Below are 144,179 nucleotides of genomic sequence, written 5' to 3'. Positions count from 1 at the left end.
GGAGCAGTAATCTTGTGTATTGGGGTAAGTTTTCATTCCAGACTGAAACTTAAGCCTGTTTACTGTGATATGGAGCTCCCTGTTCAATTTCTAATAAACGTAATGACTGTTTGAGACTATGTCCCACACAAAGGTCCTAATTATAGGTATAGGAGATATAAAATGTATGTCCTGTTTTCCTGTCTTCCCCTTCCTTCTCCCTTCCCCAAAACCTCAGATTTCTATTTCTCTTTGATTAAATGGTTCTCCAACAAGCTACCTTGGACACTTCAATGCTGTTCCCTGGAAGACAGCCAGCATCCCCAAAAGACTCAGCACCATCATGAGATGTTGAATACATAGTTACAGTGGATTTCATATTTCCTGAAATTAACTCCCCTATTCATCTGTACACTGAATTGGAAAGCGAAAAAAAAGTTTGGTCACACCACCTGCCAGCTAGTAGCATTATATTAAGTGCTTACTAGTTAAACATAGCTTAAGATGCTTGAAATGTGCATTAAATCTTAAACCCATTATTTACCCAGCTGAAAACCCCCAAAACTTGGTTCTAATGAGCATATTAACATTTGTGAATGGTCTGCCTTTCAAATATATTTTCAGACTAGGTATTTAGTGTCTGCTTCTATTATTCAGTGAGTTCTAGCCTATACAAAAATAGTTGTATGAGAAAAATTTAAAAGACCTTTTACACTTGTATTGCTACCCGGGGGAAAACATTCTGTGCATTCAGCAGATTTTCCTTCAGCATGAAAAGCTATTTAAATGACTATTACTTTAAAAGGGTTCCCAATCTTCCTTCTCTGGGCTCTCTCATCCATATTATATGTATTTATTTTGAGTTTCTAAAATACACCCATCCTCTTCTCTGGACACAGGCACAAATATTATCAAAACAGCAACTACTTATCTCCATGTACCAAAAGAACAGTGAATTTTCCCAGATCTTACTGGCTCCTTCCACAAAGCTCTGCCGCTACCACTAACCAGCTTCTCCTCTCCCACATCCGGAAAAAGCATGGAAGAACAAGAAACTTTGCAATGTGACTGGAAGGACAACTGATGTAGCCTCCAGCAAACTGAGCTGGAAAGCCATCTCCACACTTTGGAAACCCTCACTGAAAATGTCCTGCCGCCAGCCTCCTCCTGAGTAAACCAGGAGTTGTTAAATTGGTCACCTCCGGTGATCTCAGATGCCACAGGAGACAGGGACAGTCTCTGAAGTAACTAGGACACAAGTCATTTAAAGCTTTATTGGTGTAAAAAACCAGCAGCCAGAAACAAACACAGACTCAGCAGCCAAATTTAAATAGTTGTTTGAGGATAACCAATTCCAGAATAATTTATTGGATTAACTAATGAGACCCTGGTTTTCCAGCACAGACATAATTCAGTGCACTTTAGTTTCAATGTGAAGGATAATTTGTGTAATTTCAGGATGGAAAATAATAATCAGTTATGTGTTCTGCCATTGAAATACTGAACCTTGAAGCAACAGCATATCCTTAAAGCTAGTCCTAAATAAGTGGCTTCACTTATCATTGATCATTGATGGACATTGACCATTTGCTGGAGGTCTGAGCTCAGTAAGTGCCTCCCCTTGCCAGAATCTCAACACCCAGGTCTGCTTGTCAATCATCTGGTGATTGAAACTGATATCCTTGCTGAAATCCATAAACAACTGGGAGGTCCCACTGTAAGCTCAATGATTTCCAAAATATATTCAAACATTCAGCTGGATGTTTTATTGGTAATGTTCAGTGTGTGTGAAATGATAAGGGAGGCAGGAAGGAAGTCACTTATATGCATCATAAAGATGGATCAGGATTAATCAAAACAATATTTTTTACAACATTCTGTGAAGTGGTGCCAGCTGATTTAACTCCAATCCACGTGACACACACACAGAGTACCGTGCTTCGTCTTATTCAAATGCAAGATTTGTCAATATCAGATAATAAAAGGGAGACACAGAGGAGCACAAAATATACCAATATCTAATTCTGCTTGTTATATTCTTTATTATGCTGTCTTCCTTAATGTAATGTGTCTAAGATGCCATCAGGCAAGAACCCATTGTGAATAAGCTGTCAAGTTTAATTGGGCCATACAGTTAAAAAAATTCTTTAATAAATAAATAAAACTGTCTCTGTGTGACTCAAAAATACGAGGATCTGGGAGCTCTGAAAGCAATTCCAATAAATCCAATAGGCAAAAATATCCTATCCTTAAAACACTATAATGTATTTTAAAGGATAAATAAATAATTGTAATTCTTTACGTGGAAGTTGAAATTCAGTGTGGGCTGCAGCCTTAAATGAAATGATCTGTTCTGCTGTTGCATGAGGCTTATAAAAATTTCTATTTTCTAACAAAGGTGGCTCATTTCTGTGGAATTTGAATATATCTAAATCACTGCCAGGCTCTGAGGACTAAAATCTGATCTGTGTTAATGCTGTTGTAAATCAGTCATGTAAAGCATCCAGGTTCTGTAAGTCAAGTTTTTTTTTTAACCTGATTATTGCTATTTCACCAATTAGAAATGTTAAAATAGCCACTAACTTTGGAGGTCCCGCAAAATACAAATACTAATTTTGCAGGTCTTACAATATTCTATGCTCCCCTGATGGCTGTTTAACAGCAGCTACCTGATCAACCTCACTCCCTGAAGAATGTTAATTATAAGCCCATGATACTAGCAACAACAATGATTTAGCATGACAAGGACATGTGTGAGTTGCTGCCCAGCCACTCTGCTGTGCTAAGTTCTGCTCCTTTTAAAACTGCAGAAAACAAATCAATATTTGCCAAATGGCAAAAGTACTTACACTTTTACACTTACACAAGTACTTAACACTTACAATTTTTATAGGATGTGTGAATATTACCTATGAGGGCACAAGTGCTTAGAGTTGGGTGAAATTTTTCAGTGAAACTTTTTTGATGAAAAAAGGAATCAGTGATACCTTATGTATAACTTTTGTTCATTCACGTAGATTTTTGTCAAATTGTTTCAAAATCAGAAAAAAATGGAAACGATTTGTTTTAATTTTTTGAAATGAAACATTTCAGTATTTAATGCAAAACAACATTTCATTTAAAAATTTCATCTAATTTTATTTTTTGAACATTTAAAATGTTAAAAAAGGCTCAGAATCAGAGCAAAACATTCAACACACAATGAATCTTTTAAATTTTTTGGTTTGCCCAAAACTTCAAAATATTTTGTTTTCATATTGATCCAAAACAATTTCCCCCCAATTTTTCAGAATTGCCAGTGAACTGAAAAATCTGTTTTTTGTCCAGCTCTACTGGTATTCTTAGTCTCTCTCCTTTCCCTGCACTGAAATATCTTCAGGCCCAGTCTGTCGCCATCACGCCATGAGATTTTGTCCATATCACTCAAATTCCTCTCCTCATCATGAAGATATTTGCCAGGTCCATCTTGAACACTGAATATTTCATAACATTAGCCATTCTCAGGAGATTTCCACCACCAGCTTCTTGCTTGAATTCAGTCACATCCATGCTAAACTAGGAAACAGCTCCCTTTTGGTTTTGGATCCAACTTGGCATATACACCACAGAGGTAGATGTGGGGATTCAGATCTGAACCTTATTTCTCAGCATTTATACCATGTCCATCATTATAGTATCTGATGTACTCATCTGAAATTTTAAAGGGATTGAATTTGAAGATATTTTGGGTTTTTCCCCTCTATTACTGAACAGACTAAATCAGTGGTTCTCAAACTTTTTTTTTCATGGACCACTTGAAAATTGCTGATGGTCTCGGTGACCAACAACTTAATGATCTTTCCAAATATTGTTTGTACCATTAGCTAACTACTGTAAAGCACTTTGGATAAAAACACTATATTAAAAAACCCTTAATAATAATTAACGTTTTTTTGTTCTACAAATAAAAGCACACAACTCATATTTTAATATCAGTAGTCTTTATTTCAAATGCAATGGATGTGCCTTCTGTCCCCCGCTGCGGCAGCCCCTGAGCTGGGGCTGGGAAAGGGGGGGCGTTCTCCCTCTCTCCCCCATAGCAGCAGCCCCAAGGTGGGACTGGGAAGGAGAGGAGTCTCTCCCCTGCCACAGCAGCCACAGAGCTGAGGCTGGGAAGAAGGGCCGTCTCTCTCCAGCAGCCACAGCCCTGGAGCTGGGGAAAGTAGTTTCTTTCAATGGCTGCTGCAGCCCCGCACATCCCAAATCCCCCCACCCCCTTTTCTCACCCCACTGCCACCTCCCACCTACCCCCTATTACCTCCAAGGCCACCATCTCACCTTACATGTGCATCTTCTACCGGGTCTATGCACCTAATTAGTGGAACGACGCCTGCGTGGCTCCACTAATTAGGTGGGTGGCCCTTCATTCTCTCGTGTGCAGCCGCCCAGGCGTGCACCTAAGAGGGAACTATCCACAGACCACCTGAATGGAGCTCATGGACCACTGGTGGTCCACGGACCACAGTTTAGACCGCTGGACTAAATTAAGGTTATATAAGTTTATTTATTATGATGATTATGCTCCCTTAAAACTGACTGAATTATTTGTCTTCTCCCTCTGTGTAACTGAAGTATAAAGGACCCTGATCTATTAAATAATTGTGTAATATACTAAAGGGAAAAGAACAAGAGATAGTTTACTCGATATGGGTTTGAATTTTTCAAGGAGTTTCCTAGAGCTTTGCAGGACTGGTGTGTTTATCTGTTGTGCATGTGCATGTGACATGAGACTGCTTATCTTTTGAAAGCAATGTGGGAGATGTCACAGATGTCAATGGAAGGTAGGAGAAGTAACATTAACATAACTGACCAAAACACAGGTGGAGAATTTCTTCGTTGTTAGAAGAAAACTGTGTAAAGAGGACTTTTCCCAAACAAAGCTCATACAACCCTCTTTTTCTGTTGCAAGAACCAGCCAATGTCCTAGGCACCAAACCTACAATGAATGCCAGATATTGGTAACTAGCACTGCACAGAGCCTCATTGACTCCAGTGTGGCTGTGTGTGTGCACAGGAGCTGTTAGCTTGAGGCTCATTGTAAGTTCAGAACCTTTCTAAAATACAGGAAAAAACTTGCAAATGTTGCAAAAGGAAAGCGGTGCACAGAATGTTGTGTTTTTCCTCCCGTGCTCTGATTTACATACATATTCAATAAAAAGTTGTACCTACTACAATGCAACCTCAGTAAACTCCTACAGCATTCCTCTCCATCATGTAGTTTGTATAATTTTCAGAACAAAGCAGCCCTGCAGCAAAGCCTTCGATTAATTATTAAAACATTCTGAGAATTGCTTTATTCATCCGAAGAGTTAACTAAGGACCATATAATTCTGAGTTATTAACATATAAATGCAAAAGAAACAAAAGTCCTGATACAGATATTTTGTACAAAATAATTGTTTCCTTACTTTAACAAGGTCAAATAAATAGAAAGATGTAAACTTTTGATGCACTTCAGTTCACACTGTTATGCATTCATCAATATTCCTGTAAATAAACGCTTAATAGCATGCTGAGGGTATTAGGAAGAAAACAATAATGAACAAGACCTGGAGTAAGAGAGAGCTGAACAAGAGTGAAAGAAACAACAAACATGTTGTTAGGACAAACAAACATGCACATCCTCCAACAAGAGGATCAGATATAGCAGCATAATACCTTAGGGCAGTGGTTCTCGGGCCATGAACGGGTTTGTAGGGGGTCCGCCAAACAGGGCCAATGTTAGACTCGTTGGGGCCCAGGACAGAAAGCCGAAGCCTCACCATGCGGGGCTGAAGCCTGGGGCCCTGAACCCTGCCGCCTGGGGCTGAAGTCAAAGCCTGAGCAATTTAGCTTTGTGGGGCCCCCTGTGGTATGGGGTCCTAGGCAATAGCCCTGCTTGCTCCTCCCTAATGCCGGCTCTGGCTTTTATATGCAGAAAACAGTTGTTGTGGCACAGGCGGGCGGTGGAGTCTTTAGAACATGTTGGAAGGGGCCTCCGAAGGAAAACGGTTGCGAATCCCTGCCTTATGGTACATTTGCAAGTAGTGTGCCATGTGCACATCAAGATATACAGCAGTGACACGTTTTTGAAAGGGACATAGACGAACAGGAGAGAGTTTGGTGGGGAGCAACAAAAATGATAAAGGTTTAGAAAATAGCACCATGAAGAAGCATTATGAGAGCTGGGCGTGTTCAGAGTAGAGAAAAGGAAGACTTAAGAGAGACATGACAACTGTCTATAAAGACTTGATAAAAGGTTTGGAAAATAACACTGTGAGGAAAAGTTACGAGAACTGGGCATGTTCAGAGTAGAGAAAAAGAAGACTGAATGGAGACATGATAATGCTCTAAAAACACGGACAGGGATGTTTTCAACAGGACAGGGACCAATTATCCTCTTTCATCAATGAAGACAGAACAAGAAGGAATGATCTTAAGTTGCAGGAGGGAATATTGGGGGAAAAAAATTATAAAAAACAGTTGGCCCATAGAATAATCAGGCACAGGAGGTTATGGAATTGTCATAATTGGAGCTGTTCAGGGGTTACTACATATCCATCTATTACAAATGGTTATAGAATAGGAATTTGGATGGAGCTGAGCAGAAACAATTAAAATGTCTCTACACCTGTGCAAGGAGCCTGGTAACAAAAGGGAGGAACTGGACTTACTGGTGCATTAAGTGAAACCAAATATTATAGAGATAATAGAAACATGGTAGAATACTAGTCATGACTGGAGCACAGGTACTGAAGTGTTGTTGTGTTGTTCACAAAAAGACAGAAATAAAGGTAAAGTTGGTGGAGTAGCATCATGTGTAACTGATGAGGTAGACTGTAAAGAAATTAGAAGTGATGGAATTGCTGAAACAGAGTCTGTTTGGGTCAAAATCACTTTGGGGAAGAAAGGTAACAGAGGCTCCACTGGAATAGTGCTTGGGGTCTGCTACAGACCCCCAGGATCTGATTCGGCTATGGGTAGAGACTTTAATATTTTAATGAACTAACTACCACTGAGAATTGTGTGATTATGGGAAATGTCAATTTCCAAGACACTAATTAGAGGACAAATGCTATTAATAATGGTAGGGCCCAGATATTCCTGTATGTGATAGCTGACAGATTTCATCACCAAATAGTCATGAACCCAACAAGAGGTGATGCCATTTTAGATTTAGTATTGGTAAGGAGTGAGGACCTCGTAGAAGAACTGGTTGTAGGAGACACAACCTTGGTTAAAGTGATCATGAGCTAATTCAGTTTAAACTAAATGGAAAGATAAACAAGGTGAAAGAGAGGCTGTGGATCCTAGAACAAACAACACTGATATAACAGAACTGCAGACATTTGCCCTCTTGCTGTTCAGATTCTCTTGCTGTGAGATGGCAATTTGAAAGCCTTGCCATAAACCCCCTCAAGAATACCCAGGGAGGTTAACAAACTTCTATGAGTTAAGGAATAAAAGTCATGAATAAAAGGAACAGAAATGGACAATGGAAAACACATATATAATATAACTACTTCCTGAGACAAGGAAGAGTTGGAGAGAAAAGCCATGTTAATTATCTCATTACAAGCCTATCATTATTATTATTAGTGATCCTCATATTTCAAGAAATTTGTTTGTCTTTGTAAAAGAGACTGTAACAAAGAATCAGATTGGTCTATAAAATCAAAAGTCATAACCAGTATAATAAGAACAGACCATTTAAACAAAACTCCCATTAAAATCATTGGTGTGATTACTAAAATATCATGATCACTGTAGAAACTTCGATAAGCGATCTAACCAATGCCATTATATTTAAATATTGCTGAATAAAGGACTCACAAATCTGTCCATTGCACTGTGATAATGGATTGTGTGAGATGGGACATGGCTGCTATTTTACTGATTTTGGTGCAAACTCAATGAAGGTGTGAGAATGAAAGTTTGGTGTGAACACACACTTCTATAGCTAGTACTTGCTTTTGTTTTATTTTTAATTATTATGAAAGTGGAGGAAAGTCAGCGTTGAGCCGATGTTTTTCTTTTTGCCCCTTGCTGAAAAACACCAACTAGATCAGTGGTAGGGGAATTTTGACATATCCAAAATAGTGTGTCAGAGTAAAGGACATACTAGTACAGGTCTATTAAGCATATCCTAGTAAAGGGGGGGGGGTTTGGGGGGGGGGCGGGCGTTGGTCCTAAAAGGACTACAAGAACTCCTAGACTCTTCAACTTTGTCTTTCTGGTTTCTGTGAGAGTTCGGCACTGATGGAGAATGTGTGTCTCAGTAAGTGGGAATTATCCTTTGACTTCTGTCTTTTCCTCCTCCTCCTACAGTGCAGTGTTTCACAATGGAAAAAAAAATCAGACCAGCTTTTCACCGACAGTGAGAAGGTACACAACTGCGCTTCAAACACTGGGTGGCTAAATACTGCAAATAACTGAATTTCAGGGCCTTGATCTGCAGTCTTTTAAGGGCAATTCTCTCTGTGAACAGTCTGCAGGTGTAGTGTAGTTGACTTTTATATACTTCTACATAGCTTTGCCTGTTTGCTTACCTAGTCCTTTTTCATCCATATCTCATCTGTAAAAGACTTAGGAGCTGAAGAATATAAGACTAATGCTAAGATACTTTTCAATGGCGTGAAGTGCCCCTGAAAGAGTAGATCCCAATGAAAGCCAAGATGTTGCTTTCTATTGTTTCTAACACAAATCTTTAATTTTTATGACTTATCTCATCATTCTGTAGATCCAAAAGATTTGATTTAAATAAAAATATATTCCCAATGTATTTTGCTGTCAATTTTCTCTAATTTTTCTATTTGCTTAACCAATATTACCATAGTGGTATTTACTGAGTCCGGTACTTTCAAAGGAGTCTAAGGGAGTTAGGCACTTGCATATGACCCCTTTCCCTCCCCACACTGAAATTCATCTATCTCCCTTAGATGTCTGAAAATCCCAACCTTAAAATGTTTCCTCAGTTTTCCTTTTTGCATAAACAGAAATTATTTTGGGGGTAGTTCAGTGAATAAATCTTTTCATATAGACATTTTTGCACTGTCTGATATGTTTTCGTATCACCTTCATCTATCTTTGATGCATGGTGTTAAACATGCGTCAGGTAAAATGTACTCTAAGTAAAATTTACAAATGAATTATCTTTTGGAAAAACAAACCAAACTTTACCATTTGTACCAAGTGATGGAATTTGTCATTCATTATCATTCTTTGTTTTTAAATAAAAATGATTTCCTTAATAAAGAAAATGCAGCTCTGAGGTTAATTACTACCAAGTTTTAGTACATTTATGAACATGGGGAGGGGGGTGAGTGGTTGAATGAGCACATTCCATTAGTAATATGCAGGACTTAATATTAACAACTAGTCACTTAATTCAAGCTCACAAATATATGAAGACAAATGCATACATAGCATCTGAAATTCTCTTTCTCTCTCTCAAATAGATCTGTACTCTTTGAATTCTCTGTGTGGGTGAAATCAAAGTGCAGAACAAACACTGTTTTGATATGGCTTTGAAGATGATAACAGCTTCTAACAGAGAAGAAGGAGGCTTTCGGTCTGCAAGAAAGCAATGATTGACATGACATACAGCCGAAGAAAAGTTTACCTTTTAATGAGCATGCAGTAAGAACCTCTCCAAGAATGCTTCTTTTCAGTATAAAACATTCTAGCTACAGTAGATTTCAATCCTTTATTGCAGTCATTCATAAAGCGACACCTCTTCTTTTAAGCAAAAACATCTTTTGAATCAAATGAGCACACTTTACGATCAAGATCCATACAGGAGGAATTATAGCATGCCTAAGGACTTTTTTATCCCTAGTACAAAGTTTTTTAGTAAATTCCTATAATGCTTTCCTTGAGTGGCAAAGCTTACCTATGCATTCTAGTAAATATTGAGATAAAGTGGGGATGGGAAGGGAGTTAAGTCAAATTTTGATAATTTCTGAAAGGCTTTTTTAAAAATTAAATCTGAAGTTTTATAGTTATATGTGTATAATAGTAAACTTTAACATTTGTCTGTGCAATTGCAAATTAAGCTCATGGAAACAAATTATGCATGTTCAAAATACTATATGCACTATCATATTATGGGGAGAAATTTGAGAAAAATATAAGTGCACAAGTTCATATTTTAAAGGACTTCTATATACATATTCTATAGTCTCTGCTTTATGCACCTCAGAGCTGACTTGGTTCAAAAGAAACATTTAGAGTAGAAATTGACCTAAATGAGGTACTTCTGTCCTTATATATAGCATTTTCTTCAAAAAATGTGAAAATCATTTTGCTAAGAATTATGGTTTATTCAATTTCTACAGGGGAAGTTTCAGAAGCATTTTCTGTGGTAACCAACCATTTAGGCACTTTGAAGACTAGGTGACTCAGCTGGTGTCAGCAATTTTCTATTTGGCACTGGTTAAAATTCTAAATGCATCAGGTTGCATAAAGAGGATGGAGGACTCAGGTTGCAAATTTCTGTAGAAACCAAAATAATGGTTTGACCTGCTCTTATTGAAATCAAGGGAAGTCTTTCAGCTGGAGTTGGTCCTAGCCCTACAATAACAGTAGAATGAACCTATTTTTTGGACGTAGAATCCAAAATGGCGATGCTGTGAAGCAGCAGAGGGTATTGTAAACTCTTTGTTTAAATGCCTATGATTGTTTATTACACAACTTTATATTTACCTGGAAATTGCACTTTGTGAAAATCTTTTTGCTATGGGTTTCAGGCTCAAGAATATGGACAAGGCTCCTTCATTTTCTTCAAAACCTGGGTACATAGGAAGGTTCATGATTCATCACGAAGGGCCTTTTATCTGAAAGAACCCCAACCCTACCCCCCCACATGCAGAGTGTGTGGTGTTTCAGGGACAGTGCATACACAAAATACTGTAAGTATTTTATCAATAGGGCTTACTGTTTGGCATTGTATTTTAGACAGATTTGTGATGAAATGATCTGGGCCCAGGATGGGGAGGCAGGCTGGCTCTCTGGATTTCTAAATCTGGCTTCGACTTAGTGTCCTAGGACAAGTTTCTTAACCTCTCTGCCATGTTTTCTTCATTTGTGAAATGCAGATAATGCTTAGTTACCTACTCACAAGGAGAAGTTGCTTTAAACATTAATTGATAGCTGTATACATACTAAATATGAAAAGTTATATATAATGCTATTATGTTTTTCAGAAACAGAAACAATTAAAAAATGAAAGTAGACATCTAGACTCTGAAATACATTCTCTACCACATTACAACTGTAGATCTAGTGTGTTTGGCATAAACTATTTCACAGCCTCTCTTAAATACAAAATGCAGCATGTTTAGCTACCATAATGCAACACAGTGCTAGCCATTTAGTTTTATTCATTCATTTTTATTTAGGAAAGTTTTCTGCTGGTATCACAAGTCCTACGGACTCATTCCTTTATATGCAAAAGCATGATGTTCCTCATTTGAGATGCACAAGCAGTTTGGAACACTGAGCCAAGCTGTCTCTGAGGATAATCTCTGGGTTTAATCTCTTCCCACATTAGAAAATTCATAGGTGGAGGCAGGTTTGTTGTCTATCTTGACAAAATGCATAGATCTCCTCTTGGTGATCTTTTAGAGCTGAAACATTCATTAAGTGTCTTTACTGCTGTCCAGGATACAGCAGTATCGCAAGTCTCTGATAAGGTGTCAAAGATATTGTGAATTTCCTCTCCAGCATATCTCACATTCTGACAATGTCTGAGGATGATAGAATTTCTTTAACTACTTGCTCTCTGTATCTTTTATCCCCATTTGAATCCTGGAAAGGAAAAAGTGGCTTCATAGTTTTGCCACACAGTAGTGCTTCTGGTGAATTTTGCTTTTTTTTTTTTTTTGTATTCTCAGTATTTCCTTTTATTTCAATAGTTCTTGTAGCTTCCACACTTAAAGGGGTTTATATTCCCTTTGAAATATGCAACTGCAGTTGGCACTGAGAAATGTACTTGCATAATAAAGAGCAGGGTGGACAGAGCAGTTGACTCACAAGTACAATTTTTTTGTCTTTCTTCAGATCCCTCTTTATTGTACATTTGTTCCCCTATTATGCAACTGGATACATGTGAGCTCTGGGTACATGTGAGCACAATTTACTCTGGCATGGATTCCACTGACTTCAGTGAGACTCTGCACAGGCTCCATGGCAGGATTGGGGCCTTTTAAGGCACAAATTGATTCTAATATGTGACTACTGTGATATAGGCCTAATGGCCTGTGATCATAGGCCTAATGGCCTGCGATGGGATGTTAGATGGGGTGTGTCATAAATATAAAGGGAAGGGTAAACCCCTTTAAAATCCCTCCTGGCCAGAGAAAAAATCCTCTCACCTATAAAGGGTTAAGAAGCTAAAGGTAACCTCGCTGGCACCTGACCAAAATGACCAATGAGGAGACAAGATACTTTCAAAAGCTGGGAGGAGGGAGAAAAACAAAGGGTCTGTGTCTGTCTGTGTGATGCTTTTGCCGGAGACAGAACAGGAATGGAGTCTTAGAACTTAGTAAGTAATCTAGCTAGGTATGTGTTAGATTATGATTTCTTTAAATGGCTGAGAAAATAGCTGTGCTGAATAGAATGAATATTCCTGTTTGTGTGTCTTTTTTGTAACTTAAGGTTTTGCCTAGAGGGATTCTCTATGTTTTGAATCTAATTACCCTGTAAGGTATTCACCATCCTAATTTTACAGAGGTGATTCTTTTCTTTTTACTTCTATTAAAAGTCTTCTTGTAAGAAAACTGAATGCTTTTTCATTGTTCTCAGATCCAAGGGTTTGGGTCTGTCGTCACCTATGCAAATTGGTGAGGATTTTTACCAAACCTTCCCCAGGAAGTGGGGTGCAAGGGTTGGGAGGATTTTGGGGGGAAAGACGGGTCTAAACTCCGTTTTTTCAGGAACCCAGATAAAGTTTGGTGGTGGCAGTGGAAATCCAAGGGCAAAGGGTAAAATAATTTGTACCTTGGGGAATTTTTAACCTAAGCTGGTAAAAGTAAGCTTAGGAGGTTTTCATGCAGGTCCCCACATCTGTACCCTAGAGTTCAGAGTGGGGAAGGAACCTTGACAGGGTGGGATCTGAGTTACCCAGGAAAGAATTTTCTGTAGTATCTGGCTGGTGAATCTTGCCCATATGCTCAGGGTTTAGCTGATCGCCATATTGGGGTCGGGAAGGAATTTTCCTCCAGGGCAGATTGGAAGAGGTCCTGGAGGTTTTTCGCCTTCCTCTGTAGCATGGGGCACGGGTCACTTGCTGGAGGATTCTCTGCTCCTTGAAGTCTTTAAACCACGATTTGAGGACTTCAATAGCTCAGACATAGGTGAGATGTTTTTCGCAGGAGTGGGTGGGTGACATTCTGTGGCCTGTGTTGTGCAGGATGTCGGACTAGATGATTATAATAGTCCTTTCTGACCTTAATATCTATGAATCTACTGTAATGATCTGCCACTGTGGGGCGATGAAAGGGTAAGTAGTTGCTGGGTATATTCTGATTAAATGGATTGGGTTGCATAATGAATTAAGTGGAGTTTTTTGGGTGCAAGGAGCCCCACTGCTCTTCTTGGTAATGAGTGCTAGAATTTTCTCAGTGGCTACTTCTAACCATATGGGCTTTCAGTTCTGGAACAAGCCACCCATATGGTCCAAAATTGCTCTGGTTTGCTCACCTTCAGGGCTTCCTACAAGGGGCATCTATTGGCATTAGTTGATGCAGAGGGTAGGTTTTAAAGGGGAGGTTGATGAGGGTTATCGGTGAGGGGATGGGAGTTCTGTGGCTACTTAATTTTATTGTTCATGGAACTTATGGCAGTGAAATTTAGACCCTGAAATAGGCACTCCTTCTTAGTTCTCTACAAATCTCAATAAAATAAAGTATACCTTTTAATTTACTACATCTCCGGTGAGTTTGTTTTTCCATTTCTTTCTGGGTCCCTTTCTTTCACTCTATTGTTTCAATTTTGTCTTTTTTCTGTTCACAGACTATCAATAAATTGGTGAGGATTTTCCTAGAGCAGTTCATTGTTTGTAATTGTTCAAGTGTTTTAAATTGAACATATTTGAGCCTGTAGGGATGGTGTGATCTTTTTGAATAAGTGTTGCTTTGTGTGTTTGATGTTTTGAATTCCATATTTTGGTTGTGCAGTCAGTCTCTTGAGCCACTTGGCAGGTTTACTTCTCGCAGATTGGCTGTCTTGAATTTTGTAAACAGGAGGCATGTTTGAACAAGTCAGTGGGCTTTGACTTTCTCCGATACGAAAGAAGAAGCATGTGATAGATTTAGAGATGCGATAAGAGGAACAGAGAATCTTGGGATGCTATAGAGTTCAGAGCACAGAGAAAGTTGTGGAAATTTCTGGGGCAAAGACATGTAATTCCTTAAGAGAATCTTGAACAATCGAGAACAAGTATTTTACAAGTAACCATCTCATTCCTCATTCACATTTGAATGGCCGATTTCAATGGGAACAGAATAGAACCAGGCTCTTAAAAAGCATAGCAGGAGAATGGATGAAGCACTGAAAGAAAAAGGTGACATCAAACAATATGAGAAATCAGAGATTATAAAAGAATGAGGAATGGAGACCTAGACGCAGAATGAGAGGAGCCTGAGAAGAAGGTTAGGGTGATGGAATTCTAGCCAAAGAGTGTGAGAAAGAGAGCAAAATTTGAAGCTCCTGAAAACAGAGCATAAGGGTAAAGAGCAGCAGAAACAGATTCAGCTCTGGATCTGTGTGATCAAGGGTGCTGTGCCTGAAAATGTTGTTTGCATGCCAAAAAGATACTTTAGAACAGTTTGGTTTAAACATTATTGGAATCTATTGGTATGTTCTAGACTACTATAGAGTTTGTCTTCTAGCTCCTTCCAGGGTTTCACTCCTTGTCTTTTCGGTAGCAATTTCAACAACATAGGTTTCAGAGTAGCAGCCGTGTTAGTCTGTATCTGCAAAAAGAAAAGGAGTACTATGCTCAGATAAATTTGTTAGTCTCTAAGGTGCCACAAGTACTCCTTTTCTTTTCACAACATAGGTGTGTGTTTTTTTCCAAGTGATTTTGTTTGGAGAAGTAGGAAAGATGGTAGTCTTCCAAACTATAGATTACATTATTTTTAAATCTGTAGTTAGCAAGAAGTAGTAATGCTCCTGATAATCTAGTCCAAGTTTATGCCTGCTAATCTTATGTTAGGAGGATAAATATTATTATTTATTTGACATTTATATTGTGGTTGCACCTAAAGGCCACAACCAAGTTGGGCCCCAATATGCTAGACATTGTACAAACACATAATAATCACAGTCCTTGCCCCAAATTGTTTATCCACTAGGGAAGAGAATGGAACCACTACATTTATTTTCAGTTGTTATCCAGATATGGACTTGAACCATGGCTTTCATAGACAAAAAGTGTAATGCACTAACCTACACCATCACCTTGTTTCCCCACAGCTTTTAAATGATTAACGGGAGTGGAATCTGCTCCTTTTCAGCCAGCTCACATGGAGATGTATAAACTTCACCCCATCCCAAACAGTATTCATCCTCTCAGTCCCTTTCTTTGGCCAAGCATAGTGCTCACTCTGGTTCCAAACGAACACAACCCTATTCAGACTGCACTAATATTGTACATACAACACATATATAGTAACCTAGCATTTCCGGGGAAGATTCATAGAATCATGGAATATCAGGGTTGGAAGGGACCTCAGGAGGTCATCTAGTCCAACCCCCTGCTCAAAGCAGGACTAATCCCCAACTAAATCATCCCAGCCAGTGCTTTGTAAAGCTTGACCTTGAAAACCTCTAAGGAAGGAGATTCCACCACCTCCCTAGGTAACCCATTCCAGTGCTTTACCACCCTCCTAGTAAAAAAGTTTTTCCTAACATCCAACCTAAACCTCCCCCACTGCAACTTGAGACCATTGCTCCTTGTTCTGGTACCACTGAGAACTATCTAGATCCATCCTCTTTGGAACCCTCTTTCAGATAGTTGAAAGCAGCTATCAAATCTCCCCTCATTCTTCTCTTCCGCAGACTAAACAATCCCAGTTCTCTCAGCATCTCCTCATAAGTCATGTGCTCCAGCCCCCTAATCATTTTTGTTGCCCTCTGCTGGACTCTTTCCAATTTTTCCACATCCTTCTTGTAGTGTGGGGCCCAAAACTGGACACAGTACTCCAGATGAGGCCTCACCAATGTCGAATACAGGGGAACAATCACATCCCTCGATCTGTTGGCAATGCCCCTACTTATACAGCCCAAAATGCCGTTAGCCTTCTTGGCAACAAGGGCACACTGTTGACTTACATCCAGCTTCTCGTCCACTGTAACCCCTAGGTCTTTTTCTGCAGAACTGCTGTCTAGACATTCGGTCCGTAGTCTGTATCAGTGCATGGGATTCTTCCATCCTAAGTGCAGGACTCTGCATTTGTCCTTGTTGAACCTCATCAGATTTCTTTTGGCTCAATCCTCTAATTTGTCTAGGTCCCTCTGTATCCTATCCCTACCCTCCAGCATATCTACCACTACTCCTTGTTTAGTGTCATCTGCAAACTTGCTGAGGCTGCAGTCCACGCCATCCTCCAGATCATTAATGAAGATATTGAACAAAACCAGCCCCAGGACCGACCCTTGGGGCACTCCACTTGATACCAGCTGCCAACTAGACATGGAGCCATTGATCACTACCCGTTGAGCCCGACAATCTACCCAGCTTTCTAGCCACCTTATAGTCCATTCATTCGGCCCATACTTGGCAAGAATACTGTGGGAGACCGTATCAAAAGCTTTGCTAAAGTCAAGGAATAACACATCCACTGCTTTCCCCTCATCCACAGAGACAGTTATCTCATCATAGAAGGCATGACTTGCCCTTGGTGAATCCATGCTGACTGTTCCTGATGACTTTCCTCTCCTCTAAGCACTTCAGAATTGATTCCTTGAGGACCTGCTCCATGATTTTTCCAGGGACTGAGGTGAGGCTGACTGGCCTGTAGTTCCCAGGATCCTCCTCCTTCCCTTTTTTAAAGATGGGCACTACATTAGCCTTTTTCCAGTCTTCCGGAACTTCCCCCAATTGCCATGAGTTTTCAAAGATAATGGCCAATGGCTTTGCAATCACATCCGCCAACTCCTTTAGCACTCTCGGATGCAGTGCATCCGGCCCCATGGACTTGTGCTCGTCCAGCTTTCCTAAATAGTTCTGAACCACTTCTTTCTCCACAGAGGGCTGATCGTCTCCTCCCCATGCTGTCCCAGTGCAGCAGTCTGGGAGCTGACCTTGTTCATGAAGACAGAGGCAGAAAAAGCATTGAGTACATTAGCTTTTTCCACATCCTCTGTCACTAGGAAGCCTCCCTCATTCAGTAAGGGGCCCACACTTTCCTTGGCTTGCTTCATGTTGCTAACACACCTGAAGAAACCCTTCTTGTTACTCTTAACATCTCTTGCTAGCTGCAACTCCAAGTGTGATTTGGCCTTCCTGATTTCATTCCTGCATGCCAGAGCAATATTTTTATACTCATCCCTGGTCATTTGTCCAATCTTCCACTTCTTGTAAGCTTCTTTTTTGTGTTTAAGATCACCAAGGATTTCACTGTTAAGCCAAGCTGGTCACCTGCCATATTTACTATTCTTTCTACACATCGGGATGGTTTGTTCCTGCAACCTCAATAAGGATTCTTTAAAATACAGCCAGCTCTCCTGGACTCCTTTCCCCCTCATGTTATTCTCCCAGGGGATCCTGCCCATCAGTTCCCAAGTCTGCTTTTCTGAAGTCCAGGGTCCATATTCTGTTGCTCTCCTTTCTTCCTTGTGTCAGGATCCTGAACTTGACCATCTCATGGTCACTGCCTCCCAGGTTCCCATCCACTTTTGCTTCTCCTACTAATTCTTCTTAGTTTGTGACCAGCAGGTCAAGAAGAGCTCTGCACCTAGTTGGTTCCTCCAGCACTTGCACCAGGAAATTGTCCCCCACACTTTCCAAAAACTTCCTGGATTGTCTGTGCACCGCTGTATTCCTCTCCCAGAAGATATCAGGGTGATTGAAGTCCCCCATGAGAACCAAGGCCTGCGATCTAGTAACTTCTGTTAGTTGCTGGAAGAAAGCTTCTTCCACCTCACCCTCCTGGACTAGTGGTCTAAGACTCCCACCACGATATCACTCTTGTTGCTCACACTTCTAAACTTAATCCAGAGAGTCTCAGGTTTTTCTGCAGTTTCATACCAGAGCTCTGAGCAGTCATACCGCTCTCTTACATACAATGCAACTCCCCCACCTTTTCTGCCCTGCCAGTCCTTCATGAACAGTTTATATCCATCCATGACAGTACTCCAGTCACATGAGTTATCCCACCAAGTCTCTGTTATTTCAATCACATCATAATTCCTTGACTGTGCCAGGACTTCCAGTTCTCCCTGCTTGTTTCCCAGGCTTCTTGCATTTGTGTATAGGCACTTAAGATAACTCGCTGATTGTCCCGCTTTTTCAGTATGAGGCAGAAGTCCTCCCCTCTTGCGCTATCCTGCTCATGCTTCCTCCTGGTATCCCACTTCCCCACTTACCTCAGGGCTTTGGTCTCCTTCCCCCGGTGAACCTAGTTTAAAGCCCTCCTCACTAGATTAGCCAGCCTGCTTGCGAAGATGCTCTTCCCTCTCTTCGTTAGGTGGAGCTCATCTCTGCCTAGCACTCCTCCTTCTTGGAACACCATCCCATGATCAAAGAATCCAAAGCCTTCGCTCCAACACCACCTGCATAGCCATTCATTGACTTCCACAATTCAACTGTCTCTACCTGGGCCTTTTCCTTCCACATGGAGGATGGATGAGAACACCACTTGCACCTCAAACTCCTTTATCCTTCTTCCCAGAGCTACGTAGTCTGCAGTGATCTGCTCAAGGTCGTTCTTGGCAGTATCATTGGTGCCCACGTGGAGAAGCAGTAAGGGGTAGCAATCCGAGGGCTTGATGAGTCTCAGCAGTCTCTCCGTCACATCGTGAATCCTAGCTCCTGGCAAGGAACTTCTGTTCCTTCCAATAACATACCAAAGAAGAGTTCCTTCAGCACAACATGACAATCAGTCATTCTTAAAGCAGGTCTCAACTCTAAACACCTCTATACCCCAGACTGAGGTAATCTTAAATTGTCCTTTAAATCAGCTACTGTACCCAATGACTGGAAGATAGGTAATGTAACACCAATATTTAAGCAGGGTTCCAGAGGTGATCCTGGCAATTTCAGACCAGTAAGTCTAACGTCAGTACCAGGCAAATTAGTTGAAACAATTGTAAAGAATAAAATTGTTAGACATACAGAAGAACATAAATTGTTGCGCAAAAGTCAACATGGTTTCTGTAAAGGGAGATCATGTCTTACTAATCTATTAGAGTTCTTTGAGGGGGTCAACAAACATGTGGACAAGGGGGATCCAGTGGACATAGTGTACTTAGATTTCCAGAAAGCCTTTGACAAGGTCCCTCACCAAAGGCTTTTACGTAAATTAAGTTGTCATGGGATAAGAGGGAAGATCCTTTCATGGATTGAGAACTGGTTAAAAGACAGGGAACAAAGGGTAGGAATAAATGGTAAATTTTCAGAATGGAGAGGGTTAACTAGTGGTGTTCCCCAAGGGTAAGTCCTAGGACCAATCCAATTCAATTTATTCATACATGATCTGGAGAAAGGGATAAACAGTGAGGTGGCAAAGTTTGCAGACGATACTAAACTTCTCAAGATAGTTAAGATCAAAGCAAACTGTGAAGAACTTCAAAAAGATCTCACAAAATTAAGTGATTGGGCAACAAAATGGCAAATGAAATTTCATGTGGATAAATGTAAAGTAATGCACATTGGCAAAAATAACCCCAACTATACATACAATATGATGGGGGCTAATTTAGCTACAGATAATAAGGAGAAAGATCTTGGAGTCATCGTGCATAGTTCTCTGAAGACGTCCACACAGTGTGCAGCAGCAGTCAAAAAAGCAAACGGGATGTTAGGAATCATTAAAAAAGGGATAGAGAATATCTTATTGCCCTTATATAAATCCATGGTACACCCACATCTTGAATACTGTGTACAGATGTGGTCCCCTCATCTCAAAAAAGATATACTGGCATTAGAAAAGGTTCAAAAAAGGGCAACTAAAAAGATTAGGGGTTTGGAACAGGTCCCATATGAGGAGAGATTAAAGAGGCTAGGACTTTTCAGCTTGGAAAAGGGGAGACTAAAGGGGTATATGATAGAGGTATATAAAATCACAAGTGGCGTGGAGAAAGTGAATAAGGAAAAGTTATTTACTTGTTCCCATAATATAAGAACGAGGGGCCACCAAGTGAAATTAATGGACAGCAGGTTTAAAACAAATAAAAGTAAGTTCTTCTTCACTTAGCGCACAGTCAACCTGTGGAACACCTTGCCTGAGGAGGTTGTGAAGGCTAGGACTATAGTAGAGTTTAAAAGAGAACTGGATAAATTCATGGAGGTTAAGTCCATGAATGGCTATTAGCCAGGATGGGTAAGGAATGGTGTCCCTAGCCTCTGTTTGTCAGAGGGTGGAGATGGATGGCAGGAGAGAGATCACTTGATCATTACCTGTTAGGTTCACTCCCTCTGGGGCACCTGGCATTGGCCACTGTCAGTAGACAGGATACTGGGCTGGATGGACCTTTGGTCTGACCCAGTATGGCCATTCTTATGGTCTTATGTTCATGCTGAATTTTCTTCTCCCGTGTTACCTTACCAAAGCTTTTCCCTTAGAAGGGATAATTCGTCACAGTGTTTTTTAAGTTTTTTTTTAAGTTTTAATTGTATTTAAAGTTTTAGAAAAGTACAAAACAAACAAAGCTGCAGAGAAAAAGGAGCAACTTCACAAATGAACTTCTATTCAAGAATAGATCCTAGGAAAATATTGTTTGGTAAAGATGGCAAAGCTGTAAATGCTAGAAAGAGATAACTTGTCATAATACCTCGTGAACTTTGAGAAGTTCACTACAGTCTACCGATAGCCTGAAGAGAAATGAGCAAGACAGTGTGTTTGACCCCTTTAATGCTGGAGAACAAACTTTTTAGGCTTTCATTGTTATAGATTTTGGAAAATGTTATGCTCTGCTGAATGAGCTTCTCCTTCAGTGGATTCAGGCAGAGCAAGTCTGAGGCCTCAGTTCTGGATACCTTAGATTCCCTTGCTCCACACCATCATCCCTGCTTTTTGTCTCTCATCCCTCCAGCACTAAACTGTGTATGGAGATCTACACAATTTCTGTTTTGCTTTTTTTTCTGTGATCCCATTCTCTTTTCTCTTAATGGCATGGGAGTCTCAGTGGCATTCCAGGCTCCTGCCAGGTCAAGAAGTAAAAGACAAAAGGCACCATTTAAACCTAGGTCTTCTGGTTGGTAGTGCAAGTCACCAAAGCGGTCAAAAAAAAAAAGCTGATTTTGGAGTAGTATTGAGTCATGAGGGCTGCAGACATGTAGTTATGTAAGGCTAGGCATATTACTGACCAATGGTCCTGCCATAATTATATGTAGCATTCAGACAAATTGGATTTTACAGCTTTTCCCTGATAAATTATTCAGTATTTTGGGGGTGAGAACTTAGGGTGAAATAGTTTTCTTTTATTGTGTGAAATAGGTTTGATATTATTGGGGTGCTCGAGATGCCCTCTAATTGGTTGGTTTTCTTTTACATAGCAAAGCAGAAGCAGTGATGTATTTCAACATGCTCACAACTGGTGTTTGGTAAAATACAGCTCCTTGCACTGCCGGGGAAGCACAAACAAAAGAGGGCATCTTTGGCCCTGCAGTTTTCCCTTGTCATCTCAAAAAACTACATGGAGCAGACTTCTATGACTAAATCTTCCTTGTAAACTGACAAACATAGCTTGCTCCCTGTCTCTCCCTCAGGGCAATACTGAGGGACTTCAACCCCAAAGCAGGTACTGGAGCTACCAAGCAGAGCTGCAGAGTCAGTTCCCTTCCTCACCACATCCCCCAGAAGTCAGGATAGAAGTAAGGAATACTAACCAACAAGTGACAGGTTTCAGAGTAGCAGCCGTGTTAGTCTGTATCCGCAAAAAGAAAAGGAGTACTTGTGGCACCTTAGAGACTAACAAATTTATTTGAGCATAAGCTTTCGTGAGCTACAGCTCACTTCATCGAAATTGATTGATGCATCCGATGAAGTGAGCTGTAGCTCACGAAAGCTTATGCTCAAATAAATTTGTTAGTCTCTAAGGTGCCACAAGTACTCCTTTTCTTTTAACCAACAAATGAGAGCCTCAGCAAGACCTCACCCTCTGGCTATCCACTTGGCTATCACCACACACCCAATGTCACAGAAGCATCAGGCATGAGTGGACACCCATGAAGAGAACACAGTTCAATGAAGGAAAATAACCAGTTCAGCTGAGACAAAACCACCAAACACTGTTATAAAGTCCTTGGGCTTGATTCCCGCCACCCACACACAGCCAGAGTTGTATAAGAGCATCCATTTCTTCCTCCTGTTTTGGAGGGTAAAAGAAATCAGGCCCCCTGATTTTTTATTTTTAGTGAAAAGTGGATGTGTAGAACCCTAACTCCTGGTAGACATTGTCAGTGCACATGTTTGCATAGAATGCCAATGCCCGGAAAATAAGCTGCTTACTTTCTTGTGAACCGGCATATTATAGAGAGCAAAGCTGGTAAACCTTTTTTTACAAAGATATATATATATATATATATATATATATATATATATATATATATATATATATATATATATTCAAAGCTTGGCATGTCTCTGGTGCAATCAGTACTAAGTAACAGCTAACTGTGCAACAGCTAACAAAACTCAGCCGTCTGCACTTCTCCCACAAAACTCCCCATCCAGACATGATCCCCACCAAAGCAATCCCTCTGCATCAGCATGAAAAAATAAATGCACCTCGCAGCATGCCCTAAAAGTCAATAGAATATGACTCATTTCAGTTTATTCTATACATCTGAAAATGGTAAATATTTTAGTTTTTATCAATGAATTAGGTCTTTATTAGCTGAAACTTTTGTGAATATCCCCCAACAATCTCTTCCTGTTCTTTTGAAATTTCCTGCCTTAACTTTATTGAAGTGTAATTTGCCATATATCAAAATCCAAAGCAATATTGTACAACACTATTTGTAGAGCTAGAGCTCAGCTGGAAAATTCATACCCAGATTTCAACACCCCTCACCTCCACACACAATCAGTTCAGTCTAATCTCTAATTATTTCGTCATTATCAGTAGTAGAATCTTGCTAATTTGTGCTGTCAGACACTTTGTGAATTGCCTGATTATTTTGAGTTAATGGGCAATTGAACAAACACTTATTGTTATTTATTTGTTCAGCATATAGGTGTGCATGGCTGTTTGCAGTCTAATAAAAGGCCCAGTCCCTGCAGAGAGAAACTTACATTCTGTAGCAAGTCCACCATCACTAAAACAGTCAACAAGCAAGGATGCATTTTGTTCATTTATTTGCCAACCATAGTTTAGTTTAATTATTTATAATGCTTGCTCATATACTAATAAATGTATTGTGTAGTATGTTTTGTAGAAGTAATTAAGTTTTAATAATAAGAGACTTCACTAGAGACCTCTTTTAAGCGGGGGAATGGTCCTGCTATTGTGGGGAACTTTCCTGGCTTCTGCACTACCCTGGTGAGGTGGGCTACCGAAAGGATCTGAATCCTCGTTCCCACTTCCTTTACCCAGAAGCCTCCCTGTCCTTGAGGACTGCCGTTCCACTCTCCTGTCTGGCAGAGTCCTTGTAACTCCAACAAGGCTGGGCCCAGGATTCCTGGGGGGCTCGACCCCCAACCCTGCTGCAGTCACCTAGGACAGGGGCTAAGGTGTCCCCACTCCCGGGTACTCTCTCTGCCCTGGGCACTTCTCTGACCCACTGACCATTACATACAAGTTAAAGCAAATGCAAGTCATTTAATCAACAATTAATTAAAAAAAGAATAAGGAAAAATGGGAAAGTTTAAAGGAAAACACATCACCCTGCTCTGTGGCAGGGAACATTACAAACTGTGTCTCTGGAATGTCAGGGCAGTTCACAGTCTGTTCCTTATAGGTTCCAGGCCTTCTTCTCAGACCCTGGCTGCACTGCAGGGATGCTGCGGGTTGGACACTTGCTCTGGTAGTGGCCACACACCTCTGGACTTTGGGTGGTGGGACCCTTCTTTCCAGCATCAGCCCGCCGTCGGGTTAAGATGCGCCTCACAGTCTGGCCTACAAGGACCCTTGGCTGGGGGTGTCTTTCTGTGCTGGGCCCTTTGCCCAGGATTCCCCCTTGGCTGGCCCCAGTTGCTCACCACACCTGGCTCCAGACTGCTCCAGTTCCACTGTTCTAGCTCCGGCTCCCACTCCACTCTGCCTCAGCACTGATGCTGCTGCTCTGCCTCCAGCCCCCTGGCCCTCTGGCTCTGGGGCTGCAGCTGTGCTCCCAGCACAGGATCTGCTCTCCCTGAGCTGTGTCTGTGGCTCTGTGGCTGCAACTTTGCTTCCTAGTTCAGGTTGGACCCCTGCCCTCTCCTTAGCTCAGCCCCACTCTGTTTGACCCAGGCAATTCCAGCTCACATGGAACCAACCAAAACACCCCCACTGAGTCTTAGTAAAGGGACAACAGTCCCCTTACACTCTGCTATTCAGTTTTTGCTGTGAAGTTGGGAAAATCAGCAGGGGTTTGAGCTATGGGGAGTGCAGAACAGTAAAGTATGATTTAGCAAGATTTTGCTATATCTGAAAAGAAAATAATAGGGCCCAGATCCTTTGTTAGTGTAAACGGGAGTATTTCATTGACATCAGCATGGCAATTTTCATTAGCAGAGGATCTGGCTGCAGGTTTGTTTTTTATATTTGGCCACTTTAGTATTTTACTTGGCCAAACCCACAAGGACTGGCTACATGCTACCCTATGAAATGGAGTCAGAGTTTTGATAATAAAGGATTTGGCAAAGGTAGTGTTGCATTTTGATGATATATGCATTGTAGTTCCAGCCCAGAAGAGCCTGTTGTTCTGAGACCCTGAAATGATGTATCTATTTGAAGGCCACCATATAGGTATTACCTGAAAATACTGTTAGTCAGTCAGTAAAGTATGAAGTATTAGCGTATGAAGCAGAGAATTCTGCTAGTAAAATGTTGTTGGATGTGCTTTTCTATGTTTGCCTGGATTTGCTTTCTGACAGACAGTACTGCACAATGTTCTGGAAAGGTTTTGAGTTAGATGAACTTTGTGGATGGAACCCTAACCTAAACTTCCCTGGGTTCATATAAAGTGACAGCGGCTATGAATTTAACCAAATATCCTAGTGCACTTCAGATCTTGAGGCTTTTCCCCTAAAAGTGAAACAATTTACAATAATGGGAATCAGATGGCTCAAGAGATAGATAAAGGGATACAGAATATTAAACCTATGTGTCACTGATTCTATTCTAGGTCAGGTTGAGAGCAATCAAAAGTTGCTGCTGTCTGATGGTTGCGTGGTGTACTATGTACAATGAACCTGGTGGGCTGTGCAAGATTTCTAAACCCTGCATTTCCCACAGAATGCAGAGAAACCACATGAGCCTCCATGGATGTGGAGGGGGATGATCTGACGATATGAAGTTTTTGAGGGCTTGAAACTGAAAGTTCTCTTTAACGTCTCAGTTGCATGTTCTTGCACTATTTTACAGGAAGAGAAGATAGAAAGAGGATTATTTGAAAACTCTGAATTGTGAACCTTGAACTGTTCTTATAAATACATTAAGTTTCAATTACAAATGCGTCTCAAATGTTTTCCTCCTAGATGCAAGTTAAAGTGGATTAACACCCATTATCACTGCACCTTTGTAATGAATTAATATTCACAGATTTGTTTCCCACAGGTAGAGCCATAATTTGAGTGCAGTTTGTTTTGGCTTCCCACAGACTGAAACTGTAGATGAAGGGCAATATTAAAGTGTGCTCAGACACCCTGTTATTTTCTGTTGAATTTAGACAAGCAATACATAAAAGATATTTAACAATTTCCCAATCTTGGCAGAAGATCAAAACAAACATATGTAACAATTTTCAAGAGAAACACCTGACATGCTATGCTAACTCAAGGCATGATATTTCACTTGTACATAATATGATGTTTATTCACACTTCATTCTGAGACTAGTATTGTACACTGCACTGTTTAAAATTAGAAGAAATATTTAACTATATCTTATTTTGAACTTGATTGTAGGTCATTGGGATATAGATCCAGAACAAATATAATGTACATATGAGGATATGTGTACTGTTTCCTTAAATCTGAAGCAGGAAGATCGGTCCTGGAATTGATTATAGGCTGAAATGCTACAGTATAGTGAGAGTGTATAAAGCAGTAGAGAGAGTGGCAGAGTAGTTTTAAAGGACAATAGTGTTTTCTTTATTCTAAGGAAGTTTCTTGTTCAGTGTTAGAAGAAGGCAACACTTTTTGTGGTTCTTTTCTTTACAGGACAGTACATGCGGTACCACAGCTCAGAGTCAAATTAAGAGAGCGTTGCTGCAAAGCAATTGAGGAATTGTGGCAATATTGTCCCCCGGGAAGGCTACTCCAATTAGGAGACTGAGCGAGTTAGTACTTTGGAGTTTCCATTGTAAGGGATACTGGATTCCACTAGCCCCAACTCTTCAGAAATAGCATGGGATCAGCCCCCCAAATCAGTAGATCTCCTGAGTTTTGTGGATATCTTGTACCTCCATCGGGCTCCTGATCCCATCCAATCACTTGACAATGGCTAGGCAGTGAGCCTCCTGACACTACAATTTATTAAGCTAGTCAGAATTGCTTCCCCATTTACCTTGTTCACCCCTCTCCTTACCCACACATCTCCTACATTTATTTATTTTATTCACATGTTGTTACGTTGTCACATGTTTAGATTTAAAACTCTGTGGGGGCAGGGACTATATTATTTATATGTACATACAGTGCCTAACACAATGGGATCCTGATGCCCAATTGTTGTTTCCAAGTGATTGTGATGGGGCAGAGAAGCCCCATACCAGCAGAGAAAGGGTTAAGGAGAGCTTTGGGGCACAGCTAGCCCTGCCCTGCTATACTTGCAGTCAATGCCAACCCTGGAGGGGAATAAAAGGAGAGAGCCTGGCTCAGTTCAGGGCTGACTGGTCAGGAAGGAGGGACAGAGCTTTGCTTGCAGAGTTGTGAAGACAGGCCTGCTAGCCCGAGCAGCCACTTGAGTAGAACTGCTAGCCCCTCAAGAAGCGAGCAACGCTTGAATCAGAGACTTTTTAGGAACTAAGCCTGAAGGAAAGGGCAGAACGCCCGCCCCTTCTCTCCCTCTCACCCCATCCCAGAAGACTGGGATGGCCCAATATTAAGTTATGTTTGCTTTTTTTTGTAAAATGTTTTGGTGTGGAGACCCTCAAGTCCATCCATCAGGGGTAAGACTGAAGGGATAACTAACTGTTGGGCCAAACTGCCTTGTTGGATACCAGAGATACAGACTTCTTCGCTATAGGGAGACCCATCTTGTGTTGAGGAGTTGCTCCAGCCATACCTTACAGTGCTTCTGCAACACACATAATAAGTAATAATAGTAATGCTTCTACTTGGTACCTTCTGGGTCTTTAGCAGCATAGCTTATGTAGAGCTGTGAGGCTGGAGTCTCCTCCCAGGACCAAAATTCCTGAAACCACTTCTCAGGGGGAACATTCTCATCCAGAGGGAGAAAGGGAGTTGAGCTGAGTAAGCTGACTGGGTTATTATTAATTCATTCACCATGTTCCCTCAGAGTAATGGACAAGGGAGGCATCAAACTGTGGAGAGTGGTTCTCCCTGTAGCCCAGGGTTGATTGGCCAGGAAGGAGGGACAGAGCTTTTCCTGCAGAGTTGTGGAGACAAGTCTGCTAGCCAGAGCAGCACCTGGGGTAGAACAGCTAGACCCCCAAGGACCAAGCAATGCTTGAATCAGAGACTTGTTTAGGAACCAAGCCTGAAGGAAAAGGCAGATAGTCCCTGTCCCCTGGAAGATTGGGGATGGCCCAATATTGAGCAACATTTGTAAGTCTAAACCCCAGTAGTGCACCTATGATGGGACTTCTGCAGGATCTGGAGAGAACTATGCTGTAGAGACATCACTCCCCATTCCTGCCTAAGCTGGGACCCAGCCCGTTTTTGTTCCCTCCACTACTCTATGACTCTAAAAGGGCTTGTATCCTGAACAGTATAAATTAGACCCAGAAAGCCCAATACTTGGGTTCAGCTAAGCTGTACTTGAGTAGGACCCGGTGTGGAGGGCAAAGGTGGCTATACACAACCTTTATATTTCCTCTAATCCAGGGCATGGCTGACAACCGTTATGGCCAAAGCAAAGGTTAGAGCAGTCTCTGAGCTGATTTAACTTGAGCCTGGCTGCAACGACCCCCAAATAACAATTCTAGAAGCTGGAGACTGCTGGAGCACAGCAATGGTCTAGTCCACCTTTTAGTACTTAATGGCTTCCTGCTCTCCTTGCAATCATACAAATGTATGTTGTTTAATTAAATTAAATTGTATTTCAGTGGGACTACAAACATGAGTAAAGTTAAGCATGTGCATACATATACTTTGCACAGAAGCTAACACCTTAATGCTCTTTTATTCTTCATCATGTAAAGTACCAGGGAGTACTGATCATGTAAAACAACAAACACTGAATGCATGTCCATGCCTTACTACTCCAGATCATTCTTTGGGCCGGGGTCCAAGTCCTTTGGGTTGTGCAGAGTCCTTGAGGCCATCTGGGCCCTGGAAAGCAAGCAGACAGGTCCCTGGCCCCATGAGGCTGCATATGATGAGTGACCTCTTTCTCCTGGAGCCCTTCACTCAGTTTCTGTGATCTTGCTCTTTCCTGCCCCATGCTTCCTCTTCCTGGCTGGCTTTAAATACTTTAAGATTTAAGTACTGTCATTAATCTTAAATAATTCCCATTGTATCTGTCAGGGTGTACATGATACAAGACCTGTCAACAATGGTGGATCCACATTCAGATAGGCATTCATAATACAATATCAATCAGAATTAATAAATTGTACAGATGTAGTCCCTGTTGTTTTTACTTTAATAATATTTTCTTAAATTGTGGTTGTATCTGAAAAGTGATTGTAAAATTGCATCTTTAGTGTGTCCCAGTGGTTTCCAGTTAATTTTCAGCCCTCTGAAGTCATCTGTGTTTGTTCCTTCTCATATAAAATCTCCAGTAATCCTAAACCAATTTTGGGGTATTATAAGTGTAGTTATGTGTAAAGTAGAGGTATGACTTGACAGGGTCAGATTCTGTATATATTTCAGTTACACATCACTGCTAGTTCTGGTTCTGGGGCCTCGGTTGGGGCAGGTGATGATGAACATAAAGGAAGGATCTAGGCCATCTTGGATGAGTTTGCTGGGGTAACTTAAAAAAATCATTTTTTTACTTGACCTGAAAATCACTGAGTTACAGTAAATGTGGATCCTACAATTACATTTTTGCAGAATCATTTCTGCAGAGCAGAGATGGTACAAGTTAAAGAGAACTACTTTGTGAAATAATTTAGAAAGATTTAAACAAACTCTAAATTAAGCATTGCTATGTGAGTACTATAGAGGATTGGACAGATACTGCCCATAAACCTATGCAACCCCATTGTGGCCAATAGGTGTAGGTGACAGCAGAATTTTGGGTGTGAAAAATAGCTTCTAGTGGAGGGATGAGACCAGAAGAGAGAGCAGAAAAGCAAGAGCACCCTAGAGAGGAGGAGGAGGACAGATGCAAAGGATTTTTCTGATAATCAAAGTGCAGTCACTGGAGATCAGTGATGAAGAGGTAGGAAAGTGTTGCTGAGGGCTACTTACTCCTCACTAATCTCTCACTTTGCTTAGATTACCAGATATCATACTGCCTCAGCTCCTGGGCTTTTGCTTTCTCTCTGATGTGGTTCCACGTAAGAGATCCAGCATCTCCATTCTGTGTGTCTTTCCCACCCCCCGCACTGTCTGATGGCTCTTGAGCCTGCTATGCTGCCATGGGAACCTGCATGAGACAGTAGGCTCCCATTACATTTATTCCCTTTCATCCCTTTTTGAAAATGAATTAAATGTGTTATGGTGACATTGGCATGAAAATGTGTCCTGACTCAAAAGACTTGAAATTTGCAATTTTTGATGTTCTGATGTGAGTCTGTAAGCCAAAAATATGTAGCTATGAAGATTGACAGCCAGAAAAGCTGTATATTCAAAACTTGCGAGTTCATAAATATTTACACATTTGTATGATCACTACTGGCAGTAATTCTTACTTGCCAATTAGAAACAGGCTGAGACTGAAATAGCTGAACTACGGGAGAATGCATGGATTATCACAGAATCATAGAAATTATAGATTAAAAAAATCCATTACAGCAGCTCATTTAGCCCACCCTCTAGGACTGCAGGTATATTTTCTAGTGCTGGTGCTTTGTCCAATCTTATATTGCTAAGAACATGTAAGGATGATACATGTAAAGAATAGCAAGAGGCTACAGCCTTGTTTATTGGACAAAACAGAAACAATCAACACAGCAAACAAAGGATTGTTCTTGTAGAAAAGGCGGACACAGCCAATCTCCCCACCATAGGATGCTACTTGTGCTGGTTTATAATAATGAAATTATATATTGAATTATATATAATTTATAATGAAATACATGTGTACTACTATGTTCCAGTCTAGCCAGTCCATGGACCAACTTGGGCATACCACTAACCAAAGCCTGGCCTGTTGGTTTACAATTTACTCCTGTCTCAATGAGGGCTACAGTGTCCACAGGCCAGGCCCCCTCTGCCAGTCTCTAATAATGAGACATCCTGAGACATCACATTTCCTTCAATTACCAGATTGAGAGATAAAGACCACCTCCCCCAGTCTAATAGGCTTGCAAATTTCCCATACAAGAACTATCCTGTCAAAATGTATGATATGTCAGTTATGAATTTAATAAATTACCTGACCACAATTTCAACTTAGTGATAAAGGAAAAACAATCACAATATATTAGTAACATACAGCAGATGCAGAAGATATTTATATAGTTTACACAACCAACTGAAAGAGCCAATTCCTGTGCTTCAATGTATGGACATGCTGGTGGGAGTAATGCTGGAAGGAGAGAGGAAACAAAAGGACCTCTTTTCCCTTAGAACTTACCTTAAGAGGAGATTTGATCAACCCCTCCAACCAATCTTATGCCCAGTGGGCATTCAGTCACACATCCCAGTGAGACAATGGTTGGCTGGAAGGGGATGTAGGCCCAGGCTATCCACCTCAAACAATCCTTATAGGAGTGCTTGACCACCAACAGGCTGGAGTAAGTGTTGCAAGTTCTCACTAATTCTCTTCCACGACTGTTGCACAATCTCATAGATTTTCATGAGGGTCCTTTTCTTATTTCTTTTCTTAATTTTTAGATATGCCCCTTATATCACAATAATAAATCCCTTCCATCCTTTTGGTTTACGGTTTTCAAATGCATGTAGATGGTTATTATGGCCTGCCCGTTAGTTATCAGTTAGCCAAGCTGTAAATATTTAGCTCTTTTCATTTTTCCTCTTAAAGAGATCCCTCTAGTTTCCTAATTATCTTTGTTGATCTTTTGTGAAGATCCTTTAGTTTGACTACATATCTTCAAGTGCTGAAATTTAGGTAGCCCACTCTATGAAGAACATACTCATATATGGGTTAGGTGTTCTTTATCCTACACAAACTAACTGAAGAGATACTGCTGAAATAGGACCACTTGGACCCATTAGCATTCAGCACCAGTGCCATGATATAAAGGAAAATTCTGATACTTGAAGAAATATGAGGGAGGAGCCCAGAGGGGCAGCAACAAGCTATGTTGCAAAAGGAAGAGGGAGAGGCTAATATTGCTCTCTCACCTTTTATTAATGCAAACATCTTTTCAGTGCTCCATCTGCATTAGGTGGAGGTTACATTGTACATGATGTTCCCCTAAAATACTTTCAGCATTTCAGTCATCATGCAGGAAGTCACTGATGTACAAGTTCTGGAAGGCACTTCAATCTGTAGCACGAATCTGTAGCATCTTGTTGAAATTTGCATTATGCCATTTTACATGTGGTTATGTCTTGTGTCTAGTGATGCAATGTAACCCGATATAACCCCACTTGACATTATGCAACAAAAATGTCTTTTATGCCATGTCTCTTTTTCACCAAAGAGAATTGAACTGTGAAAAGTAGATATTTTGAGCCTGGAATGGTTCTTTAATGTGGTATCTTGGAGCAGATACTTATGTCTAATTAGTAAAGTTTGACTAACACGATATGAATTTTCATTTGTACACATGTGGTTTTTGGAGTCCTGCCATTTCTCAAAATAGTAAGTTTATTCTGAAAAGTAAAATAGTGAGATTTTTCTAATTTAGCTGTATCTTTAATTTGTGTCTGATTTGAGAAAGATGATAAAATTATCTAACCAAAAATCTTTGATCTCATTAATGAGTTTTTAAAATTAAGACAGTATTAGAACTAAGCCAATAAATTAATCTCATTGTCGGTACTGAACTGACTAGAGACTTAAATACAACTTGTGGGCCTGGAAAACTTTGATATACAAAGCTGATACTGACACACAGATTTGTTTGTTTCACTGGTCCCTGGCTTCATTTCAAATCAGGTATTGAAAATATTGAGCACACACTGATCAGGTGGTCTGTTTTTTTTTCTTTAAATTTGAGGCACAGTTTGCCTCAAATCTGGTTTGCAAGTCAGTGTCTATCATCTGTTACACTCCCTCTCTCTTTGTAATGTTGCCATAGCTGATTCCCTGTAAGAATAATTTGGATAGTTACAAGAGTCTCGCACAACTGACTTGCGTTTCAGTTCTGTCTTCTCCCAGTGTGATAGATGTGTCAGTTTCAGTAGGGCATTATGGATTGCTACATAGTTTAGCAATCAAAGTTAGCAAGGTAGACTACTTTAACATCTGGAATTTCATACCTGCCAATCTGCCTGTTTCTTTATCCCAAGGGACATCTTTAAACGCCTGGCCCAACCTACCACCTCCTCATTCAATGTAAATATGGATCTGAAGTAGGCAGTTTTCAGTTAGGATTTCAGATTAAGCTACTGGTGAAAAAGGAAGGCAGCCTACAATCTACCATTAAGTAGAGATGGCCCGAACAAAAACTTCACATTCAAACACCCTCTAAAATTTTGGGAAAAACCTGTATCTGAACTTTTGTGGCTCTGACCCTAGGGTATATTTTTAATGCCCTGAGAATGTGGGAGAATGAGAAAATACTTAATGATGTACTTTTTTGAAGTGGACACCAGGATAACAATAGATATCTATAAAACTCCACCAGTGAGGAGAATTAAGACTTAAAGAGAGCAAGTATCATTTTGTGATTGAGACACTGAACTGGGACTCAGGAGATCTGGATTTGTCTCCCAGCTCCACTAGAAACTTCTTGTGTGACCTTGGACATGTCAGTTCCTCTACTATACAATGGGGGTAATAATGCTTCCCTATCTCACAAGAATGTACTTTATGTATATGAGATGCTCAGATACAATGATGATGAGCACTGGACAAAAGCTTATAAATAAATAAATTAAAAATTAGAGCAACTTCTGATTATAAGGGAGAGCTCTGTGTGAATCTTAATTGCTGTAATTAACATTCAGTTTCTATGGTGATTGGTGGGACTCCTAGAAATACCTTTGATAGATGATAGATAAATGATTATCTGTATATGTATTGTCACCATTACAGTATAGCAGTCCCATTAAAAAGTCACCATTTACTCACAACTTGAACTCAGTATTATGGAATATGCTGCATGTTGACAACCACTGTAAATACTCAAGATATTTAAAATTATTATTTAGCATTATAGGTAGAAACTCCCTGATAATTCCGTCTCTACACTCATCTGATTTCTAATGATGGTACACTGAAAGAATAGCAAATCTAGGGTGACCAGTGTTCTGTTTAATACATATTGTGCTTATAGAAAAACTGGTCAAACAGATAGATACTGAGATGGCCACTTTATTTACAGATGAAAAAAATAACCAATTGATTAAGACAAATTATTTTACTTTGTTTTGATTTATAGACTACCAACTACCCAGCTCCAAACATAAGACCATTAGTAAATCAATACAGTCTCTATATCCCTCATCCCAGATTCTTCCCAAATGCTCGTGCAAAAGATGGCAGCATGTGCAATAGGCTAACAAAATTGGATTGTGATAAACCAAAGAGAGAAAGAAATTTCACAGTGGAGAGGTCCTCACAAGAATGTCTTGCTGGTTGTCTCCTATCTTTTGTATCAAAGAGAATCCAGCCTCTGCTACCTGGAAGTGCAGCAGTATGGTCTGGAGAGAGAGGGTGCTAAAGCTTTGTAGGCTAAAACAAATATTTAAGATTGAACCTGGAAACTTACAGACAAACATCTGAATCTATAAGGTCCTGTAATAAGGTGTGAGAAGTGTCTTTGGTTTCTTGATCATACATGTAAAGATTTCTATACATGAGTTTTCATGCAGTGTATACTACAATCTTACCAGCCTGAGACAGAATTCAAACTAATATTTCAAACTAGACTAAAGTTTCTAAAGAACACAAGGAGGGACACAAATGTTTGTAATTTTGCATGCATTGCTATATCATTTCAGTGGTAACACTGAAGATTAGTCAGCCTATCCTTCAGGTGGCTTATATTTTATTACATACCTTGACAAGACTGCTTTAAAAAAGAAACGTATCCACAATGTACACACAAAATTAATGTTTATCCTGAAATACATCGAGATTAACAAAGTGACACTGAAAAATGTTCTATCTTTGACCACTGCAATGAAAACTTTGATTTGCAGTGTGTAGTATTTAACAGAGCAAGCATCATAAGCCTACAAGAAGAACTGCAGCTGGTTTCATTTGCAGTATCAGAGCTGGTTAATTTGTGCTATAGCCATGAAAACCCATAAATAAATAATGCGCGGAACCCTTTCCCCATCCACCAGCCTCCTCGATTTACAGAATTAAACATGCTGTTGCAGGGAATCTTAACCTGAACCCTAAGCAAGTTTGAATCAAAATCCTTTTGTTTTATAAACTGTCATTGTGTTTTTAAGCCCTGCAGAATCATTCTTTGGATTGTGTTCCTACTTTTAAAGAAAATCTGTTTATCGTATTTAGTCAAGCATTTTAGGGAATACACACACTCTCAAAATTATAGTAATTTCAGCTAATTTAATTTTAAAAGTAATTTACAAAGTTTTATAAAAGCACTGAGTTTTTTTTGTTTGTTTGTTTTTTGGTAAGGGAAAAATATTCAGTATGGATCACAATGAACTTCTTCAGAGCATACAGCTATTTGTACATTGTTTCTTATTATGAATCCATAAGGTATCAATTCATCTACTTTAGGAATTTTGATTGTACAACAGACTTTGCCAAACCACCATACTGACTTTTATCATTTAAATTCATAAACATTTTTATTGGTTTTAAGACTCTCAGATTAAACTGTGTGGGTATTGAGGCAGGAGGAGAACTGGAAGATTTTGAGAGCAAGCAGTAGTTTTTTTTTTTTCATATACCGAAAATGGATAGTACTACTGTAGTAATGTAAAGGGAACTAATTAGAACTGATTGGATCTAATCAGGATTTCAAATCCTAGACTAATCTAGGATTATAAAAAATGGACATTTTAAATAAAACTAGAGAAATGTATATTTCTGGATCACAATTTCTCATGTAAATAAAACAATAAATATATAGAGATATCAGTGAGCTATATGAAATGACAGGAGCACAAAGTTCTTATTGATATGTAGGTGCAGCTGAAATGAAAATTTTTGTTTATAGGCCAAAAGATTTGGATGGGAATTTTTGTTACATGCTATATGAAATCAACGCAACAATTCAAAAACATGTGATTTGTCTGGCTGTATATTGGTCCATGCTTTTTGCCTAAATTAATAAAAATAAAAGAAGGATTTTAATAATTTACTTATTTATTTCAAAAGCTTCCTAACGTTGGTGATCTCTGCAGGGATCCTGCAAATTATATTTGGGTTGATACTACATTGGTGCTAAAACCACATCAGAATAAGGACCTTTATCAGTTCTAGGAACTGTTAATTATTAGGAAAGTCGTCTCCTTCTTTCCTTTCCTTTCTTTTCCTTTTTCTTTCTAACTATGGCAATAAATCTTACCTTGTGAGATTCCCCCAACCCCCTCCATAAAATGACATAGCTACTGTAATTCAGTCTGAAGTTGGGGCTGAATTTGCTCCATATGCCATACATTTAGACATTAGTAAATTGAAGTTGAGTTCATGTGTGTAACCCTTGTTTGCCTTCATGCGAGAAACATTAACAAGAAATATCTATCTTGCTAACACACACTTCATCATTTAAAAGTTTATTCCAAAGGATTAACTCCTTGAGTGCCCCACCCTCTGGCACTCCAGGGCCTCAGTAATTAAGTTCCCTTTTCGACAGTCGAAAATATGGATGTAAAGCATATGTTCAGAAACCTAAGAGGAAGCCTCATGCAGTGATTTCTAAAAAGGACTTAAAAAGTTACAATCAGAAACTGGAAAACAAAATATATTAAGGAAATAAACAAATAAAGCAGCAGTTCTAGCCAGAAGGTGTGTACTATAGCTGCATTACTCATTGCATGCCAAAATCACTTGCTTTGAAATCTTACTAAAACAAGAAATATTTTGCAGTGAGATTTGTAATTATTGTCAGTATCTCTGCCACCTGTGTGTGTCTGTATATACATATGCATGTGTATGCACATATTTGTGTTTTTGCAATACGTACATATTGTGGTTAAAAGCTTTACTGTTTATATTATCTTGCTTATAACCAGGTGTAAAAATAGAGTGATACTTGTCTGTAATTAAAAATGAATTCTGAATTTCTACATGTTTAATACTGATTTTTTTTTAAATGAAGGATTTAACTTAGCCTTTGCATTTTCATTTAGGGCAGGAAAAGCACTACCAAGCAACAGCACAGCAAAACAAAGCTACTGCCATGTGTTTAATACACTCAAGAAAAAGGATTCTCAGGCTTCCTGAGCTGGTCTTGTTGCTCTTCTACAAAATAAAGAGGAGCCTCTTTAAATAATAATGCCACTTAACTTGATTTATAATGTGAAGTGTTAATTGAACTGAATCATAAAAATATCATGTGTTAACTGTACACTATATGTCCTGTTACCGAGTAGTCTTTTTTTTTGCTTGGCTAGAATTACAGGTACAATTTAAAAATACTAACCACTACCACTAAAAATCACATGCATTTTATCTAGCACTGTTTTAGTGTTTAAAAAAAGTTTTTCTTTAAGATGGTCTCTGGTACGTGGAAGGAAAAGAACCCTCTGTTTTTTACAGAACGATGACTGCCAGAATATAGCAAGCAATGTTTTAAGGGAAAAGAATCCTGGCTGTAAATGTGCACAATATTCCACATTATATACATGTCATTTCTGAGTACTGTTGGAACGATGCAGTGTCAAATCTGTATGACAGATTGAGGTGAAAGCTGGGAAGAGAGAGCCTGTGAAGAAACAGCCTTGACTGAGTCAGGCACCCTATAGAATTTATCCTGCAGGCTATAAGTAACCAGTTTCATCACATAAAAGGAGGAAAGGAATAGGGATAATTGTCTACTAATTTAACTATCTCAGTTGGTCATACTACTATTTAAATTACATTTCAGTGTAACAATGCCATCTAGTGATGAAAATCAAAATGATGTTTTCAACCACATCACATGGGAGCAGGATGCCAAGCTACAGTTAGGTGTTTAACTATTATAAAGCTGTTCTATATAATACCTTGATGGTTAATCAGTTGTAACATCTGGAATACAAAGTAAACAAACATGAAACCCTGAACAAGTTTCCTGCCCTCAGTTTTCTGACAGAAGGAAAATCTTTGTATGTAAAAAGCTTTGTATGTAAGTGAAAACACCTAATCAGTCTCTGTTAGCCTGAGAACTGAGCTCAGAAGAAACAACTGATATCTGTTTATTCAAGAGAGCTTTCAACTAATTTCCACCTAGGAGCAAGCTTATTTGTTTCATCTTTACTTTTCAAAAGTATGCTTTATAAACATATCTTTTGCTAAACTGTACTTACATATTCTTCACCTCTGTCCTTATTTGTTTTCAACTTTCACGGTGTAACTAACTATTCCATTAAACAAATCAGGAGATCATTTTGGTCACACCACATATTGCCTGTGTATTTGTTCCTCATTCTTTCCTCTGGCCAAATCCTTTCACAGAATTGCTTTTCCAGGCAAATATTCCTGCAGTAAAAGGAATATATGACTTATCCCAGTTGCTCATGCTTATTTTGTCTAAAATGCTAATTGAATAGGAATAGTAAATACCTGTGTTTTTAAGATTAGGGTGCCTCAAGAGAAAATAAAGCAATTATTTCAATAATGCTAGTGTGTGTGTGTTCTATATTTTTCTCCCATGCACAGTGTGTGTTTGCATTCTAACACTGCTGAAATTTGGCTAAGATTTATTTTTTCTCTCTGACAGATCATAAGGAATGATCACAATCAGGAATAAAGAAAATAAATTATTCATATAAAAATGGGCAAAATGAAACCTTGCAGCCTAGAAACTTAGAACTTACACAGTAGTCTACAACTTTCTCTTGTATAGCATCTTTCATAAAAGGCTTTCTGTAGTTCGATGACACAATGCAATATTTAGTCCTGATTACAGTAGGCAATGGTTTAAAGATACTAGCCCAGATCTTGTATTCCTCACCAAAGCAAATATCTTTTTCACAGCTTTAATAAATTCTTATTTATTTCAATTTATGAAGGTGGCCTCATGGATCCTCTAAAAATTTCCACTTAAAACACCCTCACATACATATATGAGAAATTTAGTTTACCTGTCTATACTTCCACTCTACTCTTCTAAACAACAGCTAATACCCTCCCTATTCTACCTTCCTCCATCCCAGTCAAACTCACCCCTCAGAAAAAGCCTTTGAAAATAGATAGGCTTTGCAGTATGACCTTGACTGGCAGACTACGTGGAGACTGAGTTGAGGGCCCTCTATAAGAATGGCCATATCTCAGATCATCTGACTGTTGGAGTCAGATAGTGAGAGGTGGTCTCTAAGACAGGAAGCAAGTGCAGATTCTAGATTACAGGTGTGATACTGTTTGGCATGCCATGCCACTGACCATATGAGTAACTGATGTGTCTGGGTGGTCTACAGGTTTAATACCATGTGGAGTGTGTTGAAATACTGGATGGGAGGTTACAAAACAGCTCAGTTAACATTAATGCTCCACTTCCAGAAGAATAAATTACAATGTCCCAGACGAGTACAGCGGAAAAAAGCAGTCTTAGCCATTGCTGTTCTGTGGATTCCTGGGATTCAGTAAGACCTTCAACAGGCTAACACATAAGTAACAAAACTGGGATAAATTTAACCAAAAGAAAATATAGCATTACCATTTCTTATGGTGATTTCCTCCAAACTACAAACATATCTGTCCCATCTGGAATGAGCCTTATCTAGCTGGCTGTCAGGTAAGTTCAACTTTAGCTAGGCACTGGGGAAACTCTATTGACCATCCATGGCTGATGAAAGAAGACATATAGTTTAGTTGAGTGATATCCACATACCAGTGGGGCCCCTCAACTCAAGCCACCTCACTCTGTCCTGCTGACCTCACTCCCATTCACCTTGTTAACAGAACTGGTCAGAAAATGGAGTTCAGGGGTGGATCATGAAAATGTTTAAATCTGTTTTCCTGAAGATTTCATTTCTATTACTTTTAGCCCACTGTATATATTAAACAGGTTGAGTGACATGATGAAACACTGCAAAATCTCATGTGAAATAAGTGTTAGGGCCCACCACAGCACTGGGATGACTCCTGATGAATGATGTTGGAAATGGGGCAGAGCTGGGACCTAGTGACCTTACCACTAAGTGGCACCACTGGTAAGTCCAGCCCCCATGTGAATGCTTTCCTGCACACCCAAGGAGAAAGCCTCCCCAAAGGGGTGCTCTGCAGGGGTTGGGGAAATGAAATGTTTCCTCAAGGCAGTGGAGCATCAGCAGCACCTCTCCACAGCTACTCTTGAAGCCTCACAACTACACCATGGTGAGTGCATCCCTGCTTTTTGCACAACTGCATGGATCCACTGGCCAGAATGTGGCCCACGCCACTGAAAACACACTTCCAACATGGGTAATTCTGGACAGCAGCTATCTGGGCAGGATTTCAGAGGTCTGGCCCAGTGCAGCGCAACTGCATCAGTCCCATTGTGTTCTGGATTGTGTGTGTTCTTGAAGGTGGCAGAATTTAAATTATAACAAAACAGGGGGAAGTTCTGCCCTTAGGATTGTGTGTAGCATTCACTGACTTCAAAAAGAGTTGATGATATATATCTGAGGACAGAATTTGGGTCACCGTGACTTAGTACATTTTGAATTTATAGAGATTTTCAAAATCTCAAATTGCTCCTCCAATCTTCTGGAAGAAAATGATCATATTAAAAACCACATACACACCCCCCAAAATCATCATGATTTTTGATCTAATCTATCTTTAATGAAGATGGGCCTAGTACCTAAAGAAAGTCCTCACTACTGTTGTAGAGGAGCATATTTTTAGTGTACTGCTTGGTGGAATTAAGACCCAAAGTTCCTAGTGACAGTAATGGGAAGGCATCAAACAAAAGGACTAATCACCATACTTGGCAGTTACATTTTGAGGGTTTTTCTTGTCCTATCTAACCGAGTGGTTCAGTACACTCTGAAAGCTAGGCTGCCCCCTTGCAAGCATATTATATGTAGAGGAAGTTATACCAGCACTGAATTTCCTCTGCCAGTAGCTCTGAGTCAGAATCTATGCTGGCACAGACATGTAACTTTATCTGGCCCTCAGTCTTCATTTCAACCCCGCCCCTTCCAAAAATCTGACTGGTTATTATTAGACCATTACAAAACTGTCGTGGCACTCCTAATTTCAATACACCAGTCCATTCAATACACCAGTGGTTCTCAACCCTTCTCATACTGAGACATCTCTCTGATCTGGCTTAGGACACTCCTCCCACATTTAGTGATATGGGAAGAGTGGTCATGAACCCCAAATTGAGAACCTCTGCCCTATATTACCTCTATCCAGGGCTCAATTATGGTAAAGCATCAATATCTTTAGTTAAAAAGGAAGTTTCTAGTCCTCATGATTATGAAATAAATCTTGAAAATGTACCCTGAGAATAACACTGACACTTGTCTGTCTGCAGAAAGTCTGAAATAATAGCTCTGAGGGGGAGAACTACCCCAATCATCTCAATGGAGTGTTAAATTCAAGAGCAACTGCTCTTGAGCTCTGTCAACACCATCCCAACAATGGAGTCTGACAGAAGAAGTGTGCAGAAGGCTCAGCCTACTCATCTATGGTATGTGCCTGCTTAGGTAAATACTGGAAGTTCCTCCCACTCCCTACTACTCCTGCCTCTCCTGGGGGAGAAAAAGGAACCCCATGCTCCCACCCCTGATTCCTAAGAGGAATAGGGGACTGCCACTGCTCTCAGAAGGAAATGCGGGGCCTTGCTACCACCTCTGTCTCTCCACATGGGAGAAGCAGCATCCTGCTACTGCACATCAGCAGAGCAATGGGAGGATTCCACGTCAGCCTGGATTGTCTTAATATGGCCCTGTCTCTACAATAGACCTGCCTTGCTTGTATGCACAGCTATGATGCTATGTAAGTAATTAATAATATTTCAACAGAACCCCTGCACACATTGCTGATGACCTTTGCAAGTGAGGTCCAACTCATCTTTGCAAAAATCATGTGAACTAGTCTAAACATTTACTACACATCTCCTGTACACTTCTCACTATCGTAACATCTGTTGAGTTATCCTGTTACTCTATATAATATCAAGCTTTACCTTAGATTTTGGACTTCACTCAACTTTGCAGTTGCTCCTCAAACGGACTTTCTTAGGGTAAACAACAGAGATAATGTTGACAAGGGACAACCAGCCTTAATTCATTCACAACATTAATCTTTTGAAAATAGTTGTTTTCCTAATTACTAACAGAGTATTTAATAGTTATCTAAGCTGTGATCTCATAGAAAACATCAACGCTGTTTCCCCCCTCCCCTTCCAAATGATTTAAATTGGTCTGGTGCTTGTTAACTGCAATAGACTCACAAGTAAGATGTGCTAGGAACAGATAGGGTTGTAGGCACCAGGCCAATAAATATTGTAGGCTGTATAGCCTCATATTTTGGGGGGTTTCCTACTATGCCTCACTGAAAAAAGGGACAAATGTTGGTTGAGCACCTGCTGCTGCCTTGTTAGAAAATTAAAAATATATAGAGGGAGTAACATGAAATATATTTGATTTTAAAATATTGCATTTGTAAATGAGTATGTATAATTAACAAATGACAGTTGTATTTCTTCTCTGGCAGTTTTCACACTGTTGCCACCATACATTGTTGTTAATTTACTTTGGACTACAATACCTGCATCTTTTTTTTAAGCTTTAGATTCTCTGTCTCCCATCCCCACTTATATATGCATTATGTGTGTGTATCTATACATCTATCTCTGTATATGGTGTCACGGGTTAGCCAGGTAGCATTATACTGGCGTGAGCTGAACGCTGAGGGTATATCTACACTGCTAGCAGAACTTGAGTTAGCAGACCCTGGGTTTGTTAATTTAGGGCTTCAGCATCTACACTCATTTGATTCCCAGATTAGGAATTGTTGAACCCTGGGTCCCAGCATTATGTAGGCCCGAGTCTATCCACCTATATCCCAGACTTCATAGTGCCTTCCCAAAATGTGGCTGCTCTAGCCCTTTGTTCCTCAAGTTTGCAGAGTGGGAAAACTTGACTGTCCACCAAACTTGAATGTCCAGAAGACAAAGAAAGTAAGCCCATGCGACAGTTGAATACTTTTGGTGGACTCCCAGAACACAAATCCAGTGGGGCTACATCTTCATTGCAAAGCAATAGGACTTGAACCCTGGGTCCTGGATTGACTGATGCTAGGACCCACCAACTTATGGGGTCCTAGGACACTGGTCTAAACCCTTGTTTAGTGTGAGCTGTGTAGATGGAAGAGGGGGATTAGGCTTGAACTTGAGTTCAAACCCTGGGTTTACATTGCAGTGTAGACATAGCCTTAAGGCTTAGTTCTCCAGGGAGTTGAGAGAGAGAGAGTGGCTTGGTAACTGGGCCCTGAATTACTACTATATTTACAAGCTGAGTAATTAACCTAATCTGGGTGCACATGTGTACAATTCCCTTTATCGTTACAAAGAGTTCTGTGTGAGCATCTTTGGGGGGCTAGACACCTTATTGGATAAACTATATTCCTTACAACAGGATACTTAACCAGAGTATGACTTGGATTTCTGACAGAAAGTATACTTCTACCAAGAACATAATATCTATGGAGGAGACTTGCTGTTTGTATTCATCTTAAAACGAACTACTCTCCGTTTCTGTATCAACTTTAAGACTTCTACATGGTTCTTGTGTTTCCTACACCCTCTCAAGGGCCTACACATTGCCCTTTGCTGTCTCCCTAAAGACCTGTGCCCCCAAAGCCACATACACTAAAGTACATACTGAAGCTTAAGCTGGTGAATAAAGCAGGTCAAAATGTTTCAAAAAATCATTTTTTTGCAAAATTAAAAAAAAATTCTTTGGTGTTTTTTGACCAGTCAGCAGAGTGGTTTTCAATTTTTTTCAAATTCTAAGTTTTTAATAAAATCTGCATTTTCTGGACAGCTCTTTTCGTAGGAAGTCTCATTGACTTTGGTGGGACTACTCATGGGTTTAGGGTAAAGCCTATGCATAAGTGTTTGCAGGATCGTGCCACTCCCTCTCAACTTTGTGCCTTCTTTCATGTTGTTGCCTATTTGTAGAACAGCCTCCTTCTTCTCATTCACTAAGCATTCAGCTCTTCCCTCAAATCTCTCCTTAAAACTCACTTTATTCTTCTAGCCTACTCCTGCTGATCTCCCAAGGGTCTGCTCTAACTCCCACACATCATCCTCTAGAGAGCTGTACTGAAGCCAACCACATATGACTGTGTGCTCCTCAGGACAGAGAGCATCTCTTACCATGTGCCATGTGCACCAATGTTGCTCTATAAGAAAAAATAACAATAATAAACTTTTCATCGTTTCTTAAAGTATCTGATGCATTTGATTTCTAACGACATTTCTTCACATCTTCATTTGTTTTGATAAAATCTTGAAAGACACCTTTAGATAAGATAGTGCCATGTAATCTGTAAAGTGAAAGCACATACTCTGTGTGTATATGTTTTATGCTGTAGCTCAATTCAGCAATGATGGTAGGAAATTCATGAGGACCTAAATGTTATTCATAAATGTATGTAATGATCAGGTAATAATAAAAAAGATCTCAACTGTCAATAAATGTCTTGATGGATTTAAAAGGAAAATAATACTCCAAGAAGAGATTTTTTCCATAAATACAAGTTCTAATGTTTTGCATCCACTGGGGAGCAGGTTAGGAAAAAAAAGCCCAATAATTGACTCAAATGTTCACCCAGAATCTGAATTGAACTTTTAATGGGGTTCAAAAAATAGTCTAATTAAATTCCTTTCCTCTCATATTCCATCATATCACTGAATTCTCAAATTCCACTTTTTACCCAACATTGAGTGTGATTCAGAAATGAATGTAGATAATTTTGTTTAGATTTTTATATTTTGCAAGTTCATACAATTTTTATGAAATAATAAATCTGCATAGCATTACATAGTTAGATATTCACATACTTCAGACACAGATAATATTTTCCCTTTATAATATTTATAAACAATGACAGTTCTATCTCTTGAAAATTAAATCCCCACCATTGTCCTTAGAAAAATGTCTCCCAAATGGATTTTGTTTCTTTTTAATTCACTGACAGATGTGGTGAGTACGGTATACAAACAACAGCCCAATGTCATTCATGTCTATTGTCTGGAAACAACAGAATGATTTTGCTCAAATTATAAATGGAAACTTATGGGGTTGGAATAATGACCAAAATGGTACTGGAGCTTTTGAATGACACCGGATAATGTATTTTACAAAGAGCATCTTTCAGATAGATTGTCCATCTTTTCACAATCTTTAAACGGGAAACGCACAGACACTGAAGTTTTGGCAAAACATCTCAAAATTGTTGGCTTTTTTCTTTACATGTACAATAGTGAGTTTACAGCATTAAAGGAAAAATCTTGATCAGAAACTATCTAAAACTGATAAAGATGCTGCTTCTACAAGGAAGGAAAATAATTGTTCAAGGTAGTACAGAAGATGGCAAAGGCAGTACTGGGAATTGTAATTATAAAGGGAGTACAAAAACTTCGGCAGAATAAAAGTAAGTGAAGGCAAAAGGAAGGTGCATTTCAAGAAAAAATTCTAGACTTAATCATTTCTTTAGGGGGGGCTTCAAAGCAATAGCCGTTCATGAAGGGATCCTGCACTTCACTGAGTAGCCTGGCAGCCACAAGACAGGATTGAGGGTCACTTTCAAAAGTGACCTCAATTAATGAGCATAAGTAAGGATGGGAAGATTCCACTGCCCTCCTAAAATATTTACCAGTAGCTTCCCACTAAGTGGAAGCTCACTCCCTTGAGTTGTTTAAAACTAGACTGGGCAAAGAGCTAGAAAACACACTGTAGTGACTGCAGGCAGTCTTGCACTGGGATTTTCTAAGAATGGACCAGTGATCTATTAGATCTTTTCATCTCTAATTTCCATTCTACTAAATCTTGTTCTCTTTTAAAGTTTATAATTTGCAGTAAATTATGGCTCATAGCAATAAATAACTTTGTCTCTAAAATTCAGTGCAACTTTCTGTACAGTAGTGTGATTCAGTTTAGTATCTGTTGCCATTTGTACAGAGGCAACTGATGTGAGCTGATTGTGGTGAATAGTAGAACTCTGAAACTCAAAAACATACCAGTATATCCCACAAAACTGTATAAGGGAACGCCCACTCTTATTAAATATATTTTATGAATGTAGTCTGGGATAAGACCGATCTATTGTCACTGCTACCCTCATGTTCCAACACAGATTGGTTTTTAAGCTACATTTCTTTCAGATTAATGTTATGTGGGAAAATATCTCCCCCTAGTGTTTATGTCCAGTCATATTTTTCCCCATCACAAATATTAGGTTTGATTATCTATCCCTCTGTCTATCTATGTGGTCTGGAAATCATTAACATCCTTTTTGGTGTTGTCTTCTCCTACTTTCATGCTTGCATCTTATGGTTCCTGCTGGACGGGTTGTGACTGGTCTAGGACAGGCCATCATGTATTTAGGAGGTCAAGGAGAGTAAAGGGAATGGAGATCTGCAGAGTAAATCTTCGCTAGAGTTGTGATGGGGCACTATATGAGATATCAAGGAAGCAAAACTGCAGTCAGTATATTTATGGAAGTACAAAAGGTAGTGATCTAAGTGATCTGAACTACAGGTTTGGTGACAGAAATAAAACCTTGGGAAATACAGTTTTTCTGAAGTAGTTAGCATTCCAGATCCACAGATGGATCCTTGGTTTCACACCATGGCAATTTGGGAAACAGCTGGATTTCCCCAGCTGCCTCATGAGGTAGCCTGCCTCAGTAAAGAGATAACAAGAATAGAATCAAGGAGCTTTCTTGTTCATGTATCCTATCCTAGGATGGCAGGTTGATTTATGATGACCCCTAAATTGATGGGGGACAGCATGTCTTGCCTCCTCTTCACCCCACAACAAGTAAGATGCTAGGGGAGTAGACCACCTTGCCCCCCCGAAGACATCTGAACAAAGATCGGGGGTTATATGATGCTGGGACCCTTCTTTCCTAGAAGTCTAAAACAAGTAAGTAGAAGTCTTGGGGATACTTGGTGGGAAAGGGGATCTGAGGGCTTGTGGGATGGGTAGGATGGTGAAATTTGTCAAGAAACTGGTGGAAACCCCACTATGCACGCACATCTGCAATGTGAAATGGCTAGGCCTACTTCTGATGATTAGTGGCCAGGCAGAGACAGTTATCCTAGAGCACTGTTTGCTTGAGGACTGGGAGGAAATATCACCCTTGAGTTCCTGCTGTCAGCTCACCTCCCACTTCAAGAAGAAATCTGTCACTCCAGAGCAGGAGCTCAGCCTTCCCAACATGGAGATAGAGTAGCGGTTGTAGGGCCACGTGGTTGGTTCTGGGTCAGTTGGCTGGTAAAGCGATGGGGCTAGACAGAGGAACCACATGGCTGTGGCCTGAACATCTGTTCCTGTTGCTTCTGGCAGGAGCCAGTTCAAATGCAGCCTGAAACCAGGGGTGGGATGCAGGTTGGGACCTGAGGAAGCAGCCTGCAGCCAGTCCTGACTAACATGGTCACCACCACAATGAACCATGGCAATGCTGCAGAGACTGGGATTCACCACTCCGTGCTCACACAGCACCCAAGAACCAGGTGTGCTACAGAGTAAGTCCTCTGGGAAGTGTAAAGATACCACCCTTCCTAGAAGCTCTTCATGCAATCTTTGATTTCCTGTGACATGTTTCCTGCTGGGGAGCAGAAATAAAGGAGCCTAGGACAGGGCAGGTGCAGGCTACAGCCGGGGAGTAGCAAGAAGTTTTGTTACTTTATTTCTGTACATAGTTTCTGTCCTAACAAAGGGTTTATCTTGAAACCATTCTGCTTATTAGAAAAATCCTATATCACCCAGCACTACATGGGGCAGCAGGTAACTTGCTTTGGGCCTTAGAAACTGGGCCTGGAGGGCTGTGTGGGCTTTTAACTAGGTTACAGAGTGTTGCCGTGGTGTCTGTTTAGGATGGGTGTGGGGGGGTATGTGTGGCTCCTTATAGCTGCACTCCCCCCATGGAGCAATGTTCTGAGTGCTGGGTTCATTTCTGGGGTTAATTCCTGCCTCCTGAAAGGGTGTGGGAGGCAAGCAGGGTTCTCTCAGACACATGGCGTGGGATTTCAGATCTATTTAATGAACCCCATGTGCCCCCAGCACAACCCCAATGAACTTTGCATGGATTCATTCCAAGTAGTCGCAACATTTTTGAGCTCATGCTAAGCTGAAACTGCATGCCATCATAGACCCCTGCAAACCTAACCAAGGGTTTTTTTGGTTTACAAAAACAGTGCGAACCATAGAGAAACGAATGGGTTTTATACAGTTCTTATGTTAATTTGCATGTAGAATACCCTAAATTGCAGACTATTTATAATTAATTTCCTGTATATTTGCAAAAATATTTGAAATGTCTGGCACATAAATGAAAGGAAATGGGGAAAACTGTCAATGGAGTTGCTGAATGACTGTTGCCTGCCATTAATTTCTAAAGTTATTTCTCTTACAGTATAAAAATGTTTGGTATGGTAGCACTTTAAGTTAAGTGTCTCAAATGTGCATTTAATTTAGATTTAATAACACCATTTTCCTTATGAAAACTCAGTCAATTATTGAAAGCATTTCTTGAGGTTTAGCAATTATTTAAGAGGTGCATTTACTGTAAAGTAATTAGCTCAAATGGCAAGTTCAGGGAAGTAGCATATTTAAAACAAATTTAAATATTTGTTAGTAAAAGGAAATATTGTATACCTTTATAATTTGATAATATTTAAATGATCTCAAACTTTTCGAAACATTTAAGAAGATAGGTTATGCATATTTCCAAGAGAATTAGAGATTTAAAAAAGCAAGAACTACCTCTAGATGTAATGTAACAAATTTTAAATTCCCAAAGCAATAACTTAGTCTGATTGTATTAAAATGAATCAGTGCCCCAGAATCCCTTGCATACCAGATCATGTGGAAATTGAAAGAGCAGAAGGAGGAAGAGGGGCCCTGAAATATAATTTTTTAAATAATGACCACCAAGGCATGTTGCATTAAATATATATACACAAAGGAGCCCATGTGAAGGCAGTACAACAAGGCAAATATGATAGCTTGACGCCGGCCTACCAGAGAGATACCTACCAATACAACAGAAAAAAAATTCTTTATTTGAGTCACTTCATGTACCAGTCATGTACCAGTTCCCAGCATGTCTGTTCTTTAGTATCACAGACCAAAGCTATGGCACCTTGGAAGATTCTTATAGGAATCTCAGGCCCCAGTCTCTGTTTTCTTATCAAGTTTGTGCTGGTCTGTGCTGCCAATTAGGTTTCTCATCAGTGACAGACTGGAATTACTACTTGGGCTGTACCTACACACCCCTCACTTGATATGATGAAAAGCCAACTAAATTAGCCTTCTATGAAATTCTGCCATACTCTTAACTCCCTAGGCATCAGAATGTTAAATTACTTTTCTTCTCTGGCTTGGTTTCTTTCATCAAAAAGAAAGGCACAACCTTTGTTCTGTCTTTTGCTTTGTCTTCTGTGCTTACCTCTCTTTATCTGTTCCTTACACTCTGCTTCTGTCCCTGTAGTAGGCTGAATATTTGGGCCAACCTGTTTATAGGCTTTTGGCATTCAAACAGGCAGGAGATGCAGTCATCCCTTCCCTCCTTGGTACAAATCCCAATAACTCCACTTCATCTTTGCAGCCATGAGTTGCTTGTCCCTTAGGAAAATGATTAAACCTAAACTTTGGTTTACAAGGACTGTCCAGTTTCTAGGGTTCCTTGTGGCCTCTGGGAAGAGGGTCTGAGTTGGAATTCTTGGGAAAACCCAGTCATGACCCACCCTATCTCTTTCCCTCCCTGTTTCAGACCATCTTTCTCCCCTCCAGCATGTATTCTGTTTCCCATCTCACTCTGCAGTTGGTTCTACCTCCTTTTTCAAGCTAGGAAGAAGCAGAAGGAAGGTGGCACTTAACTGCAATTTATAACTTTCCTGGAAACTGCCAGATGCTGCGGTTACATATAAGGTTTGTTTTACTGAACATATAAGGAATTAGCTCTTGGAAGGAATGCTTACTGTCAACTATGTTGCCATTTGTTTTAAAGACTTAGCATATCATCAGTACCCTTTTCTTCTTTAATCCTACTCTCTTTTTAACCGATACAATTCTACTGCTTATAGGTTATACCCAAGCAAACAAACAATATACTACTAAAAATGTTATACAACTGAGGCTGATAGTGAGGAAGAAGCATCTCCAAACTGGCAACATGTACTGAATGAGGAGGAAAGGCAGTGGGGAAGTGGTTGGCTGGGGTGAAGCAAGTATGAAAAAAACCTACTCACTGGGAAGAGGATTTCTGGGCCACAGTAGCTAGTCAAAGGGAGTAAACTTTCCTCCTGATTCTAAACCTTAACACCTCAGATTCTGAGAATTGAGCTGCTCAGTAGAGCCATAATCTATACTAGGCAGCAGGGGCTGGTCGAACCCCCAAACTAAGATGGTGATACTATATGAGCTGTCTTCAGCTGAGGAAGTGAAAATTCCTTCTTCTCTAAGGTCACTTTATTTCAGCATAATGTAATATACTGGCAAGTGTGTGAGATCACATTTCCCTCCAGTGGAAGGATCTAGAAAAGATAAGGCTCTGCTACTTAGGTCATGGCTACACTTCAAGCTGGAGGTATATTTCAAGGTCAAGGAGATATTCCCACACTAGCTCTGGCCGAGCTAGTGCACTTAAAATAGAGTGTAGCCACTATGGCACTAGCAGCAGGAAGGGCTAGCCACCCCCAGTAGGTATCTAGCATCATGCATGGGTACATACTTGTTGTGGCTAGCCTCTCCCACCACTCAAACCAAAGCAGCTACGAGCTAGCATGGGTCTCCCTCCTTGAACTGGAAATTGCATCTCCAGCTCAAAGCACAAGACATACCCTTACTGAGAGCTAACAATTACTCCTTTTGCTCAAGAGACAAAGGCTTTTGATGCTGAGGGTTCCAGTTTCTCTCTCCATTAATGTATGCAGCCACCTTTCATTACAACAATGGACTGCTAGGAGTTGGGAGCAATGCTTTAGTCAAAGATTACTTTATATGAATGGTTCTCAAACCTCTCTGCTGGTCATATTACAGATCCTCTCATGGACAACGTCTCCTCCCAAGCTGGCACTCCTGAGTCCACACCTTCTTTGTGACAACTATTTTGCTTGGGTATGAAAACGTAGGTGGAGCCCATCCAGATGTTACAGTGATGGACACAATAGAAGTACCTAGATAGGGCAGTATTAAGGAGATTAAAATAAACTCACTTCAGTTAAATGGGTGCAGCTAGGTGGTTATATCCTTTTTTTTTATTCCCTGTCCCTGCTTTCATTCTTGCCTTCCATGCATACTTTTTGCTGTGCTGTTTTTCCTGCTCATGGTCTAGGGTTTTACATTCATTATTCTGATTTTTCCCCATATTGTCTGCAGTGCCAATTACTTTAATCTCTCCAGATCATTTTACAGTTTGGTGCTGTCCTCCTATTTGTTTTCCATCATTCCAGGTTTAGGGTCTTCTCCAAATCAGATCACCATTTAATTTACAACAAAGAAACTCTTGCTAAAGAAATACATGAAGCAGGTGCATCTAATTCAGAGAGGAGATTGTTTTTAAGTTCAGATGGTCAGAAAAGACTCTGGAAACCTCAAAGTGTTATGGACTGGGCAGGAAGTATCATTGCTTGAAGACTGACTGACATTTTGGGAAAGAAACAATTCCATGAACCACCTGGAAATGTTCCAATGACCACTAACGGTCCAAGGGCCACAGATTGAGAACATGTTTATCGTCTTTCTCCCTTTGTACATGTATCCTTTCTCTGCTATGGGAATTGCATTGCCTGAGATAGCACTATAAATGCCTTGCCTAGACAGAAACTGAGATGTCTATGATCCAAGCTCTTAGTTCCTACAACAAAAAGCAGTCTTTGAGGGACATAGTTACAGAAAAATAAGTCCCCGTACAAAAATCTTATATTTGTGTGTCTAGAAATTATGTGCTCATATACTATCAGATACCTGCATAAATATGACTGAAAATGCTAAATTTGTTTCCTGAAATTGAATTATTCATAACTGAATAATAAAAGTCAAAATGAGCTCCAAAACTTAACACATCAATATTGACATGTATTTTCACCTTTGAGATGCCTAATACTAATTGGAGATAATACTCGGCTATAAAAACTAGAAAACAACTGAAAATGGGTACCAAGAACACAAATGAATTTGAAATACATCTCTTGTCGTAGAATTAAAGAAAACTTGGTTATCCATGTTGATTTCACCTTATCAAATACCGATAACAAGTTACACCTTAAAAGATGTGTTCATTGTGACTGAGGAATTTGTATTTATAGAACCACTTGAATGTGATGACAAAATCCAACATTAACAAAACATTAAAAGTAAAACTGTGGCTTGTCCTAATCATCCACACAGAGGAGAAAGGTAACTTAGAGCAGCTACCCACATTAGAGGTTACAGTGTCTGGAAGAGCAGCATTCATAAGGCAGCTATTCCTTCTTTCAAACAGAAGGGTGGCAGGCAGCCAGGATTACATGGCTCTAAAGGTATGTCTATACTACCCACCTGATCGGCAGGCAGCGCTCGACCCCCGAGTGCTCTCCCATTGACTCCTGTACTACAGCGCTGCGAGAAGCGCAGGCAGAGTCGACGGGGGAGCAGCAGCAGTTGACTCACCGTAGTGAAGACACCGCAGTGAGTAGATCTAAGTACGTTGACTGCAGCTACATAATTCACATAGCTGAAGTTGCGTAACTTAGATCCACCCCCCCCCCCCCCAGTGTAGACCAGGCCTAATACACCAACCATTGCAGCTGATAGGAGGAAAGGAGGAAGTAATCCAAAAGAGGTGAAGGCAGATGCAGATTATTCCTTCCACCACCAAGAGCAAGCAGGGAACCAGGGTCTGAATTATGACTCTGTCTCACCATTCAGTCACTTCTCTACTGCTGGGGCAGCTGCCCCTTTCACAGCAGTAGCAGTAAATCCACAACAGAGCCTTAAATGGTCTCTTTCCAATCATTTTCTTGAGAGAATTGTGGTAAGGTTTTAAGCAGATGTTAGCTAGAAAACATGAAGAAATTATACTAACTTTGAACTTCTGAGGGAATTTTGATAAAACTTAAAATCTGAGAAGCAAAGAGACTAGCTTGAATCAAAAAAATACTCCCACAGTCATTTTTATGTTTCTGCAGAAAACATAGCTCAATTTCTTTAACTTTCATCTTTTGTGTTAGCTGGACTGAAGAATAAAAGGACAAGAGCTACAATCAAACCTTCTCCATTGGATGAAAAGTTTAATAGCTTCCAAAATTTCTTTGCAAAGAGAGAAGCTGCTATGAAACTCTTTCCAAGTACCAGTAAGAGACAGAAGAGAGCCAGCAAAAGAACTAAGAGATTCTTTTAGAAAGATTGGAAGATGTATAAATCTGGAGAGATGTGTATCAAATCTGGATAATAAGCTGACTTTCAGCACAGAATCAGAACTACGGGAAAAACCCTCATTAGAGGAAAGAGGGTGTTATAGCTAAAAGGATGAACCAGGAACACTTGGGAGAGGCAGCTTTGTTGAAGAAACCAGACACAGTAAGAGCATTAATTTCTCTGAACTTCTCAGGGATAATATCACCTTCGGCAAAAGTGCAGCTAAATCTGTTAAGCCCACCACAGAGCTGCTCAAAATATTTTGTCCAAGGTTTTTATAAGAAGTGTTTTGCCAAAAACAAAATTTCTCATGGAAAGAAATTTCTATTCTTGACTAAAGCTTTTTTGGTTTTTAGAAAAATAGAAAACAAACATTTAGGGAATACAGCTGACAATTTTTGATATATTGTACACAAATGCTCAGCTTCTCCCCATCTCATGCTTTCCCTACGCTTTTCTAATGGGGAAAAAGAGAAAGTTTAAAAAGAGAAAGTAACACTTTCATTTGAAAAACTGTTTCTTTTTAAAAAGAAACACACAATAAAAATGTTACTTTCTCCTTGAAAGTAACACTTCAGTTCTTCACAGTGAAGTCACCTTACTACTGTACAAGGTCTGATCTTTACTAGTGAAGTCAATGGTAAAACTCCTATTGAGTTCAGTGGTGCAGAATCAGGGCCTAGAAGAATGGTAAAACTGAATTCACTGGCAGCAGATTTATATTGTTTATGGAGCAACTAAACTCAAAATAAATTCTTTAATTAGTCAGAATTAGTCAGACAAATCAGAAGCATACTCCCTAACTCTGAAGAGGTTGGAGAAGAACTGAAAAAATGAATTTGACAATATTCTTTCTAGTATCTAGAGTATAGTGCCTAAGCAATTATCTATAGACATTAAAATTTAAAAAATGGACTGCAATCTCTCTTATACATTAAACTTTATGGCAAAGAGAAGTTAATTTAGAAATGTAATGATGTTGCCCTGCCATTATGTTCTCTCTCATCTATATCTATAATGATCTAGAAAACATGGCACATGAGGAAAAATATTGTTTAGTCTGGAGAAGAGATGACTAAGTGTGGACACAACAGTCTTTAAGTACATAAAAGGTTGTTATAAAGAGGAGGGTGATAAATTGTTCTCCTTATCCATTGAGGACAGGACAAGAAGTAATTGTCTTAAATTTCAGCAAAGGAGATTTAGGTTAGACATTAGAAAACACTTCCTAAATGTAAGGGATAGTTAAGCACTGGAACAAATTACCTGGGGAGCTTGGGGAATGTCCATCACTGGAAGTTTTTAAGAACAGGTTAGATAAGCACCTGTCAGGGGTGGTCTAGGCAATAATTAGTCCCACCTAAGTGCTGGGGATTGGACTAGATGACCAATAGAGGTCTCTTCCAGTTCTGTATTTCTATGATTCTATAATATATATATACACATACACCATTTTTCAGAAAAACTAAAATTTTGTCACAGGAAAAAAAATGTTTTTTGTGGAAAAGACATTTTTTATTGGAAAATAATTTTGACCAAATGTTTGATGAGCTCTAGTAGCATTTCCCCAGCTCTGCACAATGAACGTCTGATACCATACAACACTATCAGACACCAAAGAGCTCTTTGTTTATGCCATTTATGTGATTGATTTTATTAGGGCTTTGTGACTGGATTGCATCTTATTAAATGTAAAGAAGCAGATTTAGACTATGCTGTTTCCATAGTAACTAAAATAATGGTGGGCAAGCTGCGGGCCGCATGCGGCCCATCAGGGTGATCCACTGGCAGGCTGTGAGACAGTTTGTTTACATTAACCGTCTGCAGGCACAGCAGCCCGCAGCTCCCAGTGGTTATGGTTTGCCGTTCCCAGCCAATGGGAGCTGCCGGAAGCGGTGTCCAGCACTGAACTAAAGTATTTAGTTTGGCGAGTGTTTACCGACAGCCATTAGTTCCATATTAAGTGAACTTTATTAACTGTTTGCAGCATATAGCTTGTTAAGCATGAGGAGAAAATTCTCTGTGAAGCGTCTCCCAGAGGAAGTGGCAGAAGGTCAATGTCTTGGGATATTTAAAATTAGACTATAGAAAAAGATTAGAAGAAGTAGGGAAAATTCCTATATGGAAGGGGAGATAGACTTAAGTCATCCAGTAAAAGTCTATAATAAGTCCATAAAATAAAGAGTTAATATAATAGTTTTGATCACCTATGTAGTTAGACGATAAAAATAATAAACTGTGTCATTACCATATCTGAAAGAGGAATTTCCTGGAAGAATTCTCTGCTGTTGGAAATACCACATTAATATACAGTACACACTGCATTCAGTCCAATAGCAATGGCTCAGTCCTGGCTAAAAATTATATTTGAAAAGGAAATAGTCATAAAGCTAAAATGAGAAGGCATTTACTGCAAGGGGATGTAAAAGCAGCCCTGACCTTATTTTCCACACTAGGACACTCTTGCTGCAACAATTTTTGATCCTTTTTGTTAATCTGTTCTAGTTTGCTTCATTTTTCTTTGTTGTACACAACACTGGATTATCGATCAGTCTTTCTTTGGAAGCTTTCTTCTTAAAAGTGCACTTCACCACCACCTTTTTAAAGAGGTGCATGGCTAGTATCAGTCCAGCTCCTGTTGATGATGGGGATCACAGGATTAAATGCTTTGATATCATTTTGAAAATGGAGAGGCATTTATCATTATATTAACTTCTGACAGTACTGACTAGCAGAATTAGATCCTAGAGCTATCCACTAAGGGGCGCTCCAACCAAACTGATAAAAGCACCGAGATAAAATTATATGCTCTGTCTCTTTGGTGAAAATCTAGCGCATATTTGAAGTTATATTTTAGTCTTGCTATCTGTTTGTCATAGATACAAATATTGCCACTGTAGAAACACTGCCCAAACCACTGATATGCTTATATAACTAGTTTTAGAAGAAATAATAATATTTTGCTCTGTGAGAGTAGACGTCAGAGGCAGAGCTGTTCAGGAACTTATTGTGTGAATGCTACCGTATCGGGGAATGGAGCTGTATAAGCATCATCAATACAGAGGCAGAGTGAAGATAAAACTTCTGACTTCAGAATATTTAGGCCACAGTTCTGTAATGGTAACCTCTAGTTGTCTCATGATTTTTCCCCCGAGGAATCTTCAGGAGGGATTAAACTTTCCTGAAGCACAGTTCCTCTCTCAGTTGCACAGGGAAGAGCCCATTTCTGTTTGGAGGAATATACCCAGCTTCCTTAGTAAAATGACATTCTCAGTTATTCCTTCTTCTGGGTACCAAGTAGATCTACAATGGCACCGCTACTTTCTGTATCATAAAGTTGGCTTCTGCATAACTTAAGGACTTGTGCTGATATCGTATGTCTAGCTGCATTGGTTATTCATCACATACACAATAATTGGATCTAATCAATTTTTGGTATCACAGAAACTGCTCACTATACTTTTTTAAGGTAATTTTAAAAACTTTTCTAACTTTATATATAATTTATAGTTTGTTTATATTGGAGACTTTAATAATTCTCAAATTGGAGTTTACTTTCCAAAATTTGTCCATGAGAACTTTCCTGGGCCTCTGCAAAGTGCCTGGATTTTTCCTTTATAAACAAATAAAGCTATCTGATATGTATATGAGCATTCCATTAAAAAAAATTAAAATGGTGCCTCCGCTTTTGAAATTTGAGAATTGCCTTAAATTAGTGGCTTTAATGAAGAGCTCTTATGTATTTTGGGGAGATAAAGATCAGTTTTTATGCTGTAGGTGTTCAGAACACTCTTTTCTGCAGCTATACCATGTGAGCACAGTGGGGCACTACAACTACAGATTCTACCTTCTAGTTATATAAAAATGTCTGCACATGGCATCTCCTTCTGCAGTCTCTGCTTCATGGATCTTTTGACTCTTGATGGCCAGATTGTAGTACTTCGTGAGTTATATTTTTGTTGTTTCCACTTAGTCTTTGGGGCAGTAGATTACTAGATGTTAAATTTTCAGCCAAAAGAACATATGAGCAAACTGCAGATGCTAGAGCCTTTTAATGCAGCCCATCACATGGCCCCATGTTATTTCCTTCTAAGGGCTTGTCTTTGCCCAGTTTTTGCACTGATTTAGTTAAATCTTGTCGATCTAGTTAAATCAGTGTAAGCCATTAGTGTTAGCATTTACATTGTTTTAAAACTGTTCATATTAGTTTCAGCTGGTGTAAGTGTGTCTACACTAGGGGGTTGTACCAATTTAACTAAATATGTTTAAAATTAATTTAATTAAGTCTGAACAAAAATGAAGTACAGACAAGTCCTAATTGGCATTGTTTGGACTATAAGTTTTGTCTTTCCCATCTCATGAAGATCTTCTCATCGAGATGGCTGACTCTAGTAATACTTGGTCACTTAACCTGTGTTGGATTTTGAACCGTTTATTAGACATACATTATAACTAAAGGTGGTTGGATTTTTTTTTTCTTCTGAAGAACACTTTGAGGTCTTGGTGAAGAATTAAAAGCCAATATATTTTGTCCCAAACCCCAAATATTTCAATTTGTAAATGTCACCACAGTGCCTTGTGAGAGTTGTGGTTTGGGTGCCTTATGCTCTCAAGTCTCTTCTATAGGCTGGGTTTCTTTGTATTCAATAACATAGAAATATCAGAAGTGGAATGTTGGTTTTCCACAAGAAGAAAATATTTTTCACAAAAATCATTTTGTCAAATGCTATTTTTTTTCGAAAAGTAGTTGCGATGGAAAATTTTTGACCAGCCCTATTTATAACTTTTGATGGTTATGCCAATCCATATGTTTAGTCCAGGAATAATTGCCTTAGGGCTAATGCTTTCACTTTTCTCCCTCTAAAAATCTTGTTGAGCCAAAGTTATGGTGGAGAATAGGTTGCCCTTTGAAACAAAAGTAAAAGAATAGTTCTGTATACTTAAAAGAATTCTTAAAAGTCAGAACCTAAACCCACCTAAATCATCTTCATGCAGCTGTTTTCCACTCATCAAGGTCCTCAACAGAAAGGAGTGGACAGTCATGTATCTTCAACAGCCCCGAGGACACTGAGATTTGTGCAGATCATAAAGTCAGATAGAGAGAGAACCTTTGAAATGTCATCTGATCAGGGAAAGGATTCTGACAGACCTCTACTACATTAATATTTTCTTTCTGTTGGGAGTGAAATTGGTACATAGACATGTGTCACTGGCTAAGTAGGTGTGTTTCAGGTAAATATTTCTGGAGTGTAGTTTTAGATGTGAAAATTTATTGATATAATTTTTTATATCCAAGCATCTGTTCTTGATACAGGTGAACTTTTATTCTTGTAAGAATATGATCAAGGATATTTTTCTCCTGTACTCATGCCGATAGTATACTGTTTGACTTCTGTTGGAAGTTGAGATGAAATATGATAATATGATAATAATTATTGTACTGTAAACCAGTGGAGTAACCCAGCCGGGTGGGGGGGGGGGGGGAGAGAAAGGTTAGTCAGCAAGGTCTCTTCTCAGAGTTTAGGTTCACAGATCTTTAAGGCTAGAAGCCAGTCTTTTGATCCCTTCTCCCTCCACCCCTCGGTGTGGGCTTTTTCCTCTGAAGAGCTGTGACTCTTCCCCTGAGTACCTGTACAAAGGAAGGGGGAAGTCTTAACTCCTGATTTACTGGAGATTAGGTAGTGACCCCGGCAATGTATTATAACACGCATGTAATAATATAGTTATCAGTGTTTTTGACGTAGAGATATATAGATAAGGGTGTATTGTTTGAAAAATAAAAATTAATAAACTTTAAAAATAACTAAATGGTAGAAATTGAAAAAAAAATGCAGGTCACGTTCCAAAACCATATTTAATTCTGTACTGGTAATGCCTTCTATATACAGGTTGAAGACCCCCACTGATTTCCATCTAAAACTTAGTTCTGCCCTGTTGAATATATGATATATTTCATGACTACTCTTCCAACTCATGTCAGATTTCATACAAAAAAACTACATTAAAGAACATTATTAGGACTGCAAAGTCAAGCATGCAAATGCTAGGAAATGACAGGATAACCTTTGCAACATTAATTCCGTCCCCTTGTATGCCTTATGATAAAGTCTTGAATTACACGATGACACACTATTTTCATTGCTATTATTTTACAAAAATATTTGCTGAAAGTTTTAAAATCATGAAAATACTATAGATGGGGAAAAGTCAAATGGCAGCATTACAGGTGGCGAGCATTTTAAGTGGTACATAAGTGTACTGACACTCTCATTTTTATGAAACTGTGACCTTTAATATTTACAAACTTCTTTTTAGTTATGGATACCAAAGTTCTTAACAAAGTCTGCACAGGAAGAAAATAGAGCTTGCAGACTGAGTTATTGTACAAATTCCTAGGGTTTTAAGTGCACACAAAATATCTAAATCTCCTTGGGCCTAGTAAGCATTATTAATGATATTGGTAGAAAACCAGAGTTATTGGCTAGTGACTTGATTTAAAATCATGTAATGTTCTGTAGTCTGGATTTTGGGGTTTTTCACATATTGTACAAAAAGTACTGGCAACTTTATATTGTAGTCATTCCTTACAACTCATGGTCTATAAAAGATAATGAGGTTTTGGAAACAATCTTTTTGGCTTTTTATAGAAATATGAGCCATTTCAAATGCCTTAGTCATTTTATGTACTCTTAGGACCACGTCCTGCAGTCAGGCAAAATTTTCATTCGTGTCAATGAGAATTTTACCCAAGGTAAAGATTTTTGGACTGGGCCTTAGAGACAATCACATTATTGGTGTTAACAGTTCAGACTCTTCCGAGAACAAGCCCGTTATGGTTTATAGTTCACTTTGAGTTTTATATTCTAGTATTTGAAGTAGAAGCTATTCTAGTCCCTATTTAAATTCACTCACCATCCTCTTCAGCCTTCAGTCAGCTAAAATTAAAAATGGAGTTGAGAGAGGGGATATGTCCATCTTTTATGTCCCTGTGGCAGGGTGGTCACCCTGCCATGCCTTGAAGGGCTTAAAACAGCTCTAAGAGAAGGCTATAGCTGGAGGAAAGCTAGGCTGATTGGGGGAAGTAGCCACAGGTGGGGCCACACCCCAATCAGGCCACAGCTGGCCCTATAAGAGGGCTGTTAGCCAGAAGCTGAGACAGATATTCTCTAGCTACACAGAGAGAGGAGGACCTGGCTGCTGGGGAAGCTGAGGAGGGTACCCAGAGCAGAGCTAGGGAAGCGCAGAGGGAGCTGAGGAGCTTCAGCCTAGCAAAGCCCCAGGATGCAGGTCAAGGTAAAGGCCCATGAAAGGGTACTAAGGCTGCAGAGGAGCTGCCCAGACCTAGACAGAGGCCGCTGGTCTGACCCCCCTTGCTGATGATGAGTGGTACAGGCTGCCCCAGGGAGCGGGGGCTAGACGAAAACTGACAGTAGCCACTGAGGCAAAGGAGGGTTGGGGGTTCCCTTGAGGAGAGGACAGGACACCCAGACTGAGGGGGTACTGCCAGGGGCAGAACCCTAATCTGGAAGGACACAGCGGGGTCCGGAAGGGGTATGGGGCCAGTCGCAGGCGAGACACCAACCGGCAGAGAGCGCTCCTGGCTGAAAAGAGCTGATTCCCTGGACAACCAGCAGGAGGTGCCACAGCAGTGAGTCGTCACCCTTGACAGTCCCCAAGAATATCAAACTTCTGGGTTTGAATGGTATGCATTTAGGGCAAAGACCTACCCTTACCCTGTGTGTCTGTAACTTAAAGCCCCTTGTATCTGAGGTCCTGATCTATCTCCCACTGAAGACAATGGGTCTCTTTTTTTTCATCTACTTTAATACACATAAGTTATCATTAAAGAATACAGAAAATAAAGGAGCACCCCCTTCTGCAGGGCCTGATCCAGACCCTATTAAAGTAGTATCTATACTGCTCTAAGTGCTGCACAAGAGTCCTGTCCCTGCCCTGATGAGCTTGTAATCCAAAAAAGATGAAGGCAGAAAGCGGGAAACGGGGTCTATAAATCAGTGAGCGAGCTTGGGTGGTACTACAGATGTTTTTTAGGGGCCTTTGTTTTTTTTTTGTTTTGCTTTTTTTAAAATTATGTGACACAGTACAAATGGCAGGCCTAAGGAGAGGCAGGGAGGGTGATTGTGTGTGGGCAAGGGAATGGGAAGATTTAAAGATGGAAGTGTGGTGAGGAGCATGAGGAGTAATCGATCGATCAGTTATGTCTACAGTTCATATGCAACAGATGTGAAGTTACAGCAATGATAGGTAGTTGCAAGAGATGTCGAGGTCAGCTTCTGCTGTTGATCTTGGCTGATGAGTGGGAGCAACTCTGGTGGCTTAGGTCTTCTAAAAGCCTCCCCTGATGGCCCTTTCTACTCACCTGGACCACAGTGGGTGAGAGGAGTGGAGAAGTCTTTTCAGCTACTTCCCAGGGCTGTAGAATAGATTTGGTGTGTGGGAATAAGGGAGCTATCTTGACTGGACTCTGCCCATGCCCTCTGCTACTCCTGCACGAAGCCAGCAAGCAGAGGTTACCAAATAAACAAAGAAGGGAAAACAAAGTAACAGAGTAAAATGACAGAGGTGAGATTAGGTACTTATTAAGTCCTTAATAACACAACATCCCCATTCCTTGCAATCATGGCTAGCAATGTCTTCCTTTCTAGTCCCCCATTCTTGCTGAACATGCAAGAACTGGTTGCAAGTGGGAGCTGAGGTGGTAACACTTCATTGTAAAAATCCTGGACTTCTTAGAGTCTAAGCCATGACCTCCAGAGGAATGTCTGTCTGTGTTTGGAAGGGAAGGTAATCCCTTCCCTTCTGGACATACTCCTGTGCATATGTATCCCTCTTCTGGCTTGGCCCTGATTACCATGACACTGTACAATATGCCAGGCAGCCTATTTCTTTAAGTACTTTTCTTACTTTTAAGCATTTTTTCTTATATGCCCAGAGAAGACAGATGGTCATAAAGTGCAACATATAAGTGTTTGGGAAGTTTCCATTTCTTGCTCATATATTTTGTGGGAAAGGGTGACGTGTTTGAACATAAGTTACACTTTTTATTAATTATGTACCATTATATTTTATGCACAACTACTCTCACTACTCTGTGCTAAACTTATTATTGAGGCAATAACAGATGGAAAAGAAGCATTTCCAGGCTAATTCAGAGGTTGGCCATCGTTGCAATAGGAGGACAGCAGTTTAACGGCAACAAAAAGCTACACATCTCTGGTCTTTACTAATTTGGTGGGAAACTTAAATGAGAATGTGGGAAGAGGATTTCCATAAAATGTCTAGTGGTGATGCCAGTTGGGTTACAATAAAAAATGTAGAAGAACTCTACTTTACTTAAATGGAGCTTAGATGCTATGTTTTACATATACACACTATAGTGGCTGTTTCTGCCATATTGTTTTCAGAACAATAACATAGTTTTGAATAGACAAGTGAGAACAGCTCATCTGTTCTGTGGCCTAGCCTTTTTCTAATACCTCATACCTAAGGCTACGATTTGGTCATGGAGGTTGCGGAAGTCACAGAATCTGACTGTGACAGAAGTCACGAAGAGGTGGGGAGCTGCAAGGGTATCCCGCCACCTTTGACAGCCCTGGCAGCTCCCAACTGCAACGGGTGGCAGGGTACTCTGCAGCTCCTGGCTGCCGCAGGTGGTTCCTCACTCCCGGCCACAGCAGGTGGCGGGGGAAACCCCCTAACTCGCGGGCGGCTGTGGGAGAACCCCTGAGCTCCTGGCAGCCAGGGGTGGCCTGGGAACCCCCAAGCTTTTGGGCAGCAGGAGTGGCGGGGGAACCCCCAAGTTTACGGGCAGTGGCAGGAGCGCCCCCGAGCTCCTGGCAACTGGAGGCAGCATGGGAACTCCTGGGCAATGAGGGAACTCACAAGCTCCTGGCCACCAGGGATGGCGGGGGAACCCCTGAGCTCCTCCATGGTGGTGGCAGAAGATCCCCTGAGCTCCCAGCTGCCATGGCACCTGGAGCTGCAAGCGCTGTGGGTACCTCACAGCTCCCGGCCCCTGCAGGCAGCTGGGAACCCCCAGAGCAGCTGCACCCGTTCAGGCGGTGTGGGGACCCCCAGACTCCCATTTTGTTCCAGACATTCTTAGTAAAAGTCAGACAGGTCACACTTCCCTGAATTTTTCGTTTTTGTCCGTGACCTCTCCATTAATTTTACTAAAAATATCCATGACAAAATCTTAGCCTTACTCATGCCCTTCACTGGGACTTTTACAGTATTTTTGCTTCTGCTACTTTCAGCACAGTCCACTGCATATCCACTTTGATTCTTTGTAGGAAACAGCCCTTTCATTCCCTTTTTGCCCTTTCGAATATGAACTCGTTACATTGTTGCATAAGGAGAAAAACAGTAATGTCGCTGAACTGCTTTTCTGGGCAAGTTATACAATGTACATCAAACAATGTTAAGCTCGTACCTAGACATCTCATTTTGCCCTCAGCTCATTTTTCTTGCTTTGTAACATCTACAGCCCGGACAATGTTTACATTTACTAACTGAACAGATCTTAACACAATCCACCAGTTAACTGTGTAATTCTGTCAGAATTCCCTTACACGTATTCTCCATTATTTACCGACATAATTATAATAGGTTTTTAACTGCTTCTCCTGATCATTTAGAGTTTTCTTTATTCCTCCAGTATTCTCTTCAGTGACCTCTACCCCGATTGCTTTAGTTAATTTATTTTTACTTTGTTTATAACATCTGTGAACTCCCAATGAAAAAGTAATTGTTTGGACATGATGGTTTTGCTGGGAGACTGTTTGTTTTAACAGTTTAAGGTGAATAGAAAGTACATAGAAAATAGTGTCTCAACGTCCAAAGCATGCAAAAATAGATGTTAGGACCCACCACTCTTTCTGTAATCACTAAGGAGCAAAGGGAAAATGAGGAAATGAGATGTGGGGGCTGGAAACTATTTGAACAAACCTGTAGATGGAGGCTGGAGCAGAGATCAAGGCCAAGATTATAGAGGGGTATGGAACAAAAGATACAGAGCTGAAAGAAGACTGAATAATCAGAGCAGAAGGCTTGGAAAGGAAGAGGGGGTTTTTCTCTGAAAGGAAGGCTGTCATAAATATAAAGGGAATAAATATAAAGGGTAACACCTTTAAAATCCCTCCTGGCCAGAGGAAAAACCCTTTCACCTGAAAAGGGTTAAGAAACTAGGATAACCTCGCTGGCACCTGACCAAAATGACCAATGAGGAGACAAGATACTTTCAAAGCTGGAGGGGGGAGAAACAAAGGCTCCCTCTGTCTTTGTGATGCTTTTGCCGGGAAAAGAAGAGGAATGGAGTCTTAGAACTTAGTAAGTAATCTAGTTAGATATGCGTTAGATTCTCTTTTGTTTAAATGGCTGAGAAAATAAGCTGTGCTGAATGAAATGTATGTTCCTGTTTTTGTGTCTTTTTGTAACTTAAGGTTTTGCCTAGAGGGATTCTCTATGTTTTGAATCTGATTACCCTGTAAGGTATTTACCATCCTGATTTTTACAGAGGTGATTCTTCTACTTTTTTTCCTTCAATTAAAATTCTTCTTTTAAGAACCTGATTGCTTTTTCATTGTTCTTAAGATCTAAGGGTTTGGGTCTGTGCTCACCTATGCAAATTGGTGAGGATTTTTATCAAGCCTTCCCCAGGAAAGGGGGTGTAGGGTTTGGGGAGGATTTGTGTGTGTGGGGGGGGGGGGGGAAGACATTTCCAAGCGGGCTCGTTCCCCGTTAGATGCTTGGTGGTCGCAGCAATAAAGTTCAAGGGCAAAAGGTAAAATAGTTTGTACCTTGGGCAAGTTTTGACTGAAGCTGGTAAAAAAAAGCTTAGGGGGTTTTCATGCAGGTCCCCACATCTGTACCCTAGAGTTCAGAGAGGGGAAGGAACCTTGACAAAGGCTAAGTGCATGTTGTCTTAAGAGAGTGATGGGCTTTCACAGAGGAAGAGAGAGAACAGTAGAGAGGGCTAAGAAATAAAGCAAAAGATCAAACCTGAAAGAGAGAGCAAGGGACAATGTATCATGAAAAGATCCAACTAAGGGGTCTGGTCAGCCAGGGAGGTTCTAAATCAGAGACTTTTTTTGCCTAAAATATGATATAAAGCATAGATCTTGGAAATGGATCCATGAAGGCATATCCCTTCACCCTATGAAGCCCCATTGACTTCACTGGGGCCATGGGACTCTAATTACTTCTAGTTACAGGATCTGGCTCTCTTCCCTGCACCTGTGACTTTAAATTCAAAATGTGGTTAGCTTCTAGTAAATGTAATTACTGGTCCTAAGAGCTGCATGATAAAGGCCTTAAATAGTGATGATAGCTTCTAAATTCAAGGCCAGGTCCCCATCAAGTGCAAATCACCATTGCCTCAATAATGTGAATAAAATGACAAAGATTTACGCCATCTGGGAAACTGTCCTGAAATATTTAATTACAATGTTTTTTTTAATAAAATAAAAAAAAACATAATTTGGTAAAATCATATGGAGGCTTTTGAACAATTATGAAGTCTTTGAAAATCCCACACATATCTTATCCCCCAATAAAGCCAAGATGGAGTTAATATGATCCATCTGATTAAACTTTTTATTATAAAGTATATGTGATATGTTAATGTTTAGTTATAAAATTGTAATGAATGAAGCTACAATCTGTTGATATAGAAGTTCTGAACCGTTTTACAACTGGACAGTTTAGAGCTACTTATTCTTTAGTACTGGATAATATAACCTACATCATAACTATTTAATATTTTTTAAAAATAAAAACAAATTCTAAAGAAGGAAAGAGTGGGACTGGCAGTTTCAGAGAGTAGAAATGATAGCAAATATTGGAATAAAATTCTGATGTATCCGTTTTTAAATAATTTGTCTTTGTATCTTAGTTGATATCTATAAATGTATAATGCTGTCTACAGTACCTCACAGGTTATGTTGAGGCTTAATTAATGTTTTGACAACATTTTAAGATTCTGGAAAGGAGTTATAGAACTGCAAAAATGATGCATGTTTGCACACAGCTACCATAGCTATGAGCTGTCAGTCAAAAACATGACTAAGTGTGGATGATTGTCCATCAGTTAATGTTCAGTGCCTATCCTCCTAGTTTTAGTTAAAATGATTGAGCAGTTGAGAGCCTCTGACCTCTGTCAATATCTCTGATCACTCACAGCAGGACTTCAGCAGGTGTATGGTATTGATTCCACTGGTGGACAGTCTTCAAATACATAGATGGAAAATATCAGCTCTGCAGGCTTGGCAAAATTCAATTTTTATATAATTTTGATGGATAATATTTTTAAGCATTTTTCTACTTTTATCTATTTAAATTTTCATGGTTGTGGGAAATTGAGTGGGTCAGATAATTATTTAATGATAGTAGATGTTGGGATTCAGAGTTAAATGTTTGACAGTTAAAACACAAATTGTCAACATCACATGTCAAAATATACAAATTAAATATCCTTTAATCAAACTCTAATAAGTTCTTAAGCAGCATTTTTTTTGCGCCTATCTGTAAAATTTGATTATTGATGAAAATATCTTGGTTGGTCTGTGTGTGTATGGCAAAATTGACGTTTAACGACACTTACTGATAAAAATCTAATCCTTCCAATCCTACCTATCTGCTACCTTTATTACAACTGAGCATGATTTGGCTCTGTCATGTCTGGAAAGAGTAGACTGAGTCAGCTTCAATCTCTTCTCCAACCATTCCCAAAGGAAGACAAGGCAGGTAAAGTAATATCTTTCATTGATCCCAAAGGGTCACTGCTCCCTCTGCCTTGAGAATTTTTATCTGTGAGCCACAGCAGGGATCAGCTCTGCCTCTCATCTTACTCAACATGTATGGAAATCCCACGGGGGAGATAATACGGTGACATGAACTTCAGGGCCAGCAATATACAAATGACAGGTCTAAACTACCTTCACATACCAAATACAGACAGCACCTTCACCTGCCTGGAGAGTAGCTTACTGAAAGTGGACTCTATAAAGATACAGGTGAAGTATGTGAGAAGAGGAACCTATCTTTAAAAATTGGACAAAATCATATCCCTCTCAACAGAGCACATCTGCAGCCTTGCTGTGAAAGAAGCACATATTGTCATGGGCTCCTTCTTGCAGCCTCAACTGCTTCTGCATAACTAAATGGTATATGAAGCCAGAAATACCTCTTATCATGTGCAGTTGCCCAGGTGGCAGTATGAACACAGGCTTAGCTGCCTGGATCCAGGTGTTTATATCTTCTAGCCTCAGTTACTGCAGCACACTACACAAAGAGAGAATAGAAAATAGCAGGAAAAATCTTCATTTGGTGCAGTTCTAATATTAAGAAAGTAGAATATTTAAAAAAAGGAAAAAAAATCACCCTTTACAGAGTGCACATTTTTGGGTTTAAAGTCAAGCTTCCATCCAGATGCTACCTGTTGCACAATGGTAATGTCAGTAGCAGTGCCCTACTACCCTGTGTCTTTGAATGTGTTAGGGTTCCTTGGCTAAGGGGTAGGAGACTGCTTAAAGCACTTACATGTTATAACTGCAATAGGTTAGTCTGGGAAATATCTCTGAGAGAGAAAAGACCAGGCGGTATGATTTCAGACAAGGTTTCCTGGAATGCCATTATGAATGCGTTCAGTAGAAACTTTGTAGAGTGCTTTTATAAAGTAATGTTTACATCTGAACATGTACAGCTTTTAAAATATAATAGCAGTTTTGAGCTTTGTCGTTGTGGTAGATGAATGGATATATTCTGAAGTATAATAGGAAACATATACTATATTTACAGTATGCTAGGGAAAAGAGGTATTCAGAGTGATGATTCAAACGTTTTTTAAAGAGAAAAATACCGGCCCTCACAACTATAATATTCAATGAACCATTGTATAAACTTGTAAAATGATTAGTCCAAATCAATCTATCCTTCATTCAGTGATGGATAATTATTTTAGCAATGCACCAGCTGTCTCTTATAAGCATATGGCAGCCAGGGCTGGCTCTAGGATTTTTGCCACCCCAAGCAAAAAAATTTTTGGCTGCCCCCACTTTTTTTTTTTTTTGTGCCTGGCCCCCAGCTCTGCCCCAAATCCCCAGCCCCACCTCCTCCCCCAGGAGTGCTGCATTTTTCCCCCCCTCAACCTCCCGCCCTAGCTCACCTCCGCTCCTCCTGCTCCCCTTAATACGCCGCCTCTCTGCTTCTCCCCCCTCTCTCTCAGGCGAGGGAGAGGCAGCGCGTTCAGGGAAGCAGGCGGAGCGGAGGTGGGGGGGGGGTGTAGAGGAACCGCTCCCCGCCCTAGCTCACCTCTGCGCCGCCGCCTCCCCCGAGTGCACAGCCGCTCCGCTTCTCCTCCCTCCCTCCTAGGCTTGCCGGGCCAAACAGCTGTTTCGTGCGGCAAGCCTGGGAGGGAGGGGGAGAAGCGGAGCGGCGGCGGTGAGCTGGGGCGGCGGGGGCACATTTCTAGGGGCTGCATGGCCGGTGCCGGAATGCCACCCCTAGACATGTGCCGCCCCAAGCACCTGCTTGTTTTGCTCGTGCCTAGAACCGGCCCTGATGACAGCCCTGACACATGTCTAGTGGGCAGTGACAATGGATCAGCAACGAACCACAACTCCCCTAGATTTCAGGATGCCTTCTGCAGAATGTACCCATTGCCTTTGGAAAGGTGAGTGAGATCTCCTTTATGTGTAATAGTCTCAGCAAGAAAAATAAGGATACGTGAAACCAGTCTTCATTTTTCTGCAGCACATGATGCCTTCAAGACAATACAAAGCAATAGGCTAATAGAAACGTTTATTACCTACATAGATTTGGTGACTTATTTAGCCTGCTAGTTTGGCTGAGAGAACATCAGCCTTTATGTCTTGACCAGATTTCCTTTAAACTTGTATATTTATGTTAAGTAACTTGATGATATACTTGCTCAAGAGGGGAAATTGCACCACTTGGAGAGCGGGGAGAATTTAACAGGAGAAAATGTTTGATTATATAAACTAGCATTTCATTTAAGACAAATATAGAAGTCCTAAATTGTTTTATCTGTGTAATGGTTGCAGAATGAGCTTTAGACCCCTTTTAGTTCCTCTCAAGTGCACCCCTCAGATGACAGTCCTCACTACCTTCACCTCTGTCAAGGCTGGGACCATGTACTTCAACCACTCTGGAACTGGCAGTTCCCCTGTTTCCCAGCCATGTTAACACACCAAGCCCAATTTTGTCTGGCACCTCTTACACCAGGGACCTATGACCAGCAGCTGATTAAAGTGTCTCAGAAACAGATTCTCCAAAACAACACATTGTTTGTTCATTCACCCAAAGGTACACAGAGATCAGGGATGGGTTACAAAACCAAAGGCCTGTGTACCTTTTTCTTAACATCCTTTCCAGGGTGGGATCAATTCCACTAAGCCCAGACTGCCCTGCAAGAGCTGAGTTGGACCAGGTGGGTCCAATCAGCTAATTGGGCTGCAAAGAGAGGAGCTTGAGGCAGTTAGAGAGCTCACCTGTGAGAGACAGACAGGGCTTCCTGTCAAAGACAGGAAATGGAAACAGAACAGGAAGAAGGCTGCAGTCACTAGCTGGGAGTGTTTGAGGAGCTGCAGAGACAAGTTGCCTAAAGTTACTCTGGGGAGGGAGTGAAGTTACTGGTAAACCCTGAGGAGTGGGGAAGGCCAGGTGGTATCGAAACAGCTCAGAAAAAGGCAGTAAGGTGTAGGGAATGGATCTTGGCTGCTGTGTAGAGGGTCCCTAGGCCTGAACCTGGAGTAGAGGGTGGGCCCAGGATCCCCTGCCAGCCACTGTGGGAGTGGTACTGTGAGGGAGTGTAGCAGAAGACTGCCTCAGACTGCTGGAGAGCAGGAACCTTGATTTGCTACCCCATGGATGGGGAAACTACAATAGTAACCACCAGAGGGCTGGTCATGAAGAGGACAGCTGTGTTGCCTGAGAGCCAGAGAGGGGCTGCAGAGGAGAAACTGATGTGGTGTAATTGCTGTAAGGGGCATTGGCCTGACCAGCTAATCCCCAGAATTACCAGCAGGCAGCACCATCCAGTGGTGAGTAAAGCATCCTGTCACAATTCCCTTTGATTTTAGACTTGGGTCTGAAGAATAAACCTTGCTAGCCTAGCTGGAGCCAGGTATAGGCATTCATCATGTAATAGCTTCAATGTGGGATGGGGATCGTTCATAAGGTATTTTATCTCCTTGCTCTCATTGTTTTGTTTCCTGTTTGTCTCCACTCCCACCTCACACTTAGATTTAAATTCTGTGCAGTCAGGCAGGATAATCCTAAACAACCTGACATGACTATAATAAAAAATTATGCACAACTCCCTCATTCTCCACACCTTGACTTTTCTATGTCAGTGCCTTATTTTTGTAGAGGTTTTAAGGACATAATCTGCAGAATCTGTTAATTTGTAGCTCGTAGTAATAATGTATAATATCAAACTATTGGGTTTTTCTTAATTACTGTAGTTCCCAGAGCCCCCAAATGAAATCAGTACCCTAATGTACTAGGCACCCTACAAATACATAGTCAGTGACAGTCTGAAAGCACTTACAATTAGAGCTGGTTAGAACACTTTTGGTGAAATGAAAATGCATGTGAGACTTGCTACCTTGGTGGTTGAGGGACTGTCCTAAGCTGTAGGAGACCCTGTTTCAAGCCCTTGCTCTGCCAGATTCAGAATGATCTGGAATGGAAAAACTCTACTCTGAATCAGCCAGAGCAGCAACTGGAATCTGTGTGGTTGTTGTTTTTTTTTTTTTTTGCCCCCCCCCACTCCCCACACCCCCCATCCCTGGCCAGTAGTCCAACCATCAGGCCCCTCTGTCCAGTTTTGGTCCTAAAATGGACATTTAGGCACAGTTCCCTTTTTGTGAAAATACTGGAACAAAAAACCCCAATCCTTTCCAATGTGGTATGAAAATAAAATTTTAAACCTCCTTACAATCTAAATAAAAAAGAGAGGGTGAGGGAAGGAATTGTTATTCCTATGTTTTAGAGATTCGGAAGGGAAATTTTGGTGGTTGAGCTGGTAATTGAACCCAAATCTGCGAAATCCCAGTCCAGTGCCTTAACTACAAGAGCATCTTACCTCTTGCTACACAAAGTGCTAGAATTAGAAAACAAACATGACCATTTGCTTTTTAAAGAAATATTTTTCTATTGAGTAGCACACGATATGTTGCCTTCTTTCATGCTTTAGTGAGTTACGCTGATGAGCTATTTTACTTGATTGACAATGTAGCATGTTTGTCATTTGAAAAGGAATTCTAGAGACAACATTTGCAGTTATTTAGCCAAGCAATGAAGTTATTTCAGATGTTTGTTCTTTTTTTAAATTTAGCCACAGAACTGGTATTAGTACATGTTACTAGGAGATGTGCTAAATGCACACCTTAGTCAGTCAAGCAGTGCAGCATCAGGTGTACATGCATTGAACAAATAATTATGAAAATGATTAGAACTTGTTTGACTGCTTCTAAAAGACTAGCACTTCTAAAATATGGCAATTCAGCTTCACTAATGTAGGATTGTGCAAGTGTTCTATTTCTGTCACTACAATGAGGACACTTCAATAATAACTGAAAGAGACGACTGGCTTAACAGCACTCATATATATGTGCTGCCATAAATAACATAGCATGGAAATTGTTTCATATGTTTCCATTTTTATTGAATATTTGGTTATCTACAGTTAAATAAATGACTTTACCGTTTTGACTATGAAGAATTGGTTGCTTCTTCATGATTGAGGGAAGTTCTGTCGTGTTGATTAAACATTAATAGCCACATCAGAAAGAAAGAACAGCAGCATTTGCCAGAAGAAAAAGCTTTCTCATTATGCAATTTTCATGGAATAGTCCTTCTGCCATACTTCTCCTGTGCTCTCTATTCCTTGGCTGGAATAGGTGGTCTGCTAACCTTGTGGTTGTGTTGCTGGAGTGTCTAGGAGCACCATGCATGGGCCAATATCCCATTGTGCTAGGCATTGTACAAACATCTAACAAAAAGATGGTCCCTGCCCCAAAGATCTTTCAGTCTAAGTACTGTGGCTGTATTTTTGCAAAGGGTGCAGTGGTACTCTTATGTGATTACTCTGAACTGGGCCAGATCCAAACCCTATTGAAGTCAGTGAGAGAGTCTCAATTTATTTCAATAGCCTTTGAATGAGGCCCATTCTATATTCTCTGAGGTTTATGGCTTTGTTTTATGGTGGTGCCAGGGATTGGTAAACATTGACTGGTAACTAGTTCTGTTCACTCCATGCATTCAAACTTTTGCTATTTCTTTTAACAAATTGCTTCTGACAGTAAGAGAACTAGCAATGAGAAAAATTGGGTACACCTGGGGATGAAATTCTGCCAGCACAATACAGCTGTCCAGAAAGTAAAGGTGAGTGGGAGCACTGTGTGGCTGTTGTGCTAATAGTGCCAGTATACGGATACCAATGTAGCATATGAATTTTCATGGCGGGGGGAGAAGAGGTTGGCAGCTGTGTTAGATGGCTGTAGAGTCTATTGTTAGTTCTGTGTTCATTCCTACCATGCATATTTTGTAGCAAGCAGCCCTAGCATGGAATGTCCCCCTGGACTTTGCTGTGCATGCTGGTACAGCTGATTCTATTGACGGCAGATGCATTTGCAAGGCAAATTACCCAAGAGTCGTATCTGAATCCAGATAGACATGTTGGGGATTTGACTCTTTTCTAGAAATTGTGTTGAAAGATGTCTGAGACAGCATTTTTTTAGCAGTAGTTAACAGCACTTGCATAGAGAGCATGGTTGGAATATGTGTAGTGAGCTCTCAAAGCAACCAGCCATGGTAGTGAATGTTAACATACACAGAGGCAAATGACTAAAGCAGTGGCAATTGCTGGATATTAATGTAGGTGAATGGTAGAAGAAGCAGCCACTTCTGCCTTCACAGACCATGTACATGACAGTAACATTTCCCATAAACATTACTGTCATGTCTGCTGCGGAAGTGCACTTTTTTCTGCCTTGATCTGCTGTGGAGTGATAGGGAAGTGATTTTATGTGACTTGAGCGATCTAGCTTTTGAAGCTATAACCATGGTGCTTACAGGATTGTGTCCTGATATAGGAGTTTGTCAGTAGTAAAGTTATCTCATGGCTGCACATAGGATGTTTCCAACAGATTAATTACATTTTATATAGCCCTGTGGGATGGTGTTGAGTTGTCTTTCCTGCCCCCCCCCCTTCAATTGGAGAGACAATTCCTACATTTCAGTTATTGCTGTGTTTAAGTGACTTCTTGTTGGCTACCTTACCCACAGGTCTATTACCCTGTGACAGCACAAGCCTAGAGCCATGTTATTTATGGATATGAATAGTAACCATTGACCACACTGCTAGCTCCAGGTACCTGTAGGTTAGCACCATTTGAACAGGTGTTTTTGTTTGTTTGTGGTTTTTTTTGGTTTGTTTAACTGTTTAGCAGGTGTAGTGGACCTTTGTGCCATGACTTAACAGCCCACTGATGGCTGTTCAGGTTATGTCCATTTTGTACCTTTTCATATAGTAGGGATAGCAGAGACCAACAGAGCATCTTATAGAAATAACTACACCCACTTTGTATTGCATCTGCTTTGGCTTCGGCTTCTGTGCTATAGTGGCAATCAAGGACCAGCATGTCTCCTGTACAACTGGGTTATGTAGCTAAAGGATTGCATCTGCAACTACTGCATCCCCAGCAGGCACTTTATTCAAACATTGCACAACAATTACACTAGCACAGCAGCACAAAATAGATGGAACGTTCAGGACAATCAGAAGCACTATCTGTAAAATATCAGATGAATTTAAATGAATAAGTTTATATTTAACAGTGAATGCCACAGTGCAAGTCTTTACTTCTGCTTAGAAAGTGTCTTCTTTCAGTATGTTGGAGGTGAACAAAGGCTAACCACACCAATGTGAAAAATGTTTCAAAATATATCTTAATTTCCCATTGAGACCAATTAGCTTTAATATTTAAATCCACCAAGTTTATCTGAAAATATTGTAGGATTTATTTTATCTGAGAATTATAATTCATCCCCTAAGGATTCAATTACAGATAAAGCTTTGTGTACAAGGCAGAGGATGCGTACAAGGCAGAGGATGTGTAATACAGGAGCAGCTCTGTGGATCTGATTTAGATAATGGCTGCTGGAACACACTTTCAGTTCTTTACCTGAAAATGATTCCTCTGCGTTCCAAGTGGCAAAACTAGTACAGGCAGATGTTGATTAAGTACTTCATTCATCTTCTCTTAGCTATGTCATTAGAAAACCAAAGTAACTCAGTGTCTAATGAATCTATTCATTTTCTTTAAGAGATCAGATGTAGTCCTTACTATATAACCACTTCTCCACACAAGTAAAATAAAGGTAATCTTAAACATTCTAGTTTCCTGACTGCTACATTAAAATATTTTCCATGCAAAAGGCATAAGTAAAAAAAAATCATCTGGAAATTTGGCATGTGATTTCCAAAATGTGAGGGATGCAGTCTTTATCAAACTCTGTATATTAAGCTTGAAATAGTATAGGGTGAAAAGATGGAAATAGATTTCCAGGCTGAAAAATACACAATGGGCAATATTTCCAAGAATATTTTTGCTTTGCTTTCAGTCTGTGTTAAATGTCCTCCTGTGAGGAGAACAAATAGCTGTAATTATGAGAGACAACTGTCAAAACAATGTCTTAGTCAGAGATTCCTTAGCTACATAAAAAATAAACCCAGTTTATCATGATGAGGCTCAACTCGGCAGAACACATGACTTCCTAAACCTGAGAAGGGGAAAATGTATAGATGAGTTTCCTTCATCCTCAGGTAGCTCTCCAAATGATTCAGAATACTATGGGGAACCTTCCCACTCTACACACTTTCTTAAAAATATAAATGATACCTATTGTGTTACCACTGGACCTTCAGCCAGCAATCTTCTGAATATCTATGAGGAATACAATAAATAGGAGAAAAGGAGGCAGAAGACAGGTAAGAAGAAAACATTCTTTAGCTATGCTTTTGGATTGTGCTGTTGAATAGATTTCTCCCAGCATCTCACCCTCCAAATGGTAAGGTTTGGGAAAGGAAAGCTGCAGGTCCTTGAAGAATGGAGATGTCTGGATCATTTGGAGGGAGGGCTAGAGTTAACTAAATCATCCCAGTTCTGTGCACATTCCTAGACTTGAATTCATCATTCATGGACTCCAAGACTCCAATCCACCATCATTTTGAGTTGTGTTGAGGTTCAAGCTGAATTATTCACAGAGCTCTGGTTGATACAGTTGTCTATATGGCATTTAACTTTTTTAATCCCTATAATCAGCAATAGCTGCAATTAGAATGCTGTTTGGCATTTCTACTGAGTGTACCATTCCTGTTTATCAACTATGTGGAAGATGGGAATCTTACTTAACGAATGACTGCTAATTTTCCTTTTCTACTATAGGCAAATGGACTTTTTAATAGTGCTAACTTTGCAGAAACTGTTTTGAACTAAAAGTTCAAAAGTCTAGAAGTGGATTTGGGAAAGCTAAAACAGTCTTTCCAGTTAAGGGGCAGGAACATATACAAATTCAATTTCTAGCTTTGTTATACAGTAGTTTTGGCATGCAAAGGGGGTTACATGAACAAGGTGAGCAGGTTTGAGTGAATGGTTTATTGACTTCAAAGGGATAAACAGAATTTGGATCACAAGTCATTCATGGTCATAGGCTAGGAGAATACAAGAAAATAACATTTTGTTTTGGGAGGAAGGAAAAAATTGGACTCAAATGAGATTGAAAGCTGACTAAAAAAAACTAATTTAAAAAGCAAACATTTAAGCTTTGTTTAAACTGCTTAACCTTTTCAATGTATGTTAAGATCCTAAGATTGGTTAAGGCTTCATAGAGTAACTTTCTAGCTGCCATTATTTCCTTGTTTTTCCTGTTCATTAGTGAAGAGCATTCATTTTGTTCTTGATGCAGAGTACCTTTTATATGAGCATGACAAGATCACCACAAAGGGGAAGATTTACAGTTTAATGAAAATGTGCTTTGAACCATGAATTGCAAAACACCTTTTTTGAGATTATACATACAAGCTTATCAGTATTTATTAAAGGATCAAAACCTCTGAGAGAAATAATTGAATTACAGCTTCTGTGGAAGTTTGACTTCATTTGTGTTTCCTGTAATTGGCCCCAAGACCTATTCAAATGGAAAGGCGCAGAGGTGGGGCATCAGTTACCAAAAGCCACTTTCCTGGAGCCAGAAGCTGTATGCAATACCGATCTTAAAAATGGGCTAAACAAGTACAGAGAAGAATATGGAGCACAGTGTGTGTTTAAAAAAAAAAAAATGCAGAGGCTGATCATTTACAAGTAATTAAGTCCTGTTATGGCAAAACTGTAAAGATTTAAAAATAAACCACTTAATTTGTGTATATATAGTCAGGTTCTTACCCCATGAGGAATCTGATCATTTTCCAGTAGTGCATTGAGTGTTCTGTCATGTATGGCTTATTCTCTCATCCTGTCCCCAAAGTCCCTTATTTGTGGCAGTCTAGCTTTAGGGGCATGATCATCTTCTTCTCCAGCTTTGGTTGGCTTTTTTTAAAATAAAGGGACATTTTATGTTATGTATTAGAGAGAGAACAGTTCCAGCCCAATACTTAAAACACAAGGCTAAGAAGATCTGAGGAAGTTTTTTGGACTGAACTTTGTGACCTTAATCTCTGTGGCTCATCTTACTATCTATAAAATGAGGGTGATGATTCCTTTGTTTTGGCTTTCTTATATTGTCAGCTCTTTGCAGCAGGTACTCTTACTTTGTGTATGTTCAACATCTAACACAATGGGACCCTGATCTCAGCTGCTCGGTGTGCTAATGTAATAGAGACAACACTCTTGACAAGGACACACATTTAAAGATGAGACAGACTTAAGATCAAACTAGTTTTGTAAACCAAAAAATGTTACTCCTTTTTGTCCAGAGCAGCTAGTCAATTTTCAGTATCTGGCAGGTTGTTTTCATTAGGAGAAATTGATTATGGAGTCTGGTATTTCTTTGGTGCAGTCCTGTTTGTTTACGAAGAATGTACAAAGTCCTGTTTCCTTGAACATCATAGGAATGAAACAGGAGATCATTTGTTTGCTCACAGCTCCAAGTCTTTTTCAGCTAGCACTTTACACAAATGTGTTCTCAGCATTTCTCTCAGGGTAATACTACTGGGGTGTTCTCTAGCTGTGTGTGGGGCTTCTTTGCTCCTTCTGTGTTTCTGCTGCTTCTCACTCAAACTTCACCTGCCCCTGCATATGTCTGCATAACTTAAATTTTGCCTCCTTGTGTATATGCATTATGATAGTCTTTCATTATCTTATTGTGTACTCTTTTCCCATAGGACCCATGCCTCATTCAATATATGGGATGAATGGTGCTTACACAATGAATCCCTGTGTAGTGAATGATTTTCTCTGTAGAATCTCTGCCTCATTTGCTCAAAGTGTTGGAAGGTGTGTCAAGTACAAGGTAAGGGACTATAGGAAAAGTCTTGTGGTGACTGTCCCACATGAGAACTCACTTCTAATCAGGACTTAAATTCAGCCAAAGCTGTCCAAAGAAGAGCCCTGGTAAATTATTTTCAAACCCATAGAAACCCCTTGCCTGCAGAGTGGGCACGGGGCTCTGGAAGATAGTTGATGAGAATTTAAGCCCTGCGTATAGCCCATAGAATGTCATGCTATGTGGTGCCAAGCAAATCACTTATTAAATCAAAAATTTTCGCAGGTGGCCATTAATTTGTGTCCTTTGTTTTCTATGTCCCCAACTTGACACCTGGGTCAAATATATAGAAGTGCTGAGCACTCACTATAACTTATGTCGGTGGAAACTGTACATGCTCAGCACCTCTGCAAGCAAGGCAGTGTGGCCTGGAAGACTGAGCACAGGGTTAGGATATCCTGAGGAGGAGAGCTGGTTGGGAATCTTTTGAATGAACTTTTTTGGTAAGAAAATGCTGATTCATCAAAACCAAAACACTTGCAGGAGAGAGTGAGTATTTGCTGAAAAGTTTCAAAATTGTCAGTGTCCACTTCTAATATTTCATAAATTAAAACATTCTGTTATAGGGTTGAAATGACTTTGTTCTGAAACATACATAAATTTAGAGTCGGGGAGGGGGAAGAAGGGGAAGCTTGAAAACAAAACACTTTGTGTGACCTGATCCAAACTTTCTTCATTTTATGAAAATTTTCCAGATTTTTTGACTTCTCAACCTCATTAGAGACTCAAAAAAAAAAAATTGAAATCTCAAATTCCTCTTGGACAGAGAACTGTTTTCGCATCCCAACAGTCATCCTGTGTTCTGTTCCTGGCTTTGCCATTGATGCACTGTGTGGCTTCAGGCAAGCCTCTTTGTCAGTTTCTCTATCTGTAAAAAGGAAAATAAAATCATCTTACAGTGAAGATAAATGTATTGATGTTTGTGAGGCACTCAAATTCTACTCCCATAGAAGGACCATGGGGAAATGCAAATTTCTGTATTATTACAGGCTTTGGATGGTATACAGTAAAGAAGGAAGGTATCAAAAAATGGTGCAGATATAAATCTTGAACAGCTGCCTTCTTTCCTGCATACCATCCCTACTGCTCACTGAATGAGGCAGGGTCCTGGGGGAAAAAATAGAATGTGATCATGTAACTAAAATTTAAAAGGAGTACTAATGGCACTCATTGGATGAAGTGAGCTGTAGCTCATGAAAGCTTATGCTCAAATAAATTGGTTAGTCTCTAAGGTGCCACTAGTACTCTTTTTGCGAATACAGACTAACACGGCTGCTACTCTGAAACCTGTAACTAAAATTGTATCTTAATGCATATGCACAACAGGTTGAATTAAAGTTGCAGGGGAATAACCTTAATTATTGTATTAGTTTTTGAGAGCTTACTTTGCAAATAACATGTTAGCATAGTTTTTAAAGTAATATTATGATATTTGAAACTGTTCTTGTGCTAGCAAAGGACAATGTATTGAGTTCATTCACAGTGTCTTTGTTTTTAATTACACTTAGCCAGCTTCTTAACTCATAGTCACTGAATGCAGGAAAGCCACTCAAATTAATAGCCCTGGGGTACTAATTTTTCTGGTGACATTTATATTTTGAGAGAGACTTTTATTTGTAATATTTATAGCAAATGCAAATTCCCAAATTGTGTACAAGTTGTGATGAAAATAGAACTTTACATCCATATAGGCAAGTAGTAGTAATATCAGAAATGCTTATCCAATAAGGGAATAGCTACACAAAGTATCTTCACTGACCTATTGCAACTAACCATCAGAGAGCCAATACTGAATATTCACAGGAAACTAAAATTATTCCACATGTTTTTCTTTGCATTTGTTAAAGAATGGATAGATTTCAGCAAATCATGATCTATACAATTATTGAACTAATCGTGGGCCAGTTCTTCAGCTGGTGTTTTCACCATGCTGACTTACAATGGAGATATGTTGATTTACACCAGTGGAGTATCTAGCCCTACTCAGTAATCACTCTATACTTCATGCAAGGAATGACGTATTTTACATATTGCATTTTAAAATGTCTTGCCAACACTGCACAAATGTTTCTACTGCTGATGGCGCTACAGTGATGATTGTGCTGTAATGGTAGACTTCTGAAAAAGCCATTGTAGACACAGCTATACAGCCACGTTCTCAACCTCTAACTTAAATAGCTCCACTTATTTACCCCCTTTTATCAAGCACTCCAATATTCTGAGATGCTATTTATAAGCGTCTTCCTTTTGAGTATAGCCCTCCCACAGACTGGGAGTTTTCAGTATTGAATTAAAATATCTGTCTATCGGTTGTAATGGCATTTAGCAGTGTGCTAGGCTATTACAGGTGCTATTGGTCTGACACAGGCAGCTTCAGCCTGTTCCTGCTCAGGCACAGGATCCTACAGGCATTTGGATGCCATTCAGATTAATGATACTGAAATTGCGGGGGTGGGGCGATATATTTTTCTTATCTTGTAAAATGATTCCTCTAAAACCAATATGAACTTATTAGATCCATGTTCTGGAAACCAGGACTGGAATCCTCTTGTGATTTCTCATGCTTATGCATTTTCTTCAAATTGTGAACAAAATGCCCTGGGCTGAAGGGAAAATTCTGAGCCTAACGCCAGGCATGAGGAGGTAGGCCAAATATTCAGAAGCTATGGGGGAAGGAATCCTCTTCTTGTGATGAGGAGCTCACTGAGTCAGCAATTCATATCGCTCCTGCTCCACTTTGCAGCAGCAGATCCTCTGATCCTGCCCCAACTGATGCCCTCTGCCCTACTCTATGCTGTCACTGGAGCAACTCACACTGTGTGCCTCATAATGTGACGTGACATGATTACAATTCTCCTGGGAAGTGGCCTTGCATGTGGTTCCCCTGTCCCAGAGGAAGTGCTCCATTTCTGTGGACAAGACTCCCTCTGCATTGGAGGCAGGGAGCTTCTTAGTAGTTTTGACCCCTAAAATCACTTAAACTTTCACTTGCTTTTTCTGACTCAAACATTATATACGAGCTTCACCAACAACTTTTATGTGATGCAGCCACAGTCATTACCCTCAGGCTCTTTAAATTAAAAATTCAGCTCCAGAATAATTGGGTGAAACTTCCTCTGAAATCAGTGGGAGGAGTTTACTTATGCCCGATGTGAATTTAGCCCTCTGTTTCCAGCCATAGCCTCTGTGCATCTCAAAACTAAATCCGAATGTTTTTTATCGTTTTCTTCTGCATGAGGTGTAGTAAAGCACTCCTATAATAATTTCCCACCAATGCATTAATCAACAGATTTCTTTTATTTTTAGGTCAGCATCCATTTGTTAGATTGCTAAATCTTGTCCCACTGGTATTGTTTTCTTTTCAGAAAACTTTTAGCTTTTCACCACGTTGCCTACTTTTGATCTGAAGCAACTTGTGTTAGCTTTTGAGCCAGTGTCATTCTCTGTGGTTGAAGTTCTGTCTCCAGACTTGTTACTTGACATGTGTGATGTCAGTGGGACTGCCCATGTTAGTGCTATCCAGTGTGAGTACAGGTTGAAGAATCAGGTTCTCATTTACTTCTAATTCTCCCATGATAACTGAGTGTGCTACATATTTGAATGTGGAATGATGAGCATTGATAGCATGATGACCTAACCTTCCAAGTCTACGTTTTAGGCATTCTTCCCCTTCGTCTGTTAGTGCTTTGTCATCACGGAATAAACCTATTTATCTGTTGTAGGTATTTATAGGGCTCACAAATATTAATGAATTTACCTTCCCAGTACCCCTGTGAGGGAGGTAAATATCCCAATTTTACAGATAGAACCTCTCTGCCTCAGTTTTCTGGCCTCAATCCTGCAAATACTTTTATGCACTTGGTTAACTTTATCACCATGAGTAAATCAATGGGATTACTTATGGTAGTGAAAATAAGCACACGTTTAAGTGTTTGCAGGATGAGCGCATAAACAGTCTGGCAGAGCTGAGATTTGAGACTCCAGCCAGTGCCTTAATCATAGGCCCTAGAAGTAGGGGTTCTTAGAGTGGTTTCCATCACATACAGGGCTTAACAGTTTGGTTCAATGGCTCTCAGCACCCCCACTATACAAATTGTTCCAGCCCCCTGGCCTTATCCACAAAACCATTCTTCCTCTCCTCTTTTAACATCACCTCACTTTTTTGTCCTGCGATTCTTACTGAACTGCAAACCTGTTCTACAGCTTCATAGCATGGTTAACTGTTCCTGGTGACACATCTTTTAAACTTCTGTGCAATGTATTTAAATGTCACTTTCTACTAAAATATTCTAAAAACAAAAAATCATACTTCTTGATTAGCTGGTAATAGGAAAATATTACAGAACTAGTTTAGTGAACTTCTGTTTTGGGTACCAACTTTTTCTATAAATAGTTGCCCATCAATGATTTATGAATAAGTTTTAATCTTCATTGTTAATTGCTGCTCGTGTTAAACTTGAACTTGTCTCTTATGAACTTTATCGACTCTCTTCTCGCATCCTTCTTTCAGATTTTCCAGTCATTGATAGTGACATTCACTCAGTCTCACATGTGGGTACTGCCCTTTTATCATGTCTGCTTTTGAGAAGTATCCACTAGAAAGTGGCCCGTTTCTATGTCCAGAATAAAACTTCTTTAAAAGTTAGTTGATTTCAAAGTTTCTGCCATCTGCTATACTCCTTTGTGTCTAATCTGTGGCTTGACAGAGCAGATGTGGTAGGACAGATTTCTGATTGACACCAGTGCTAATCTCAGACCAAGTTCCTTCCATTTAATTTATAGCAGAGCCACATGAACCATCAGAAAGGTCATGTTTGATGAGGATCAGCTTCAGAGGAAACTGCAGCTCATGAACAATATTCTATAAAAAGAAATGGGAAAAGCTGAAAGTGCTAGCAAGAAAGGAAAGTGAACATCAGTGTTTGATATGGTAGACTGTTAACTGATGTAATGGAAATGAAGATCTCTTGCAAAAGATGTGTACAAGTGAAAACTGGCCAGCTGTTCCTGTTATGTCATCTGTCTCCATAATTTAGTTTAAATAACCTCAAAAACCCCCACAAAGCAAAATCATCTTAGTATTCTTCATACAATTCAGCTTCTAAAATGTGTCCATTTATCTTGGTCTTGTCTTTTTGGCAGATCCTGTGCAGAATGTTATCACTCCTTTTTCAAGAATTCTGCCAAAATTACATCTATTCTTTGACTTGTTGTTTTTGGTAGCTCAGAGCATTCATTCCATGTTGATCCAGAATATTGCAAAAATGGAACTAATTAAGTGCAAGTACCTCAAACTGGATAGGGTACTTCTAATAAGTTTGGGTGTCTGTCTGAATTATCCAAATGAAATAGAAACCAAAACAGACACCACTATTTTGCAGCTTTAAATATCCATACTGGCTATATTGACTCCTGATGTCTGAAAGTGGATGTGATGCTGTTTTATTACACCATGTTGCTAATTGTTTGCCTCTAGAAAAATGACCCACAGAGAGGGAGAAACCCAAAAGAGTTTGCAAGAATACTATGGTGTAAAAGGTTTCACTAATATATCTGTTATAAAACCAATTGGGAAAGAAACTCCCCAAACCTTGAATTTCCCAGAATACAAACATTGTATGTGAGATTACAAAAGAAATACTTGAATCTAATCCAGGTGCCAATTAAGATATTAGTTTTGGCAGATGCCACATCTAGGTCCCATTTACACAGAAGCTGAGAGTAACTTGAAACATGATAAAGAAACCCCTGTGCACATGCTAGCTGAAATGCTACCAACTTCTACAACTAAAATACAGGAGTTGGTAAAATACCTTTATTAGGATATAGAAATTCAAGTTTTCAAATATTATACTTGTAGATGGCCAGAGATAAACCAAAAACTAATTCACTATCACTGGTCTGTCTGTGATGGGTTAATAAAGTTAGAACTTTAACTCTTAAAGGACAAAAATAGAGATTCTAGATAGGGCTTCGTTTTTGTCATGGAGGTCATGGAAGTCACGGAAGCTATGACTTCTAGAGGCCTCTGTGACATTCTCTGCTTCAGCCCCTGGGGCCGCGAACTGGAGCTGGCAGCCAGCGGGGCCCCGGCAGGGTTCCAGCCTCCTTTGGGTTCCGCTGCAGGGTTCCAGTCCCGGGGCTATAGCCTCGCATTGGGAGGGAGGGTTGGGAGCCCGCAGCTCCCAGCCACTGCTGTGGTGGTGGTGGTCGGGGGGGGAACCATGGAGCTGCAGCAGCAAAAGTCACAGACAGGTCATGGGCAATAAACAAAATCACAGAAGCCATGACCTGTCTGTGACTCTTACTAAAAATAACCATGACACAATCTTAGCCTTAATTATAGGCCATAAACTGACAAAAATATACTCAAGAAAACGAAGGTTTCGGGGGGTAGCAGCATTAGTCTGTATCAGCAAAAACAACAAGGAGTCCTTGTGGCAACTTAGAGACTAACAAATTTATTTAGACATAAGCTTTTGTGGGCTAGAACCTACGTCATCAGATGCATGGAGTGGAGAATACAGTAGCAGGTATATATACATAGTACATGAAAAGATGGGAGTTGCCTTACCAAGAGGGGGGTCAGTTTAACAAGACAATTCAATTAACAGTAGAATACCAAGGGAGGAAAAATTACTTTTGTAGTGGTTATGAGGATGGCCCATTTCAAACAGTTGACAAGAAGGTGTGAGTAACAGTAGAGGGAAATTAGTATGGGGAAATTTAGTTTTTGTAATGACCCATCCACTCCTATTCTTTATTCAGGCCTAATTTGATGGTGTCCAGTTTGCAAATTAATTCCAGTTCTGCAGTTTCACATTGGAGTCTGTTTTTGAAGTTTTTTGTTGAAGAATTGCCACTTTTAAGTCTGAGTGTCCAGGGAGATTGAAGTGTTCTCCTATGGTTTTTGAATGTTATAATTCCTGATGTCAGATTTGTGTCCATTTATCCTTTTGCATAGAGACTGTCTGGTTTAGCCAATGTACATGGCAGAGGGGCATTGCTGGAATATGATGGCATATATCACACACATCCTTATGTCTCTACATACATACACAAATAACCAAAGAAGCCAACTTGGAATCCTCCACCCACATGATAATGGGGAGACTGACAACTACAGCTAGTTTATTTAAACCAAGTAACAGTGGCTCTATTAAGAAGATGGCAGCCTACCTATGGAACCAGAAAAGCTATTACAAGAGGACAGAAGAATTACTACTTTGAAGGCTGGTGATCAGGTGAGAGTAATAAGAGACAAATATAAAGATGTTCTAACATCCCATCTGGGACAGTTACCTAGGCCAAGATCTTCAAAAACAGAAGCTTAAAGCAAGGCTTAGTTCTGCAAAGCTTCAGTCAGCTCCAGGAAATCTGTGTTTTGCCTAACCATAGATCAGATAATTAAGGTATGACTTCCTTCATTTTCCTCACTCCTTTCCTCCTGCACTCTCTCTATCATATCTACAATAATATACCTTATTAGCTGAAACTGTACCTCTAAAGAAATATCTCTCTCTAACTGCCTCTTGGGATTTTTCAATTAACTATAGCTAGACCCTGTTTTAAAAACTTGCCATTGATAAATCTATAGTTTGGATTATGTTGGAGCGATGCACTGACTCCAGGCTTTCCTTCTTTGTTTGCTGCTTTCAAGTCATTCTGCTGGGAGCAGTGGTTGAGAAATGCAAATCAAGGGAGGCACAAAATATGCCGAGATAGCCTCTTGGAAATTTTACGGCTTGATGTTTGGTTATGAACAGCACAGCAATTAAATATTAGTTTGCTAACTAGGATATAATTGAGTAAGTAAATATGAAAGGATAAAAATGAGGATTCTTTATATGCAAAGAAAAACCTTTAATGTAATTTCTTATTCCATGTTGTTATAATATGTTATCTCCTAGAAGTTCTTATAAACTTCTCATGAACTGTTATAAAAAAGTAAAGTAATATTATATATCCAAGTAAAGTTGCTTTGCAAAAGACAGGAACACCATAACAAAATAACATTTTCAAATCTGAGAGAGGTCGGTAGATCCCTGATCTGAGATGACAGATGTGTGTGAAAAATGGTTTATCTTTGGATTATGGATTGATACTCCAGAACTCTGACCCATTATGGATAGGACTCAGGTGTGCTGAGGTTTGGTAGAACAAATAATGAGCGCTGCAGAGGCAGAATGAAAAAGTTAATATTGACAATACAACACAATGGTAGACAGTCGAGTTTTATTTTAAAAGGAGGAATTTTTTTTTTCTACACTCCACTTTGTAAAGAGGGCTATACAATATACCATGAAGACATGACAGGAGACCTATAATGATGCTTTTCAGGTTTCGTTAATATAATTCTATGAGAGCTACAAGTGCAAAGCAAGTTAGACAAGAAATTCTTGGCCACTGTTACAATATAAATGAATGCTCTAAAAGCTAATCAGTTTTGGAATGAATTTTGATACCAGGTAGCACTTTGAATTAGATGCTCTAAATAAGCATTTAATAAACAATTACAACAAATAGCTCTGGTTTGTTAACTATAAATTGTTAATAACTGTCTTATTAGTTGATTATGATAACTAGGACTCTAGGCAGCAGAGACACTAAATTTGGACAGCTGACGAGGTAGCTGCAATACCTGGGCTATATGGCTAAGCTGCCATGGAGTTGACTTCATTAAACTGTTGTCAAACAAAGAGCTTTGTGGCAGTGTCAGACATTCATGTCCCTCTCTCTTTTCTGCACCTCTTTACCCTAGGACCAGCATCATTTGAGTAACTCGAAACAATAGCCATGTTTGAAACTTTTGCACTTATCTGTCTTTCCCGTCACCAAAAAAACCCCAAACAAACAAATTTTGACTTGCCTTCCTCACAGGGCAAGTCGTGAGGACTCAGTCTTCCTATAGTGCTTTGAAAATGTAAAGTGGAAAAAGCTGAGATGCCATTTGGTGACTCTAAGCATTTATTTATTGCAGTAGCATTCAAAAGCCCCAATTACAGTTTGGACCCCATTGTGCTATGGTCAGTGCTACAGTCTTACGTAGGTATTTTCTGTCTCAAAAAATTTACAGTGTAGAAAGGGTGGGAGGAGTTAACTACCATCACTCTAATTGCTTTGCTTGTATCTATGTGACATGTTAGTTCTGTGGATCTGTCTATATATTTTATTTGTTAAACTTCAGGTTTTTGGTGATGACACTCTGGAAGTGGGGGAAAGGAAAGAATTGCTAGAGAAGGGAGAAAGACCGTGAGGAGGATATGGACAGGGAGACTGAGAGTGAGTAGCTGAAGGCTTGTCATGGTAGGAGTAGGTGAGAATGATGGGACACAAAATGAGAAGAAATCCCAGAATCCAAGTTTCAGAGGTCAGTGAAAAGATGGTCAGTTAGAGGCTTTTGAAAATACTTCCTGGCTGCAGCTCCGGGTCCCCATGTTGGAGGGTAGGAAGGGAGGCCACAAGGCTTGGTGCCCCAGGAGGGTCCCTCCTGGGTCTGGTAAGGAGTGGGCTAGAAGTCCCTATTTCCTCAGCTGTGTTAAGACCTGTATAATCTGCAAATGGCTTCCGGTGTGCAACAATAATTTTATTGGTCCTACTGACTTAATGTTGCATACTATGTGCTAGTAAGTTTGTGCACACACTGCCGTTATCTCCATATATCACTCCTTTACAGCTTTCTTTTCTATATATAATTTCTGTAATGGGGCATATCTGTTCTGGGGAAGAAACCCAAAGAGACTTCCACTATATGCACTTTACAAAAAAAAACCTCCAGCTACTGCCGTTATTTACACTGTGGTCAAGGGGAAGGAAGTCCACTGGTCCTAGTGTCTCAGGAGGATCTCTGGGTGATGGAAGCACTGGGAATCTTGGAAGGCTCTTGGTAAATATACAGTGTGTGGAAAGTGATTAGCTAATTACTGTGCTAGCCACTATATGCGAGAGTATGAGTATGTCAAAAGATAAATAAAAACCCCTCATCTGTGGTGCCCTCTTATGGTCTTCAATTCTGACTGATTAGTAGGAATGAGTGAGGTGTTGATGCTCAAATGAATAAACTTAACCAAAACACCTTTTCATATAAATGTACAGCAAACCATTTTGTATTGAATCCTTTCATACTTTGCAAGTGTGGCCTGTGCTGTACAGCATGCACCCATGTTTGAAAATATTTTGCTCCATCTCCAATGTTCAGTGCCCCTTTGGGGGTTTTTTGGTCAGGTATTTGGAAGCTTCAGTGTCTCCTCTCAAGTCAGGCATTAACAGATTTTCCCACTCTTATGGTTTCTGGTGTTTTTGCTTTTTTGGGAGTGAACTTTTGTTGTTTGGGGTTTTCATAAAATCTTTCTTTACAGTATAAAGGAAAACATTTGCTGTCCCATGAATAGAGAGTCCAGAGGTGCTTGGTAGTGTAGATTACTTGCTTCATAGAACATTGTGCAGATGAAAACAGAGTAAAATTTTCCATTATATGCTAACAGCCATGGATGGACCTATCCTCCATGAACTTATTCATCTATTGTTTGAACCCTGTTATAGTCTTGGCCTTCACAAGATCCTCTGGCAAGGAGTTCCCCAGGTTGACTGTGCGTTGTGTGGAAAAAAATACTTCCTTCTGTTTATTTCAAATCTGCTGCCTATTAATTTCATTTGATGACCCCTAGCTCTTGTGTTTTGAGAAGGAGTAAATAACACTTCCTTATTTACTTTCTCCACACCAGTCATGATTTTATAGACCTCTATCCTATTCCCTCCCCCCCCCCCGCCCCCCTTAGTCATCTATTTTCCAAGCTGAAAAGTCCCAGTCTTATTAATCTCTCCTCATAGGACAGCTGCTCCATACCCACTTCGTCGGATGCATGTAGGGGTATTCACCCACGAAAGCTTATGCTCCAATACGTCTGTTTAGTCTATAAGGTGCCACTGGACTCTTTGCTGCTTTTCCACACCCCTAATAATTTTTGTTGCCCTTTTCTGAACCTTTTCAAATGCCAATATATCTTTTGTAGGGCTGTCACATGATTAAAAAAAAAGTAATCACGCCAAATTAAAAAATAATTGCATACCACTTATTTAAATATTTTTGGATGTTTTCTACATTTTCTAATGTAGTGATTTCAATTAAAACAGGAATACAAAGTGTACAGTACTCATTTTATATTTTTATTACAAATATTTGCACTGTAAAAATGAGTTTTTCAATTCACCTTATATAAGTACTGTAGTGAAAGCTCTTTATCATGAAAGTGTAACTTAAAAATGTAGAATTAGGTACAAAAAATAACTGCACTCCAAAACAAAACAATGTAAAACTTCAGAGCCTACAAGTCCACTCAGTCCTACTTCAGCCAATCGCTTAAACAAACAAGTTTGGTTACAATTTGCGGAAGATAATGCTGCTCGCTTCTTATTTACAATGTCACCTGAAAGTGAGAACAGGCATTCGCATGGCATTGTTGTAGACGGCATCCCAAGATATTTATGTGCCAGATGTGCTAAAGTTATATCTCTTCATGCTTCAACCATATATCCCTTCATGCTTCAACCACCATTCCAGAGGACATGTGTCCACGCTGATGACTGGTTCTTCTCAATAACCATCCAAATCAGTGTAGACCGAAGCAAGTTCACTTTCATCCTCTGAGTCAGATGCTACCAGCAGAAGGTTGGATTTTCTTTTTTGGTGAAATTTAATTTCAGTTGGTATTCTATTGTTTAACAGTGAGATTATCTCAAAAAAATAATTGTGATTAATCACAGTTAGCTCATGTGATTGATCAACAGCCTTCCTTTTTTGAGATGGGGTGACCACATCTGCACACAGTAGTCAAGATGTGGGTGTAGTATGGATTTATATAGCTGCAATATATTTTGTGTAGTCTTATTTATCCCTTTTTTTAATGATTCCAGCATAGTTAGCTTTTTTGACTGCTGCTGCACATTGAGTGGATGTTTTCAGAGAACTATCCACAGTGACTCCAAGATCTTTCTTGAATGGTAACAGCTAACTTAAACCTCGTCATTTTCTTTGTGTAGTTCGGGTTATGTTTTCCAATGTGCATTACTTTGCATTTATCAGCATTGAATTTCATCTGCCATTTTGTTGCCCAATCACCCAGTTTTGAGACATCCTTATGTAGCTCTTTGCAGTCTGCCTGGGACTTAACTATCTAGACTAGATTTGCATCATCTGCAAATGTTGCCACCTCATTGTTTTACCCCTTTTTCCAGATCATTTATGAATGTGTTGAATAGGACTGGGTCCAGTACAGCCACTGGGGGACACCACTATTTACCTCTCTATTCTGAAAACTGACCATTTATTCTTACCCTTTTTCTTATCTTTTAACCAGTTACCAGTCCCTGAGAGGACCTTCCTTCTTATCCAATGACAGCTTACCTTGCTTAAGAGCCTTTGGTGAGGGACCTTGTCAAATGCTTTCTGAAAATCTAAGTACACTATATCCACTGGATCCCCCTTGTCCACATGCTTGTTGACTCTCTCAAAGAATTCTAATTGGTGAGGCATGATTTCTCTTAACAAAAACCATGTTGACTCTTCCCCAACAAATTGTTTATCTATCTGTCTGACAATTTTGTTCTTTGCTATAGTTTCAACCAGTTTGCCCAGTACTGAAGTCAGTCTTACCAACCTGTAATTCCCGGGATCACCTCTAGAGTCCTTTTTAAAAATTGGCATCACGTTAGCTATCCTTTCGTCATTTGGTACAGAAACTGATTTAAATGATAAGTTACAGACTACAGTTAGTAGTTCTGCAATTTCACATTTGAGTTCCTTCAGAACTCTTGAGTGAATACCATTTGGTCCTGGTGATTTATTACAGTTAAGTTTATCAATTTGTTCCAAAACCTGCTCTAATGACACCTTAATCTGGAGCTTTGTAACCTAAAAAGAATGGCTCAGGTTTGGGAACCTTCCTCACATCCTCAGCCCTGAAGACCAATGCAAAGAATTCATTTAGTTTCTGCCTTATTGTCCTTGAGTGCTCCTCTAGCATCTCTATTGTCCAGTGGCCCCACTGGTTGTTTAGCAGGCTTCCTGCTTCCGATAGCTTTTTTTTTTCTCTATTACTTTTTGAGTCTTATTGCATTTTCCAGTGCTTCCCTCAATAGTAATGCAACAGAGTGGGCTAGCAGTGTATACCACCTGCAAGACAGTGCCAAACAATCTAAATGGGCTTAATCCATGTTGGGATGCATGTGTATAACATCTGTATCTCCAGCAGCCGTGTCCATACCAGTGGATACTCATGTACAAAAAAGAGAATTATTATCTATAATGCTAGTTTAGTAGTAGTTTAAAGTAGATTGAATCAGGATGGGGAACTCTCATTGCACCATTCAAAGAGGAGAAGAAACTGCGGGGGGGGAAGTCTGTTAACCAACCCCAGCAGAAGATGAGGAGCTGTGCTCCTAATCCTTGCTTCCCTTTTCTCCTAAACCATTTTTGCTTCTCAGAATGGAAGCATGCACTGGTCTGAACAGATCCTCTGTATATCAATGTCCTTGATAAAATTAAGCTTATAGATATTATCGTGTTGCTAGAAATGATCCTACCAAGCTATGCAGTTTCAGGTTTGAGGTCAGAGTCCAATGCTACAGGAGTCGACTCAGAAGATTCTGAACAAAAGAAAAGCAAACATTCTTTCTGCTTCCCCTGCTAGAGCCTATGCTGCCTCCACTATTGTAAAATCAGTAGGTCTAATGTGCTGGTGATGACCAGGCCAGTGCATGCTTCCACCATGAAGAACAAAAATGACAGCAAAGGAAGCCATTTTTGCTTTTATACTAATGATTCCTTTTTTCCATCCACAGTGTGTAAACCTGATTTGTTCACTGAGCTTTAAATGAGATTGTCCCCACAGAAATTTGTATCAAAATTAGCTACCCCCTGATACTTATCAAAATTAGTGTATCCAAAAGATAGACTTGCTGACTTTCTGCATGTGGAACTACAGAAGCAGGGATTTATTTCTTTTAAAGTGCCATTCTACTATCGCTGAGAGTGGGAATCAGTTTCTGTAATCTTTCTTCTAGTTCTACCCATTCTTCTGTTTCTGAATCTTTTTTTTTTTTTTTTTTTGGTGAGATGTAAATACAGTCAGGTACCAAAATATGGTATTAAATCTAAATATCAATCTTCTATTCTTCAGTCAAAAACAGGTTATTTCACTGGAGGAGAGCTTGACTTAGTGCCTTTCCCGCAGAGGAATTCTATGAATTGCCAAATTAGAAATAATTTGGACTACCTAATTGGAAAAGAGTTCATGTATTTATTATTTATGGTCCAGACTTGCATCTCTTACTGTGTTCCTGTCCACATAGGCCTCTCTTGATCTGTCAGATTTTCAGGATAGGGAGTTTGTCTTCAGTTGTGTTTTTCATACAGCACCCAGCATTATGTAACCCTGATCCTGACTGCAAAATATTAAATAACAACAAAACACCTGTTGGGCACTTCAGACTGTACCAGCAAATCCACTTTCAGGCTATCTATAGGATGTAGTGTACCCAGAGCCTATAATTAACTTGAGAGGGTTTGGAAACATCTGTCCTGGATGGCAGGCCAAGTAGTTTTTGCATAGTTGATGTTAGGATTGTCACTTAATATTAAAATTTGTGATTCAGTTTGTTACATGTGCTCACCTTATGCTGTTTGCTGGGCTTGAATTGATTTTTTTTTTTTCTGGCTTGATTCTGGTTTGTCATGCAGTCTGTTTGATTCATGGGAGCAATGATAATAAAATTCAACCTTTCCCTTCTAACCTGGGGCCTCATCCAAACCCTACTGAGGTCAGTGAAAATATTTCCATTGATTTCAGTGTGCTGTGGATTAGACCCCTAATATGTATATATTCTCAAGTCTGTGTATCTATTTCTTCTTCTTTGCCTTGAATTAATATATTCAATCTTGAGTTGAATTAAGAGTCTTAATTCATAGACTAAGGGACAAACTGTCTCCTTTTTCTCCCAGATAAACCCAGATTTCATTAATTGTTCTAACACTAATTAGCATGTCTATTTTGCATTTTAGCTATGTAGTTGATTATCTGGCTCTGACTTTAATGATGCGGGATGGAAATTCTAATGAGAGAGGATCCATTGTGTGTACTATTTACAAATATGACCGTTTATTTAAAAATATATTTTATAAGATTTATATGCTTATGCTGCTATTCCAATCTTGTCAGGTTAAATTATTTTAGCAGTTCTTTGGCTAGTTCAGAACATTCTATTTTAAAAACTGTGGGGTTACTATAGCCTGTAAGAGGGTTTGCTTCCAAACATGTACGATAGTTTTTAAAATACTAATGTTAACACTAGGTTCCATAGATGTATCCACCTAAAAATTGGTGAACAAGGCACAAAAAACACTGATCCACACCCAGAATTCATAGAACAGCTATATTGTAATGCTCTTCTCACCCATATTATTCACTGAAATTGATTGTAATGCAGCTGTAAGAGGTACCCTTTCTACACTAAGGGCAGTGGTTCTCAAACTTTCCAGACTTCTGTATCCTGAGCCCCACCACCTGAAGCATATAACTTAGCTTCACGGGGCTGCATGGGGCTCCGGGGTAGCAGTGGCTAGGGGCACCAAAATACAAGTTCACCTAGGGTGCCATTTTCCCTAAGGCTGGCCCTAAAAATCCCACATTCTTTCATTCAAAGTAGGGTCCTAGAAACATTTTGAGGGAAAAGTGGTTTTTCAAGAAAGAAGTCTAATAAATGACAGGGCTGTAAGCAAAAGGCACATGAGGCCTGTTTCTCCTCACTTATGCCAGTCTTACACTCCATTAATTCAGCTACATTATTCCTCATTCTCACTGATTGTGAGAGGAGAATTAAACCCAAGTGCCTAAATTAGGAGGTGGTGTAAGTACTAAACTTGTATCCTGCACCTACTTAGCTTTCTGAATGTAATTTACATGCTGAAGGGAATGAAGTAGTAGGAGAAACAGGAAGATGTACAGTAAAGTGTGGTGGGGAAGGGGTGCTGTTTAATCTGTGCTTTTTCTGATATCCTCTTAACTGGTTTCCTATAATATCTTCTCTGCCCATCAACCATTATAGTCATTTTGCATCTTCACTTGATGAATTGCCATTTGTCCCCATTTTTTGACCAATTTGCACCAATGCTTAACTTACATAACTGTTGATGATGATTTTGGGTTAGAGATTTTAAAAGAATTGCATCTGCTTACACCAGGACTGACTTTGGCCCAGGGAAGATAGAAGTAAGGGACTAAGAAAACTATTTTATCTGAAATTGTTCTTGTTTTTAAATAAGTGGGAGATCTTCTGAATTGTGCCTATGAAATACAAATTTAGAACTTTTTTGTGTGCATAGGTAGTGGGAGAGCAGGGTATGTTCAGGCAATATTCTGCATAACTGTTACGTTCCCCTTCTTCCTGCACCTCAGTTTAACTCCTTGCTGAAGCACAAACCAGAGTTCTGTCTTCTAGGACTTTTTGAAAAAGCATTACCTGGAGTTAAACCTCAGGGTTATTATGTGTAAAATCCTGATATATGGATGTTAATGCCAGTCAACTTCAAAGATACACTTTTAGTAAAACAGATATTTAATGCACAAAACACATTGTAAACAGTATGAATAAGTTTTACACAAAAGCCATTAAACAGTAAATCTACTGGTGTTCCTTTTATAGATGTGTCCCCTTTTTCTTTGTTACAAACATTCAGATATAAGGTTTCAGCATAACATTTTCTATACTTCAGCATCCACATCAAAACACATTCCCCTCTGATCTTCTGAGGTAATGTGTCTTCATAATGTGTCCACAGTATGTAGCGTGTGTCACTTGAACTCTTCAGAGCTTGAGAAATGACAGCATCTCTGTCCTTTCAAACATTTCAGAACTGTCAGCAAACAACCTCCACTGCTAGCAGCATTCTAGCCTTTAGGTTAATAGCTGACTGGTCCTCAGTTGCTGATGAAACAGAAGCCTGTAGCCCATATCCAATATAGTACAGGTATTGGGATCAGCATAGATGTAAGCGGGGGAATAGTCCTGCTATTGTGGGGAACCTTCCTGGCTTCTGCACTATCCCGGTGAAGTGTGCTAGCGAAAGTGGGAGCGAGGACTCAAATCCTTCCTTTACCCAGTGGCCTCCCTGCCCTCGAGGACTCACCTTCCACTCTCCTGTCTGGCAGAGTCCTCATAACCCCAACAAGGCTGGACCCAGGATTCCTGGGGGGATTGACCCCCGACCCTGCTGTGGTCACCTAGGACAGGGGCTAGGATGTCCCCACTCCAGGGTACTCTCTCCGGACTAGGCACTTCTCTGACCCACTGACCATTACGTACAAGTTAAAGCAAATGCAAGTTATTTAATCAACAATTAATTTTAAAAAGAATAAGGAAAAATGGGAAAGGTTAAAGGAAACACATCAACATGCTCTGTGGCAGGGAACATCAGAAACAGTGTCTCTGGAATGTCAGGGCAGTTCACAGTCTGTTCCTTGTAAGCCCCAGGCCTTCTTCTCAGGCCCTGGCTGCGCTGCAGGGATGCTGTGCGTTGGACACTTGCTCTGGTGGTGGCCACACGCTCTCAGGCTCTAAGTGGTAGGACCCTTCTTCCCAGTGTCGCCCCCACCCTGTCGGGGTGACAATCCAAAAGTCGCCTGCAGAGCCTCTTGGCTGAGGCGTCTCCCTCTGCTGGACCCACTGCCCAGGGTCCCCCTTGCTCTCCCCAGCTGCTCACCACACCCAGCTCTGGACTGCTCCAGCCCCAGCTCCACCACTCTGTCTCAGCACTGCTGCTGCTGCTCTGCCTCCAGCTCCCTGGGCTGCTTCTTTGGCCCCTCTGCCTCCGGTTGCTACAGCTCTGCTCCCAGGACAGGTCTGCTCTGCAGCCTGCTTTTGTGACTCTGCTCCCAGCACTGACCTGCTTCCTGGGCTGCTTTTTGGCCCGTCTGCTTTCTCTGGGCTCCCAGGACAGGGTCTGCTCTCTCTGGGCTGCTTTTCTGGTCCCTCTGGATCTGGCACAGCTCTGCTCCCCAGCTTAGCTTGGGCCCCTGCTTTCTCCTTAGCTCAGCCCCACTCTGTCTGACCCAGGCAAATCCAGCTCACACGGAGGACGGGACCTTCCTGACTCTCTGATTAGCCTGCCCACGCTGTCATTCAGGCTGACCAGGGGCATTGCCTTCTCCCCATTGTTCCTGGGGACTATCAGTCTCAGGGTCCTGGTTTCCCATAGACCCTTCCCCTTTTAGTACTGGGAGCTAGCCAACCTAAACACCCCCACTGAATGTTAGTCGGCAACAGTCCCTTATATATACATTTCCTGGATCTCTATAAGGGCCTTTCACTACAGGACACCATTTTCTCCCCAGAAGCTCAGCTAAGTCAGACAAGAATTCACATACCTCACTAAGTGCTGCCCCAGTTTCTCTTTCAGTGACACAGAATCCTAGTTTAAACACTTACATTTAGCGACCAGCCAAGTGCTATAGGCTCTGCAGCCTATAGGGGTGACAGATGTTTTCATTAGCTCTTGCTCTAGGTCCATGAAACACACACCTCACTAGACCAAACATCATAATGGAGGACTTCCCTAGTAAATAAAGCTGGAATAGCATTCACCTGCATACAAAGTGAGGGAATCAAACCTCACTGTAAACACACCTTGATTCTACGTTGATCAGCAGCTGAGTCCATAGTGCTTTAAACGCCTCTATTTATAACAGTCTTCCCCCAACCCCTGTGCTCCCTGACTGGCTCAGCTCTGAGTGACTAGGGTGTGACCTGCTAGGTTCATTGCTCATGACAAAAACTTCCTGTACAGCCTCAGAACAGCCACCAAACATGTCTGGTAATAGCCTGTTCTGAAACTGTTCCTCTGCCTTGTTCTCTGCATATGTGCAAAGTCAGAGTATCCAACTAAGATACATGTCTCATCCCTACCACTTCTCTTTCTCCTCCCCCCCCCCCCCCGGAGAAACACAGTTAAATGCTTCGTTACTGAGAATGTATGTAACTAATTGATGAGGTGTATACTCCTCATGGGCTCTGAACAGATTAATGTGGGCCTGAGGAGCCAATTAGGGTAACTGGCTGCATCTGGAGGGAGAGCCAGGCTCAACTGAACAAGAAGCCCAGGTGTGCAGGAGTAGGCTAGATTATAAAGCTAAGAAGTTTGCAGTAGAAAGATGCTGCAGTCCCTCTCTCTGGAAGCAGGGATAAATGGGGAAGAGGCTAAACACTGAGCTTCTAACCCCGGAAGGAGTGTCAACCCCAACAGGAGTTGTGGGGAAAGAGAGTCTGAGAGGGCTGTGTAGGAAGAAGCCCAGGTAAACAGCAGCAAGGGGGTAGGACTGTGTAGATTTTGGTTTCTTGTGATAGGGGCCCATGTCTGGAACCCGGTGTAGAGGGTAGGCCTAGGTTCCCTACCAGCCATTGGGAAATGGCACAGGAGCATTGAAGATGCAAACCGGACAGCTGGTCTGGAGAGACTTTGTTACCCCAGAAGGGGACGGCTATATAATGACCTGGCTCAAAGGTTCAGTCATGAAGAGGGAGCTCCCAGAGTCATGAAGAGAGAGATGGGTCCCAGCTTGAATAACTGACAGAAGAGGGTGCCAGATTGGGTGAGAGCTGTTCCCCTGGAGGTGCCACCTTTTGGTGAGTGAACCCTGTCAGTTTTTGCAAGGACCTGGAGAATGGTGCTGTAGTTCTCCAGACATAGCATGGCAACACCTGCTGTGTTTCTAACATATGCATCACTTTAACTCCTCCTTTCTCTCTCTGTCTACTGTAGTGATAAACTGCATGGTATAAACCATTATATGAGCAAATAATATTCCAGTAGCTAAACTAGAAAAAGGTGAAAAATCAAAGCTTGCTATTTTTAGACTGTTTAAAGTTCATTAAACTACTGGAATCTTAACTGTCCATCACAACAGACGTTATTACCTCATGAGAACGGTCACATGGAACATTATATTTAGAGATTAGAAAGAAAGACCAATGTCTACCTTTCCTTTGAAATTCAGTGGAACAACATGCCTGCTAAGTTAATAATCATTCTTAAATAGCACAAGTAGATAGGGACTTCTAATCCACAGAGGCCCTTTCTTGTGCACTGCACCATTTCAGAGATGGCCTATTATACTGTAAGTGCCTCTCAAACTTTTCTTTTGCTATCTTGGTGGAAAGGAATGAGCATTAAGCAATTCCCCAAAATGACTGTGACTCACCATTTGAGACGGTCTTTAAAACAGAAGATAGCAGTATAAAGGGAATGAAATGTGTGTGTTTTCATTTTTCAGCAGAGCCTTCTTCATACCGAGTTTGTGTCAGCTGTTTTCTTTACTGTGATTTCAAGTGGTTTTCACTCATGTGCATGTGGCAACTACATTAGTATCTGAGACAAAATATTGTTTTTATAATAGGTAGCAACGCTAAATTGTTAGCCTGCATTATGAAACATAATTATTTCTTTAAAAGATAAGACACTTATGAATATGGATGAAAATTGAGATTCTGGGCATTAGCTGATCACAACCTGGAATCAGCAAGAAATTGCCTCCAAGGTGTACTGTGCAATTAGGAGCGCTAGTTTCCTGTGAAGCACCAAGCATTACTCTATCTTGGGGAAACTAGTCTGTTCCAATAAGAAATTACTGTCTGAGGGCCAAATCTTGATCTTAGTCATATCATTATCAAGCTGGAGTAACCCACGAACTTCAGTGGCAATAGAGTGATTAAAATCCATTGGAATTGTTCCAGACTGAGGCAATGCATAACTGTTGATGAGGGATGGGGGCGGCACATGACCACCCCACATGTTGCCTCTGGATCTAGAACACAGGTTTTCAAACTGGGGCATGCCCCCTAGTCGGGAGAGAGGGGCAGAGGAATTCCTGCTGGGTATCGGGCTGGTGATGCCACCTTCACCCCCTGAATCCACCTTAGAAGCTGCTGCTAAAAGGAAGGCGGGGCAAGACTCGCAGCAGTGCGAGGGGAGCAGTTTCTCCTGGGCAGAGCCCCTGCTATAGGAGTAGGTGAGCGGCCTCTTCCCTGGGAACAGACATGGGGCATTTGCCCCAGGATAGGTTGCATAGCAGGCAGCGGGAAGCACTGGGACTCCAGCAGCAGGGAGAAGCAGTCCCATGTAAGCGGGGGAGTGATAGGACTTGGTCCACAGCCAGCCCACCCTGTTGCTTCCTCCCTCCCCATGCTGTATGGACACAAGGTGAGTGCCACCACCAGGGGGAGCCGCTGTCTCCTCACTGCTGGCCATCCTGGTGAAAGACTGTCCAAGGCCTTGCCCACTCCCAGTGCCCAGCATGGCAGAGTCTGCAGCGGCCCTTTTGGATGGGTCCCCTCAGAACATTTAACTTTTGCTAAGCAGAAATCTTGGGTGGGGGTGTGTATGTAATCCTGCATTGCCTCTGGTTCCACTTTTCTGATTTGTTACGTTAATGTAACTAGCTTTGGCTCTATTTGGGGAAGGGAGTTGCTATGGCCAGCATATGATATAGAAGACTCACTGTCTTCAACTATTGTTTATATGCATAGATCCTAGGAGCCCTAGTCATAGACCAGGACCCCACTGTGCTGGATGCTGTGCAAACACAGAACAAAGACAGTCCCTGCCCCAAAGAGCTTACAGTCTAAGTATAAAACAAGAAAACGGATGAATACAGGCAGACAGAAGGGCCACTACAAGGGAAAAATGAGGCAATATTGGCCAGCAGGTTAGGAAGTGGTCTCAGCATACCAGCAGCCCATGTTGTCAAGTCTGTTATAGGCATCAGAGTGAAAGTTTTGGGGAGTGAAGGTTAATGAGTGAATTTTGCAGAAGTTTTATGGGGAGCACTCCCCAACTGTGAGAGGCAGCATGGGAGAAGGCACACAAGTGTTTGAAAATTTTAACACATAGGGGTGTAATACTTCTGTTAAGCTTATTGGGCTGAGTGCAGGGGTTTAGTTGCCTGCGATATGCATATGGTCAGACTAGATGATCTGGTGGTCCCTTCTGGCCTCAAACTTTATATGGTTTTAGAGTGTCATTTCATTGCAGCCACAAACTGCAGCTGCAGAACAATGTTGTGCCCACTTGTTTAAAGTACTATTAGAAATGTGTTGTGTATATGGTTGCCAACCTTCTACTCGCACAAAACCGAACATCCTAGCCCTACCTCTCACTCACCGTCTCTCGGTGGCTTGCTCTTCCCACCCTCACTCACTTTCACTGGGCTGAGGCAGGGGATTGGGGTGCAGGTTCCAGGGTGGGGCCAGAAATGAGGGGTTCAGGGTGCAGGAGGGGGCTCTAGGCTGGGGCAGGGAGTTGGGGTGAGGGAGGGTGCTGTGGGTTGGGGTGCAGGAGGGGGTGCAAGATCTAGGGTGGGGCTGGGAATGAGGGGCTTCAGTTGAAGGAGGGGGCTCTTGTCTTGGGGGGTTGCTCGGGCAAGGGGGTTGGGGCTCAGAGTTGGGGTGTGGGTTAACCTCGGGTAGCTCCCAGTCAGCAGCACAGTGGGGCTAAGGCAGGCTCACTGCCTGTCCTGGCACCACGCTATGCCCCAGAAGCAGCCAGCAGGTCCAGCTCCTGGGCAGGGGGGCCAAGAGGCTCAGTGCACTGCTCTTGCCTGCAGGCAGCACCCTCGCAGCTCCCATTGGCCATTGTTCCTGGCCAATGAGAGTGCAGAGCTGGTGCTTTGGGTGGGGGCAGTGCATGGAGCCCGGGGGCATAGCGCTGTGCCAGGACAGGAAGGGACTAGCCTGCATTAGCCCTGTAATACTGCCAACCAGACTTTTAGTGCCCCAGTCGGTGCTGATCGGAGCCTCCAGGGTCCCTTTTCGACAGCGCCTTCCAGTCGAAAACCAGACACCTGACAACCCTAGCTGTGAGGCGTGTACCATGCTTTATATATAGTCTTATGGCAACAAATGATGTAGTTCCGTGTCATAAGAAGTCAGGCCCAGAGCTTTACTCAGTAAAGGCATAGCCTGAGCATTTCTTTTCTCTGAGTCCTTATGTGTAACACATGAGAAATGTATGTTTTTCATAGTTATGGTGCCATGTACTTTCATTATTTCTTAACTGGCCTATGTACCAGAATATACAGGCATCTACTGAGAGTATTTTGGCAACTCAGTGAGGCTAAATGATTTACAATATATAGACTTGAAAAAAATCCAGTAGTTAGGGAAACTGCTTCATAGTGGAATCCAAGAGTTAGGGTCTGATTCCATGTCCACTAAAGTCCATGGAAAGTTTCCTGTTGACTTCAGTGGTCATTGGATCAGGCCCCTTGTCAGAACAGGAAATGGGAGCCCTTGTCTTTCTAGCCTCCTTAAAACTTCAGAGTCCCTCCCAATGAGTTGGATCATAACATTCAGATCAGAGGGAGACAACTCAGTTCTAATCAGCTATTCATGCTCTATCAGAGTATCCTTAGAATATTCTGGAATGCTGGCAAGAAGTTCTATATTTTCACTGGTTTTTTTTTTTTAATATCTTGCAAGGGGGAGTTAAAGGGAAAGGTATTCTGCTGTTTCACTGTTTCCACAAGTAGTGTTTTACATTAAATATTTATTGCCTTCATGTGTTGGAAAGGAAGTGTCATGCTATAGTTCCAGGACTGTTGAATTTGATTATTTTTAACCTTTATTTTAGCTGATGAATTATTGCAAGGAGATTCATGTAGTTCATCATAAACACATCTCTACCATAAGGCTTACGTTTAGAGAAAGAGCATTCCTAGAATGTGTATCTGGAACTTAAGGTGCATTTGTACTCCAGAAGGCCCATCATAATTCTTTGATAATTGGGAATACCTTGTGGATATGGATGATGTAACTATTTCAAACATAGTCAGACAGGCAGTCTTGCCAGAATTTATTAATTGCTTCTACCAGCTCTTCTCTACTGAAGCAACTTGCCTCTAGTTGAATGTAATGCTTCATTGAATTCCAAGCCACAGAATTCCGACCTGGGAACATGCCACAAGACAATTATTGTTGTATACGTCCTGCAGAAGCATATTGAAATTGCTGTCACCTAATGGATGTTCCTTAAAAAATGATGTTTTTCTGTAAATGGCAAAACAGTATCTTCGAAGGCTCATTACTTTGGAAGGGAGAGAGGGAGTGAGTTCTGACTATTTTTATTCCATCAGACTTTGGAGAATACTATGGAATCTGCAGAAGCTTTGGTCATTACTTGTGGGTGGGAAAAATATTGCGGTTTGCAAAAATTGGACTGGGTGTAAACTTACTTACCTAACCTGCTACTCTAGGATGTTTTCTTTTTCTTGGCACAAGTGACTTACCACCCTTAGCCTTATTATAAGTGAGAAAGGAATGAGTTGGCACATAAGCTCTTGATATTATGAATGTTAATGGAATTTTCTTACATGATCTTGCTATTAAGTAGTTGCTTACTGGTGCCCATAAATGTAATAATAGGATACCTTCAGCTTATATAGCACCTTCCACTTGAGTATGTGAAAGCACTTCATCAATAGGAAAGAATTAAGCCTCACAACACAAATGTAAATTCCACCCCCTCTCCATTTTGCAGATGGGGAAACTGCGACACAAAGATGAGGACAAACACATTTATACATGGGTGCCTAAAATTAGACAGTTTTAAGGGACTTCTTTTTGGAAATGCTCAGAAACCCATCGTCAACTGAAGTCTAGTGCTCAGCACCACTAAAAATCGCACCCTAAGACTGTTAGGTTACCTAAATAAGTGCAATGGGATCTGTGGGTGTGCAGTGCTGCTAAAAATCAGGCCACTTATTATTTAGGTAAATATGGTTTTTAGGTGTCTACTGTTAGGCCAACATTTTAAAAGTTGTGTGCCTAAGTAAGTTCACACACATTCCACCGTAGAACCAGGAACAGAACCCAGATATCCTGAGTCCTTGTCCTGAGTTCTAGCCATAAATCCTCAAACACTCTACATTGTGGACTGGATGACCCATGGGATTGGTACTTACATGCAAAGCCTCTGCCTGCTAGGTCATTTTCTTAATTTGCTGTTGCTTCTTCTGTCATTAACTTATTGGGAAAATTTCTTTAAATTTGTGCTTATACATACAGTATGTCCAATATTTGTACAACATTGGATTTGGGAAAAGTAACTTTTGAAGGTTCGTTTGATATTCAAAGTAAAGTAAAGGCTGATACAGTGCAAAACTATGTAAATGCAGTGAATTTCCATTGAGTCTAAAGAGTACACCAGGCAATCAGAGTTGCTGTGTGAGAAAACATGAATGAAAATATCACCCTTTAAACACTGCACTGCTTTTCAGAAAGCAAGTCTGTAGTGATTTAAACCTCATTTCTATCCCAACCTTCTGTCCCTTGGATATATGGGGGTGGGTGGGAACTGAGAGGAAGAAAGGAGTTGGCATTTCTGTTAATGTGATGTCACATTTTCCACTCGTTCCACTCGGCTTTCATGGTTCAGAATTATTTCTGTTCTTCTACTGGTCTAGGGATGTAGTTTCATTGACATGATCTCCCTGATTTTGAAATTCATAAACTGCAACTCTTGGAAAGGATCCAGGAGATCAGAGAACTGAAATGTCACTTATCAAAGTTAATTAAACAGGGAAAGGTCTTTAAATAGTATCCTGAGTGCACCATTTTTAATAGGGTAGTTACTATATCACTGACTCAATTACCAAGCCCAAAATTGATATAACACTGTCCCTAGGGCAAGAATGGGCAAACTTTTTGGCCCAAGGGCCACATCTTTCCATGGGTATGGAAATTTTATGTCAGGCCATGAATACTCTCAAAATTGTGGGAGGGAATGCAGGGTCTGGCTGGGGGTGCAGGCTCTGGGATGGGGCCAGAAATGAGGTCAGGGTGTGGGAGTGGGCTTTGGACTGGGGCAGGATGTTGGAGGTGCGAGGGAGGAGGTGAGTGCTCCAGCTGAGGCTGCGGGCTCTGGGGTGAGACTGGAGACAAGGAGTTGGGGATATAGGAGGGTGCTCCAGGCTGTGACTGAGGGGTTTGGAGGGTGGGGGGGAGAATCAGGGCTGGGGCAGGGGATTGGGGCATGGCAGGGGGGGGCAGGCTCCAGGCAGCGATTACCTCCAGCAGCTTCTGGAAGCAGCAGCATGTCCCTCCTCCAGCCCGTATGCATTTCCTGGCCAATGAGAGCTGTGGGGGCTGTACTTGGGGTGGGGACAGTGTGTGGAGCCCTCTGGCTGCCCCTATGCATATGAGCCGAAGCGGGCACATGCTGCTGCTTCCGGGAGTCGTGCAAGCCATGGCCCCAACCCCGCTCCCCAGCTGGAGCGCCAGAGTGGGAGCTTGAGGGCTGGATTAAAATGTCTGAAAGACTGGATGCAGCTGCCGGGCCATAGTTTGCCCACCTCTGCCCTACTGGGTTCCTCAGCAGTGGGGATCAAACTTGGGACTTCTGGATCATAGATTCCAAAGCCAGAAGGCACCTGTGATCATCTAGTATGACCTCCTGAAATAACACAGGCCATAGAACTTGCCAAAGTAATTCCTAGAGCATATGTTTTGATGTAAAAATGGTGAATTCTTCCACACCGACAATGACCCTTGGTAAATAGTTCCAGTGAGAGTAATTAACCATTAGTGTTGGGTGGTGGTGTGGTGTTGTGTTTTGTTTTTAAAGCCTTATTTCCAGTCTGAATTTGTTAAACTTCCAGCCATTGGACTGTGGAATACTTTTGTCTGCTAGATTGAAGAGCCTGTGATCAAATATTTGTTTCCCATGCAGAAATTTCTAGACTGTAATCAAGCAATTCCTTGACCTTCTCTTTGTCAAGCTAAATTGATTGATTGGAGTCTGTCACAATAAGGCATGTTTTCTGATCCTTTTTTCATTTTCATGGCCTCTCTCCAATTTATCAATATTCTTCTAGAATTATGGACACCAGAACTTAATGCAATATCCATAAGTGGTCGCACCAGTACCAAATATAACTTCTCTACTCCTACTCCTACTCCTCTTAAGGCATCCAAGGAATGCACTAGTCCTCTTGGCCACAGAATCGCATTGAGAGCTCATGTTGAGCTGATTATCCACTACTGTTTCTAAATCTTTGAGTGTCTGCTTCCTAGGATGGAGTCCCCTATCATGTAAGTATAGCCTACATTCTTTGTTCCAAGATGTATATGTTTAGCCATCTTAAAATGCATATTGTTTGCTTGTGCCCAGCTTATCAAACAATCCATATCATTCCATCAATGATCTGTCCTTTTCATTATTTAACCACTCTCAATTTTGGGGTCATCTGTAAATTTTGTCTGTTTTCTTCCAGGTCGTTAATTTAAAATCTTTACATAGTATAGGGCCAAGACTGATTCCTGGGACCCCACTAGAAACACACCCACTTGATGATGATTCCCTGTTCATTTTAAGACCTGTTAGCCACCATTTAATGTGTGCCATATTCATTTTTTCTATTATTTTAACCAAAATGACATGTGACAGTACCAAGTGACATGCCCTCACCTAAGTCTCTATTATCTTTATCAATGAAACTTGTAATCACCCATTAAGATCCCTTTTCATGAGAACTTCTTCTGCCTGGACTAAAAGATCCAGCACTCTTAGCCAAGGATGGAGCAGGCTCATCTATCTCTAGTTGGCCTAATTGCCACGAGAGGGGACGGAGCACAACACCAAGCAGGCATAGCTTACATTGAGTTTTATTCACCTAGTATCTTGTTAATACCAAATTAACAATGAGCACAGTCAAGTCATTATTATATTGAAATGTGTTTGCTGTCTTGTCAACTCTTCACTCAAAAATAATCTTTACAAAAATCAATCTTATTTTGACATCAATATAATTTAAAATGTTTTGATGATCTAACAGCAATCTGTACCCTATTACAAACACTAAATAGGGGAAAAACATCTGCTAGACAAAAAAGCAGAACATTGATTAGTCAGCCTTGTTTGTGCTGGCTCAGAGGGCAAGTGTACAGGGATTAGTGGGGGTAAAATATTACACAATTCATCATTTTTAATTATAGACTTCAATTATGTGGAGAATAGTGATTTGTCAGATTAATAAATTCCTTAACTGTGCATCCTTCAGTAGCTGCATCCTTCAGTAACTGCAAGATGAATGAGAACAACAGTTAAGGAATTTATTAAACTGACCATGAAGCAAGCAAGTTCAAGCACTGCCTGCCTACTCGATTACAAAGCAAAAACAAAACACAGCTTGAACTAGTGGAGTGATGTACTGTACTAAATGTACCATGTTACTAATCTCTATGGATTGTGGGGCAAGGTAACTGCATATAAAACCTTTCACTTCTAGAGTCTCTATTTCAAAATGCATCAATGGTGACTGATTTGCCGCTATCTGGCTTTTTTTCTTGTGGTTTTGGTGGGCTGCTCTTTGAAGTGTAATAGACACAAGCTTTGTTTACTTAGGAAATTGGATCAGTTTATAAACTTTACTAAGCTAGTGAAAGTGGAGTCCTTATGCACATAAATTACTCTTAAAATGGAATAGGAGTGTCCAGGTAAGGGGGCTGCACCAATTTAACTAAATCAGTTTATAAACCGATTGAGTTAAATCAGTACAATTTTCTCATGTAGACAAGGCCTCAGTTCTATTCCTGATGGACAGATGTTGATATCGCTTGGCACTAATCAGTATTGCTATAGGGCTGCCCTACCTCACGCACACACTGGCATGCTAGGTGCGCGGTGCACCTGCCTCAGTTTCCTTCCTTCAGAATCTCTAGTAACTTCCCACAAAATTTCATGCCTTGACATTACCCTTCCTTGGGGGCAGTTTATTATTAAAACATAGTGCAAATCTGTCTCTAATAAAAGTTACCAACATAATCCACTTATTCCCCAGTATATATAGTCCTTACAATCCCAAGACATGATGTCCCACATACCACACACCAGTATCACCTGCCACACCTAGGTTCCTAGTCATCCTCTTCTGTCCCTCTGCCAGAGGAGCCACCCAGCCTGAATGTAACCTCACTCTTCCCAGAGGGAATCCTCACAGCCTCCCTTTTTGAGGAGATCTTCCTCACTGTGGAAGCATCCCTGCACTCTCCTCTCCTGGATCCAGCACTCCAGCACAGAGATGTCAACGGATAAGCCCCTCTGCTGCTCTCTGGCCTTCAGTTTTCTCCAGCTCTCTGGCTGTGGTTCTCTGGCTTGGGGAAGTCAACCTGCCAACCTCTCTTCTTGATTTCAGACTTCCTCCAGGATCTGTATATAGTCTCCTAGCTCCAGTGGCTCTCATCTGCCCCTTTTCTTGACTCTCTCAGATAGTTCTGATTCATGAGATCTCTCCCTCTCAGGTTCTCTGATCCTTTATAGCCCCAGGCACTGCCATAGCCTCTTAATAGGCCAAATGGGAGCACCTGTTCTGGCACAGTGGCTATATATCACTTACAGTGACCAGCTGCCCTGTGATAGGCATCCTTATGGAAAATCTGAGCCCAGTTAGAAGAAGCATGGAAACAGAACTATACCCTGGTGCTCTTCACTCCTGTTGCCTACGCTGTGCCTGGTAGAGAGGTAAACTGAAGATTTCGTCTTCTGTGTGATCAAACCAGTATCTTTCAAAGGCTTTACATTCACACATACCTAAATATGTGTACATTCAATACAAAAAGTGTGGAAATGCAGTTAAGGTGCTGAAGTCCTTTTCTAAATATTATAAGGAAAACCTAAAAATGTCTTAATGGTGCAGAAAAATCTTCCACTTTAAATGGAGCTCTAGATTAGAGGTGATATTGCATGCTCTTGATACAGTATCTGAATTTAATGAGCATGTGGGGCTTCTTCCTGAAGGAGGGAGATTGAAAAGGTATTCTGTCCCCTACCCCTCCGGTGTTACTGTCTCACCCTGGACAGATTGCACCTATCCCTGGCAAAGATCTGAGTGCTCTGCTTCCCACATTTGACAATACTTGTCATGCCAATAAAGTATTGCTGAATAGAGTGCCGGTGCCAATCCTGTGTGATTATGCATCTGGGAAGGTGCAGGTGAATATGGCGGCTGGGTGGGTGTGAGGAGTAACAAAGGGGTGATGAGGAATGGAGATGGCAGCAGGGACAGCCTCTAGCCCTGTTTTGACATGTTATCATGGGCCCTTTAAATCCTGGCAATTTTGCCTTGTTTGAATGCAGTCTGTCAGCTTTGTCACGGTACAGTTCTTTCTCTGTTCCTTATGAGGTGCATTCTCCATGCAGAAGGGGGAGTTTATCTGACCTGGAGGAGAATGTTCCTTGTCATCCTGGGACTAGCGGAGGGCCCAGTGCAAGTCAAGGGAATCTGTGTATAGGGAGTGCTTAGAAGGGAAAGGGCAGAGGAGGTGAAGGAAGTACATGCCCTACCCTGGGCTCTATGGGAAACGTGCCCCAAAGTTAAGCAAGCCTTCCTTGTATCTCTCAGCATTGTGGAATGCATCATTAAGGAGACACTGCTGAGGCCCTTCCAGGTAGCCTGGCTCCAAGGAAGTCTCAATGCATGGAAACTGGGCAGGAGAGCGGATGAGCATTGTGCAGAACACAGTGTGAGCTAGTGAAGTGGTACATGGCTTCTTCGGGTATTGCCTACTGCCTCTAAGCAGACTAGTTTAGTTTGGTGACATAAATTCTACTGGTTTTTTTTTGTTTTTGTTCAAAAAAATAGAAAAAAAGATGGAGCAAACTGTGCAAGGGAAACTTGTGGGATTTTTCTCCCCAAGGGGGCCTCCCCAAGGATTTTCTATGGGGGAGGCAGTCTGGCCCCTAGAAGTCCGTCTTCCGCCCCCCCCCCCCCAGCAAATAATTTAGCAGTTATTGGCTTCTCTAGATCTCTGCTCTTATCTGATGCCCCAAATTGCAGTTTGCATGGGTGAGCTTCATGCTTATGTAACTAAGTAGGTGGTAGGAAAGATTTCCCTGACCTTTATGGGTAATGGTGACAACTCTCACCCACACAGCAGTTTGGACTGAGCAGGAACAAGCCTCCCAGCTTGGACTGACAGACTTGGGCTAGTGGGGTTTGTGCCAGAGCTCTAGAAATAGCTGGGATGCCCAAGATCCTTCCTCTGAATCTTATGGTTTCTCTTAAGAATCATGGAGCCTCTGAGGTCCGCTAGTTGTCTTGACCTTGACTTGTCCTTCAGTTAAACAGGACACCCATTCTATGAAAGCATGCACCTCTTTCCTGCCCCAAACTTCCTGTTTGAGTCCCTCAAGTTTACATGTCCCCCTACCATCATCTGGTTTCTTTGTTCTGCTGCTGGGAATTTTCCCTACAGAGAAGTTGGAGGTACTAGCTTCTCCCAGCTTCAGCCAACCCATTTTTCTAAGATGCTGCCACGTGAATAGGCAACCAGTAAGATTTAGCAACTGTCTTCCCTGGTTCCACATACAGGTATTCCATGATGCAACGATTTAATAGCTTCATAACATCCATACAAATTCCTAAGCTGTACATCGTAACACACACATCAAATGAATAAGATACATGTTAGTCTACTGATCATGCAGATGTCTTGCAAACCCTGACCTAATTCCATTTATTTTTACAGAGCATCTTTCCCACAAAGTTACTCGGTGCTTCTAGGTGAGAGAAAACTTAGTGAAAGTACTCATTGAAATTTGAATGCTTTCAGTGCACTGCATTTCATTACTTTAAATTGTGGCCTATTAGGTACAGATATGGGCAGAAATGTATAATACTTTGCATAGAAAAGAACGCAGAAATACCCCCGCACATTTTTTTTGCAAACATATAACTATAAAGCTTCTAAAGTGTGTTATTTTTTTTTCTTAAAAAAATAAATAAGCAGAGGCAGGAAACATTAAAATACTGGAATCTGGAGAACCTGTCATTGTTCGCTCTGTATCACATGACATGACAACAAACACGTGAAAAATATTCAGTGGGCAAAACAGAAAGTTAGCAAACAAAGTGATTATGTCCTGTAGCAGACACCTGAAATGGGGGAAGTGGAGGAGAGGCGAGTTGTCATTAAGCAAAATCATGGTTTTTTTCAGAATAAACCATAATGCTTGCAAGCTCTGGCATATAAGTGAAATGAAACAAGCAGGGTTACGTAAGAGACCAGCTCTTGATTTGTGTATGTACAATGCACAGGTAATTGTGAAATAAAGATTTTGAGGGTGTCAGGGTTCTGATAACATCCTGCTCACCACAGGAACAAAACTGAAATGGTTTGTGATGTCATCAGTTTGCATCTAAATGGATGGCTTACAATGCTGGTTTCCAGTGTGGTGGTGGTGGGTTTTTTTTGGGGGGGGGTATATTCAGCACATAAAGGTAAAATTGTTTGTAATTTTTTTATACTGTATAATGTCTGCTCATCCCCAACAGTAACAAAAACGTTGGACTAAATTGATGATTGCTGGGCTCCTCAGATTTATCCTCAGGGAGGGCTCTGCTACTCTATGACTGAATTACCACATCCTTTGGGCACTCTAGCCATACCACCTTCCTGGGTGGTGCTGGTCCACTCTGGTTGTTTCTCATAGGTGGTGAGCAGGTGTTCAGGTGCTCTCCATGACTGCATCCCTTCACCCCCAAAACAGTGTTGATGCTGACAGGAGATTGCAGAACCTAGCACAAGTATATTTGAATTCAGCCTAGGTCAGACTTTTAAACTGCAGTGGAAAGATGTTTGAGTTCAGCACTTACTCATTGGTCTCTTTTCTTGCTACCTATGTACGTCTGCTCTGGAGCCTATTACTCTCCTGACTAAAGGCTTTTGCTGATATCACCTTAGGAAGAATGTCCACTGCAGTGTGATATGAGTGTTCCAACTTGGGGCTGTAGAACCTATAAAGATATCCCCAGAGCCTTTCTGAGGTAGCCTCAATGGATGGAAAGTTTGTGCATCATTAATCGGAGTGTCTAACTACTCCCACGTTGAATTTGGAAGCCAAACCAAAAGACAGTGAAGCATTAATTAAGCCAAGGCCCACAGTGACACATGACAGCATCCAGTGGTGAAGAACAAAAGAAAATGACACTCAAGCTGTTTTGCAATTTTACACTTACAATTTGATTTGACTTTGTGTGGGGTTTTGTTATGACCCACTGACTAGTTCTCTGCATACTTAAATATATTTGAATTTTTGCTTAAGAGTGCATTGTACACAGAACTGTTGTCAAATTTGGCTTGGGAATACCTAAGTGGCAAAGTGTCATGGGTTGTTTTTTTTTTTTTTAAACTTCCCTTACAGATTGTTGGGTACAACCTTTTTAGTCTTAGCCAGAGGCAACAGAAGGAGCTAGATTCAGATCCCCCCTTTGGCTTCTTTGCACCAATGACTTATTTTGTCACCTTATCGCTCCATTATCTGGTATTTATGTAGTAATTAAGGAGGGAAGTAGTCTAACATGAATACTCTGGAAACATACAACTGTAAAGCTGTAGAGAGATCGGGAGAAAACCCTTACTCCTGGGAACCATATACAAATAAAATAGGGGGTTTTGGTGGTAGCAGAAATCATTAAACTGTCTCTCTGAAGTCAAACCCAAATTCCCTTGTGTTAGACAACTTGGGGATCTTTAGGAGCTGGCTGTGACATGTAGGGCAGATTAAGTAAAAACTGTGGCTAAAATAAGAGCATTGCATGTGACCTCTATACGCTGCAAAACAAACAGAGCTGAAGTGCTTCCAGAATCTACAACTTAGCCTCTCAAAAATCAAAGTAGCCAATGATGTGAGCTAACCCCATCTTCGTGAGTTTCCATATGATAAAAATAATTACTTACACTGTTTGCTGAGTACCCTGGCAGCCATGAGTTCAGGCTATTATCATACTTCCTTTCATGTGACACTGCTCTTCAGTGTCTATCATGTACATCAACAGTGGCCTGATGGTATACATTATTGCTAGTTGGATGAATTGCTGCTACTTATGATGCATATTGCACCATAGGTGCGTATCTTGTTTTACACACAACTCAGAAAATAAGTTCCCTGCAGCATGGGGCTTGCAATGTATAGTCTATTTTAACTTAAGGAGAAATTGTAACAGCCCTTGAAGATGCAAGAGAAAAGAAAACCAGGAGAAATGTAAATATCACTGTCCCAAGAGTAGTTTTCTAAGAAATTCAGGTCATTGATATTATTGCTGTGTACGGTTTAATGCAGTTTTGACTAGTGAAGGCATTCTAAACTTGATTGTGTATATGAAAAAACAGTGCATGATGAAGACCAGAAAAAATAAAATACTGACTTTCAGCTACTACTGAAATCGGAAGCTTAATTCTCCTTGAACTTGATGTAGCTTCTACACCAATACATTTTGGCGTTGTAACAGAGGCTGGCAACGTGGCAGGAGGATGTCCTTGTTCTCTATGAATACACAGTATTTACAGATTCACTAGCTGTGATGAACTCCATTCAGCAAACAGCTGAACCTTCCTGGGCTTTTTTAAATTGGCAGCTCAAGCATAACAAATGAAACAAACGTTATATTTAGAGCTAAGAATAATTCTGGAGTATGAAAGAACATGCTGTACAAGACGTACACAAAAATGCAATACATACTTTCAAAGCTTCTCTCCACCTGAGTATTGTTTCTCTTGTGATATGGGACTGTTCACTTTAAAAGGGTTGATGTGCAGCAGTTTAGAGTTTAAAATTTTTTTTGTTATTGCTATTGAGAAACCATGAACAGAGTGATACATATTTCAGCTATCTAGGGCACAGCCCTTTTTAGGTATTCCCTTTTCTCCTTTAATTTTCCCCTCTCATTCGTTCTTTGAAGTACAGAGACCGAAGATCATACGTTGCAGTAGGAAAAAAGTAGTATCAGTCAGACCACGAGTTGGGTGAGTTTGCCAGAAAGGTTTTATTTCTCCACTTGATGAAAAGGAAACACAAAAGGGGTGTTTTATATCACATGACTCATCATTTGGAATTAATGTCAGGATCTCTGTACATCAGCTAATTGAAATGATTACGTTCCATCCTGACTTTTTTTTTTTTAATTTTCCCTCATCCCCTTCATTATGGGCCAAAATCAACAGCCCTTACTCAGGCAAATGTTTCACTGAATGCAGTGGACTAAATCCTGGTCCCAAAAAGTTAACATATTACTTCAGTGAGGTCTTCAGGATTTGGTCCTATTGGGTAATTCACTAACTGTTCCACGTAATGGAGTACAGGAAACTTTTAAGCCTAGAAGTGTACTTACATGGTGAAGACAAGGGGCCTGAGTCTGTCACTTACCTTGGTGTAAATCATGAGTCAAGAGTCAGAATGGTATAGGAGTGATGTTAGTGAGAGAATCTGGCCCAGTATATCCAAACTGCTGTTTTTGTTTTATATTTAGTTTGGTTTGTGGATGAAAATTTGAAACCGAAAAGTCAACATGGTGATGTGTTAACTTTTTTGGTTTCTGGGAAATATTTCATGAACTATAATACAGAGCTAACATATTTCTTTAAGGAGAAAGATTACTTCTTTTATCTAAATTCAAGACTATTTGGAATTTAATAAATTAGCTTTGCAAAACCTATTTTAGCAATCAGATTTTTAAAGTTATAGGAATGTTGGTTTTTACATACCAGGTCAGACTGTAGACTCAGTCTGACTTCCTGCTCCCTCTTGATGTGGCAATTTCTCTTGATGCTTCAAAAAACAGCAAATGGTAAACATGTCCCACTCCATATATAGACATACATGATGAACCTAGCCATTTATGAAATACTGTACATGGGGCGCAAGAACCTGCTACAGAACCACAATGGATTCAGTGCTGTCTATGTTAATAAGGGTGGGGAAGCCTTTGTGAGTAAGCAAGTGAACTAGGGTGCAGCTGGCACTAGATGGTTCCCTTCTGGCTGTCCTGGCCCTTGTAGTGGTGCTTTAAATCCTGAAGGATGAAATTTGATTTCCCTGCTATAAAGACAATTTCTATAAAGGTTGTACTCATCCCTGTTGGTATTCCAATGGAGCCCTACCCCCCTCCCCTACCCCTCACTAGGTCTCATTATTACCCACTAGAGCACAGCCTTCATAAATTAAGGTTGCTTCTAATGCTTGCTTGCTTCCATTCCCTGCGTATATGTGACAGCCACCCTATTGGCTGACACACTCTGGACTAAACCAGGGATCTTCAAAGCTAAATCATGAGCCCCTGTAGCTTGCTAGTTGCTGCTGTAACAGACTTCTGTCCATTGCAGATCAAGCATAGAGGGGGACCTATAAACCACTGGTAAATGTGTCACTGTAACCCTGAGAACCCCTTGATGTCAGCTGGCAGAATTTTCACCGTTCTGAACAGGAACTCCTATCAGGCCTGATGACCTTGATACAGTTAACACATTGCTGTCACAGTATTTATAAAGAATGTTGTGTGAGATCTTAAATGAAAGCTGGGATCATGGTGGTCACTAATTATGAAATGTAGATACTGATTATATTTAAGATGTTATGTCTATATACTGAAAATGTCTTTATAGTTAATATTAAGGTGTTACTCCCTAGCAGAGGGGAAAAAGTGGTTTTTCCAGACAAAAGAATGTATTTTCAGTTGTCTGCCTAGGTTCATATGTAGATCCAGCATCATAAAGCCAACACAATGGAAGCCCTATTTACTTCAGAAATAGGTCAGCACGGCAGGGGGGATGTGAAAACAAGATTATAAGAAGACACATTAGCACAGTGGTCCCCAAACTGTAGGGGTGTAGGGTGGAGTGGAGGAAGGTTCAGGAGTGTGTGCAATGGCACTCAGGCCAGCCCTCATGGGGAGCAAGGAGGGAGCGCCACCCAGCCCTGCTCTGCCCCTGGCCTCAGCTCTGCCTTTGACCCAAGCTCCTCTGCTGAGGAAGTCTTGGCTGTGCAGTAATGGGCGGGAGGGCGCGGGCAGACTCCATTACTGGTAAGGGGGGGCATGACCGAAAAGTTTGGTCACCACTGCTTTAGCATTAGCAGCCCAAGAAGGGACCCATGGGGGAGAAAACAGTGAGTTTGGGGAAACAGAAGAGGGAAAAAAACACTTATTCTTCACTAAGAGAGCACAAGGACCATGCTTTTTGCATTCATGAAAGGTGGATCCTGGACATGTGAGCTAGTGATGCTAGGAGGCTGCTTTAAGTGAGAAATTGCTTTAGACAAGGATTTTAGCCTTAAAGTTAAGTTTAGAATCAAGGAGTCTGATGTACCTTTTTTGTTTGGATTGTAACCTATTCTTCTCATCTTTACACACTAGCTCTTAAATCTTAATGTCAGTAAATAAACTTATATTTGTCTTCACTGTAAGTAGATTCTGGTGCTGTGTTATAAGGAACCTGAATCTGAGTTGTACCAGTCAAGCTGTGTGTACACTGTTTCTTTGGGGACAGCTTACATGTCGTCTTTAGCATCAAGCCTTCTTTCCCTGCAATGGCTGCTCAAAATTCCAGGTTGACTCATGGCTTGGCTGTCCCTTGGGATCTTGCTAAATCCTTGTGTATTTTAGGGGAAGGAAAGAAGAGGGGCTTGCAGTTGGAGTACCAGCAGTCGGGCCAGAGGGAAGGGGCCCATTACCAGTGATATAGCAAAGAAAGGTCTTAGAGGTGGAGAGGCTTTTGTCTTCACCCACATGGGCACTTCTGCTGCCTGCAATACCCATGTTCCTCTGGCTACACGGTGGTGGGACATGCCTTAGTCTCCCTTTATGTATCCAGAGCTTCCTTCCAGCTATGCCTGTATCTGACCTTCCAGATCCTATCAAATATTTAAAGAAAAGTTTGAAGAGGGGGGAAATAGGAAAGACTGAGAATAGAAAGACCCCCCCCCCTCAATCTCTTTATTGGCCAAGTGCTGCAGAAATACTCATCTCTCTTGTAAGGTCATAAAGCTTCTCAAGAGGATTTAAGCCCTTCAGCTTGTAATGTTTATGGCTATTTACAAGATTTTATGTAACTTATTCAATTAGGAGAAGAGGCATAAAAAATTGTGGATCTCAAAGTTCTGTTTTGCAAGTATCCAAGATGTGACATTTTTAAAGTAATTTAGCACATGCAACATTTCTCCAGTCCTTACTGAAAACTTGCTTTTCCACACCTTTTTATTTTTTAATTTGCTGCAGAGCAGTTATCCGGCATTTTGCATCATAGAGTAATTTAAGTATACCATGTCTACACAATAAGCCTGATTCCCTCTAAAAATATTAAATAGAAGGCACATTTTCATCTATAAAGCTGCTATTCGCTTACACAAATTACTTGTATCTGAAATCTGATATAGAGGTAAAAAAGTAGTTATCTGTGAAGTGTCAGAATGGGAGATCAAGCTGTACCAGTATCCTCATTAATGGTAAACTGGATTGCCTGCTTTTGACTACAATGGAAATGGTTTGTAGTTCCATCCTTATTATAATTTGCTCTAGTTTCTGTTCTTATTAGAAACTTTTGCCACAAGCATAGATTAATGTTGTGCTGTTTCTCCTCTAATCTTTGTTATGCTAATCAGCATGGAGTAAGAATGAAAATGCAACCATTAAAACTGAGACTTCATCTTCAACATATGTTTTTACGATGAGAAAATACATAATTATACCAATCCTGCATTTTAATAAGAGCATTTCAGTGAAGTCTGAACTAGCTGCCCATAAATTAATTCAGCAGTATATACAGGGTATCTGAGACACAGACAGCATGTTATCCATGAAATCATAAATTCATTGTGTAATTGTCCCCACAGATGGGGGTTGGTCACTAGACAGCTATTTTACACTATACCTCTTCAGATACTTGGGAGCAGCTTAGATATAATGCAGATCAAATTCTGAATGCACTTCATCTTCTGGGCCCCATAAGCTGTAGCATGTGTTTGTGTCCACAATAACAATAGAATCGTAGAAGTGTAGGACGGGAAGGGACCTCAATAGGTCATCTAGTCCAGTTCCCTGCACTCAAAACAGGACTAAGTAATAACTGGACCATTCCTAACAGGTGTTTGTCTAACCTGTTCCTAAAAACCTCTTGTGATGGAGGTTCTACAACCTCCCTAGGAAATTTCTTCCAGTGCTAAAGTACCCTAACAGGAAGTTTTTCTCCTAATATCCAACCTAAACATTATTTGCTGCAATTTAAGCTGCTGCTCTATAATCGGAGGTTAACAAGAATAATTTTTCATCCTCCTCCTTATAACCTTTTATGCACACACTGTTATGTCTCCCCCTCCCCCCCCCCCAATCTTCTCCAGACTAAACAAACCCATTTTTAAAAAAATCTTTCCTCAAAGGTCATGTTTTCTAGACTGTCATGGTGCTGACTCACCACCACAGCGCCTCCTGCTGGTTGTGCTGGGAATTAGTTCTCTTGGACCACCAGGGCACCCTTTACTAGCAGTGTCTCACTCGCCATTACTTCCACTTCTTCCACCATCTGGACCCGCGTAGGTCCTGGACCAGAGCGTCCTCTTCGGGACACGGCCTTCCGGCTGTGCCCTACCCTGCTGTCTCCCGCCTTTCGGGGGACAGGCGGTCCTCAGTCCTTCCACTTGCCTCAGTGGCTAACTGCAGTCTCTAATCTAGGCCCTGGCTTCAGGGGCAAACTGCAGTCTGGATTTAGGCTACTGCTACTTGCCAAAGAGGAGAGTGAAAGGGGGTGGGGGGAGGGCGGCAGATCTGGGCCTGACTACTACTCTGGGTCCTGACCCAGGGACCCTATAGTTGGCAGCCCCACTTACTGCCCCTCCTCCTAGTCCCACTGCCTGCTTTCCCTGGGCTCTCCCAATAAACCCTTTTCTGATTGGCTGGGTTCTGCACAGCCTCTCCAAGGCTGCCTTAAGCCTTCTCCTGCCTGTTTTGGGCAGCCGCCACACCACACAATAATTTTTGTTGCTCTCCTCTGGACTTTCTCTAATTTGTTCACATCTTTCCTGAAATGTGGTGCCCAGAACTAGACAAAATACTCCAGTTGAGGCCATATCAGCATGGAGTAGAGCGGAAGAATTCTCATGTCTGTCTTGCAATGCTCCTGCTGATACATCTCAGAATGCTGTTGCTCTTTTTGCGACAGTGTTACACTGTCAAGACACCTTTAGTTTGTGATCCCCTATAACCCCCAAGCATTCAAAAGTCATGATCCAAAAACAATATATCATGATCGTTTAAACTATCATGAGTTTTGGGTTGGTTTTTATTTATATGGCTTTTTAACATTTAAGCTTAATGTTTTCAAGCTTTTCTTCACAAGAATAAAACAAGAAATCTTCTTTTAAAATAAAAGCGGAGATTATTGTATAATCTCTCAGGGAACTGGGGCTTCATGAAGAACACCAGATATTGTGAGGCTTGCAATAAAAATGGCAAGAATTGGCTACACTTCAATAAGCACCCACATGCACAGTCCAAAAGAACAGGTTTACTACAGTGGTTCTCAAACTTTTGTACTGGTGACCCCTTTCATGTAGCAAGCCTCTGTGTGACCCCCCCCTTATAAATTAAAAACACTTTTTTTTAATACTTATACCATTATAAATGCTGGAGGAAAAACGGGTATTGGGGTGGGGGCTGAGAGCTCGCAATCCTCCATGTAATAACCTCGTGACCCCCAGTTTGAGAGCCCCTAATTTACTAGGACTGACTGAAAGGAAAGACTGAAAGTACACCAGGTATAATGGTTTAGTTACAACAAAAATTAACATTCCATGCCAAGATTTTCAGCATTCCAGACTTTGTGATTTTTGGGTATCACAGCTTGAGAGCTCTTAAGGGGATTTTTTTTTTTTTTTTTTTTTCCCCAGAGGGTCAGTGTTTAGCAATCAGTCCCTATTGTGCCTTTAAGTCACCATTTCCACTGAGGGTATACCAGATGTGTGCTGCCCCAATGAGAGCTTCAGCGTGCATTGTGTATGAATTGGACAAATGCTTCCCAGAGTTATGAGTGGTGTAGTGATGCCATGGCCCCAGTATCGCCTTGAAAATGGTGCAGGATCTGCTCTTTAAGCAGAGGAGGAGCAGGCCTGTGATCACCTTTTCTTTGGGAGGTTAACCCCAAGGTATTTTGCCTTGCATAGACCTTTCACTAGATTCAGATTGTGCCTGGTCCCCGTACAGAGAAGCCTCTTGCATTCTATCTCCTTCATATACTAGCACAGGGCTGGACACAGTCTAGTCATGTGTGTATACATGACAAAAGTCTTGTGTATCTGGAACAAAAGACTAGGATTTTGTTCACTTTATCACAAATGTGCAGTTCAGTAAACAACCACAGATTTGTTACAGAAGTCTGGATTTCAGCAAATGACTTGCCATTGGGGCCTAGTTTTCAAATGAGTGCTGTATTAAAGTTTCCAGAGTGTGAGCTTAGGCATGTAAAAGCAAACATTCTGATCGAGACAAAGTGAATTTCTTTGAAAGTTGGGTTCAGTTAGTTAATTATATTTCCCTGGATGGAAAGGTATTTCTCAAAGTACCCAGTTCTGGAAGATGACTTCCAACCATGAAGCCTGGAAATTAATAACAAGTAGCCTGCATAAAGGTGCTGATATCTAACTTTGGTCCTACATGCATTTTGGTTGTACTTCTATTCTATATTAAATCTTAGACATTTTATAGGCAGGAACCACTGCAATCAACAAGATAAATGAAAGCATTATCTTATAAATGTTATCAGAAATAAGTAGTTTTGCTAGTACCTGGGATAGGAGGCCAAGAGTTAGTTTATAGGCTTTTTTAATATCTGTTTTAAAAAAACCTCATTACTTTTGCTGTTAAACTCTGATCTTTGGATTTTTTTCTTTTCTGTAATTAATTGTTACTAATCCCACACTCCTTTTAGCAACAAAAATCAGTTGCAATGTGTTTTCCAGTACACAGAGTGTTTCTATTCTGATTAGGAAAGAATGTTTTTACAGGTTTCAGAGTAACAGCCGTGTTAGTCTGTATTCGCAAAATGAAAAGGAGTACTTGTGGCACCTTAGAGACTAACCAATTTATTTGAGCATGAGCTTTCGTGAGCTACAGCTCACTTCATCGGATGCATGCTCATGCTCAAATAAATTGGTTAGTCTCGAATGTTTTTACATTAATGCTTAAACTGGCATCCAGGGACACCGCTCCCTACCCCTCCTCATGGCTTCCATGCAGGAAAGGGTGTTCCTCCACCTGCTGCTCCACACATCCCCTCTCTCTCAGACCCCTGAATATGGAGCTCCACTTCCCACCCCACATGCATGAGCAAGAATGATGAGCTTGTTCAGATCTCTGTTGGGCTTTGCAAGGCCTTAGGGAAGAGGTTGGAAGATCTCTAGTGGTCCCATAATGCTCGCCTTTCTCATGACCTTTGGGAAGCAGACCCTCAGTAGCTCCCTTATTCTTGCTCTTGTCTAAAGAGCAGCATCCTGCTGTTCCCATTCTCCATATCGAGTGGCAAGGAGGAAGAACAGGCTTCCTCCCTCCACTCCAACATAGAGAAAGGGTGGCAGAACAATCTCACCTCCCTCTCCTGAACAGTAGGATTAATGGCCTATTGGAAATAGAAGGCTTAGACCTAGATCTGGTCAGTACTTGGAATTCATGTTCCACAGGAAATTCTGAAACTTCAATGACTTTTTGTTTTAAATTGGAACAAAATAGTCCAAATGTTCTGTTTTGACTTTGATTCAACTTTAACAATATAATTTAGTACTATGTCATATCACGATGTGTCAATCTAGATAAAACATTTCATTTTGAAATTAGGCCTTAATTATTTTTGAATTATTATAATATAAACATATAATTGATTTGTATTCTAACTGGTAATATATATAACTGAGTCTAAATTAAACAAAATGAAACATTTTGATGGTCCTGAATCAAAACAAATTTTTTTTTCATGGAAAATCTCAAATTTTCAGCTTTTTGTTCCAAACTAGAATGACATTTTGTTTTTAAATGTCTGAAGTTCTGGTTCCTGACCGACTCTACTAAACTATAAAACTATTTTTACATGATCCCTTATGAACAGCTTGCAGAATTTCAGAATGAGATGAATGACGGGATGGAAGTCTGTTGCTTTTCTTGTCTCTGTCCCCCACAAAACCCCTATTCTTTGATACCATCAGGCAATATAAATTCTTCAGTGTAGCTGATACAGTATTGCAGGTCCATATACAGTATAACTATGCTGAAAATGCTGTGGCATGAAAAGTGAAAGACCTAAACACAGAATAGCAATTGTTGCCTGAGAACTCTCGAGGTACAACATAGACATAGACATCGCTGCTCTCAGCAAAACAAGACATGCAGATGAAGGCCACTTGAGGGAAGAAGGTGGCGGTTATACTTTCTTCTGAAAAGGAAAACCAGCAAGTGACAGGCGAATACATGGTATTGGCTTTGCAATAAAAAAACCTTCTAGTCAACTGCCTGACCGAGCTCCCCATCGGCATCAATGAGCACCTTATGACCCACCACATCCAATCAGTCAATAAGTCATTTGCCACTATCCTCAGGGCATATGCATCAACTCTTGAAGCTGAAGAAGAATACAAAAGCCTAGGGTTAACTCTGAACATTGGCAAAACAAAAGTTTTCCACCAGCCAGCTCCCAGTCAATCATCAGACCTAGCAAGGAAGATCTATATTGACAAGGAAGAACGGGAAAATGTAGAATATTTTGCATATCTTGGCAGCCATCTCTCACAGAGGGCAGACATAGATCTTGAGATTCAGCACAGATTTCACTGTGCCAGCCATGCCTTTGGCAGACTGTCTTGCTGGGTGTTTAACAATCTCGACATCAGAACACATGCTAGACTTTTGAAGCCCAACTCAACTCTATGGCTGTGAGACATGGGTGACCTACAGAAAACATGTGAAAAACCTGGAATGCCAGCACCAGCACTTTCTTTGGAAGATCCTCAACATAAAGTGGGAGGATCGCCGCACTAACGTCAGTATCAGTGTTGAGGCCCTGATTATCCTGCGTCAGCTGAGGTGGAGTGGGAACTGTGTGCACATGCCTGATGTACACTTAACAAAACAATTGATATGCGCCCAACTCACCAAAGGAGAAAGGAAACGGGGAGACCAAAAGAAATGCTTTAAAGATACCCTCAAGATAAACATCAAGAGATGTGGCATCAACACCACACACTGGGAGACAGCAGCTGAGGATAGGGGTAATTGGCAAAGACTTGTCAGAGAAGGAATGTCCACTTTTGAGGAAAATCACCTTGCCCTTGTCGCAGAAAAACCCAGAAAAAAAAGGAAAGACAACTGTCACGCAGCAATCATGGCCCAACCATGTCTTCCAACACCACCTGCAATGTCTGCGGCTTAAGAATCAGACTCCTCAGTCACCAAAGGACCCATGGAAAAATAAAACCTGTGAAAGAGATCATCCTCAACTTCGAGGGATCACCGACGATGATAGTATAAAGTTCTAACTATGCTGACAATGCTATGGCACTCTGGCTTTTCAGCTCAAAGCAAAATATTCTTACTATTTATTTTTGAAACCTTGACAATATGCTTGGTAATGTACCAACCGTAACGTAAAGGCCGCCCCTGTGTCAAAGTGTCTACAGTCTAAAATGCAGGTGTTAAGAAGGTTAGCATAGTAGGGAGAAGTGGCGGTAGCTTGCTCCTTTTTTTTTTTTTTAATTAATCTTGCAAAAATAAAGAGCCATTTTGTCTTGGGGCACTCTGCAAGTTTCAGTGGTGATTTTGAAACAAAGAACCTAGGTCACTTGATAAAGGCAATGTCACTACAGGTGGAACTTTCTAAAGCACCTGCACTATAGGTCAAATGGCTGAATTTGGCTTGTCTGTCTGTAAATACAATTTTAGACATTTGCTGGGGGCTTAATACTAACCCCAAACCACAGAGGCCTTATTGTAGGTTACTCTGCCACCTCTTAATAAAGGAAAGGAATAACCAACTGAAGCTGGAAGAGATGATAATCAACATTTCAGTGTATTTTGTAAGTGGAAAAAATATTGAATATTTTACGTGACTTACCTTCCAAAACCATGTTGGAATTTATTTGTGTGACATTGGAGTATTAAATCAGGTTTTATTTACTTGGGAAAGCTAAATTCCAGGCCCCTTCCCCCCATTCCAAATATGCATAGCTATTCAAAGCACTCTTTAGTGTACACACAGAGCCTATAGCACTCTGCAGTCCGGTAATCATTGAAATAGAATTAGGGGCCGACCACAGAATTTACAGCTGTCCACAGAATCTACAAAAGTCTGAGCGAGGAGGGTGAAAGTAGCCTCTGGTGTCTGGTAGTACAAGAGGCTCTGAGGTGTCACTCTTGCTTCTCCCTTTATCTGGTGGCCAGTGGTGAGTTCAATTTCTCCCTTCTATGTGGCAGTAGAAACAGCTTCATGAGGGGCTCACCAAAGATGGAGCACTCCCTCTTCTCTCTAGTGATAGCAGGGGTGGCTTAGAAAGGGGAAGGTCTACAAACACCTCCCAATCAATGCTTTGTTCTGCAGGATCTGCAGTTTGAAGATGCAGTTACCAGCCAGCTGCAAAGATGGGCATAGAGGTTCTGCAGTGATCTGTAGGATGCTGTATGTATCTGTGCTGTAGAGGGACACATTATCTATAGCTTACCCTCCCTTCTGTTCTTTCCCAACCTATTTGAACAGATCTAGCTAATTTAAGCAACTGAAGTTGCTAAGCAACCAAATTACTCTCTGCATCACACAGAACTCTCTACCTTGAGCCAGATGTTGAAATGTTTCCTTGTATGCCTTGTCAGCAAATCAAGAAAATATCTTTCCCATTCAGAATTTTGCCACATGTAATAAAAATCATGTACTAAAATTTAAATAGGAATAGGAGTTCCTGTGTGGGGTTTTACGGAGGTTTGATTGAGCAATTCAGGGTAAATGCAGCATGCTTTACCTTCTCTCTTTGAGTCAGATAGTATCTCCCCCAGAGTCATCTTATACAGCAGCAGGTCATGTCATAACCCCACATGTTTTGAACCATGGTCAACATGGTTCCCAGTTGACTGACATCTCCCTGCTCTCACTCAGCATCTCACTACCAACTGACCACCCAAAGAGACCATGAAACCTCAACTACATCAGGCAAGGCCCACCTTAATCCCTGATGGGAGGAACACCGGGAACTCTGCTTGGGCAGGGCTTTGTATTTAAACCCAAAGAGTATGAGAGAGCTATCTTCACAACTGGGCTTCATCTGGCTGCTGCTTGGACCCCTTGCCTGCTGCTACAGACTCTGACCTGCCTGAGACCCGGTATCCTGACCTTGGGTGACTCGGTCCAGATTAGTGCAACTGGCTTCTGCCTAATTCCTGGTAACCTGAACATGGCTCTACCGAACCATGTTGCTAACTGCTGGATCAGGGTGCCTATGTCCTGGCCATGACCAGGGTCACTTTGACAGATCATAGAATCATAGAATATCAGGGTTGGAAGGGACCCCAGAAGGTCATCTAGTCCAACCCCCTGCTCGAAGCAGGACCAAGTCCCAGTTAAATCATCCCAGCCAGGGCTTTGTCAAGCCTGACCTTAAAAACCTCTAAGGAAGGAGATTCTACCACCTCCCTAGGTAACGCATTCCAGTGTTTCACCACCCTCTTAGTGAAAAAGTTTTTCCTAATATCCAATCTAAACCTCCCCCATTGCAACTTGAGACCATTACTCCTCGTTCTGTCATCTGCTACCATTGAGAACAGTCTAGAGCCATCCTCTTTGGAACCCCCTTTCAGGTAGTTGAAAGCAGCTATCAAATCCCCCCTCATTCTTCTCTTCTGCAGACTAAACAATCCCAGCTCCCTCAGCCTCTCCTCATAAGTCATGTGCTCTAGACCCCTAATCATTTTTGTTGCCCTTCGCTGGACTCTCTCCAATTTATCCACATCCTTCTTGTAGTGTGGGGCCCAAAACTGGACACAGTACTCCAGATGAGGCCTCACCAGTGTCGAATAGAGGGGAACGATCACGTCCCTCGATCTGCTCGCTATGCCCCTACTTATACATCCCAAAATGCCATTGGCCTTCTTGGCAACAAGGGCACACTGCTGACTCATATCCAGCTTCTCGTCCACTGTCACCCCTAGGTCCTTTTCCGCAGAACTGCTGCCTAGCCATTCGGTCCCTAGTCTGTAGCGGTGCATTGGATTCTTCCATCCTAAGTGCAGGACACTGCACTTATCCTTATTGAACCTCATCAGATTTCTTTTGGCCCAAACCTCCAATTTGTCTAGGTCCTTCTGTATCCTATCCCTCCCCTCCAGCGTATCTACCACTCCTCCCAGTTTAGTATCATCCGCAAATTTGCTGAGAGTGCAATCCACACCATCCTCCAGATCATTTATGAAGATATTGAACAAAACCGGCCCCAGGACCGACCCCTGGGGCACTCCACTTGACACCGGCTGCCAACTAGACATGGAGCCATTGATCACTACCCGTTGAGCCCGACAATCTAGCCAGCTTTCTACCCACCTTATAGTGCATTCATCCAGCCCATACTTCCTTAACTTGCTGACAAGAATACTGTGGGAGACCGTGTCAAAAGCTTTGCTAAATCTAGATCTCTTTAGTTCACACGCTTTACCTGCTTCCACTGGTTTGTGTTCACCAGTGTCCTTGTTAATCAAGTCTTGTGTGTTCGCGCAGTCATTTCTACCATGTCAAGATCCACTGTTGTGTTTTTTTACTGACTCTTAAAAAATGTATATTTACATGCATTTGCCTGGGGGTCCTTTCATGAATCAGTAACTGGATAAAAAGACAGGAAACAAAGGGTAGGAATAAATTATCTGTTCTCTGAATGGAGAGAGGTAAATGACCATGTCCCCCAGGGATCTGTTCTGTTCAAATATTCATCAATGATCTGGAAAAAGGGGTAAACAAGTGAGGTGGCAAAATTTGCATATGATACAAAATTACTCAAGATAGTTAAGTCCAAAAAAGACTGTGAAGAATTACAAAGGGGTCTTACAAAACTGGGTGACTGGGCATCAAACTGGCAAAATTCAGTGTTAAGTGCAAAGTAATGCACATGGGGAAACATCATCCCAATTATACATACAAAATGATGGGATCAAAATTAGCTGTTACCACTAAAGAGAGAAATCTTGGAATCGTGGATAGTTTTCTGAAAACATCCACTCAATGTGCAGTAGCAGTCAAAAATGCTAACCGTTTAGAAACCATTAGGAAAGTGATAGGTCAGACAGAAAATATCATGCCACCATATAAATGCATAGTACTCCCACACTTGGAATACTGCATGCAGTTCTGGTCACCCCATCTCAAGATATATTCGAATTGGACAAGGTACAAAGAACAAAAAAAATGATTGGGGTCTGGAACAGCTTCCGTATGAAACTGAGAGATTGAAAAGACTGGGCCTGTTCAGCTTGGAAAAGAGAAGACTAAGGACAGATATGAGAGAGGTCTATAAAATCATGACTGGTATGGAGAAAGTGACTAAGGACGTGTTATTTACCGCTTCGCATAACACCCAAACCAGAGTTCACCCATTGAAATTAATAGGCAGCAGGTTTAAAACAAAGTACTACTTCACACAATGCACAATTAACCCGTGCAATTTGTCAGGGGATGTTGTGAAGACGAAAACTATAACTGAGTTCAAATGAGAAGTTCATGGAGAATATTAGCTTGGCTATTAGCCAAGATGACCAGGGGTGCAACCCCAGGGTCTTCGTATCCTAAGCCTCTAACTGCCAGAAGTTGGGACTAGACAACTGGGGATAGATCACTTGATTTAATCCCTTGTTCTTTTCATTCCCTCTGAAGCGTCTGGCACTGGCCACTGTCGGAAGATGGGATACTAGGCTAGATGGACCATTGGTTTGACCCAGTCCAGCTGTTATATTTATGTTCACCCTTCCCTTACTTGTCTCTTGTACAGTGCTGTGCTGCTCCTCCACTTTTGTGACATGCATCCACCCCTCCTCTTCTGTCCCCTGACAGGTATCGGGTTTTAGACATGCTAATCAGTGGAGCCTGATCCTGAAGGCATGCTCTGAGGACATCTACATGATCAAGCCCTGCTGGCAACCAAGAGAATGGGAGTGGGGAACACCTAGTCTGAGACTCCCGCTTTGGAACAGCGAGGGCTTCAGTTTGTGCTAGAGCTCCAAGCAGCTGATCAGCTGTGAGGTAGCATTAGGGCTTAGGTGCCTTTGCAAATGCTGACCCACAGTGGAGGAGGCAGCAGCTTATGGTTTTGAGCGTGTCAATGGTGCCCAGATTAGAGGTTCTCAAATTGTGGTCCGTGGACCACCTGTGGTCCGCGAGCTCCATTCAGGTGGTCTGTGGATAGTTCCCTCTAAGGTGTGCACCTGGGTGGCCGCACAAGAGAGAATGAAGGGCCACCAACCTAATTAGTGGGGCCGTGCAGCATGACTCCACTAATCAGGTGTCTGCACCATGGAGAAAACAAACATGTAAGGTGAAGTGGTGGCCTTGGAGGGAATAGGGGGCAGTGGGGTGGGGAGGGAAGAGGGGGTGGGGGGAATTTGGGACGTGCAGAGCTGTGGTGGCCAGAGAAAGAGGCAACTTTCCCCAGCTCCAGGGCTGTGGCTTCTGGGGAAAGACTCCTCCTTCACAGCCCCAGCTCAGGGGCTGTCACGGTGGGGGAGAGAGGGCACATCCATCGCATTAGAAAGGTAAGATACTGATATTAAAATACGAGTTGAGTGCTTTTTTTGTGTGTAGAACAAAAAACATTTTTTAAAATCACTTTTATCCAAAGTGCTTTACAATAGCTAATGGTGTGAACAACATTTGGAAAGATCATTAAGTGGTCTGTTGAGACCCTCAGCAATTTTCAAGTGGTCTGCAAAAATAAAGTTTGAGAACCACTGGCCTAGATGATGGGTTTAAGACTGATGATGATGAACTAATGAGGAAGTTAGGCATTTAAGTACCTTTGTGAATTTGTCCCTAAGCACCATGCCTCCTAGTGAAAGGCTAGAACTTTGAACACGTGAGAGACCTGCCCAAAATGGGACTGTTAGCCATGAGTTTTAAATATCTCAAATGATGGGGAAGATAACTATTCTGGTAATCTTGGAAGGTTATTCCACAATTCCATCATTAGGAAGTTTGCCCTGAAATCTGGTTTAAATTTCCTTATTTTCACCCATTTCTGCTCTTTGATATTTGGCAGCTCATAGTTGTATTAAAGCATGACCACTGAAAGAATTGTAAATCTGATATGATATAGACAGTGTAAATCTATGAACTGCACGAAGGAACAGCTAATATATAGAGTGCGTACACAGAACATAGGGCCACTTTTTGTTCACTTTGGCTCAAATCCTCTGACCCAAGTTTGGGTTGCAGAAAGCCCTACACAGTCCAAAAAGCATGAGATTCCACATCACAGAAAGGGGCAGAATGCAAAACGCATGTGTGCACACAGAACTGTTTGTCCGATATGCTGCTAAGCACAGTTTTAGTAGACCCCAGCAGGAATGGGGGTGGGCCACAGGAAAGATGGGTGGATCTATGACTATGCAATCTACCAGTCATTTCCACCTGCTATGAGTGTAGGGGTTTGGCGTACATGAAACGGGCTGCTGCAGCAGCCCTGAGGCTGTAGTAGTAACTCCAAAGCAGTTTTTGCTGCTACTCTTTGGCCTGGGAGAGAGGATTCCTCTCACCAAGTTTATTCACGTAGTATGCAGCAGGAATCAATACATATTTCTGTAATTTTAACCTACTCCAATTTGTATTATTTGACTTATGAAATTAAAGCGTATTAAGCATTGTAGGTTTGAGAAATGGAAAAGAAATGTGGAGGTTTAAATCTTTAATCCATTTCTAATTTTTGTAACTTAGAAAATATCTAATGCTTAGTGCATGGCAAACACAATATTCTTTGTATTTTAAAAATGCAAAACCTAATTAAAATCACCTGTCTGTTTTGAATATTTGCTGGAATTTAGCTGCTAATTGAAAATAAAATGACCAGTTTATTATAAAACTGAAAATATTATATTTAAGCTTCAGGAGATGCAGCTTTTATCTAAGCATATTTTTAATCTCCATCTGACACATTAAATAGCCATCTGCAATGCAGATAAGACTATATTTGCATGCAAAACCTGAATGTTGTCATTTCCTTCCTTCTGTAATAGTTCTGATACAATCCCCTCACACAGATTCATTAACTGCAGAGAATTTTTTAGAAAACTTGAGGTGAAGTATCTTTGTATGTGATGCTCCAGATATTCCAGGGCCTTTCATCATTTTGGTTTACACAGTGTTTTCCCACTTGACAGAGGGTATAGGTTTGGTCACATTGAATTAATCCATTAGCAAATGCAGTCTGTGCAACTTAATTTGGAGAGAAGGGGGGAGGGGAGGGATGATGTTAATAAGCTTAACTTCTAGGCAGTGCAGCTTCATTTAAGAAAATATTCCTGGGAATCTGAATTAGCTAGCTCTTTGCAGTTTAGAAATTCAAAAACCCAAGTCTTCATAAAAAATCATTAACCTTTATGTTGGGCACTTGGGGATACTTACTGTAAATTAACCTGTTAAATAAACACTGACCATAATAAATTAGAACTATTAACAAGCAGAATTTTTTATATCATTCATTATCAAAGCAGATGTCTTGCATATGTGGAATATTTCTGAACTGTCAGTGTTCCTTGTCATCAGAAAAAGGTTCTAATGAAGATTATTGACACAGACCAGCAAATATTTCATTGTTACAGCAATAAATTGAGAAATATGTTAATATATCTGTTATGAAACACATTAGGGCAAGATCAGTCAGGAAGTTTATTTAGTTGTTGACTTGAAAATGGGTGATTCATGAGCGATCCAAATTCTTGGCATAGTTATTTCACAACTATGGTAATCATGTTTGGCATGTTCAGAACACACATGCTAGTTATATTTGATTCAGAACCCGGTTACTGCTCTTAAATGAAGAAAATCTGAGTTTCTCCATTATATTACTTGTTCCAGCCCCTCCCAAAAAATTTTTAAAAAATCCACAGCTATTAACCAGAAAATATCAGGATGAACATCTAATATTAAAAGACTGAGTCTCAAAGACGTAACTTCAAGTATTAAGTAAACGTTTGTATATCCTAATTCTTTCCTGTAATCAGTGCACGTGTATTTGAAAATGTGCTACAGCATTCAACTGCAGTAATTAAAATATTCTAAAATACTATTACTGTAGAATGATAGAATATTTTGCCTGCCTAATACATAGTATGTATGTAGTCTGTATTTTTGAATATCTATACATATAATACGCACACATCCTCAAACACCTCTGTGGGGTAGGAAGATCATAATCGCTATTACGATTTTACTGATGGGGGAAGCAGACATGCATCAGAATCATTTAAGTGAATTGCCCTAAGATCACCAACTTGCTATAGGCTTTACATAGAGTCTGTAGTAGATACATGATTAGCATTTGGCTCCTAGCCTCATGCAGAACCCACGAGATCATGTTGCTCTTCTAAATATTTCTAAACAAACCTGGTAACGTAACGTTGTTCTGTGAATGTTATTGGACACCTGGAATTACATCCTTTTTTTAGAAGGGTTGATCATTAGAAAATGCCTTTTGTATTCAAACGCTCCTGTTTGAGAATGGGACATAACTTTTCTAAACCCATTTAGCCCATGCCTATATCTTTCTTTTTACTGCCACCAGCTGCTGATAGGTCTCCCAGACGCAGCTGACCGCAATGGGCCGAGCTGAGAGCAAGATCTTACACAGTGGAACTTTGGCTTCAGTAAAGCCAATTTATACCAGTTGAGGTTCTGGCCTTGTGTAATATTTGCCTCTTAATTTACCTCAATGGAAACACACTATTATTGATGCTATATGTATATATATGTGCCCCACATATAAGGGCCAGATTTTGCGAATTTGCACCAGCTGAGGATCTGGTCCATTAATTTTTCAGTGCAAAAGAAGAGAAACTGCAGGGATACAAAGGACAAAGCAGTTGTCAAAACCAAAAATGTAATTCTATGGGAGAAATAAGTGACATACATACAAGACAGTATACTCTTTTTAACTTTAACTGCTGCTATTGATATTAATAGCATAAGATGTGTAATCTTAATCATTAATTGTTCTAATACAATACCTGTGTTTCATATATTTTAATGCTAACTTGAAAAGCTGTGGATTATTTATCTAACCTGTTTGATTATTCATGTGGTCTAGATCTGCCTGTTACATTATTTCAACTTTAAAATAATGTTCTGCTCATTAACTTAGCCAATGTTAAGGTTTCCTAGCAACACACTCTAGATAAACTGTACTTCTGCATCCCTAGGGTCCTTAAAATAATCTGCAAAGCTGTATCTATACTAAGGTTTCATTTTTTTTCCTTAAACAAAAGCCCCAAACCAAAACACAACACCCTGAGATATCTACTACTGTTAAAGTATTTAATCTATACTATAATGCATTTTAAATTAAAATATTCACATGGTGGTATGGAAATGACTTCAAATTTGGATAGCAGGTCTTTATTGTTGTTTACTAATTTTTTTTTATATAGTGTCAGTGGTGTACATGGTACTTTAGAAAGCAAGAGATTAATTTTATCTACCCATTTACCCTTAAAACAGCTAGCATCTTAGGAGAAAGCAGCAGCAGCATTGCTCACTTGAGTATTCGAAGAAATGATATACAGTCGCTTCACTGTGTGGTAGAATTAATATGCCTACTATCATTCTCACAAGGTTGCTATGGAAATTCCAAATGCTTTCAGTTTTAATACTCTGAGATTAGGGAAATCACACAGGGCTCAATTCTGCCTCCTTTACTCTCTCACTTAGTAGTACCTTACTTTGCAATTATTCCCATTTATTTGAATAGACCCTCCCAATATGGGTTGGCACAGAGTCCCTCCAAACTGGGGGGAATATTAGGAGGGGCATTCTGTGTCAGACAAGTATTTAATTTGTCAGACCATTGTGTGGTAGGAGCATCCATAATCTTTCCTGCCCTGATGAACGAGGTCAATCAATCTTTCTATCCCATCCCTTTGATGGCCCTTCCTTCAGATTAGAGGCAACAGCATGGCTTTGTTTCATTTTCTCATACTAATCTCCACATGATAGTGATGGGAGAGGGACAGAGGGAAGAGAAGGGGTAGGTGGCTATTGGTGATCTAATCTGGGAAATGCTGATGGAATATAGTATCTTTTTTTTTTTCTAATAGTCCCTGAATTTTTTTGTGAGGGGAGGGGGATTGTAGGCCACTGGTCATCTTAGGCCCCTCGCTTATCTCTTACTCTCTTACAAGAACATAACAAACCATGTCACATACTCATCCAGATGCTACAGTCGGCAGTGGAAGTTGAACCCCAGAGCTTCATCACCAAAAATACAGGCCACTGTCACTTGTGTTAAAGGAGAGTTCCTTTAGCAGTTGGAAGGTAAGAGGCTGTATAGTCATTGGGCCAGTGGGGTTATGATTATGCTCACTAGGCTTGTGTATTACAAGAATGTGTTCTGTTGTGCCAGTGACATTCTTACAAGCCTAGGCTACATGTTTATGGGATTAAAATTTGACACATGGCATTTGTTTAAGCTCTCCTTTGCATAGGGAAGTGTATTTCCATTTATTTGACTGAGGCCTTCACTCTAAATTTAGACCATCTCATGTTAAATGTCTCCTAACTATAGGGACGTGTCCCGAATTTTAATCGGGTGATATAACTGAGTTTCACCATTAGCTTACAGTGAAATAATGTATTTGGAACATGGAATCCCAATAAAATTACTGATGATCAGAAGTCTTATCTGTGCCATTAAGGCATGAGACCAATACTTCATGCAGTGAAGAAGTGCAGGAATAGAGGCAGTAATGACAGATGGTTTTATCTGCAGACAGGACAGAGACGCATGTCCCCAACACAGGAACATGTAATAAGGATCTGCAGATACATGCAGGGGATTAGAGCTAGGGCCCAGCCTCTCTATCACAAATCTCCCAACCAGGCAGTTTTGCTTGAAATGGACATGTGTGCTGCTTAGAAATTGATCTCTTGTTTTTCTCCCACAAATGTTACGGGAGGAGCAGGCAATCAGGGCATCTGAGACACAGTAGTGCTTGTTGAAGCCGAAGACTAGGAAGGGAAGGGAAAAATACAGAAAAAGGCTTCACATTTTGCTTATCATGAAGCAAACTTAAAAATGTTTCCACGTGGCAAGCTGGTGCGATGACTCAACAGAAGCTAAACAGCAGTAATCAGCAAAGATTTTTCCGCAGGGACAACCTGTTTCAGCATAAATCAAATCATGTAACCATAAGCAAAAAAAATTACTAAAAGATTTCCGGACCCCACGTTCACCTCACACCTGGGTTTGGAGCCATGCTTTACCACAAGCATTCTCCACATTCTGCCCCTCCAGAAGCCATTCCTACAGCTCTTCCTTTTGAATGGTGAGAATGGTGAGAGAAGTGAAGCTGAGGTTCATCTCTTGTGCAGTGGTGATGAGGTAGTGCCCGTGTGCTCCTTTATCAGAGGTACACAAATAGCAAAACAAGTGCTTTCATTCTAGCCATAGGAACATAAGATTTTCCATACTAGATCAGATGAGTGGTGGTGCATGTAGTCCCGTATTCTTGTTATAGGGGGGGCTGGAAGCCCAGACTACTAAGGTTGCCTAATACTTCCTATTAAAAGAACCTGTTGATACTTGCTTATAACTCTCTTCCAAGCTGTAACCATTTGGGTTATTTTTTTTTTTCCTGTTGGATGTCTGTTTCAGGCTAAATCTTTCTGGGAAATTTCAGTCAAAATGGTTCACCATTTCCAAGAACAAGGCTAGGGAAAATACTAGCCCATGCACCCTCTCTCAACACTCCTAAAAACCATACATTGCACCTCATTCCTCCTCTACCTCCTCTTGCCCCCCGCCATGCATGTGGTACATCGCTAGAACTCACTCTGAATCCCCATGTACTTCCCTCCCCATGCACACAGTGGCTACTCAGAGCTATGGCACTATAGAAATATATGAATATAATTTAATAAAATGAAAATGAAACTTAAAAATACTGGAACTCTGGGTTGAGGAGCTTGCAAGGAAAGCTGGTAAACTCCTGCCTCCAGAGCCAAGTGGTTTGCAGTTCCTTTCTTCTGAACTAACTATCAAAATGTCTCTAGGCCACCCAAAAATGTCATAGATTCCAATGAGTAGCTAGGCCTGCATTCAGGCTCACCTAAACAGATTTCAAAAGCAATCTGGATAGCTCCTCCAGTTAGAGAGTGTTGGCTGACTTTTCCAGAACAACAGGGGTGCTAGAGTAGGGAACATCTGGGGCATATGAAACTGCTCCGGCAGAGTTCCTAAGCTCTGCCAGATCAAAGTGGAAGAGGAGTCCTGGACTGAATCAATGGCTGGAGGAGCAGGGGTGCTAGCAGGACTGGGTATGGTAAAAGGGGACCAGAAGGCAAGGGCAGAGCTGATTGAGGGATGCCATCGCCATCTGCAAAGCACTGTCCTACTGCGTGAGTTACAGCCTTCCTGTTGTTGGGACCCATTTTCCAGCCACTCCACTCCTGCTCCATGATCCCCCTGCTTCAGCAAAAAGCTTCACTGTGTGGGCTGGTGGGTCTTGGAGACTTTGCTAGTGGAGCTTGCAAACTCCCTCTCAAGTGTCCACTTAGGTAGCTACACACACATGCATCGCACATCTGTATTTGAAGTGACATAACTTAGTTTTCACACACAAGTGTTTTTGTTTACCACTACCATTACAAATAACACCTCTGGTTAGTATAAATGACAGAGATTAGAGAGGATATTTTTGTTCATGTATTTACTTTGTCCATTGGAGAACAATTAAATACTGAGTTTCACTGTTTCCTCTGTTTAGTCAGTTTTCTCAACAGTTTGGGTGGATCTTACATAACAGGGATAAGAGAAAATGATTGTAAAACCACAACATTTGTAAGGGAGGCTTACGGGTAGGCATAATATCTGAAACTACTTTTAGCTCACTTTTCTTTAATAAAAAAAAAGGCTACATGTGAAGTTGATGTGCCTTGCTTTAAGGGTTTGAGCCAGTGGCCACTGAAGTCAATGAGAACTGGAAAGTGAAACTTAAAGACTTGACTTAAAATATTTTGCTGTATATGCAATTTTTACACAGTGAAATCACTGTTAAGTCAAAAACAGTTGTCTTCCGATCAAGAAACTATAATAAGGAGGGACCCTGAAAAAAAACAGAGGAAAAGATAATCCCATAATGTAATGGAAGGAAACATAGTACGATTAGAAGGAAAACAGAATCAGAAGGTAGATACTCTGAGCAGTGGCACCCATTCAAATATTTATTTGGGTGTGGGGGGAATTCTGGTCCCTGTGTGCCACGTTGCAATGCCACTCACTGAAATTTGGCTCAGCCACCCATCTGTCTTCTGGAGGGGCAGCCAGGTCAGCTTTCAGTGTTGTTGCAACCACACAGCTGGAGTATCTATTTAGTACGGAAAACTGCTTAAAAGTGTATGGGCCATGCCCCCCAGGTTTTGTGTTTATGGAACTTTGAGTTAAATATCCATCAGACATAGTACACACTAGTTTGATGGGGGAGATATAATTTAATTTTCCTGGTCACTCTATTTGTAAAATTCCTTTTACTCAATAATTTAAAGTGTGGCTTTACATTGAAAAGCAACTGTGTAAAAATGTCTCTATACTTAACAGCTATGCTCCCTGTGTGGCTATGGAGTCACAGCTGATTATTTTTAGCCCCAAAGTAAGGTTGGTTGGTTTGTGTGTGTGTGGTTTCCCCCTCTCCCCCCACTTTTCCTTTCAACACAACAAAGCAACACAGCCAGGAGAGTGAGCTGGATTTTCTTATCGATAGCCAACAGAATGGTTTAAGGGTCAGGTTTCTGAAGTGCTCAGTACTCATAACTGGGCCAGATTTTCAAAAGTGCTAAGCACCCACCTTTTATCATCAGTGGGAGCTGATGGGTGCCAAACACATCTGAAAATTTGACCACTTATCTACATGCCTAAATGGAGGCTGTTGGGTGCTGAGGTCTTTATCAGTCAGTTACACCAGTGCAACTCCATTGTTGACACTGCATTTGCGGTGTCAAGTGAGAACATAACATGAAGACAGTGGGGTTGCACAGGAGTAAATGAAGCATAATTTTGCCTGCAGAATATATATTAATGGAGGGAGATGTGGGAGGGGGGGAGAAAACCCCCAACAGCTTCTCTTTCAGAGCTCATGCTGAGTTTGCAGTCCCAGCAGTTAGAAAAACAATATTTTTATTCATGTAGTGAGCAAGTGACATAAAAATTTAGATAAATATGGATCCCACATTGAGAGTTTCACTCCATCACTTTTCAGAATGGAAACATTCTAGTCTGATAATATTTGCCAATAGGAAGGAATTTGACTATTTACCACTTGCTGTATTGCATGTATATTAAGTTTCTCTTAACTCTAAAGTTTCTTGAGGTTTTTTAGGTTTCTAGCTTATTGGGAGCACTGTAACAGTGCTTTAGTTCACTAATAACCCCACTGGGGCAAGTCCTCACATGGTCTAAAACTGAGGATCTGCCAATTGGCTTCTGGGACTATTTATAAAATAGGGTACTATTCAACATGAGTTAAGTGATCGTAACTGGCCCATAATTAGTAGTTGTTGTTGTCAGCCAGGAGATCTGTTCTTTCAAGTATGTCTTTATTGAATGCTTTATAAACTCTCCCATTTTTTAAATAGAGACTCCTTTGGTTTCCTTCTGTTAGTTCTTTTTCAGAGATCTCTTTAAACTTCAAACCATTTTCAGTCCCTGAGTTGGTTTTAAAAGCCTCTCATGTCCAGAAGGTGCCAAAAATATTCATCTCTTTTGAATGTGGCTTTATCTAGTTCAGACTAATTGGGTTTTTGTCTTATGTTAGGTGACTGCTGTGTTTACACTTTATAAATGTAAATTTTAATGAGTAATGGGTTCTTCTAATAACTACTTTCTACATTAATTAAGGTCTTTTCATTATAATGACTGCTGACTCTTTCTGTTTACTGGCTTGCATATTTCATGGTTATCTCATCTTAATGATTGTAGAAGTGGGGTATTAATCATAAGTGAATGGACAGACCTCTGTGGAGCCCTATTGAAGTCAATGATGGGGGATGGTTCACAGAATCGGTGATTATGTAGAGTAGGTGGCCTGAGCATCACATGCAAATGGTGGGGAGAAGCAGTGCCTATTATTCTAGCCCAGTGATTCTGAAACATTGTTGGTTTGCATATCATCTTAAAAATTTGCTGTGAAGTGAATGGATGGGACATCTAGCTCATTTACCATCAGTGGCGCACATGCCACAGTTTGGGAACCCCTGAAATGTAGCCCATATACTGTCACAGATTGGAGGCACAGATTTCCCTTCCCCAACTTGCTTCCTTAGGATTTTATCTTCAAAAAGCCAAAGTAATAAGACTTCTTGCAGGTGCAGTGAATTTCATCCTAAACAAGTAAAGAAAATAACTGAGAACCAAGCAAAACATGCAGATTGTCACGAAGTGAAGCTGTCAAAGTAGAATGAAAATCCTTCTCCTTTTTCAGCTGTAAGGACTAATGATGTTTCCCACTGGAATATTAAAACTGACATTCAAGAGTGTTACCTCTTGACATCAAATCGGAATACAATGAGGGCTGGTATACAGTGGTTCTACAGTGAATTTCAATGATACCAGGCTAAATGTAATTGTACAAATGAAAGTGTCCTGTCAGGCTTTTAGAAGTACGACAAGGGCTATCCTTCAGAATCAGGTTTTTAAAGCTCCACCCATCTGTTAGCACAATAATGGTGTGAATAAGATATCCAGCTGTATTTAGTCTATTCAAAGCAGAAGTGTAGAAAGAGCATATTTTAAATGCAGTTTCACTCTGAAAGATGATTTTTGTAATTGTTTGCAGGTTTCTCAATTTTCATATCCTATTTGTTCAGCTTACAAGTAAAAAATGTTCAAACTTTGAGCTCTGCAAACTTGATCTGGGAGTCAAGATGGGTTCTACAGGACTTCTGTATCATCATCAACAATAGATTCCAGATGCCATATTCTACCTTAGTTATACCTGTGCAGGCCCACTGTTTTCTAATTGTGTGCTCCGCTACATCTGTGAAACCTTATTGTTACATCAGTGCAATTCCATTAGTGCAAAATTTGATCAGGTAACTGGAACTTAATGAAAAATGTGGTCTCTTATTGTGCGAGCGAAAACAAAATCCAGCTATGAAGTGCTAACCGGAATAAAAACCAGCTACATCCATGCCTCAGAAACACTCCTCCTTTTTGAAGTACTCTTCTCAGCTTGTAGTGAAGCAATGACTCACCAGTGCGGCATCTCTTGCCGGTCATCTTGGGAATTAGCTCTTGTCCAGCCCAGAGCACCCTCTGCAGGCTGGTGTCTCACCTACCTTAGGGCCTCCCATGTCCCTCCCGGACCCCAGTGCCCCTTTACTTCAGGGTTCTGCCCCCTGCAGTACCCCCCTCACTTTGGGTCTCCCTTCCCAGGGGGAACCCCCAACCTTCTAAGCCCACCTTGCCTCAGAGGCTACTGCTAGTCATCATCTAGCCCCCACTCACTGGGGAAGACTGCAGTCTGTAATGTCCACTCATCATTGGCAAGGGGTTAGGACCAACTGCCTCTGCCTATTCCCAGGCTGCACCTCTGTAGCCCCAGTACCTTTGTAGACCTTCACCAAGGCCTGTAGCCTGGGGTTTTACCAGGCTAGAGCTCCCCAGCCCTATTCCTCAGCACTGCTCCAGTTCAGGTACCTTCCTCTCAGGCAGCTAGCCCTTCTCCCTCCAGGGCTGGAGAGAGACTTCCACAGCTCCTGGCCCATAGCCTTCTTATCAGGGCCAGCTGGGCCCTGATTGGACTGGCCCCAGCTGTGGCTGCTTTTAACCCCTGTTCTGCTTGGAGTGGGGCAGCTGCCCTACTACACAGCTGGACAGGAAAACTGAATATCTTCCCCCATGCCTACTCACCACTCTCCTGCTGTACACTTGCTGCCCAGCCAGTAGTTTGTGGTAGAGGTACATGTTCTTCTGCTCCACAACTTTAAAAAGAAGCAGGGAGGCTAGAAGAAAGAATTCAGAAAGAATCTGGAGAAAGCAGTTAGGCAAGAGGAGGTTGTAAAAGCCTGGGAGAAACCACATCCGGATTCCCATTTTGAACTAATTGAGTACTAGGAAAAGTGTCAAACATTTATTGCACACCTAGGAAAGCTTTTGTTGTTAAAATGAAGGGGGGAAAAAGAAACTAGACAAAGGCAAATTTACAGTTACAGTATCCTTGTGGCAGTAAGGAAGTTACATCATAGATATCTATTTTCAGTGATATAGTATACAGTTGTATGCAGTATACTCATAGCAAAAAGATTATGAATTTTGGTCCTTTTAATACCCATGTTGGAGGCCTTCCCTATGAATTTGGGGCCAAACTCTGTTCTCACTTCTACTGATCTATATCAAGAGTAACTACAATGCAGTTAGTTTGAATTCACTGCTGTTAGTGAGAGAGGAACTTAGTCTGATATGTAGCCAACCTTAGTTGTGAGGTCTGGTGACACCAACATAGGGCCTTTTGAAGAGGAGGATAAAAAAGGAAAAGGATAATTGAGTTGATGCTTCTTGTACAAGGGGGGAGGGATGAAAATTACTAACTTTTTGAGGTTCAGTTGCTAGGACCCCAAATTAACAATTAAATGCATGTTTTGGGGGCCTGAAACTATGCCACCCATTGTATCATGACCTCTTAGTGTACTCTATATGCTCAGGTGCCGCATTTATTATTCCACTGAGTAATTAATAGAAAAGTATTTAAATAACATGGACTCCTTATTGTCCTTACTTAATAAACCTCTTTAAGTTACTGAACTGTCAAGTCAATGTTGAATTTTTTACAGTAGTTATTCCATTTTAATAAGAGGTGAAATTATAATGTGATAAAACTTAATGACCATGTAAAACATAAAGGTGCAGCACAGTCTAAATCATGTGCACCCATGGATGTAAAAAATCAACTGAAAAGTGTTTCAATTTCATGACTCTTTCAGAAGACACAGACCTAGCAGGACTGTAATTTTGCTCAATAAGTTTGATAAAGGAAGATCTTGCAAAACAAACAAACAAAATGTTAATGAGGGAAAATCCTAATCCAGATGTCACAAACACTACTTCTTGTCCCTATCCTTTACTGTGCACATACTGGACACTAACATTCACAAAAAATCTGGAATGTAAGCACTTCTTAAATGCCTCAGGATGTAGATATGGAGTAAAGTTTTCAAAAGTGTGAAAGTGATTTAGGAGTTTGTTCCATTTTCAAAAGAGATTTAGGCACTTAAAAGTCTAAATTCCATTGACTTTCAGAGAGACTTAAGCTCCTAAGTGTAGCTGAGGCCTGGCCTGACATGAGTAATGAACACATGGAGGGAAGCTTCATATTTTGGAAGATTAGAATTAGGAACACAAATGAATCATCAGGTTGAAAACAGAATGTTTGTGCTAAATAAGATAAGTAAATAAGTCAGTAGACTAAGAAGACAGAATGTCTGAGCCAATAAAGATAAGAGGGAGAATACCCAGGGAACTATTTACTCTGACTGGATAACAAGGCATAAAAGAAGTAAGGAATGTAGAGACGAGGCAAAGAGGAAGTTGAAGCATAAACATTGCATGCTGCACAGGGATTGGCTCCTGCAAAGTAACCAAGCCAATCCAGCACTTCTCATGAGCACTGAAATTCACCCCTCCGGCCCTCCAAAAGCAGGAAAAAAAAAAAAGACTTTGTAAAACTGTACCAGCACAAAGGGCCAAATTCTGCTCGGAGTTACCCAGGTCTAAAACCAGGAATAACTTTTCTGAAACCAGTGAAATTATTCTGGGTGTATGCCAGTTAAATGACCTTTGGCATACCATACATAAACACAATGTCACAGATGAGTGTAGGCTAATCATCTTGATTCAGCTACCATGGACCCATTAAAGTCTGCGGGAGCTAAGGATGCCAAATGCCTCTCAAAATTTTTCCAATGAAATGTTTTTCCATTGGAAAAAGATGATTTGATGAAATTGAAATGCTTTGTGGGAATGTATTGACTTTATTTCAGAGTAACAGCCGTGTTAGTCTGTATTCGCAGAAAGAAAAGGAGTACTTGTGGCACCTTAGAGACTAACCAATTTATTTGAGCATAAGCTTTCATGAGCTACAGCTCACTTCGTCGGATGCATGCTGTGGAAAATACAGAAGATGTTTGTTTTTATACACACAAATCATGAAAAAATGGGTGTTTATCACTACAAAAGGTTTTCTCTCCCCCCACCCCACTCTCATGATACAGTTCTGTGGTGACCTAGAATCCTATTTTCGACGTCTCTGACTCACGGAATATTTCCAACACACCTCTGAACAACATACTAATCCACAGAGACCTTCCTACCAACACTACAAAAAGAAGGATTCTAGGTGGACTCCTCCTGAAGGTCGAGACAGCAGACTGGACTTCTACATAGAGTGCTTCCGCTGACGTGCACGGGCCGAAATTGTGGAAAAGCAGCATCACTTGCCCCACAACCTCAGCCGTGCAGAACACAATGCCATCCACAGCCTCAGAAACAACTCTGACATCATAATCAAAAAGGCTGACAAAGGAGGTGCTGTCGTCATCGTGAATAGGTCAGAATATGAACAAGAGGCTGCTCGGCAGCTCTCCAACACCACTTTCTACAAGCCATTACCCTCTAATCCCACTGAGAGTTACCAAAAGAAACTACAGCATTTGCTCAAGAAACTCCCTGAAAAAGCACAAGAACAAATCCGCACAGACACACCCCTGGAACCCCGACCTGGGATATTCTATCTACTACCCAAGATCCATAAACCTGGAAATCCTGGGTGTCCCATCATCTCAGGCATTGGCACCCTGACAGCAGGATTGTCTGGCTATGTAGACTCCCTCCTCGGGCCCTACGCTACCAGCACTCCCAGCTATCTTTGAGACACCACTGACTTCCTGAGGAAACTACAATCCATCGGTGATCTTCCTGATAACACCATCCTGGCCACTATGGATGTAGAAGCCCTCTACACCAACATTCCACACAAAGATGGACTACAAGCCGTCAAGAACACTATCCCCGATAATGTCACGGCTAACCTGGTGGCTGAACTTTGTGACTTTGTCCTTACCCATAACTATTTTACATTTGGGGACAATGTATACCTTCAAATCAGTGGCACTGCTATGGGTACCGGCATACTGTGGGGCCATGCGAACATTTTTATGGCTGACTTAGAACAACGCTTCCTCAGCTCTCGTTCCCTAACGCTATACTTGCGCTATATAGATGAGATATTCATCATCTGGACCCATGGAAAAGAAGCTCTTGAGGAATTCCACCATGATTTCAGCAATTTCCATCCCACCATCAACCTCAGCCTGGTCCAGTCCACACAAGAGATCCACTTCCTGGACACTACAGTGCTAATAAACGATGATCACATAAACACCACCCTATACCGGAAACCTACTGACCGCTATTCCTACCTACACGCCTCCAGCTTTCACCCTGACCACACCACATGATCCATTGTCTGCAGCCAAGCTCTGCGATACAACCACATTTGCTCCAACCCCTCAGACAGAGACAAACACCTACAAGATCTCTATCAAGCATTCTTACAACTACAATACCCACCTGCGGAAGTGAAGAAACAGATTGATAGAGCCAGAAGAGTTCCCAGAAGTCACCTACTACAGGACAGGCCTAACAAAGAAAATAACAGAACACCACTAGCTGTCACCTTCAGCCCCCAACTAAAACCCCTCCAACGCATTATCAAGGATCTACAACTTATCCTGAAGGATGACCCAACATTCTCACACATCTTGGGAGACAGGCCAGTCCTTGCCTACAGACAGCCCCCCCAACCTGAAGCGAATACTCACCAGCAACCACATACCACACAACAGAACCACTAACCCAGGAACCTATCCTTGCAACAAAGCCCGTTGCCAACTGTGCCCACATATCTATTCAGGGGACACCATCACAGGGCCTAATAACATCAGCCACGCTATCAGAGGCTCGTTCACCTGCACATCTACCAGTGTGATATATGCCATCATGTGCCAGCAATGCCCCTCTGCCATGTACATTGGGCAAACTGGACAGTCTCTACGTAAAAGAATAAATGGACACAAATCAGATGTCAAGAATTATGACATTCATAAACCAGTCGGAGAACACTTCAATCTCTCTGGTCATGCGATTACAGACATGAAAGTTGCAATATTACAACAGAAAAACTTCAAATCCAGACTCCAGCGAGAGACTGCTGAATTGGAATTCATTTGCAAATTGGATACAATTAACTTAGGTTACCTTGCATAATGACTTAGCCACTCCCAGTCTCTATTCAAGCCTATTTCCCCTTGTTTTCCTACCTCCCCCCTTCCTCAGACGTTCTTGTTAAACCCTGGATTTGTGCTGGAAATGGCCCACCTTGATTATCATACACATTGTAAGGAGAGTGATCGCTTTACATAAGCTATTACCAGCAGGAGAGTGGGGTGGGGGGAGAGAGAACCTTTTGTAGTGATAAACACCCATTTTTTCATGATTTGTGTGTATAAAAACAAACATCTTCTGTATTTTCCACAGTATGCATCCGATGAAGTGAGCTGTAGCTCACGAAAGCTTATGCTCAAATAAATTGGTTAGTCTCTAAGGTGCCACAAGTACTCCTTTTCTTATTGACTTTATTGAAATTTTCAACAGGACACTGTTTCATTTTGGCTTTTATAATATGTCAAAGTGGAAAAGAAACACTTAACCCCCCTTGAAATGAAATATTTCAGTAAATCCAAGTCAGTTTTTAAAAATAATTTGTTTGTGAATTGTGTTCAGTGGAGTAACTCAGTAAGATTAAAAAGGATACTTTATTCTACATATTCGACATTGAGAAATGAGTAATTTCTTAAAATATGTGGAAAATAAAACTAGAAGTGGTAGATCTTGTTAATTTTTTTATTAGTATCATTCCTTGTTGTTAATTGGTGCAGTGGACTGTCCACTACACACAAGGCAGGACTGGTTGTTTGGTTAATTAA

At 40.8% G+C, this 144,179-nt stretch overlaps 1 long non-coding RNA gene across 1 annotated transcript; it reads left to right on the top strand.

Moving 5' to 3' along the window:
* The first annotated feature begins 60,663 nt into the window (after positions 1–60,663).
* On the top strand, positions 60,664–138,333 carry LOC122462463. Its single transcript, XR_006285004.1, has 3 exons — positions 60,664–60,779; positions 126,996–127,184; positions 137,975–138,333. It is a non-coding gene; the product is annotated as an uncharacterized LOC122462463 (long non-coding RNA).
* The last annotated feature ends 5,846 nt before the right edge of the window (positions 138,334–144,179 follow it).

Source organism: Chelonia mydas, chromosome 11 (assembly GCF_015237465.2).
Source record: "Chelonia mydas isolate rCheMyd1 chromosome 11, rCheMyd1.pri.v2, whole genome shotgun sequence".
Lineage (NCBI taxonomy): Eukaryota > Metazoa > Chordata > Testudines > Cheloniidae > Chelonia > Chelonia mydas.
The sequence above is the reverse complement of the archived record's forward strand: the minus strand, read 5'-3'. Positions and strand labels throughout refer to the sequence as shown.